The following is a 135,709-nucleotide window of genomic DNA, read 5'->3' as shown; positions in this document are numbered from 1 at the left end:
ACTAGGAAGTGAGTCTCCTATGAATGAGATCTTAATTTAGGAAATGCGTCTCCTATGCACGAAATCTTAATTTAGGAAGTGCGTCTCCTATGGGTGAAACTTTAATTTAGGAAATGCGTCTCCTATGCATGAAAATAAACTTAGGAAGTGCGTCTCTTATGGGTAAAATAAACTTAGGAAGTGCGTCTCCTGGGGTAAAAATAAACTTAGGAAGTGCGTCTCCTATGGGTGAAACTTTAATTTAGGAAATGCGTCTCCTATGCATGAAAATAAACTTAGGAAGTGCGTCTCCTATGGCTAAAATAAACTTAGGAAGTGCGTCTCCTGGGGTAAAAATAAACTTAGGAAGTGCGTCTCCTATGGGTGAAACTTTAATGATTTTAAACTAGGAAGTGCGTCTCCTATGAATGAAATCTTAATTTAGGAAGTGCGTCTCCTTTGGGTAGAAATAAACTTAGGAAGTGCGTCTCTTGGGGTAAAAATAAACTTAGGAAGTGCGTCTCATATGGGTGAAACTTTAATGATTTTAAACTAGGAAGTGCGTCTCATATGAATGAAATCTTAATTTAGGAAGTGCGTCTCCTATGCGTGAACCATTTCCTTCTTCCTGAATTACCTTCTTACAGAACTGCTGTCCTTAAAACTTGTGTTGTCTTCCCTCGAAACTGCTGGGGATAATACTGCTGGGGAATTATTTACTTACCTGTTGGGGGGATAAAATGTTATCAGCTGGGGATAACGCTGTCGAGGATAACACTGCTGGGAGATTTTGATTCCTTCAAAACTAGTGCTTCACTCTTCGGAAGGCTGCTGGGAATGACACTGGCCTTTTGCTTTTTCCGAGCACAAGTTTCATCCTTTTGTTCTGTCCGCTGGGGAACAACTTCCTTCGTTAAAACTTATTATGCTGGGGGTAACACTGGTTCAAAGACCACTTCCCTTGAGACTGGTGCCTGACTTGTGACTGGTGCATGCATTTCCCTCATCAATGCCATTTCCTTTACCTGCTTCAAATCAAACAAAATTTGTTAGTTTAAAACGCGGTGGTTGGTTGTGATACTCCTACTGGGATGACTTTTCCCTTTCTCCTTCCCTGCTCTGTGTTCCAAAACTTGTTGGGGATGATATTATTTGCTGGGGATAATCCCTCTTCTTTTGTGGCATAGCTCAGAAACTGGCATTTCCCCGACCTTTTAGTCTCGTATGAATTTCCCAAATCATGCTCATTGCTCTCCTTGCTTTGTCCATGGGACTTGGCCTTGAGTTTTAATAACCTTTGATTTCGGCGGGGATATCCTTTTTGACACTCGCCCATCCTTTTGTCAATCTCCTTTTGCGGGGGATATCTTTCTTGACACTGGCCTCGCGCTTGTTCCTTCCTGACTTAGACCATTTGGATGTTCCAATCAGATCTGGTCTTGCATAATTGGAAAGCTGATGACAGATTTTGAAGTCATTTCTCACTTGTTCTGACCAAACAGACTCTACTGGGGAATTTTTCTATGAAAGGGGAAAGATAAACAAAAAGGGAACCGAATAAAAGACAAAGGAAAAAGATGACTCTTTAACAAGAGAAACTATAAATAAAAGCCTATCAAACGCAGATACCGACTCTAATAATCATGACATGCACACGTGGCCTATCCTCTGCCGTCAATTGTCTTTCAAGATCTTCACTTGGCGATTCCCCATCTGATTCTCAATCTTATTCGACTTGTAGTGCCCGAAGGGTTTTCACTATCAAGCCTCTCTCATTTTGGTTTTTCTCTCAGCTTTCATCGCCTTATGGTGTCCGTAAAGATTTTCACCGATAAGACTCTCTTATTTGTATCACTTTCCAGCTGGGGATTTGGAGTGTTGCCGGTATGATTCTCTTTGCTGGGGATTAAAGTCCTTTCTGCTGTGGAACAGAGTGTTATGTTCACCGGTAAGACTCTCATTTGTCTAACTTGGCATCTTTTGAAGACTGATCAGAAGGTCTTTCTTTGGACCGTAATGTGAGATTTTGGATAGGCTAGAAGGAAAGGGTTTTAAAGGCTAAAAAACAAATCAATTTGGGGTTCAAAATTACAACCTTCGGAATCATATTTGTTTACAACAAGCGCAACCCTTGCCCCAGTTTCTTGCTTGGGGATTTTTATTATTTATTTTTTTTTAATTTTTTGTTACACTATGACCGAGCCGTGAGACACCTACGTATCCTCTTTGAGGAATCAGGTCAAACGTAGTTCCCAATTCCTTTGTTTTCTTCTGACTTTCTTTTGTTTTTTTTCTCTTTTGTTGTTTTTTGTTGTTTTTGTTGCTTTCTTTTCCTTTTTTTTTCTTTTTCTTTTTCTTCCACGTTTGTGTTTCTAACCTTTGCTACTGATTCCGAACGAGGGGTATGAAAGAAAATAAATAAGGCTCAAAAAGGGTAACGAAGGATAAAGTGTTTACGTAGCAGAACAAAATGCCTTCGTCATTCCAGTCTTCAAAACATGCCAAGTGCAAACAACACAATTAAACAAAGATTTGTAGCCTCTTCTGACGGTGCTGGACTTGACAATTATATTCACACATTTGCTTTTTTCATTTGTCATCTCTAAAGCACCGTTGGGCAACACTCCCACTCTCATTATTATGAACGACCCTCATGTCAATTTGACGAATCTTGCCTTTAACGGTTTTTCTTATGTTTTACTTGCCCCAGTTCCACATGACTCGAGCTCCGAATAATCTCAAACCGTCCTTATTTCCTTTAAATGTTCCGATCACCTCTCAATGGTTTTATGATTAACTTTTAAGATTAGGCCCAAACCGTGTGCGCATGTCATGTCACTAGAATTGGCGCTGAACAAAACGAGAAAAGAACTAAACAAAAAGATGACTGGAAATAATAAAAGACCAGATTTTGCATTAGACTAACGGTGAAATGGTTTGAATAACAAAACAAACAAAACAAACCAGAATAAAATCCCGAAACAACCTGGACAAAACTAAACAAACCGCTATGACAAAAATGGAAAGATAAAAAGTTTGACACAAGACAATATCCGGATTACAACCCTAAGAATAATCCGGACACCGGAAATGACAACAAAATAAGCCACTAAAAACTTCTCTCTTGCTAACCAAGGAACGGAGCGTCCTCCCACTTATCAAACCTGGCATCTTAGCCACTGAGCTTCGCATCAATATTGCCAAGACCATTACCAACTTCAATATCATCAACCTTGGTCAACAAGTTTCCAATAGGATTCGAGTGCTCCCTGTCATCAGGCCTCATCCCCACAAAGTGTGCATCATGATGTGCAGGTAAAGGATTTTGCGTGATATTCTGGGTGTCATTGTCTTGGATTACAATCAGGCTTTCCTGGATCTTGTGTTTCCGGCTTACCACAAACCAATCTCCTTAACTTTCTTTGCGATTCAAAACAAAACAGGTTAGAATGGACTCAGTCGGTCCTCATTATTAACAACATCTTTTTCCTTTTGTTTTTCTCTTCTCTTTTTTCATTTTTCTTTCTTTTTTCGATTTTTTTTTCATTTTTTTGTTGTGGTCGAATCTTATGGAGATTGCCTACGTATCATGACCCCGCATGAATCAGACCTTGCGTAGTTCGGACTAAAAAGGATAAACAACAATAAAATATTTTTTTTTCATAATAGAACAAACATGATTACAACGGTTTAAAAACTGACCATATTAACAGATTTTGACGAAAGAACGACCTACATACTTGAAAATCAAAACATACTACACCCTAATCAAAAGAATTACAAACTCAAAAACAAACGGCCAGATTCCTTTCCCTATTTGCTAATTTTAACCAAATGGTTGTTTTTGCAAACGTGGCCCCTTCCCAATGAATTTTGAGGCCGGGAAGGATTATTTTTATGACACTTTACAAACTTGTCCGTTCTTTTACGAAAATAGTCTTTCGACAACTGAAAGATACTCTAAGGCTATTCCGGCAAGAACGGTTTAAGACACTGCCGAAGCTGGCTCAACTTATTTTGACCAAAAATCCAAACGGTATTCACCTGACCGCTGACTCTTTTTTTTTTTATAAAAAAAATTAAAATAAAAGACCTGGTGTTGCAAACACAGCCTTTCAGTGTCTCGGGGACAAAGATTTTAAAGCTGCGTTAGCTAACCGGCCAGAATCCTAAAAAATGACCCAAGGTGGCTGTTTATACAAAGTCAGACTTCCGGCGTCCCTTTCGGGAACATTCGGCTATTTTTGACAAAAACAGCATCACCCAACTTATTTATGACACTTTTTATTGTTTTTTAAAATAGAAAACTCAATATTACAAACACGGCCTTTCAACGCCTCGGGGACGAAGATTTTTAAGGCTGTGTGGGTCAACTAGACCAAATCTAAAACATGACCCAAAGGTGGTTGTTTATGCAAAGTTAGCCTTCCGACGTCCCTTTCGGAAACATTCGGCTATGTTTTGACAAAACAGCGTCACTCGACTTCTTTATGATGAAATTAAAATTTGACATATTTTTTGGCTATTTTAGCAAAAGGGGAGGTTGGACCCGATTAAGGTTGCCTACGTATCTCACATCCGGTGAGAATCAAACCCGCGTAGTTCGGGAATAAAACAAACTATATTATTATTATTATTATTATTATTATTATTTTTTTAAAACAAGACTCTTTTTCATTTTCATTTTTGGCATTTCATAAACAAATAACAAAACCACTTTCAAAGCACGACTCTTTTCATTTTTCTTTTTTGGGCAAAATAAAACAAGACTTTATTCATTTTTCATGGCAAGACCAACTATTTTCCTTTTCTATTTTTTGAAAACAAGACAGAATAACGACTCTTTTTTTCTTCTATTTTTCCTTTGCTTTTAGTAAAACAAACTAATAAAACATTTTTTCCATTTTCTCAAAATTACGGCAGAGTTTCGACAGTATTTGGTCATTGGTTTTTTTCCAAAATAAACAGTTAATTCCCTAACCGCTATTCCCCCCCCCCTCAATTTCACAATATTCCTGATATTCAAAAGCTGGTCAACACACAAGTCCGAATCAAATAAATACACAAGTAGCAGCAAGTAAGATGCATCAGGATGGTCATTTTCATTTTTTGGTACACCTGTCCTAGACAGACCCAACCCCTGTGTTGAGCCTCCAAAGTCAAATGCACATGATGCAAACAAACGTTCCTACTAGGGATCCGATATGAAGCTAAGTTATTCTAGGTTCAAAACCTGGGTTTATTGTTCTAGACCTGGCTTACACGAGCGGACAACTCGAGCCGAGGATGGGAGCTGCGCACCGGTAACCAAAAGGCCATCCGGTTTTGCAACTCCTCCGAATCCGCGTTCTATTTTGGGATATGACACTAACAGAAAGAAGTCACGACCAACGTGCACTCCTCAAGAGAGAGAAGAGAAGGTTTCGGCACAGTTTATATATACAGTTCAAATAATATCAAAGCGGTAAAAAACATCATTTTGCACATTTAAGCCCAATCATATAATAAAAATCAGATAATAAATAAAGCCAAATACAACAATTATTCTAAGCTCGAATTCTTGAACCCTGAACCAGAGATTCTGGGTCCCGTGTCCCCAGCAGAGTCGCCAGAGCTGGCACACCTCCTTTTTCCGCCCCCGCGAGGGGTGAAGGAGTTTTTCCAATTAAAGGACAATCAAAACGGGATTTGTTTATTTATTTCAGAGTCGCCACTTGGGAGATTTAGGGTGTCCCAAGTCACCGGTTTAATCCCGAATCGAGGAAAAGAATGACTCTGTATTACAGTCCGCGAACCAAAAATCCGGATAAGGAATTCTGTTAACCCGGGAGAAGGTGTTAGGCATTCCCGAGTTCCGTGGTTCTAGCACGGTCGCTCAACTGTCATATTCGGCTTGTTTATCTGATTTTATACAATTATGAGCTCATATGCAAGTTTTAACTTTTAACCGCTTTTGTCATTATTATTATATATTTTTTATCAAGAATTGCAATATCATGGAAATACATCTCCAACCACGTCACATCAATGCACCCGTGATTGTTGGCACATTTCAAATCTGTTGAGATTTGGATTTGGGTCACATAAATGTGCACCCAAGTTTTAAGAAAATTAAATTATTAAAGGCGCGCCTAAAGCGACTAGCGTATCATTTACTTTGGGTAGGGCCGTGAGATTTTGCTAAACGGTCCATCCCGAAGTCTAAGCAATTTTAAAGCAAATATTTACTGAGGGCCCCGCAATTTTGTATTTTTATTCGGCGAGGCTCATCTCATTCTTATTTTTTTAAAAAGGAATTTGCAACGTCATGGACACGCATCTCGAACCACGTCACAATCAATGTACCCGTGATTAGAGACACATTTCGACTCCGTTGAGATTTGGATTTGGGTCACATAAATGTGCACCCGAGTTCAAGAAATGTAATTTAATTAAATCGCGTCTAAAGAGTCTAACGTGTTATTACCTTTGGGGAAGGCAGTGAAATTCACTAAACAGTCCATCCCAAATTCTAAGTATTTATTATGACCAATTATTGAGGGCCCCGCAATTTGCATTTTTATTTGGCGAGGCTCGTCTCATTATTTTTTTTTAAAAAGGATAATCTTAGAATGACTACATGTTCTATTTTTCGTTTTTCTCTAAAATAAATGAAGAAAAGGTCCTACTTTATTTACATACTTTCGAGTTATTATAGTTAAGTTTCGAAAGTGAGACGTTTAAAGAGTTTACATGGGCAACACATAGAATGTTCTACATACAAAAAGAAAGAAAAGACTACATTAAACTACAACTTCAAATCTTTCTCATTTTTTGCATTCTTGCTTCGAGTAGCTTACAAGATGAACCAGTGTATCAGTTTGTGTACCTGGTATTTGGAAAGCAAGGAAAGAAGATGAAGATTAGTAGAAGCAGCAGTAGTGTAAATACACAGAAACAACAGGTTCAGCAACACAGCAAAACCAGTAAAAATCAGTAGAATAACCCAGCAACAGATTGAAAAACCAGCAGTACCGGAATGCAATCGCAGTCAAAGCAGAAGAGAGACGGATACAAGATGCAGTAGTTTACTGATTTTAAATAACACTCAAGGAAAGGCAAACGGAAATTTATTCAAGTAAAGTTCAACTTGTTTTTCTCTTTTGCTCTCTAATTCTGATTTCTCAAAATTCAGTCACACTCTCAACTTTTTTTTTTGTTTCTTCTTCTAAAGTTTCTTCCTTTTTTCTCTCTAAGTCCAAGTCCTCCTTTTGTGTCAAAGAATGACTCTATTTATAACAAGACTCTTGTCTTGAACCACTCCTCGAAATATTCCCATCATTGCATGCTTTGTTTCTCACTACCTTAAACAAATGAATTATTCCCCACTATTTTGTGTCTTGTCCCCCACTATATTAAACTAAAGAATTATTCCCAACCCATTATGTCTTGTCCCCCATACTTAACTTAAATAATTACATTATTTCCCCCACTACATTATGTCTTGTCCCCTACTATATTAAACAATTATATCATCTCCCCACTAATTTATGTCTTGTCCCCCACAATGTATTATTTTAATATTGTTAATGCCTAGTGGACAATGCACTCAGATTAAATAATTGTTCAAATGTTCAATTCCAAAAATACCCCTCCGACCTTACTGAAATTACCATTTTACCCGTGAACGTACTGCAATTTACCAATCTACCCCCATCAGCTATAACCAATTCACCTAATCAATTCCAACCAAAATACAGCAAATATAACCAATTTCTAAACAAATTCAAACAACAAATCCCATGAACACAGATTGAATCATACAACATCAAATTAATGGGAATAAGTTAACCATATTGGAAACCAATCCTGGTTAACTTAGACAAAAATGAATGAGCAAGGAGACAACAATATTAACAACAAAAGTAAACTGAAACAACATGAATCACAATTAACTGAATTGAAAATGCAAACTGAAATCATATGATGAACAACAAAGAGCAGGAAACCAAACAATACATAAAACGAAATTATACGAACCAACTCAATATTAACAAAGATACTATACATTCTACAACTAATAACCACGAATGACAAACCAATCAAACTTAAATTCGACTAAACAGAATTCAACGAATTTCTTACAACCAAGATTCAATCCAAGAACGATTCAAACTCCTTAACCCATAATATTTAAACAGATTTTAGCGGCTCTTATCTTACTCACATACAGATCATAAAATGAGAAAGGAAGATGAGACGAACATTAAAACCTTTAACAATCCGGACCTCGACTTCGTATGAACTGTTTCGATGACCCCGACCAAAACTCGAACAAACGAAATCGTAAGGTCTCATTTTGGTTTTGGACTGAAGGCGACGAAAACAAAAAGTGAAGCAGCAGCGATGGGGTTTGGTTTTGAAGCAGCTGCTCGACGTCTTGGCTGGATGCAGTAGGAGCAGCGGAAGCAGCTGCTCGACGTCTTGGCTGGATGCAACAGGAGCAGCGGAAGCAGCTTGGTTTTGAAGCAGCTGCTCGACGGAGACGAAGAAGATGAGGCAGCAGCGACGGGGTCTGTTTGGACGTAGAAGAAGCAGTAGAAACGAGGTGGGAAGGTTCGTTGGTGGAGAAGATGAAGCAAACCCCACGTCCATGGCTGGAGCTCGAAGATGGAAGTGGTCGTTCATGGCGGCGTCAAACATGGAGCTCGACGAAGAATGCAGCCATGGGAGCTCAAACCAGACCGGAACCACGAACAACGACTGACCAACGACGAACTCGAACGGACCTCACCCCGGACAGAACTTCTGGGCGATTTTTGAACGTTTTCAGTTGGGTTTCAGTGTGTGTGTGTTTTCTGGTCAGTTATGGTGATGAGGGAGGGTATGTGTGTGTTCTGGAATTTTGGAGATGGTGAAGGAGAAAAGGCAGCCATGGTTGTGAGCTTGGAAGCTTGGAGAAGATGGAGAGAAAGAGAGGGGGGGGGCGGATGGGTTTAGTTTTAGGGTTAGGAAATGAAATGAAGATTAGGAGGGGTTAGGTCATTTGGGGTTATGGGGCGGACCAGGTCGACCCGTGTTGAAATGGACCTGGTCATGGGAAGGTTGGGTATTTTTTGGGGCCTGTGGTTTGAATTTGAAGAAGAGGCCCAATTCCGATTTTCTTTATATTTTTTGCTCTATTTTCTTTTACCTTCTAATTAATAAAACTAACATTCTAAATTAAATTATAAACCAAATTAACTTATAAAAAATACTAATTAATTCCTAGCGACAAATATCATACATAATTAAACACTTATTAAAACAAAATTGCACAATCTGACATTGAATGCTAAAAATGCAAACGATGCATATTTTTGTAATTTTCATTCTTGTAAAACAAACTTAATTATTTATAATTATAGAATTAAATCCTAAATTAAAATGCGACATATTTTTGTATTTTTTATTAATTTAACAAATAAACATGCATGGACAAATACAAATAATTATCAAAAAATGTCATAAACATTTTCAAAATTGCACACCAAGGAAAATCATTTTATTTTCAATTTTTGGGAGTAATTATTTCATAGGGCAAAAATCACGTGCTTACACAAGATATAACCAAATACCAATTGCATATGAAGATCATGATAAGACAACTTTCACATGTTCTCATGGAACATATGCATACAGGAGAATGCCATTTGGTTTGTCCAACGCCCTTGCTACATTTCAGCGTTGCATGTCAGCAATTTTTTCTGACATGACTGAAAAATTTCTTGAAATTTTTATGGATGATTTCACACTCTTTGGCAAAACATTTGAAGAATGTCTTTACTACTTGACTTTAGTTCTTAAGAGATGTGAAGAGACAAACTTGATTCTGAATTGGGAAAAATGTCATTTTATGGTTACAGAGAGAATTATTTTAGGACATAAAATCACTACTAATGGGATAGAAGTTGATAAGGCTAAAATTAATCTTATAGCAGGATTACCCCCTCCCACAACTGTTAAAGGCATTAGAAGCTTTCTAGGTCATGCATGTTTTTACAGACGGTTCATAAAGGATTTTTCAAAGATTTCAAAACCTCTGACTAACCTCTTGACGAAAGATATTAAGTTTGATTTTTCAGGTGATTGTATGATAGCTTTTAATACCCTTAAGGAGAAATTATTAACTGCCCCCGTAGTTGTGTCCCCTGATTGGAGTCAACCTTTTGAGGTTATGTGTGATGCTAGTGATACGAGTGTTGGAGCTGTTTTAGGCCAAAGAAAGGATAAGATTTTTCGTCCCATTTACTATGCCAGTAAAACACTAAATGAGGCTCAATTGAATTATGCCACAACAGAAAAAGAGTTACTGGCGGTAGTATTTGCATTTGATAAATTTTGTTCTTATTTGATAGGAACAAAGGTGACTGTTTTTACTGACCATGCAGCTTTAAAATACCTCTTAGCCAAAAAAGATGTTCGACCTAGATTGTTAAGATGGATTTTATTTATGCAAGAATTTGACCTTGAGATAAAAGATAAAAAAGGAACAGAGAATCAGGTAGCTGACCATTTGTCTAGACTAGAAGACCCTCCCCTTGAGTTCAGCGAGATAAAAGAAGAATTTTCTGATGAACACATTTTTTCAGTTGACTCTATTGTGACTCAACCACCCTGGTTCGCAGATATTGCTAACTACTTCGTTGGAAGATGGACACCCCAAGATCTCTCTTACCAGCAGAGAAAAAAACTTATTTCTGATACTAAGTATTATTTGTGGAATGAACCTTACTTGTTCAAAATTTGTGCAGATAATATCATTAGGAGGTGTGTACCTGAAGAGGAGATGACCAAAATTTTGTAACACTATCATGATGGAGAAATTGGAGGTCATTATGCTGCAAACCGTATGGCATTTAAAGTATTGGAGGCCGGATTTTTCTGGCCAACACTCTTCAAAGATGCTCAAGCATATGTTGCACAATGTGACAGGTGTCAGAAAATAGGTAATATCACTAAGAGAGATGAGATGCCATTACAATCAATACATGTATGTGAAATATTTGATGTTTGGGGAATAGATTTCATGGGTCCGTTTCCTTCTTATCATTCATTTGAATATATCCCTGTGGCTGCGGATTATGTATCAAGATGGGTTGAAGCCATCCCCACAAGGAAAAATGATGCTCATACAGTGTGTAGTTTTCTTAGAAAAAATATTTTTACTAGATTTGGCACACCTCGAGTCATCATTAGTGATCAAGGAACTCATTTCATGAATAGACAATTTTCTGCTTTGCTATCGAAATATGGAGTGACTCATAAAATTGAAACACCATATCATGCTCAAACACATGAGCAAGTTGAAGTTTCAAACCGTGAGCTAAAAAGAATTCTTGAAAAGACGGTTGGAATTTCAAGAAAAGACTGGTCTTTAAAATTAGATGATGCATTATGGGCATACCGAACGACGTTCAAAACGCCAATTGGAACATCCCCATATAAATTAGTCTTTGGAAAGGCTTGCCATTTGCCAATTGAGTTAGAACACAAAGCTTTTTGGGCACTGAAAGTATTAAACTTTGAATTAACCTCTGCTGGTAAAAAGAGATTTTTTCAGGTTAATGAATTGGAAGAAATAAGGTTGGAAGCTTATGAAAATGCCAAAATATTCAAAGAAAAAACAAAAATATGGCATGACAATTTGATCCGACAAAAATATGGCAATTGAAATTCAACAGATCAATGGAAGAGACAAATTTAAGGTAAATGGTCACAGGTTAAAGTTATATTTTGCACGACATTTTGAGCAACAACCATCGGTAACCTTGATAGCCTAATACATTGCGCTGTTAATAAGTCGAGCTGACGACATTAAACTTAGAACTACAATTTCCTTACCCGTAGCCATTGAGGGTAAAGCAATGGAGCCTCATAAGCCCAATATAATTTGCATAAATAAATGCTTAACCAATTGATCTGGTTAATATCCAGATTATTGTACAACTAGGACATCCCATGAAGGCCTCTACAAAAACAAAGCCATCTATATAGGAGTAATTCCATGGTGGTCGGTATGTCTAAGTTACTGGTTGGGTTAACCATCTAATTGTGTAAATTAATTATTGGCTCAAGTAAATTTTCTGGTTTATATCAAATCCCGGACCCTATGACTGTTAAGGTGTTAAATTAATCCAGTCTATTACACATAGAATATGTGTGGTCACAGTTTCTTTCAAGCTTTCTTCTGTGACTGTAAATTTGAAAGCTAAAAAGATTTTTAATTTATTTTTTCAAAATTTCTTTAGTACTTTATGTATTTCTCTCTCTCTCTCTCTCTATATATATATATATATTGTATAATGTTATAATAATTTTTTCTTCTTCTTAAATGATTGTGTCGTTGTAGGTTTTTAATTAGTAAAATAAATTTTTTCTATTGTGCACAAATATTAAGTCTTTTTTCATTATCATATCAATTCCATGTCCATGACTTTAATTTATGAAGGCAAAAACTAGCGTCTCCAACTCGCGAGATCAAAGGAATTGAGAAAAGTTATTATCACAAGAAGGTATACTCAATAATTTTTCTAGAACTTGCTCTAAATGTTCTTTGAGGCGAAATAATGGATGACACTGATTCTTGAAAGATGAAACTAGGCTTTCTTTGATACACCTTTTAGCCTCTTTTAGTTTATTCTCTCCAAGAAAAAAAATAAAGCTTTTACCTCTTAGAACCTATCTTTGAGCCATTATCCTATTTTTGTTTTAAAAAACACCCTGGTCTATAACTCCCAAAAAGAAGGAAAAAAAAAGAGATGTATATTACTACTACAATTATTACTTCTTCTAGCCATGATAAGTAATGTTTGTTAGAAAAAGAGAAGAAAGACCGTGCAAGGCATGAAACAGAAAAGAACAAAGAAAAAGAAAAAGAAAAGGAAAAAGAGAGAGATATAATATATAAGTGTGTGTATATTCTTATATCTCTTTATAAAAATAAAGCAAAAAAGAAAAAAAAATGCAAAAATACTGGGGAAAAAAAAGATGGAATAATTAGTATCAAGGAACTTTTGCTCCAAGCTGGAAGAAGAAAAGTCACTACAAAAATATCTTTATCCTACCAGCTTGAAGCTTGACATTATAAGCCAAAACAAAGTCCTAAATAGATTTCAAAAATCAGTGTTGAATCTACATTAGTGGAGATTAACATGAAGAGCAAGACTATGGACGAACAATTGTGATATTCAAGCCTTGTGATCATAAAGTTATCAATTCCGAAAGATTCAAGAGGAAAGAATGCAAATTTTGTTTTTTCAAAAGTAAAATCAGAAGCAAGGTAAAAGAATTGGTGAAGCTTAAAAGATTAATCATTTGGCATGATGAAGGAAGTTATTTTGAATAAATTTTCTATCCTACAAAGACCAACATTTTGAAGAAAATGTTACCAAAAAAAAACAATTATTAGTAGAAACGCTTTTCCTCGAGGACAAGCAAAGATTCAAGTGTGGGGGAATTTGATGGGTATAATTTATTCATATATTTTTATATGTTAAATATTAAAGATTTTAAATAAAACATGAATAAATATACCATGTTCTCCCATATTTTCTAACATACTTTGCAAGAGGAAGAGCGTATGAAAAGTAAAGAAAAGAAGCAAAAAAGAGTGAGAATTGAGTAGTCAACCGGGAATGAAGAAGCAAAAATAACACCATAGTTGCGGCAATGACAATTGGAATTCATAAAGCAAATTACATAGTTGCAACTAGCAAAGTATAGTTGAAACTATGGTTCTTCCTCTGCAGAATGAAACTCATTTGGCAAAGTTATAGTTGCACCTACAATTTTCATAGTTGCAATTACAATTTCCATAGTTGCAACTATGGAGAACCTTAGGCAAGAAAACTCTATAAATAAAGTGTGAATTTTGAAGAGAAGACATTGAGTCTTGAGCAGAGAACAACTATTCTTGGTCTCTATTTTGTCTTTAATATTCCTAAGTCCTAGTAGTTATCCTTTTGTGAAAAATAATATCTTTGTACCAATTCTTCATATTTCTAAACTAGGTTCTTTCTTACTTCATAATGGAGTAATGTTTTTTTGTTGGGATATATATATATATATATATATATATATATATATATATATATATATATATATATATATATATATATATATATATATATATATATATATATATATATATATATATATATATATATCTCAGTTTTAATACATTCTTGGTTTGGAACTTTCTATTTATATTTTATATTGTGCTATAATAATAGTTTTTAACTAATTATTGTTAGCACTTCTATATATTTTATCTTTAAGTTACTCTTATATTAATTTTGTAATTCTCACGGAGCAAAATTAATATATAGTAACTGTTGAATAAAATAGTGAAGTGAGAGTAATTATTAGTAAGCTATTATTAAAAGTCTGTAATCTTGCTTACCTCAATTTTAATTCTCACGGAGGAATTATAGTCGCAGGAGTATTGATTTAGTAAAAATATTCTCACGAAGTTTTTACTATCTTTAGCACAATTCAGACCAGAAGATATTTCGATTTAACCGTCACCAGTTTTAACTCAATTAATTACATAACCTCACGGAGTGTTATTAGTTGATTAATTCTTGGTGAGATAAGATATAATTGTATTAGCAATAAGCAATTATCCTTTAGAGAAATACATATAGAAAGTGAGATTTTATTATAATATATTATCAAGTGAATTCAACGATTCCCAACTCTTTTAAATCACAAATCTTTCGAAAGTTGTTTAATTTTGTTAAGTATTTAATAAGTTTTAATTTCACAAACTTTTCATCAATCTGATTCTCTCAAATAGTAGTTGAAATATTAAAAGTCTGTAGCATAGATGTTCCAATCTCTGTGGGACGATATCATAAACTATACTAGAATTTGACAAAGTACGAGCAGGAAAATCTTATACACATTGGCCTCGTCATGGGGGCACCACTTTAAAAATAAAATAAAAAAATATAAGTTGTAGGAGCCCAGATTTGAACCTGAGTCATCAAGAGAGTGTAGGTACTTAAGCACTCCTACAAACCAACGTCTTTGTCCAATTTTTGTTCTTTTAAGAGGCCGCGTAAAATATTTAAGGGATCCTCACTGTATATATAAATATATATATGAAATTTATATACAGTTTTTGTCGAGGCTAACAGGTTCCGGTAAATCCCCTCCCCCAACGTAGGTCCGCCCCTGTTCGAAGAGTTACATAATGACCATGTGATGATACATCAAATAGATGCAAGGTGTATGAGTATGACTATGAACACCAATTAAGTTGGTGTAATATTTTGGGAAGAAAAATATTAATCCCCAACTATCCTTTTAATTCATAAAATATCACACCACAGTATATTTATGTACATAATATATAAATAAAAAACTTGTGGATGTGATGTGGTTTTCTTCTATTATTGAAATGAAACTTTATCCTTAATATATTTAAAAATAATTCAGATCAGTTGTATGAGATGATTTGATGCTCTCGTCTTTTATTTTTTGACCTTTCTCATCCTACTTAATTATAGAAAATTATTTTGTTGGGATATTACTGCATAATTGTCTAAGTTCATAGTACGTATCTTTGTGATCTTTTAGTATGGGATACTGATACTTGTCTAATTATTTTAATACTTGTTGGATATTGATAACTTTGCAATTATCCTAGCAAAATTTCTAGGCATAATTGCCAAGAATGATTTGTGTTCAGTTCATTGCATTTTCAGCAACTTAGATTCAAGTATATTAGATGTGCGAATAAAACTGAAAATATTGAGAGCCTATGAATTTCTTAATTGTATAAGACCTTTTGGAAAAAAATATCTCAATATGTAAAGAGTATTTTTGGACTGTTTTAGCCCAACAACTTGTATTATAATACAAGTTCGGCAGGACAAGGGACGAGTATTTCGATGTTTGAGTGATGGTGCTTGCTTACCCTTGCGAGCTTGGGGACGCGCACACAAAAAGAAGCTAGCAGACACCTACATTGAATCTCAGAAAAATCGTACGAGTTTGGTTCAAAGCAAACAATATCATATCATGTTAAGAGTATCTTGGGACCTTACAACCCAACAAAGTAAAATATCGATTGATTTTGTGGCTCTTTACAAGTTTATTTTTAATTTTATGATCCTACTTTTTTTTTTATATATGAGAGATTTATTTTTACAGAAAACATCTATGTTTTTTGACGTATAAAAAATCTAAAAAGATTATTTTTTTAATTTGAAAATTATAAAGGGAATATAAAGCACACTATACTGATTTGCTATTTAAGAATACACACGTGCTAAATTCTCACAGAAAAGTCGCGTGGAAGCATAAGCGAACGACACAAACATATAATTCAGCAACTAACTAATATCAACAAGTGGGGTCCATGTCGGCCCCACATAGTTATGAAAAAAGAAAGCTTGTTGCGGTAGACTTATTAAAGTACTAAACTAAAGTAAAAAGCGACTGAAAATTCTCTCTTTCTCCTCAGTACAAACTCACCCTAAATGTAGCAATTCAAAACCCTAATCAACACAGTAATTACAGGTAGCTAATTGTTTTGTTGCTATTATTGGGGTTTGAATTATAATATATTTTATGATCTACTATATATATATTTTCTGTTTAGGGAAATTCAATTAAAATTGTACTGATATTGAGAGATGATAAGCAAAGAAAAGGCACCTGAACCACTTGATTTCTTCATTTGGACAGTTGAGGTACTTGTTTTGTTTTTCTTCTTTCCAGTTGACGTTTTTATTGTCTTTAAATTGATTGTAATTACATTAGTAGTACTAGTAGATCTTGTGAGTTTACTGTTAATTGATTACAGTATATGGTGGTGCTTTTATATTGGTTATTTTTGTAATTGGGGTTTTCTCATTTCTGATGTTAGATTGTTTTTTTCTCTTGATATTCCATTGTGTTTTGGATATTGCTAGGAGTTGGGTAGTATGTTAATTTCTTTTATGGCTATCTCGACTATTCCATGGGTACCTACTGCCTCGCACCAGCACAACTACACAGGTACAAGTACCGGCTAGCTCTGCCTTCCAAGGCTTACCAAGATGAGAAGAAATACATAGTTCTCCTATTCATTGACCACTAGGCCGCACCCTTGGATGCAGTAGGTAGTATGATAATTTTCTTGATTATATGAATTTTGTGGGTGTGGGTGGTTAAAAAAAGTGCTTTTTAATCACCTGTCTCTGGTGTTGGAGTTTTGAGGTGGGGCATATGTCTGTATAGTGTTTGAAGCTTCTTTTCAATGGCTATGGCTATAGGGACTAGAAACCCTGCAGGTAAAAGTTGCCCAGAACAACCCCCAGTGCTTTGGTCCAGTGGTAAGAGAGCAACATGTGGTATGTAGGTGAGGCGCATGTCAGGGGTTCGAACCTTGCAGAAGACAAAAATCTAGTATTTAAGTGGAGAAAGATAGATAGACAGACCCATTATCCACCAAGTTCCGAAACATGCGCTACTGGCCCGGGGGAATTTCTTAGCTATCAAAAGAAAAATTTAAAAAGTTGCCCAGAACAATGGATGGAATTTATAAGGATTATACTCTAGGTCACTAGGTGAGGGATTAGATCGAAAATGAGGAGCTCAAGAGTGTGATTATTTGAAAAGTATTTTAGTCAGTCTTTCATGAACTTAATTACAGTAGTGATACTAAGATCAATAGGAAGATATGAGAAGATTAACAAAGGGTATAATGAGAACAGTACAAAGAAATAAGTGAAAAGGAAAAGCAAGGAGAGAGAAAACTAGTGGCACAGCAGAACATAGTTGATGTTTCGGACAGATTGTTATAGATTTGGGTAGGGGCTAAAATCGTCATACGTTCCTCTACTTTTGAACTAGGGAAGACCATCGGTGCGCTTACGTTGTTAAGCGGTGTAAATAGGAATTACCAATGGTTAGCAAAGTTCATAGGTTTAGATCTAGCCCTCACAAGATCATGTACCCGACTGTGGGCGATTGGCAAGTCCCATTCGTTGGAATTCATCTTCTTAGAAAAAAGAAGAAAAAAAATCCACAGACTCTGTGCGATTTCGCTGTGAATTCTTTGAATCTCTGAGGTGTGGGAGGTTTGAGTTAATTTCATTCTGGGCATCTTTGCACGACCTTATAACTGACTGTAGGTAACTGGCATGTTCCATCTTTATTTTGAAATTTTTTTTAGTTAGGTTATCTGCAGCGTGGTGGTGAGTATTCGACATGCTACATATTTCTGTTCAGCTTTTTGTTATGTACCTTTGGCCACCATATATAAAATGGTTTTTCTTGGTGGAGTTTGAGGACTTCTGTTAAGGGCTCCTCACATCAGTTACCAACTCGAATGTTTGTGACACAATTTTTATTAACAAGATTAAGAAACTTAGTATTGATCAACTAGTTTTGATAGAGGGAAGAAAAAAATATTCGTTGTTATGATGGAGAAAATGAAAAAGCACACTTACCTGGGTTCGACTGAAGAGGGCCACATTGGAGAGACTAACTAATGCATTAAACAAGGTATTCTTTCAAGAGGCTAACTAATACAGGAAATGAGTTTTTTTTCCAGAGTTTGGGGGGAGAGGAGGAGAAACTGGGAGGCTTAAGCAAGTGTACAGGCACAAGCTTAGAACTCCTTTTTTGCACTCTTCTTTTGTTTCATTTTTTCCAATGAAGAGCTGATCGACAGGCTTCTTGTCTTTGCAAATGGTGTCATAAATTGTCCTTATTTCGTTGACTCCACCTATAAGAGTGTTTAACTCCTTTTAGATGACTTTGCGTCTCTTCTGAACAACTGTATAATGCTTGGTCAGTTGCTATCTTTGGTAGTACTTGGTCATCCATGAGCTATAGTGAGAGGTGTAAGTCGTAAGGTGGAAAGCATGTAACTACTATTTATACCTATTCTTGAATTCTTGAAAAATGCCATCTTTCAAGATTTGAGAAGTTATCTCATCAGCAAGTAATCACATGTGCAGTAGAGCCAGGACAGAGCCTATGCCATTCTTGTCCTACTACTGCTTTGCATAAAAATTTATCTTTATGTTGTATTGACTGATTAAGTTGGAGTGATATGAATGTCATTTTAGCTTGATATTTCACCGATGCTTTACAATGTCTAGTCCACTCTCTCAGTTTTTAGTGCTAAGAGTAGATGAATTGGAAGCAAACAATTTTCTACCTCTTCTGTAAAATTGAAAATTTGCCTTACTCCCTTTGAATGAGGTCGAGACGATTATGTGACAGGTTGGATTTACAACTTTACACGTAAATCCAAAATAATCAAGCTAATGTTGTCCTGTATTGGCCACTGGTTAACCCAACTCCCGAAGCTACATCTATTACAAAATGCTTATGTGTTCATCCCTTGCTACATGGCAGTTCACTTTCCGAATTTCATCACTATGGAATGCTTAACTATACACTGATATGTAGCAATTCTTGCTGCGTGACCTTCGAGATAGAAAATGAACACCCAAAAAATGGTATAGTCGTATTTTTTTTTTATTTGCACCGGGTGTCCGAGTCTCTTCGAGCCCCGACTATTCCCTGGGGTGTACAGGCCCTCGGCAAGGAGTTTCCCGCAAGTGCACCACGGTTAATTCAGGTTTTACCCAGTCCGATGGCCCTCAGAAATTGTTTGCACCCAGTGGGTTTCGAACTTGAGACCTTGAGAGGGAGAAAACCCCAAGGCTCAAGTCAATTGCCACCAGGCCAACCCCTGAGGGTTAATGGTATAGTCGTATTAAGATACGTTTTGCAGGCTACTGTCAAATCCATAGACTGACAGGGCAATGCCCAATTTGAGGAGCGGAGTGACTGATCTATGAGATCATCTGTTTTCTATATTCTTCAAAACCCTACTGAAATAGTGAATGGATAATACTTTGAATGCTTTGAGCTCGTGTAATTATTATGTGAAAAAAGTTTCTTTAGTAGTGTTAGACAATCTGCGTGCGAAGAGTTCCCTTCTTCTGTCAAGTTGCGTTCTACGATAAGTTGGCATGCTTGTTCACTTTAACAAAATGGGTGCCTGAGATATATTACGACATATAAAGTATATACTTCGATTAGCTAAAGTTATTGAACCAAAACTAATAATACTTTAGTCTTTATAAACACGTAGTATTTTATTCATAAGATATCTCGCGTAATAGAAAAGCATTCTCATAATTTATATAACTATATATATGACATCAACCCAAAAATCAAACCAAATACCCAATCAATCTAAACTTTTCGGTCATAGAATGTAGTCAAAGTACCCAACGTAAGTTGACCAAATCCGGTATGAATTGCACACCCACACCCACACCCACACCCGCACCCATGTCGTGTCGACATAGGTGCGGCATGGATTTTGAAGAGTCCACCGCAATATAGATCCTGTGCGCTCTGAACTCTGTCCATTTGTTTTAGGTGTTGTTTAATCGAAGGAGAAAAAAATACATGGTTGAGGACTGTGCTATGTTCAAGAGGGAATGCATTTTATTCAATGACTGACATTATGTTGCCTCTCTTGTTTTCCCAGGATGTTGGTTTATGGTTAGAAGAAATAAATCTTGGCAGCTATCGTCAAATTTTCAAAGAAAATGGTGTTAATGGAGAGTATTTGGAGGGGATGTCCATGTTCACGACCGAACAGATTCTCCGGTTTATAAGAAGGTGCCACATGAAATGGGGAGACTTCATAACGTTGTGTAAGGAGCTGAGGCGGATAAAAGGTTCCTATATCCCTCCCTCTCTTTGGCTCGCAAAAGAAACCTTATCTCTTATTTTCCCAGTTTCCTTGATATGAAGTTTGACAGCTTTCTTTGTCTGTCTATCGAGCAATTTCATCGAGTTTAGTTAGATGTTGTTTGTTACTTATATAGTGCTATCTTTTCACTATTTGCCACTATATTATATATGGCTCCTTTTATCTTTATTGATTAAATTCATGTCATCAGTGGCTTGCTTAAAGGGGGAGCAAAGAGTCCGGCAACCGTGGTGGGCCCCATCTTGTTTCTCTGTAGTCTTTACGAAGACGGCCAAGCGTAACAGGCAATGTAGAGTGGTTTCACTGAAGCTGGAACCTTAACACTGATGTGCCTTCTGTGTGTGTGATAAGTTAATGAATATTCCCAAGAGGAGAGTAGTGGAAAATGGTTCCTCTGTTTATTTCCCTTATATATTTTTTACTATTTTTATTGGTTTGAAGAATTACCTCTTCTGCCCAAGCAATCTGTATACGTAACTTTGTAGTCGACTTTTGCCCTTTGTTTGTAGTTGTGATGTTTATAGTTTCAACTGAAGAAAAGAGATGATGCTTATGTAAATTAATTTCAATGTGTTAATACGTCCAACTTCCATTCTAAGTTTACAGATTGAATGTATTTGAGCTCCTGATATTACATGTTTGCTTCTCTCGATCGGACCGGAAGTGATCTTAGAAATCAACCGCGTAAAAAAAAATCCTAATATTTTTATTCGTCTAGAAGAAAAAACATGTTTTCATCATGGTTTTATAGAACGATAATTACTTAAATATGTATGTTTGTATCGCCGCTAGAAAAGCAAGGGAAAAATAAGAAAGAGAATGTAGAAAACAAAAGATTTCTTAGACTATAATTCTAGTCTTTTCCTATATGAGGAACTTATATAGAGTTTAAAGTTTTTAACTTTTATACACTGATCCTATAAATGTCATATAATTTAAAATGTAATTTTGGAAATTATTCATAATAACTGGAACTAGTAACATAAAAGTTAAGTAACTTTCTATAGCATGTTAAGTCACACTGACAGTATAATAAGGGCATAGCATTGCAAGGTCCGGGGAAGGATTGCAGCCCAAAGGGTATGATGTGGATAGCTTATCTTAGTGCAAGTATTAGTGGCGCCTTCCACATCTTGAGCCGTGACCTTCAGGTCATATGGATATAACTTTACCGTTGCTCCAAGAATCTCCGTGAGGCAATTAATATGAAATTTTCATTAAATTGTTAATGGATAGAAGTTAAATCAGTTACATGTAAAATACCCATTCGTTAAATCTTTATCAATTTTCCTTGTCACCAACAGCTTTTGGATTAGCTAATCCCTTGACGCACCCATTTACTAGGTAAAAGTTCAGAATCTACACATCATGATAAAAGTTACAGTATTGCTTAAATTTGGTTAATTAAATTGATTATTCAAATGTCGAATAATTTCATTGTATTTTAATATTTAATTTCCATGTTCCTAATAAAAGACAGAGTGAGGTAAATAACGTTTTCCACTTTCAATTAATAACACGAAACGCAAGATATAATTTCCTTTAGTAACTCTACTTTTCTTCATTAATTATACTTCCATTAATTTGTCATTGACACCATGCCATTACCTATAGTATTTAACCCTTTTCCTAAGCATATTTTTTCATATCACCTCAAATCTTACAATAGTACTTTAGTTCTTTCATGGCTACTTCAGTATTCAGCCTCACAAAACAAAGACCAAGAAAGCAAAGTAAGATATTCCTCTTCCCTTTTATGTTGATGTGTTATAGGTAGAGTCAGTGGGTTCATAATGAGTCTAAAAATATATATATGCATGTACAAGCGTAGATTGTTTTTTTGCATATGTACTTATAGATCAAGTCGAAAGCAGTTCAAGGGAGAACTAAGCTTTTTCCTATGGGTTCAACTGAATGTATCGAGGATAAATATATGGGGTATTATCACTTTTATTCAGCGTTAAAAACTATTTGCATTCGGTAGCCGAAAAAGTATATAAAATATGTATAATTTTTGTATATAACATACAAAATGTATATATATACAAAAAAAAATATATTTTTCCGGCTATTATTTTGAGAGCGGCTATACAATGTCATTTTTCCTAAATATTTACGTGAAAAACTATTAAAATTTTAACAGGTATTAAATTTGAACTGATAATTTCAAAAGTGCAGAACCTTAAATAGTAGAACCAATCATGTTTAAATTCTAGATTCGTCTCTAGTTCAGCTGAACCTATGAAACTCGCTCTAGCTTCGCCTCTACTCAGAGGCGAACCCATGTGTATGCAGGGACGGATTTACATGGTGGCAAGCGGTGTCACAAGACACCGCTTCGTCGAAATTTTTACTATTTATATATATAAAAATAATAAGTAAAATAGAAATACAAGATAAAACTATTAAAAGTGACATCACTTGCAGCAAAACAATTCACTAGTCTGGTGGCTGGTAGCTTCAAGTATTATGAGAGAGGTCTTGGTTCGAACTCCCTTGGCTCTGACTTTGCCTCTACTTGATATTGTTTATTGTGGTTTAATACCTCATTTTATAAATATTACTATTTTTTTGTGCAGTGCTAAAAGTAGATGCAAATATGACATGCAATTTCATGCTTCTACTCGTTCTAGGCGCTCTTGTTCAAACTTCCTCTGCAAGGAAGCTTCTCGGGGATTCATTTTTACCCAATTTTGACTTAAACGGAGGGTTTGACCAAATTATAGGAGGTCTTGGCGGCAGCGGCGGAGGTGGAGGAGGAGGTGGAGGTGGAGGAGGAGGAGGAGGTAGTAATGGTGGATATGGCGGTGGCTTTGGATATGGCGAGGGTCATGGATCAGGTGCCCATGGTCGTGGCGGAGGTGGCGGCGGAGGTGGTGGTGGCGGCGGAGGTGGTGGTCAAAATGGTGGTCGTGGTTTTGGTTTTGGTTTCGGACATGGTGGTGGTGGTGGATTTTGATCCCACCATTTCTTCAAATAATATTTTTAATGTAATAAGTGAAAAGTAAATTAAAAGAAAACAATTTGCCATAGCTTTGGCCAGTGGTTCTTGAATAATCATTTTGCTAATGCAAATGTTTATTATTAGAGACATGGTAAAAATGTTTGACATGATGTACTTCTACTCTTGTTTTGACCACTTTATCGGTTATCAATAAAGAATTTTTTTAGGGATACTTACACAAAAATACAACCCAACATAACATATTACACCTAAAAACATAACTCTTGTTTTTAGGAACTTTTTTAAGTTTCAAGCCGTATAGCTTAGCTGATATTTCTTTTGCAACAGTGTTCATACACCCAGTTTACAGCATTATATAATATTAAATACTTTCTATAAAAGTTTATAATGATATATAGTAAAAATAGCACGGGCTAGCTAGTTTTTGGAGTGATCATTCAAAAATAGCCAGCATTTGCAAAGTCATTAAAAAATAGCCACTATTTTGCTGTAACACGGAAAGTTCCAGCATAATATATCGGAGATCGGTGCACCTGTGTATGAACTTCCTCCAACACGCGAAAAGTTCTAGCATAATATACTGGAGATTGGAACACCTGTGTATGAACTTCCAGCATATTATGCTGGACCAGTATATTATACTAGACTTCCAGTATACTTATGCTGGAACTCCAGTATAATATATTGGAGTTCCAGTATATTATACCGGAGTATTTTTCAGTATATTATACTGGAACTCCAATATAATATACTGGAACTCCAGTATATTATACTGGAACTCCAGTATATTATACTGGAATTCCAATATATTATAATGAAGTATTTTCTGGATTTTGAACAGTATTTTCGTTCAGATTTATCTTTACATGAAAAGTGGCTAAATTTCGATTACTTTTGAAACTGTGTCTATTTTTGAATGACCACTTGTAAATCTGGATATTTTTAAATTTCTCGCTGATATATTAGAGGTGTTTATACATTTTTACACCGTTATAGAAATTAAAAATGACATATTGGGTCATCACAATATTAAAGATGTTGTGTTTAGAGTAGTGAGAAGGATATAGTCGGAAATCAGAATAATGACCACACATATATAACAAAGAGAATGGAAGCAATAACTCAGAGAAATTTTCATATTCAGCTCGTTCACAGTACATAGATTTAGGCATGCTTTCAAATCAACAATTTAAGTCCAACACCCATAAAGTATGTCAAATACAGCTAGGATGAGGAATGTTATATCTCTATGCCTACATGTCAAATATGCATGCCAAATGTAATGCATCACAATGATAATACCAGGTACTCATACTTTCAGAGTACTCAATCTGTTTATCTCAAACCCTCAGTCATCACACACAATTACTCAGCACTGTACGAGTTCCTGACATCAATGTCCCTCATCAAAGCACGTGTATATCAATCACTGTGTCTGCGCTCATCGTTGGTATGTCAGACTTCGGAGGGGCGGATCCTGCCCAAGCGCAAATATATCGAAAGATCTATTCAAACAAAAAGATCTCAATTTGAGGCAGAGAAGATGGTTGGAGCTCTTGAAAGACTATCATATCAGCATTTTATATCACCCTGGAAAGACCAATATGGTGGTCGATGCTTTGAGTAGAAAGGCTGTGAGTATGAGCAACCTTACGTATATTCCAGCTGGTGAAAGGCCGCTAGCTATAGATGTTCAAACTTTGGCCAATCAGTTCGTGAGGCTAGATGTTTCAGAGCCCAGTCGGGTTCTAGCTTGTACAGTCGCTCGGTCTTCTTTCTATGAGCGTATCAGAGAGGGACAATATGATGATCCTTATTTGCTTGTCCTCAAGGATACGTTGCGGCACGATGGTGCCAAGCATGTTGCTGTGGGAGCTGATGGAGTTCTGCGGATGCAGGGTCGTATTTGTGTTCCTAATGTGGATGTGCTTCGTGAATTAATTCTTGAAGAGGCCCACAATTCCCAGTATTCTACTCATTCGGGTACCTCCAAAATGTATCAAGATTTACGGTAACATTATTGGCATAGGAGAATGAAAAAGGATATAATTGCATATGTAGCTCAGTGTCTGAATTGTCAGCAAGTTAAGTACGAGCATTAACGACCTGATGGTTTGCTTCAGAAGTTAGAAATTCATGAGTGGAAGTGGGAGCGTATCACTATGGATTTTGTTGTTGGACTCCCACGGACTTAGAGAAAGTTCGACGCAGTATGGGTCATTGTGGACAGGTTGACCAAGTCAGCGTATTTCATTCTAGTGGCAATTACCTATTCTTCAGAGTGGTTAGCTGAGATTTACATCCGCGAGATTGTCCACCTTCACGGTGTGCCCGTGTCTATTGTTTCAGATTGAGGTACGCATTTCACCTCGCACTTCTGGAGGGCTGTACAGCATGAGTTAGGCACATGGGTTGAGTTGAGTACATCATTTCATCCCTAGACAGACGGACAGTCCGAGCGCACTATTCAGATATTGGATGATATGCTCCGCGCCTGTGTTATAGATTTCAGTGGTTCTTGGGATCAGTTCTTGCCACTTATGGAGTTTGCCTATAATAACAGCTACTAGTCGAGCATTCAGATGGCTCCGTATGAAGCATTATACGGGAGGCGATGGCGTTTGCTAGTTGGCCGGTTTGAACCAGGAGAGGCTCGGTTGTTGGGTACTGATTTGGTATAGGATGCCTTGGATAAGGCCAAGATTATTCAGGATCGGCTTCACACAACTCAGTCTAGACAAAAGAATTATATCGACCATAAAGTTCGTGATGTTGCATTCATGGTAGGAGAAAGAGTATTGCTCCAGGTTTCACCTATGAAAGGTGTAATGAGATTCGGAAAGAAGGGCAAGTTGAGCCCTAGGTATATTGGACCCTTTGAAATTTTTGAGAGGGTGGGTGAGGTAGCCTACAGGCTTGCACTACCACCTAGTTTTTCAGCAGTTCATCCGATGTTCCGTGTATCCATGCTCCGAATATACCATAGTGATCCGTCCCATGTGTTAGATTTTAGCTCAGTCCAATTGGACAAAGATTTGACTTATAAGGAGGATCCGGTAGCTATTCTAGCCTGGCAGTTCCAACAGTTGAGGTCTAAGAGTTATTCTTCAGTTCGGGTGCAATGGAGGGATCAACCGATTGAGGAAGCTACCTGGGAGTCCGAGTTGGACATGCGGAGTAGATATCCACGCCTTTTCACCAGCTCAGGTATTTTTCTAATTTCGTTTGAGGACGAACATTTGTTTTAGAGGTAGAGAATGTGATGATCCAATATGTCATCTATAATTTTAAATATTCATATCTGTGTTCCGAGACCTCAAATAGAACCATTTATCCTTCAACTTGCGTGCGTAGTCTGTAAATTTTTCCGGAAAGTTTTTATGTGAAAAATTGATTAAAATATGAAATAGACCTTTAAAACTCAACTGAGTTGACTTTGATCAATATTTTGAGAAAACAGACTCTGATAGTTCGTATCGTGATTTGGGACTTGTGCGTATGTCCGGAATTTAGAGGTCCATAGCTTGAGTTATCACCATTTATTGAAACCTAGAAGTTTGAAAGCTTAAAGATTTCAAAGTTTGATCACAAATTGACTTTAATTGATATCAGACTCAGATTGAGATTCCGAAAGTTGGAATAGCTCTATTATGATGTTTGGCACTTACATGCAAAAATTTAGGTCATTCCGGACTGTTTTTGACGTGTTTCAATGCAAGTTTTAGAATTTGAATTTCATAAATTCTTTAAGTTCGAATCGAGGTGTGAATTTTAGTTTCAACATTCTTTGGCATGATTTGAGACCCCGAGTAGGTCCGTATTATATTGCGGGACTTATTGGAATATTCGGACGAGGTCCCGAGTGCCTCGGATGAGTTTCGGACGATCCACGGATCATTTGGAACAAGCTGCCCAGGTCTGGTTCTGGTGTGTCGCACCTGCGCATTATTGACCGCAGGTGCATGCCCGCTGCTGTGAAGGAAATGTCACTTCTGCGATGTTGAGGCTGGGAAGGAAGCTTCACTACTGCAAAGCTTTGATCTCAAGTGCGATCCCCTTTCTGCGGCCAGCCGACCGCAAATGCGCACCTCGTCGCTTCTGCGGCTCCTTCTTGCATTTCTGCTTGCAGATGCAAAATTCACTTGGCTGCTTTGCTTTGCAAATGCAGCTCTTGTCTCACAAATTCTAGGCCACAGATACAACATTTTGGCCGCAAATGCGAGACCGGGCAGAACATTAAGGGGTCGAAAACCATTTTTCTTGATTTCGATTGAGATTTTGGAGCTTGGTTCTTGAGCGACTTCGAGGGTTTCTTCACGAATTCGACTTGGGTAAGTGTCCTATATTCGAAAGTGATTATATTTCATAAATACATGGTTTTATTCAACATTTATTTTGGATTTAAATGGAGAAAATTCAGATTTTTGTAAAACTTTTTTAATTTTTTTTTTTAGAATTTGAAGGCCCATTTGACATCGAAATTTGATAATTTTTGTATGGTTGGACTCGTCTCGGAATGAGTGTTCGAATTTCGTGAGTTTTTACAAGACTCGAGACGTGGGTCCCACTATCAATTTTTAAGATGAATTTCGGATTTTATTCGAAAAATTTGTAATTTTATATGGAATTAATTCCTACGATTAGTGTTGAGTATGTTGAATTGTTTGTAACTAGATTTGAAGCTTTCGGACACCAATTCACGAGGAAAGGGTTTATTGGAATCTTGAATTTGGTTGCGAAGCGAGGTAAGTATCGTGGTTAACCTTGACTTAAGGGAATATGACTTGTTTGCTTATTTGCTACATTATTTAAATGTGCGGGTATGGCGTATATGTAAGGTGACGAGTACTTATGCGTTGAGATTGAGTCAAAGCATGCTGGTAGAATTTGTTCTTTGTGAATAATTGCCTATTTAATTAAGATATTCCTGTTTAAGTTATTATTATTTATTTGATCATTATTCATGAAATTATTGTTGAATATTTTGGAAGGTGAGGTTAGTATTCTGGTATCAAATTGATCGAAAGTATAAATCCCCGCATTTAAAATACTATTTCGAATTTATATTATCATTTTTCATGGTAAGGAAGAGTATAAAAGCACGAAGGATGATGCCATGCTATTTATATTATTTTATATTATCATTGTCATGGTAAGGAAGAGTGTTAAAACACGAAAGGTGATGCCGTGCTATTTTTACATTATTATTTATTGATTTATAAAGTGAGAAAGAAAGTTAAAACACGAAGGGTGATGCCGTGCCATTTAAATTATTTATTCATCATTTCATGAAAAGGATGAGAGTAAAAGCACGAAGGGTGGTGCCGTGCCATTTTTATATTTCAGCTACCTATTAATATTGTTGATGAATTATTTGGATGTTACGTGACACTTCTCCTGCTGCGATTATTATATATTTCCCCTTTGCATGTTCCCTCCCAAATTTGTAAGTTGTTAATTAATGTGTTCATTATTGCTTCGTATATGTATATAATTGTACATGTTATTCATGTATGTGTCTTGTCATAGCCCCGTCACTACTTCGTCGAAGTTAGGCTCGACACTTACAGAGCACATGGGATCGGTTCTACTTATACTATACTCTGCACTTCTTGTGCAGATTTTGGAGCTGATCCCAGTGGCGTGCCATAAAATTGCTCGGATGTCAGCTACCAGAGGACACTTGTGGTATAACTGCACCGCGTCCGCAGTCTTGAAGTCCCCTTCTACTTTATCTTGGTTGTGCATTTTCTTTCAAACAACTTGAATTTTTTTCAGACCCTTATTTGTATTATTCTAGTAGCTCGTGCATTCGTGACACCAGATTCGGGGATGTATTTGGATTATTCGGTTGTTATGGTCTTCCACACTTTATTTCAGTAATTGACTTCCATTTAGTTTGATTTGTTTAAAAATGTTTAGATTATTCTAACTTTGGCTTACCTAGCAAGTGAAAAGTTAGGCACCATCACGGTCTCGAAGGTGGGAATTTCGGGTCGTGACAATTTTGGGAAGGTTGTAGTAGAGAAACAATTATTTTATCAGTTATTTATGAGATTTTTCACTGTTGAGCTTATTAAATCATATTGTAATTCAAATGCGTAGTTGTTATGTATTATTGACTTGCCCAGTAATGTGTTAGGCGCCGTCACGATAGGTTGAGTTTTCGGGTGGTGACAATTTTTCTTCTTTACTTCCTTAAGCGCAACAACTTCAACCAATTTTGAGAAGTAGTCAGTTGCAACCAAGATGTATAAGTGTCCCACCTAAGGATTTTGGTAGTGGTCCAACAACATCCAATCCCCAAACGTCAAATGACCATGATGCAACAGTCGAATGTTGCACTTCAGGAGGCTGATGAATAAAATTTTCATGGAACTGGCAAGTCTTTCATCTTCGGGCGTAGTCTAAGCTGTCTTTTACCATTGTCGGCCAATAATATCCCATCCTTTTTATGTGAAAGTGGAGCTTTGTTCTAAATTGATGTGATCCTCATACCCCAGAATGTGCTCCTTGCAATGGTTGAAGCGCTTCATCTTCCCCTAAGCATCGCAAAAGTACTCCCTCGAATGATCTTCTATATAGAGTATCTTTGTAATCAAGGAAGCGAGGTGCACGATAGCGAATTTCAGTCTTTCTCCTCAGATTTTATCCCGTAGCTCAAGTAGTCGATAATGGGTTGTCTCCATTCTTCCTTCTCAGCTTCAGAAATAATGACAAGATGCTCCAGTTCATTTTCTTCACTTTCACCCTCATTTGGCAGCAGTACTACCTATTTTTGACAGATAGTAATTTGCGCTTGATCAGGCAGGGTTAACGATGAAGTTAGGGCATCTAAAGCATCAACCTTCTTGTTTTCTTTCTTAGGTACATGTTGAATAGTCACGTCACTGACCCACGCCATTAATTTTTTAGCATAATCAATGTATGAGCGCAGTTCAGGTTTCTTGACCTCGTAACTACCTAAAAGTTGGTTGATCACCAATTAAGAGTCACCACAGACTTGCAATTGCAATTGCTTCATTTCAACAACCATTTCAAGCCCAAGAAAATAATGGAAGTAATTTGCGTCAAGAAAATAAATTTGTTCATATTATTGTCAGATAGTAGACAATAGAACTTGGTGATTGAAAAGTTGAGATGAGAGGTAGAGATTGTCCCACCGGGCGTGCTAGAATTTGTAGACAATAAATTTGCGTCGAGAAAATAAAATCAAGACCGAAAAATATTGCAACAATCATATTGTACAATCTCTATGAATCCTCTGATTCTTACAGTCTCTATGATTCCTCTGATTCTTCTTAATTTCCAACAACAAATAAATTTAAGGACCTTTGAGCTTGATCTTGAATCTATATTTGTCACATTAATCTTGAATTAAACTATCACGAACTTTGATTTGAACTCGTACTCCTTGAATATTGATTTTTCTTCGTTCTTGAGCTTGAACTTGATTTCTTGAACTTGATTGCTTGAAGCTTGGAACTTGTGGAAGAATTTGTTGTGTTTGATTCATGAGCTTTTTCTTACTTTTTGTTATAACTTTTGGTGTCTTTTCTGAGTTATGAAGACCCCTATTTATAATTGTGGGAGGGAAGAGTTATGATGAGAACAAACTCTTTCTGCCCAATCAGATTGAAGAGTGACAATGCCACATTTGATTGGCCAGAACATGTCACTTGCACATGTGGTGCGGTTTCATTAGCCTTTTAATTTGACTTGGCATGCCTTGCCATTTTGACACGTGGTATGATCCTATTGGCTTTTCCGTTTGACTTGGTGTGCCCCGTCATTTGACACGTGGCACCAAACTGGACCTCTAAGAAGATGCCATCTTGGGCTTAATGAAGTTGGCTCATCACTTGTAGCCTAATGAACTTGGGCAAATTTATTAAATCCATCTATATCGGACTTATATAATTAATCCAATTATATTAGTCCAATAAATTTATTTGGACTAATATATCTTGAATTTAAAATATAGTCCCAATTAATTTATAAATTTAATTCCGTAAATTTTATACGCCTACATTATTATAGCGTAATTTGTTTTTATTTATTTATAAATGTTTGTAAGAAATTCAGCATTTCAAATGATAGAATTACGTAAAATATAAATTATTCTTTTATTACACTATATGTCAAATGAAGTTGGTGCAAAACTTTGAGATCAAGGCATCAAATCACGAAATAGTAGGTGATTTTCCCATGTACTTAATATTATCTAAAATAATCATGAACTTCTTTATATATTTATGAAAATATTATTATACGATAGGAAAGTAATGCATATAAGTGTGTAGAAAATATTCTCCCTACAAGAGTTTCTTAACTGTCTTTACCTAAGACGTTTCATTAACTTATCTTAGAACATGACAATCTTCACCCTTTACATATTGCTACTCAGTGGTCCAAAAAAAAAAAAGAAAGTAATTAAGATTTTCTGAACTTTATTATCTAAATGTCATGTAATTGAATTCATGTTCAAAATGAAAGAAAAATAAAACATATTTGTGTGGCAAACAATATTTACTACTTTCAATAAATAATGCGAAACGCAAGATATAATTTCATTAACTCTTTATTCTTTATTGAGGTTCAACTAATACGTACATCAGTTCATTCTCATTTTCCTTTTTCCGTTTTGCAAGCGTTTGTTAATTAATTAATGGTACTTTAATAATAGTCATTGACCATTCCATTACCTTCAGGTTACCTATATATTCTCCTTCCTATGCAGGTTTTTAATCGTACCTCAAATCATACATTCTAATTATACTCCAACATTCAGCAACACAACGAAAACAAAGTAAGTTATTCCTCATCTCCCTTGTTAATGTGATGTATATAATTTTTTTTTTTGAGAAATTAACCCAATAAATATTCACCCGCTCAATTGTTTAAATTAAAAATAGCCAGCAGATAATATATATATGGCTAGAAAAAATAAATAGTGAATCCGATCAACTACTTCTGTAGTTCTGTTAAGTACAAGTCTGTTTGTAAGAGACATATCTCTTAGTACGGAATATTATTGCTATGCTATTTGATCACAATAAGTGTAAGTTTACTATAATTATATGAATACTTAATTTTTTTTAAATAAATGCTTAGATCAAAGGCTTGAATCCCAAACATGACATTTTTTTTTTTTTTTTTAATTTTTCAATCGCCTTGTTGAAATTTGGGAACCACCACTGCCAATCAGTTTTTGTAGGAACTAGGAAGCCATGTCGTTTTTATATTAGTATTTTTTTGAATTTTTCCTTCTCATTTCCAATAGCGCCACTGCCTAGCACTTGGTGTAGGAAGGTGTGACGTTTTAGCATTTTTTTAATTTCTTTGTTAAAATTATTGGTACGCCACTACCTAACACTTGATATAGGAAGGAGTAATATTTTTGCATTTTTCTACCGACAAAAATTGTGATGGTAAGTACTCCTTTATCCTTAACCAAAGGTTTTGGATTCAAGCCCTAGATATAAAGTAACATTTGTTAGGGAGCACTTTACTCCCAATATGGTATTTCCAGAGCGAATTCAAATTTAGTCGGGCCTCAATGCAAATAGTAGACACCGTATAAAAAAGAAGAAGATGTTTTTGCATTTTTAAAACTTTTTTTACATTGTTAGAATTTTTGAGTTTCATTGCTAGAATTTTTGGGACGGTCATTACCCTAATACTTGGAGTAGAAAGTCTACATTTTTCGCTGCCGTTTATATGGACTAATAATTGTCGTTTAAACTTGAATACCACATTATCTTTAACTAAAGAAATGCTATTTTTCTGTGCAGTGGTAACATTAGATGCAAAGATGACATGCAAGTTCATGCTTCTACTAGTTCTAGGCGTTCTCGTTCAAACTTCCTCAGCAAGGAAGCTTCTCGGGAATTCATTTTTTACCCAATTTTGACTTACACAGAGGGTTTGACCAAATTCTAGGAGGTCTTGGTGTTGGCGGTGGCGGCGGCGGTGGCGAAGGGGGTGGTAGTAATGGTGGATTTGGTGCTGGCTTTGGATATGGCGAGGGTCATGGATCAGGTGCAAACGGTGGCGGCGGCGGCGGAGGCGGAGGTGGCGGCGGTCAAAATGGTGGTAGTGGCTTTGGTTTCGGAGAAGGATGGGGCCATGGTGGTGGATTTTGAATCTCCTACTATTTGCTCAAATAATTTTCTTATGTAATAAGTGAAAAGCAAATTAAAAGCAAACACTTTGTCGTAGGGACTTTAATTTCTTTTTCTTTTTTAAAAAAATTATTAGCGACACGTTAACAATGGTGAAATTTTGTAATTCTACTCTTTACAGTAACAGTAATAGAAAAATTTAATCTTCGACGAGATAATCAAATCAAGAAATGCAGCATTAAAACGAGAGAATTACATGTTCTTCTTACGTATCCATGAAGAACTAGAATTTAATTTTTGAAATTCATAAAAAGAAAAAGGGAGAACATTATCCGTTCCCTTATTAATAGATCAAATTGAGCTAAACTAATTTCAGTTCAATTATGGATGGTGAAAACATTACAACTCGAGCATAATCGATGGAGTTTTAGCTAGGATTTCATTTGAAAAGTAAGAACGTCGATCAGACAGAAACAAGATCTTTTTTTTATTGAGCAAAAACTATACAAAAAGGTTCTAGATCCCCTAATATATATCTTGGATCAAAGAGTAAAAGAACATTAGCTAATTCTATCCGGATCCACTATCTATGTAAAGAATAAATACATAATGTAGTCTAATTATTACAAAATGGGCTAACTACTAACTGATGCCTATGTACGGGGAGAAATTAAAAAAATAGCCTTATAAGTGACAATTAAAAAATAGCTACAGTTTTAAAAGTAATCAAAATTTAGTTAGTTTTCATGTAAAGCTAAATCTGAATGAAAATACTGTTCAAAATCCGAAAAATATTCCAGCAGAATATACTGGAGTTCTACCATAATATACTGGAGTTCTACCATAATATACTGGAGTTACAACATAAAATATTGGGCTTCCAGCATAATATATTGGAGTTCTAGTATAATATATTGGGCTTCCAACATAATATATTGAAGTTCCAGTATAATATACTGGTCCAGCATAACATGTTGGAAGTTCATACATAGGTGATCCAATCTCCAGTATATTATGCTGGAACTTTTCGTGTGTTGGAGTTCCAGCATAATATGCTAGAAGTTCATACACAGATGTACCAATCTCCAGTATATTATGCTGGAACTTTTCGTTTTGGAGCAAAATAGTGGCTATTTTTCAATGACTTTGTAAATACTGGCTATTTTTTAATTACCAGTTCGAAAACTGGCTACCCCGTGCTATTTTCACCTATCTACTGGACCTAAGCTTCAGGCCCAAATGTCTACTAGATCAGGTGACTCCAACACCTACTCCCTATCCACCAAATTGGAGGGTGAGGTCACACCCAACTTGCCAAGCAACAAATGATGCTAGCCACCTATCAAACACTTGGTAAAAATGTCAGCCAACTGAGAAAAAGTAGAGATATGATGCAATGAAATAGGACCATCACCCAGTTTGGTTCGTATAAAATGACAATCTACCTCAATATGCTTAGTACATTCGTGAAACAAAAGATTTTTCACAATATGTAGTGCAACAAAGTGATCACAAAACACAGGAACCAGAGACAAAGTGAGAAGCCTGAAGTCTGTAAATAAGCAAACCAACCAAACCAATTCAGCTACAACCTTACTCATTGCCCGATGCTTTGCTTCAGTAGAAGATAAAGAGACAACTGCCTGTTTTTTAGATTTCCAACTGATCAAACTACTTCCTAGACATATGCAGAACCATAAACTGACCTACGAGACTCAAAGCAGGCTGCCCAATCACTATCATAGAAGGATTGCACAAAAACATCAAAAGGGTTATTGAGAAAAATCCCAAAATGAGGTGTGCCTTTCAGATACCTCAAAATGTAAAGAGTAACATTCATAGGAGCCACCCTAGGACATTTGAGAAACTGACTTAAGTGTTGAACAACAAAGCACAAGTGAGGTCTAGTGTGGATGAGAAAATTGAGTTTACCAACCAAACTTCTATAAGACTCAGACCTAAACAACAACTCCTCGTCTTCAAATTTAAGTTTCACACACAATTCAAGAGAGGAAACCACGGCAGAAATAGAATCACATTCAAACTCATGAAGTAAATCAGCAATAAACTTTCTTTGGTAAAGAAGTACCCTAGATTCTGCATATAAAACTGCAATGCCTAGAAAATAGCTGAGTAAACCCAAATACTTGATTTTAAATTGATTTCCCAGAAACTCCTTAAGGGTAGAAATTTCATGAGGATTATGACCTGTAAGAATAATATCATCTACATATACAACAGAAAATACAGTAAAAGAATGTGATCTTATAGTGAAGAGGGAATACTCATTCAGAGAAGGAATATAACCCCAAAGCAAAAAATATGTGATAACTTGGCATACCACTATTGGGAGGCTTGTCTTAGACCATAAAAAGACTTTTGGAACTTGCAAGCTAAAGGTGAAGCATGCTGGATATGAGAAGTAATAGTAAAACCTGTGGTAACTTCATGTAAACCTCCTCATCCAAGTCACCATGGAGGAATCCATCATTAACATCTAATTGAAAAAGACACCACCCTTTTAACAGCAAAGGCTACCAAACATCTGATTGTGCACATCTTGATAACTGGGGAAAAAAGTTTCATGAAAATCAATGCCCTCTATTTATGTATCACCCTTTACCACTAATATAGCCTTATATCTCTCCACACTTCCATCAACTTTATGTTTAATTTTATATACCCATTTACATCCAATTGTCTTCTTTTCTTTAAGAAATTCAACTATTGTCCAACTCTTTTTAGTCTCTAAAGATACAAACTCCTTCCTCATGGCCTCCTGCCAAGCAGGATTGACAATTGCTTTGGTATAAGAATGAGGCTCAACTGTTGTTGTATGGGCATTAGAAAATGATGCTGAAGCGGAGTTGGAGAGAGAATGATGGAGTTGTGTAACAAAATAATTAAGATGAGAAGCTATAGTGTGAGTTCTACTACTCTAACTTCAAAAGAAGGAATGGAAGAAGAATCAGAAGGCACATAGGAAGGTATGACAGGTGGATCAGGTGAAGAAGGAACAAAATAAGGTGCAAAAGTAGTATCACACCGAAAAGGGTGAGACTCATCAATAGGGATAGGAGGGAAAAAAGAGCTAGAGGGGAGAGAAGACAAAAGAAAAGGAAAAATGGACTCATGGAATACCACATCTTAGGAGACAACGACACCTTTAGTGGATAGATTGCATAATTTGTACCATTTCTTACCAAATGGATAACTAATAAACATGCAAGGGGCTGCTCTAGGATCTAACTTATCTATGTTATATTTAGGGATAGTAGTATAACATAGGCATTCAAAAGGCTTCAAGTGTGCATAAAAGGGTAACCTTCCATATAGGATTTCAAAAGGGGTTTTATTGTTCAAGATAGTCCAAGGGAATCTATTTATCAAGTAAGTGGTAGTTAGGATACAATCTCCCCAGAACTTCGTTGGCAGATCATATTGGAATAATAAAGCTCTAGTTGTTTCTAGCAAGTGTTTATGTTTTCTCTCAACAACACAATTTTGTTGTGGCTTGTGAGGACATGTAGTTTGATGGACAATCCCAATATCAGAAAAATATTGCAAAGAAGAATTAGAGAGACCTATCTCTAATGCATTGTTACTTCTGACCGTTTTGATAGAAAGATTGAATTGTATTTTAATAATAGAAATAAATGCCTTTTGGATTATATTAAATGGGTCCAAGTTGCCCTTCTATGATCGTCCATAATGGTAAGAAAATACCTATCCCTAGATATGTATGTATATGATAACTCCCCCATGTATCAACACGAATCCATTCAAATAGGGAACTAGAGACAGAAGTACTGTGTGAAAAAGGTAATCTAGTTTGCTTTGCTAGTGGAAAAATAGGACACACAAAAATGTGATGACCCGATAGGTCGTTTTGAGTATTTGCCTTGAATTTTATGATCCAATATCTACTTTAGCTTTATTTTATGTTTCTTGATTTGTGTGTATGGTCTGTTTCGATTTCCAAAAGCTTTTATGTGAAATTTTGAAGAAAATAAATATTTTGACTAATAATGAGGCTAAAGTTAACCACAATCAATATTTTGGGTAAATTACACCGGATCGGTATTTTGACGATTCCTGTAGGTTCATTATATGATTTTGGACTTGGGCGTATGCTCGAAATTGAATTCGGAGGTCCCTAGGTTAATTTGACTTGTTTTTTCGAAAGATGGAAACTTGAATGTTTAGAAATTCCTTAGGTTTGCCTGTAGGTTGATTTTATGGTTATCAAATTTGGATTTTTGTTTTGGGACTTGCAATATGTCCGTTGCGCTATTTGAAACTTGTCTGCAAATTTTGGTGTAATTCCGAGTTGATTTGATAGGAATCGAACACTTGGTTGTGTTTCTAGCTGCTCTTGAGCTTCCTTTTGAATTTCATGCATTTTGATATCTGATTTGTGGTTCCGGATGTTATTTTGGTGTTTAGATCGCGTGAGAGAGTTCATATGATGTAATTATACTTATGCGCATGTTCTGTTTGGAGCTCGATGGGCTCAGGTGAGTTTCAGATACATTTTGAACCATTTTTAGACTTAAGAGACTATTGGTTTTTCTTCTGGTGCACAATGCTTCGCAACTGCAAAGGCCCTATCGCAATCGTGAAGGGAAACTTGGGCTGGGGGCTGGTTACTCTTTGCAAACGCGAGAGGAAGGATGTGAATGCGAAGCTGTAATGACCCGACCGACCGTTTCGTGAGTTATAGCCTCGTTTCCTCTATTTCTGCTTATTTATGTGTTTTTCAGCGGTATTTCATCGTATTGTATTGGTTGGTTCGGTTCGGAGTGGTTTCGGTGTGGAATGAAACACTTAGTTTCCTATCTAGAAGTTTAAGTTAAAAAAGTCAATCGGATGTTGACTTATGTGTAAATGATCTAGGATGTGAATTCTGATGGTTTGGTTAGCTCCGTTAGGTGATTTTGGATTTAGGAGCCTATTTGTAATGTGATTTGGAGGTTCGTGATACATTTAGGCTTGAATTAACGAAATTAGAAATTTGGCATTTCTCAATCGGTAGTGGAAATTTTGATATTCGGGTCGGAATGGAATTTCGGAAGTTGGAGTAGGTCCGTGGTGTCATTTGTAATGTGTGTGCAAAATTTCAGGTCATTCGGAGGTGATTTATTAGGTTTTGGCATCATTTGCGGAATTCAGAAGTTCAGAAGTTCTTAAGCTTGAATCCAAGGGTAATTTGGTGTTTTGGTGTTGTTTTTAGTGTTCCGGAGGTTCGACTAAGTTTGAGTGTTGATATGTGACTTGTTGGCATGTTTGGTTGAGGTCCCGAGGGCCTCGGGCTGATTTCGGGTGGTTGATTGATCAAGGATGAGATTTGAGGAAATGCTGAAGATTTCCTTCAGCTGTCATAACCGCACCTGCGGAGTGGGAACCGTAGGTGCGAGGTTCGCAGAAGTGGCCATAGCTGAGAAGGGCAGGAGCTACAGGTGCACATATGGGACGGCACCTGCGAGACCGCAGTTACGAGAATTTGACCGCAAAAACGGGTTCTATTCTTTAAGCGAAAACCGCACGTGCGATGGATTTTCCGCAGGCGCGGCATCGCAGAAGCGATATGAGGACCGCAGATGCGGAAAGTGCTGGGCAGCATGTATAAAAAGGGGACTTCACAAAATTTGAGTTATTTTCCACCATTCTTGTACGAACATGGAGCTTTTTGGAGGGTTTTAAAAAGGGAATCAAGTGGGTTTACATTGAGGTAAGTTATTTGAGCTTAATACTTGTGATTATGGTAATTTGCAGTTGTTCAAGCATGAAATTAGTAGAAATTAGGGATGAAATTGAGGGGATAAGGGCTTGAAATTGGAGAATTTGATTTGGGGATTTGAGGGACCATTTGATGTCTGATTTTGATAAATTTGGTATGTATAGACTCATGAGTGAAAGGAGTTTCTAGTTTTGTTATTTTGTAGGATTCCGAGACGTGGGCTCGGGGGCCGGATTTGGTTGAATTTTTGGATTTTGGTCTAAATTGTTAGTTTCTCGTATGGAATTGGTTCCTTGGCCTATATTGAATACATTGTATTGCTTTTGGTTAGATTCGAGACATTTAGAGGCCGATTCCAGAGGCAAGGGCATCGCGGAGTAGGGATTTGATCGGTTTGAGGTAAGTAATAATTGTAAATCTAGTTCTGAGGGTATGAAACCCCAAATTTTGTGTCGTTTTACTATTTTTGAGGTGACGCACGTGCTAGGTGACAGGAGTATGGGCATGCACCGTTGGGGATTATGACTTGGTCCATCCCGTAGAAGCTGTAAAGTTGCGTATTCTATTGAAAACTATATGATATTTATGTGTTTTAGAAAGAGTTTATGTAAATTCTGCTGAATGCCATGTCTTAGGCCTCGTGCTAGTACTATTTAGACTCTTAGGGACCTTTTTCTTATTATCCTCTCACTATTTTGATTTAAGATCTATACTCAGTCATGCTTCATTTACTGATTTCATAACTCAGTCTTTATTACTCCGTTTCGATGCATAAAATGATATTTTGGGCTGAGCACCCTTTCTTTTTACTGGTAGCTGATCGCTGCCAACTCTGCATCACTAATAAGTAGCGAGAGAGGGTCGCAATAGCTTTTACCCAATTTTGGGTCGAGATCGATATCTACAGAAAGCTAGAATTAGAATTGAGTGTCTATTTAGCTTAGGAATGCGTAGCGTTCCAAATTGCACTTTTATTCATTTTTGGGTTTTCTTTTATAATTCTACTATTATCAAACTACAAATTATAATTGTAACTAGATTAAGCTAAGAGTAAAATGATACAAGTTGTTCAAATTTTCTAAAAGGCACTAGGGTAGTGACTTTCACTTAGGTGGCCAATTAACGGGTAAATGCGTCTAAGACACGATTGAAATGATTGGGGAATATGTTATAACCGTTGCTTGATATTACCCACTCTCACACCTATCGGTAGAAAGAATGATTTTGCCCAATTGACTTTCTCAAGACCAATTGGGTATGCATATTTGCTCAAGAAACTAGGGGTCAAGTCGGGTATTACTCTCTCAAGGTTTAACCCTTTAATTGGGACTATCAATTCTCTTGAGTCCATCCCAATTCCTTGTTGGATCAATTTCGGAGACTTAGGCTCTCTTTCTCAAGAAGAGCCCAAGTCAACTTAGCACAAACTAGTGTTTGCAACCACTAATTCAGTAATTAAACCATGAAATTGACCCAAATAGCAAACACCCATAGTCAATCTAGCCCTAAATTGCATCACCCATCAATTACCCACACTAGGATTGAGCCACAACCCTAGCTAATGGGTCTAGCTACTCATACTTGAAGAGAAAAATAGAGAAATAGATGAAGATGAACACATATTAATTAATTGCTAAGCTAAAAACAAAGATTCAATGATAAAAAGTAAGTAAAAATGCCCAAAATGGTTACAAGATACGTTCCCACGAGCGCAACAACTATTCTAAAATGTCTGATGCCCTAAAAATGAAAAAAGGATATATTAATACTAAGCTGGAAAAACTGGGCAAAAATGCCCCCGCAGGGTTTGTGCGGATGCGGACCGCACAAAATGGTGTGCAGCCGCACTAGGCTCTTAAACTTGAAAACTTTGCTCTTTGAACTCAGGCTCCGCGGACCGCACAAAATTGACTGCGACTGCGGAGGCTTCTAGTGCAGTCCGCACAAACTGGACCGCAGACTGCACAGGCTTGAAAGCTCCAACTTCACCCTCTCTGAATCTTGACTCTGCGGATCGCACAGAATGGTAGTGCGGCCGCATTGCCTTCAGTGCGGACCGCACAAAACCTTCTGCGGCCGTACTGCCTTAATGCTTGAAGTACCAGCTCTCTGAATCTCCTAGTGCAGACCGCACAAAGTATAGTGCTGCCGCACTAGGCCTGTTTTTCCTGAGTTTGTCTTGTCTTTGGTACTTGTGCAAGTTTCACTTCTTTTGAGTTAATATTTGACATCTTGTCACTTTATTGATCAAACCTGTAATATGCACAACTTATGAGCCTTTTGGGACTATTTTGTATGAATTTATATTCAAAGTGTAAGTAAGAAGGAGTATAAAATGCGTCAAAATCCCTAGTTATCAACTCCCCCAAACTTAAGCTTTTGCTTGTCCTCAAGCAAACAAAATAAGACCCACCCCTTAAGAAAAAATCCAAAAAACTTTCAGCTGTCCTAAAGCAACCTCACTAGCATCAATTGGGACTAACAATTGCCCTCAATACAAATGAGTCATTAACAACATTTAACCTTTGAAAAACCATGGATCAAGTGCAACACAAGAGCTTTAAGAGTTGACTCAACACATTAAAGAACTCTCTCAATTACTTTGGTCATTGTGGAACCCAAACTCACACATCCTCAACTCTCCCTAAGCAAACCTCACCTTTAGAATATTGGCACGTGAAATGAGGCTAATAGAAATTCACTCATCACTCTCAAGAAAAAGCCACAAGTCCGGCTCAAAGTACCATATGCTTGCCCCTTATGTGAGTATCCACTGATGTAAGCTTCATTCAATTCAAGATCATATAGGGCTTTTGTGGAGATATTGTGAAGGCTTTTGGTTCAGGGTAGGACATGTTTCGGTCTAAGTAGGTTCCATCTTCCCTTAAGCACTTCTTTTGATTCATATGGCACACATTCTCTTGACTCTTTGAGTCATTTCACTTCTTTCTAAGGGGTTAGAGAGACATACTGTCACTCTATCTTATGCATTTCAAAACTTTTTTTCTCCTTTCTCAACTTTCCACACCTTTCATTCTTTGTTTTTTTTTTCTTGAATCCCTTTTTATTCTTTTTCACTTTGAACATTCTTTTGTCTTTTTTGCTTTTCTTTCTTTTTAATTGCCTTTCCCTTTTTTTTTCTTTTCATTGTCGTGACTTTTTACAATTTTGTTTCCATCCTCGTCTCTCCCCCCAAACTTATACTTTTGCCATGTGCTAAAGGAAAGATCGAGTTCCAAGAGAGGGTATCTTTTAGAACGGGTAAAGGCTTGTATCGTGGTTCTTGAAAGAAAAAGGTCTAAGGCTCAAAAGGATTAACTAAGGATCATATCATTGGTAGACTATGGAATTGTTCAAACTATCATTTGGATCAAAGAGAGCCTATAATCACATCTCAAGTCAAAATTCACTTAGGATTTCGCCTCAATAAACATTTAGGCAAGTTCTAGACCAATGGCTCGAGACTTGGGACTCACAATTCAATTACTCACCACACAAGCTAAGGGATTGCTAAAGACATAGAGTCGGGGGCCCACAATAACCTTAGATACGATTTGAGCACACAATGGTCCCGAAAAACCACTTGATGATTATTGGTCAGCACAAGAGTCTCAAGGTCACGACTTTCACCATCCTAAACACAACAACTTGTTTTTGGTCATGAGATCAAAGGCAAATGTTCTAGGCCCAAGTGAAGCTTTGCTTGAGGTATCCTTAACTACAAACTACTAAAAACAAAAAGGAAAACTGACTCAAACCCTTAAGAAGGTTGTCACGCCATCCATCATTGGGAAGAGCCACCTGGTTCACACAACACTCTACCTTTGGAAAGAACCGTGATATTAAAAAAACCAAAGGCTTATTGAAAATGTCCAAAACAAAACAAAAAGATACGAACATAAATAAGAAGCTAAAAAAGAATTTTTTTGCAGAAAATAGAATGAATATATACAAGAGGGGATTTGAATATACAACGGATTGGATGAATATATACAATGTGATATAACTTTATATACAGACCCAAAGTAAAATAAAAGTGCAATAAATGTAACTAAATATCAAATTATATACAGACCAAAGATGAAAAATCAAGAAAGCATAAAAATGTATCAATATATATATAGTCATCCATCAAATGAATAGTAGGGCCTACCCCCTCAAATGAAAGCTAGCATTGTCCCCAATGCCAACTAGTCTAAATAAGCACAAAAAAATAGAGATAAAGGATATAGAAGACTCCCTAAGCCCTGTCTGTCTGCATAGGATCATGGGTGGTCCCTGGGTCCTCTGTGTGCTAGGGAACCTCAGACTGGTTCCCGGTGGTCTGCTCCTCTACTACTGGGACCTAGGCCTGGACCTCGACAGGCTCTGGAACTGGTACATCCTATGGCTGACTGGAGGAAGTCTCCAGTGGGTCCGCCAACTGGATGATAGCATCATCAGCTCTAGGAATCCTCCTCCTTCTCCTCCTCCTCCTCCTCCTCCTCCTCTTTGGAGGCCTCTGTATCTGCTCTGGCTGTGGGTGAGCTGCTAGCACTAGGTCATCAAGCAACAAGTCTAAAGGCATCTGGTCTACCTACAGTCTATCAACATCTGCCCACAACACCTTCATGGACTCCTTGGAGGCCCGTGTGTTCCGTAGCTTCTTATGCTCCTTAGCAAGCTCCTTGAGAGCCTTGCTATGTGAATCGACTGCCTTTGAGCCTGAGTATCGAGGATCTTCTTCTGGTTGTCAAGTATCTCCTTGAGTGCTTCCTCTATCGACTGTGGCACCTGTGGAGCTGGGGGAACTGACTAAGCCTCTACAGTGGTAGTCAAAATGGACAACTTGGATGAGGCAGTCTGCATCCAGTTGTTGATACTCAAAAGGGCCTCGCTCAGACGATGGGCCGTAATAGGATGGGCCCAGGTAGATAGGATCTCGGGTCCTGCTGATGTGGATGGACTAAGAGGATTGGCTGAGGATATGGATTGACCGGGAAGGATATCTGGAGGTGTGAAGGTATGCTCAGCATAAGCCACTACCTCAACCGACTCCTCAGACTGACCAGTTGAAGCAGTAGCTGGTACTTTGTAGTTCTTGTTCTTGGGGTTATCATCCCCTTCATGCTATACTAGGAAAATGGGGCTGTAGCCTTGACCTTGATGTCATAGGGCCTTTTATCCACATTCAGGTCCCGAAAGTACATTGTGAGGAAACTGGGGAAAGGATAGTTCCGTTCATGCTCCGCGCCCACAATAGTGATAATCCGGGATATCACATTCCCCACATTTATGGAGTACCCCTCCATAATCAAAGCAACCAATACAGTCCGGTGGAGAGTAATGGTGTTGTCATGAGTGGTAGGGTCCAACCGGCTACAAAAAGAAGTCTCCCATCACCTCGCTTCAAAGTTCAAGGCCTTCTCAATATTTTGACCCCAACAATCAACCAATCGGGGACGGTACCTGGGATTGCCAGGTACTGTGCTAGCCATGGACGGACCTCCTCACCCATCTCCATCTTCGCCATAGACAGAGTCTCATCCTCCTCATTGAAGCCCAGATATTCATTAATCAACTTCCCATCAAATAATACATTGAGGTTCCGAACTTTGGTCACTTTGGAGCTCTTTTTTATATGGGCTACATTGCAATAAAACTCGTTGTCCAAACATCTAGGATATACATTGTGTGTTCGTTGGCATCCACACAAATATCTAGGAAGTGCTCCCAACCCACTCTAGTGCTAAATTATCTCTGCAAGTTGGGGTTGTGGGGTAGTAAGTCTTTGTCAATGAAACTTCGCTCCGGTATCAACTTTCTCACCGGCCACCACTCCCTAAACTTATGGTGTGACACTTCACTTACAAACCTATCCTTCCAAGCTTCGGGCTTCCTAGTTCTCGAAACGCCTCCCACTTGAGGCTCACCACCTTCAGCTACTCCCTTATCTCCCTGTATATCCTCCTTACCTCCTCCTGCACCCTCCCTGAATAATGAAGTTGTGGGAGAGGTAGAGTATTCCCTACTACCTTCACCTGAGCCCTTAGACAACCCAGAAGAAATGTTCATTGATGCTTGGGCAGCAGGGGAAGGGGGAGGAGTGTCTCTGTGTCTGGCCCTCTCCGGATACAAGATGTATTCTGGGATTGAGTCCAAAGAGATCTCCCGAGAGGGATCATACTCACTCCCTGATATATCAATGGCTCTGTCAGCTACTTTTATGGCCTTCCTCATGTTCTTGATGTTTTGCCTAGCTTGGGGAGTGAGTTTGACCATTTTCTGTTTTCCACCCCAGGAGGATTTACCTCTACCGGGTTGTTTCGAGCCTTTTCCTCATTGTTTAACCATAGCCTGAAAGCACAAATAAATGAACTCATTAATATCATTGCAGCAGTTGAAAGTAGTGTTACATAAAGAGTTGTAGATTAGGCATGAAGAATTGCAGACAGTTGCAGAAAATAGCCCAGTGTGGACCACACAAAATGGAGTGCGGCCGCAGAGGGGCCAGTGTGGACCGCACAAAATTGACTGCGGTCCGCACAGGGGTGGGGTTCAGAATACCCACCCTCTGTATTGTGACAGTACAGACCGCACAAAACAGTAGTGCGGCCGCACAGGGGCTAGTGCGGACCGCACAAAATGTAGTGCGGCCGCACTGCCTAATGTTCAGCTTCCCAGAAGATATTCAGTGCGGTCCACACAAAATGGTACTGTGGACCGCACAAAAATGACCGCGGTCCGCACTGAGTGCACAAAAACGAAACTAAATTAGGGTTCATGAAATTTTGCCTTAAAGTCCAATTTTCCACCTAATTAGTATCCCTAAATCATTTCCCAGTCTATTAAACTAACAAAGTCCTCATGAATTCAAAATTTAACTACTCTAGCCTAGGCAATTGAAATAAATATGAGAGGAAGAAGAAAAGAAGCTAAGAAAAATAAAATTAAATGAAATTACAAAATTAACAAGGAAAAAAATGATTTTAAAGTTACCAGTTATGAGATGAATTGAGAAATGATGATCCTAAGCAGTTAATTACGAGCAGAGATATGAATGAATAGTGTTTATAAGCTCTGAGGTTCAAATTTTGTGAAAAGAGTAAAAGGGGTCCCTCAGGGTCTATTTATAGAGAAATCCCTAGGGCCCATTCTCACCAACCAGTGCGGACCGCACAAAATGGACCACGGTCAGCACTGCACAGTTATGTTTAAACCTGAGAAGGCAATGCTCTGCGGTCCACACAAAATGGATTGCGGCCGCAGAGGTCCAGTGCCGACCGCTCAAAATGTGTGCGACCCCACTGGCAACTTCAGAGACTTGTGCATATTTCCACCATGTCTTATACTGCATCAATACAACCTTGCAATATCTCACAACCAGTTAGCCCAAAAATATATCCTATACTACAAAGAAAATCAAAGAAAACAAGAAGAAAAACACATGGGTTGCCTCCCAAGAAGCGCTTGATTTAACATCGCGGCACGACGCATATTATCATCACATCATTTGAAATGAAGGAGCGCCACCACGTGGCTGTCATCAATTTTCCCAAGAAAATGCTTGACCCGGTGCCCATTAACTTTGAAGACTTTACCATTTTTATTTTTCAAATCAAGAGCACCAAAAGGGGTCACAAACACAACTTAAAACGGTCCACTCCATTTGGATTTGAGTTTTCCCGAAAATAGACGTAACCGGGAGTTGAACAAGAGAACCAAATCACCTACTTTGAACTCCTTCCCATGAGCATATTTATCATGAAGGCACTTCATCTTGCCCTTATACAAGGACGAACTGGAGTAGGCATGGAATCTGAATTCATCAAGTTCATTGAGCTGCTCCACACGAAGATTGGCTGCAACATCCCACTCAAGATTAAGCTTCCTCAAAGCCCACATGGCCTTGTTCTCTAACTCAACTGGTAGATGGCAAGATTTCCCAAACACCAACCGATACGGAGACATACCAATCAGAGTTTTGTAAGCTGCCCAATAAGCCCAGAGAGCGTCATCCAACTTCTTCGACCAATCGGTCCTACTTGCATTGACCGTCTTTGACAATATGCTTTTGATTTCCCAATTCGAGACTCTCACTTGACCACTTGCTTGAGGGTGATAGGGGGAAGAAACTTTGTGATTGATATCGTACTAAGAAAGCAACGTGGCGAAAGCTTTATTGCAAAAATGAGATCCCCCCATCACTAATAATCACATGGGGAGTGCCAAACCTAGTGAAAATGCTCTTTTTAAGAAATGCAACAACACTCCGGGCTTAATTGTTAGGCAAAGCCACGGCTTCAACCCATTTTGAGATATAGTCAACCACCACGAGAATGTAAGTATTCCCACAAGAGCTAACAAATGGACCCATGAAATTGATGCCCCAAATATCACAGATATCCACTTTAAGAATGGTATTGAGAGGCATCTCATCCCTTTTGAAATTCCACCCGCTCTTTGGCATTCGTCACACCTCTTCATAAGATCACCCACATCTTTGAACAAGGTTGGCTAATAGAATCCACAACTAAGAACTTTCAAGGCGGTCCTCAACCCATTGTGATGGCCACTATAGGGTGAAGAATGACAAGCCTCTAATATACTCAATTGTTCTTCCTCCAGGACACATCTACGAATCACACCATCCGTATAAATCTAGAACAAGTATGGCTCATCTTAATAGAAATCCAAACTATCCCGCTTGAGCTTCTTCCTTTGGTTAGAAGAGAGCTCACACGGGATTACTCCGGTCACAAGGTAATTGGCAACATCGGTAAACCATGGCATATCATTCATTGACACCGCAAGGAGTTGTTCATCGGAAAATGAATCATTGATCTCAGGTCCATCACAAGACCTCCCCTCCTCCTCCGAACGGGACAAGTGGTCCACCACTTGGTTCTCACTACCTTTCCGGTCCACAATTTCTAGATCAAACTCTTGAAGTAGTAATACCCATCACATCAATCTTGCCTTGAAGTCTTTCTTTGTCATCAAGTACCTAAGGGCGGCATGATCTGTGTGCACTATGACCTTGGCCCCCATAAGATATGGTCGAAACTTTTCCATTGCAAACACTATGGCCAATAACTCTTTTACGGTAACCGTGTAGTTTCTTTGAGCCTCCTTCATGGTATTTCTTGCGTAGTACACCGGAAGAAATATCTTGTTAACCTTTTGACCCAAGACAGCCCCAACCGCAACGTCACTTGCGTCACATATGAGCTCGAAAGGCAAGCTCCAATTTGGTGCGGTAATGATTGGGGTAGTGGTAAACTTAAGCTTGAGAAGCTCAAATGCTTGCATACATCCCTCATCAAACACAAACTTTGCATCCTTTTCTAGTATCTTGCACAAAGGGTTTACCGCCTTTGAAAAATCTTTTATAAACCTCTGGTAGAACCCCGCGTGCCCAAGAAAACTCCTCATTCCCTTGACGGAAATGGGGGGAGGAAGCATTGAAATAACCTCTATCTTGGCTTTGTCAACTTCAATTCCACGCTTTGAAATCATGTGGCCCAACACTATGCCTTCCTCCACCATGAAGTGACATTTTTTCCAATTAAGCACGAGATTAATGTCTTCACATCGGGCTAATACTCTATCCAAATTTCTCAAACACTCTTCAAAGGAATCACCAACCACACTGAAATTATCCATGAAGACCTCCAATATATCTTCCACCATGTCAGTGAAAATAGCCATCATGCATCATTGGAAGGTCGCCGGAGCATTACACAACCCGAACGACATCCGAGAGAAAGTGAACCTTCCATAAGGACAGGTAAAGGTGGTCTTCTCCTGGTCCTCTAGGACAATTAAGATTTGATTATACCCCAAGTATCCATCCAAAAATCAATAAAAAGCACGCCCCACAAAACGATCAAGCATTTGGTCAAGGAATGACAATGGGAAATGATCCTTTCGGGTTACCTTGTTTAGCTTCCGGTAGTCCATACATACCCTCCATCCGATAACTATCCGAGTGGGAATAAGTTCATTGTTGTCATTTGTTATCACAGTCATACCACCCCTTTTCGGTACACATTGCACCAGAGAAGTCCATGAGCTATCGAAAATGGGGTACACAACACCGACATCCAACCACTTGATCACTTCTTTCTTCACCACTTCTTGCATTGCCTCGTTCAATCTTCTTTGATGCTCCAAGAATGGCTTTGCATCATCCTCCAAGATAATTTTGTGCATACAAAATGTGGGGCTTATTCCCCGAATGTCAGCTAAAGTCCATCCAATTGCCCTTTTCCACTTTTGAAGCATCGCCAAAGTGGCCTCAACCTGTATGTTAGTAAGGCAAGAAGAAACAATAACTGGTAAAGTAGAATTTGAGCCCAAGAACTCATACCTGAGGTGTGGAGGCAGTGGTTTCAACTCCAACACCGTTGGCTCCTCAATTGATGGTTTTGTTGGTGGCGTTTTCCGATTTTCAAGATCCAAAGACAATTTTCTAGGCTCATAGGAACAAGAGCCCATTCCATGTAAAGCATTCACGCACTCCACTCGGCTTGTATCCTTATTTACATCAAGATTTAACAATACGGCTTCCAATGGGTCCTCTACATTGATCATTGCACTGGTGTCATCAATTATCACTGTTGTGACTAGGTCAACAAAAGAGCACACCTCGGTACTGTTGGGCTGCTTCATAGATTTGCACACATGAAAGACGACCTTTTCATCTCCCACTCGGAAAGTGAGCTCACCCGCTTCGACATTAACCAATGCCTTCCCCGTTGCAAGGAAAGGCCTTCCCAAGATAATAAGAACCTCATAGTCCACCTCACAATCCAAAATCATAAAGTTGGCTGGCAATATGAATTTGTCCACTCAGACAAGCACGTCATCAATAATGCCCAAAGGTCGCTTCATCGATCGATCTGCCATTTGAAGTCTCATTGAGGTTGGCCTGGGTTTCCCGATAGCCAAAGTTTTGAAAACCGAGTAGGGCATCATATTGATACTAGCTCCCAAGTCACATAGAGCCTTGGCAAAATCCACACTCCCAATGGTGCAAGGAATGGTGAATGCACCGGGATCTTCAAGCTTCGGGGCCATTGAATGCACTATAGCACTAACTTGGTGAGTCATCTTTATAGTTTCACAATCCATAGAACGCTTCTTTGTAACCAAGTCTTTCATGAATTTTGCATAACCCGACATTTGTTCAAGTGCCTCCACCAAAGACACATTAATAGATAAGCTTTCATCATATCAATAAACTTTTTAAACTGATTATCATTCTTCTGCTTTGCGAGCCTTTGAGGATAAGGTGGAGGTGGCCTTGGCAAATGAGCCTTGGCTTTTGGCACAACCGGCTCCGGCATGTCAATTATGTGTTCCCTATACGGGTTCACACCATTTTGAGTTTCCACCTCGACTTCTTGAATATCAATCCTCACTTCATTGTTCACATTTTCATCAACCAAATATTCAACTACCAAAGGGACTTCGTCATCTTGAAACTCACCATCATCATCCACGACTTGCTTTTTCTTAGAGGCATTCACATTACCTTCTCTCCTAATTCTTGTTGTAAATGCCATAACATGATTGTTCCCACCCTTTGGGTTCACTACCATATCACTTTGTAGAGAACCCTTCGGGCGAGTATTCAATGACTGAGAGATTTGGCCTAATTGTACCTCCAAGTTTCGGATAGAGGTGTTGTGAGAAGCTAACTATGCATCAGAATCCGCATTCCTCTTCATCATCTGCTCGAACATTATTTCAATTCTACCCATATCATTACCCGAAGAACTAGGACCTTGAGATGGAAATGGTGGTGGATTGTTCGGTTGTTGGTACATTGGGGGCCTTTGAAAACCTTGCCCTCGGTTTCCTTGGTTTCCATTGTTCCATCCTCCTTGATTATTATTGCCACCCCAATTATTTTTATTACCATTCCAATTCCCTTGACTGACTTGATTGTTGTTCTGATTGCCCCAGTTGTTGTTTTGGTTGTTGTTCCCCCAATTACCACTGTTTTGTTGTTTGTTGCCCCAATTGCCTTGAGTTCGCCACTGTTGTTGGTTGGAAGAGTTGCGCCGTTGGCCTTGATAGTTGTTTACATAATTAACCTCTTCACTTTGGTCATCATAACCATCATTTTGAAAACCATCACATGCATCATCAAATTGCTCAGAATTCCCTTGGTTTTGTTGCCTTCTTTGCCTTCTCTTGTTGACAAGCATATTAACACCCTCCATGGCATTCACTTGGCGAGGATTTTGGACTTGTTGTAACTGTGCCTTAGCCAATTTATTCATAGTAGTTGTCAACTCCGCTATAGCTTGCCCATGGTCATGTAATTCCTTGTGCAAATGAATAACCGTAGGGTCGCCTTGAGGTACATTGGATCTACTTTGCCATGCAGAAGAAGTGTTAGCCATCTCATCAAGTACATCACATGCCTCATCATATGACAGCTTCATAAAGTTGCCCCGACAAGTTGGTTCACTATGCATTGATTTGTTGTATTGATGCCCTGGTAGAAAGTTTGTTGGATCATAACGTCAGTCATATCATTATTGGAGCATTCCTTCACCATCGTTCTGTACCGCTCCCAAATCTCACGCAAAGGTTCCGTGGGCTCTTGCTTGAAAGCCAATATCTCATCTCGTAGTGCCACCATATGCCCGGGTGAAAACAATTTAGAAATGAATTTATCCGCCAACTTATCCCAAGTTGAGATGGAATGGTTGGGGAGTCTCTCGATCCAATCTAATGCCTTCCCTCGAGGTGAGAATGGAAAAAGTCTCAACCTAAGAGCATCCTCAGACACATTCGTCTGTTTGCTCCCCCAGCATGTATCTACGAACCCCTTGAGATGTTTGTAGGCATTTTGATCTGCAATGCCTGTGAAGTACCCACGCTGCTCAAGTAAGGTCAACATCACATTGGTTATCTGAAAGTTGCCCGCCTGGATTCTGGGTGGGACAATAACACTTGCATTATCTTGATTCAGAAGTACTATGGGAGCCACTCTTGGAGGTGGAAGATGAGGGTCTGGAATATTGTCATTTGGATTAGCAATGTCATTGCGGCCTCTACGTTGTCCTTGAGGTACAAGAGGCACCTCATCTTGTTCAACATTATCTACCTCCTCCCCCGCAATCATGTTTCCAAAAGGGTCATTAGCATTGTTCAATGCCATATTGGTACTGAGTAGTAACACAAACAAGTAAGTAACAAAGAAGGAAAGAAGAACAATACACAAAACTAACTAAAATAGATAGCCAAAACCGTTAGCTCCCCGACAACGACGCCAAAAAGTGATCGCTGCCAACTCTGCACCACTAATAAGTAGCGAGAGGGGGTCGCAATAGCTTTTACCCAATTTTGGGTCTGGATCGATATCCACAGAGAGCTAGAATTGGAATTGAGTGTCTATTTAGCCTAGGATTGCGTAGCATTCTAAATTGCACTTCTATTCATTTTTGGATTTTCTTTTATAATTATACTATTATCAAACTACAAATTATAATTTCAACTAGATTAAGCTAAGAGGAAAATGCTACAAGTTGTTCAAATATTCTAAAAAGGCACTAGGGTAGTGATTTTCACCTAGGTGACCAATTGACGGGTAATTGCGTCTAAGACACAATTGACATGATTGGGGAATATGTTATAACCGTTGCTCGATATTACCCACTCTCACACCTCTCAGTTGAAAGAATGATTTTGCCCAATTGACTTTCTCAAGACCAATTGGGTTTGCATATTTGTTCAAGCAACTAGGGTTCAAGTGCACATATTAATTAACACATATTAATGAAGATAAACAGATATTAATTAATTGCTAAGCTAAAAACAAAGATTCAATGATAAAAAGTAAGTACAAATGCCCAAAATGGTTACAAGATACGTTCCCACGAGCACAACAACTATTCTAAAATGTCTGATGCCCTAAAAATAGAAAAAGGATCTATTTATACTAAGCTGGAAAAACTGGACAAACATGCCCCTGTAGGGTTAGTGCGGACCGCACAAAATGGTGTGCGACCGCACTAGGCTCTTGAACTTGAAAAGTTTGCTCTCTGAACTCAGGCTCCACAGACCGCACAGAATGGATTGCGGCCGCAGAGGCTTCTAGTGCGGTCCATACAAACTAGACCGCGGACCACACAGGCTTGAAAGCTCCAACTTCACCCGCTCTGAATCTTGACTCTGCGGACCGCACAGAATGGTAGTGCGGCCGCATTGCCTTCAGTGCGGACCGCACAAAACCTTCTGTGGTCGTACTGCCTAAAGTACCAGCTCTCTGAACCTCAGTAGTGCGGACCGCACAAAGTGTAGTGCGGCCACACTAGGCCTATTTTTCCTGAGTTTGTCTTGTCTTTGGTACTTGTGCAAGTTTCACTCCTTTTGAGCTGCTCTTGGGACATCTTGCCACTTTATTGATCAAACCTACAATCAAGCACAACTTATGAGCCTTTTGGGACTATTTTGTATGAATTTATAATCAAAGTGTAAGCAAGAATGAGTATAAAATGCATCAAAATCCCTAGTTATCAGTAGCCCGAGTGGCTTGAGAGGTTTATGACTGAGTAAGTCTGAGGGCCTGTAATTGCGAGGATATTGAGAGTATAACATGTGAGTTGTCCATGCGGATTCTGATATTGGTTCTATAGCACGTGAGTTGTCCGTGAGGATTATAGTACTTGGGTTGTAGGAGCCTCTCTAGAGTCTGCACACCCCTAGTGAGCGCGAGTACCTAGAGTGATGATATGAGATATGCCCGAGGGGTCATATACGAGTGACTGTAAGGTTTGCCCGATGGGCTAATTCTGAATGATGTTGTGCGCGAGGGGTTGTTTATGATTTTCATCACGTTTACTCTCGTTTGCATTATGTCTTTATTGAAACTGTTGAAAAATATCGTCAAAATGATTTTACCAAAAACTAGAATTTAAACAAGATGATTTGACTCGTATACTGATTTGAAAGTATGTTGTACTTACTGAGATTTCATGAGGTGGATTTTATTGTGTTTCCTGCTGCTCAGTATTTATTTACCTTTATTACTTACTGAGTTGGCATACTCACATTACTCCCTGCACCCTGTGTGCAGATCCAGGGGTTACTGGACGTACTAGCGAGTGTTTATTATCACCCGTCGCAGATATTTTGAAGTTGGCAAGGTAGTTGCATGGCGGTCACAGCCTTTCCCTTCTTCCTCCTGTCTTCCTTTGGATATTATGATTTGTTTTCCAGACTGTATTAGTCCTAGTTGTATCAGACAGTTCTTAGTAGATGCTCATGACTTGTGACACCCCAATATCGGGCTTTTCTTTCCGCACTTCGTTATTCAGACATATTTTATAACGTTTTATTAATTAATAGCTTAAAGAAATCTTTATTTTGGACGATCAGGTTGTTTTGGTAAAAGAGTCGACTTGTCTAGTTCCACGTTAGACGCCATCACGACAGGGCAAATTTGGGTTGTGAAAAGTTTGTATCAGAGCTAGGTTACATAGGTATCACGGGTCATAAACGGTTTTAGTAGAATCTTGTGGATCGGTACAGAGATATCTGTACTTATATTCGAGAAGTTGCAGAACCTTTAGGAAAATTCCATATTCTTGAATTCTTATCATGCAGATCCATTAATTCTGGTTACTAAACTTCTATTGTTTCATTCTCTCATAGATGATGAGGACTCGTACTACCGGACAGGGTGACCGGCCAATTGTACCACCAGTTAGGCCTGCGAGGGGTCGAGGCCACGGTCAAGGTCGTTATAGGGGTAGGGGTGCAGCCCACGCAGTAGTTGGGGCAGTAACTGTAGACCCTCTCATTGTTCCAAATCAGGTTCCAACCGTAGATGCTCATGCGGGACCAGCTCAGGCACCCTTGTGCCTATTGTGACTCCAGGGCCTTCAGGAGGCCTTAGTTCAGATTCTATCGGTGTGCACTGGTCTGGCTCAGGTGGTCTCAGTTACTACAATCGCAACTACTTCTTAGGCTGGGGAGGCACTCAGAATCCCGCCGCTCGCATACCTGAGCAGGTTGTTCAGGGATTTCAGACACCGAGGGCACCTCCATCCCAGCCGGTTGCAGCTGCTCAGGACTATGTAGATCCTATTATGCCAGAAGACGAGCAACGCAGATTGGAGAGGTTTGGGAGACTCCAGATTCCGTCATTTAGTGGTGCTGAGGGTGAGGATGCACAAGGTTTCTTGGACAAGTATCGGAGGATGCTTCAGACCACAGGTATTCTGGAGACCAGTAGGGTCTCATTCACTACTTTCCAGTTCTCTAGGCCTTTGTTTTAAACCCCTCCCAAATTAGGAGGATCTATAGTGTTTCCACACTTCCCCTCCATGGTGACTCGAACCCAGAACCTAACGGTCGTAGGTGGAGGTACTTTTACCAACTGAGCAAGCCTCACTTGTCTCTAGGCCTGCACTTAGTTGGTGGGAGGCTTACGAGAGGCGTAGGCTGGTTGACACAGTGCCCCTTACTTGGCAGCAGTTCTCCGTTCTCTTTCTGGAGAAGTTTGTACTTAAGTCTCGTAGAGAGGAGCTGCGCATGTAGTTTGAGCAGCTTTACTAGGGTTCTATCTCTGTTACATAGTATGAGATGTTGTTCTCTGAGTTGGCTCATCATGCGGTCTGGTTGGTTCCCATAGACCGAGATAGGATCAGGAGGTTTATAGATGGCCTTGGTTTTCAGGTTCGGTTGATTATGACTAGAGAGAGGTTGTCTCGTGCCACTTTTGATGAGGTTATCGTCATTACTCAACAGATTGAGATGGTTCGTGGTCAGGAGAGGGTTGAGAGGGAGGCCAAAAGGCCTCGTGGTCAGGGTGGATTCAGTGGTGCTCCGTATGGGGGTCAGTTTCAACACGGTAGAGGCCATCCATTCAGACATGCTTAGTCAGCTCGCCCAGTTCACTATGGGGCATAATCGGCCATGGTTCACACAGTTCTCATTAGGGCCACTCATCTCTTAGTGCCCTTCCAGCACAGAGCTCTCATAATGACTCGTCTGCTCAGGTTTCTATGGATAGTTCCATGGGGTATCAGGAGTAGCAGCTCCGTCAGAGGAGGGGGTGTTTCGAGTGTGGGGATCTTGGTCATATCAAGAGAGACGACCCCAGGTTGTTTAGTGGGACTCTGCAACAGAGGTTTAGGCCATCGACTTCAGCACCATTTACTTTACCACCTACCCAGTCAGCTAGGGGTGGAGGATAGTTAGCTAAGGGCTGTCCTAGAGGGGGAGGTCGATCAGCTGGTGGTCAGGCCCATTTCTATACACTCCCAGCCAAACCAGATGCTATTGCTTCAGATGCTGTGATCACAGTTCTTGTTCAGTTTGTCATAGAGATGCCTCCGTATTATTTGACACTGGTTCCACATATTCATATGTTTCATCATATTTTGCTCATTTTCTGGATATGCCCTGGGAGTCTTTAGTTAGATCTGTTCACGTGTCTACTCCTATGGGCAATACTATTATTGTGGACTGCGTGTATCAGTCATGTATGGTGTCTATTGGGGGTTTGGATACCCGAGTAGATTTGTTGTTGCTCAATATGGTTGACTTCGACATGATATTGGGTATGGATTGGCTATCTCCATGTCATGCTGTTCTAGATTGTCATGCTAAGACAATGACCTTAGCGATACCGGGATTTACGAAGGTTGAGTGGAGTGGTTCCATAGATTATGTTCCTAGCAGAGTGATTTTATACTTGAAGTCTCAGCGTATGGTTGAGAAGGGTTGCCTGTCTTATTTGACTTTTTTGAGGGATGTTAGTGCAAAGACTCCCACTATTGATTCTGTCCCAATGGTCCATGATTTTCTGAATGTGTTTCCTAAAGACATGTCGGGCATGCCGCCTGATAGGGATATTGACTTTGGTATTGATTTAGTGCTGGGCACTCAGCCTATTTCTATTCTACCATATTGTACGGCACCGACGAAGTTAAAGGAATTGAAGGAGAAGCTTCAAGAACTCCTTGACAAGGGGTTCATTCGGCCTAGTGTGTCACCTTAGGGTGCTCCTGTTTTATTTTTGAAGAAGAAGGATGGCCCGATAAGGATGTGCATTGATTATAGGCAGTTGAACAAAGTCACAATCAAGAACAAGTATCCTTTGCCTCGTATTGATGATTTATTTCATCAGCTTCAGGGAGCGAGAGTGTTATCCAAGATTGATCTTAGGTTAGGGTATCACCAGTTGAAGATTAGGGACTCGAACATTCTTAAGACAACTTTCAGGACCCGATATGGTCATTATGAGTTCCTTGTGATGTCTTTTGCGCTGACCAATGCCCCAGTAATGTTCATGCATTTGAGGAACAACGTGTTTTGGATTTATCTCGACTCGTTTTTATTGTATTCATTGATGATATTCTGATATACTTGCGTAGTCAGGAGGAGCACGCTGAGCATTTGAGAGTTGTATTGTAGCGATTGAGGGAGGAGAAACTTTACGCAAAATTCTCCAAGTGTGAGTTTTGGCTCAGTTCAGTGGCATTCTTGGGGCATGTGGTGTCCAGTGAGGGTATTCAGGTTGATCCAAGAAAGGTAGAGGCGGTTCAGAGTTGGCCCAGACCGTCCTTAACCACAGATATTCGTAGCTTTCTTGGTTTGGTAGGTTATTACCATCCGTTTGTTCTGGGATTTTCATCTATTGTATCACCCTTGACCAAATTGACCCAAAAGGGTGCTCCTTTCAGGTAGTCAGATGAGTGTGAGGCGAGCTTTCAGAAACTCAAGACTGCTTGACCACGACTCCAGGATTAGTTTTATCATCAGCTTCAGGTTCTTATATGGTATATTGTGATGCTTCTCGGGTTGGTATTGGGTGTGTGTTGATGTAGGAGGGTAAACTTATTGCTTATGCTTCTCGTCAGTTGAAGCCTCATGAGAAGAACTACCCTGTTCATGATTTAGAGTTGGCTGCCATTGTTCACGCGTTGATGATTTAGAGGCATTATCTCTATGAGTTGGCTTCACCAGATGGATATTCCAGAGTGGAAGTGAGAGCGGATCACCATGGATTTTGTAGTTGGATTGCCACAGACTTTGAGGAAGTTCGATGCTATTTGGGTGATTATGGATCTACTGACCAAGTTCGCACACTTCATTCCTATGTCTACTACCTATTCTTCAGAGCGGTTAGATGAGATTTATATCCGAGAGATTGTTTGCCTGCATGGTGCCCTAGTTTATATCATTTTAGATTGAGGTACTCAGTTTACATTGCAGTTTTGGAGGGCCGTTCAGCGAGAGTTGGGTACTCAGGTTGAGTTGAGAACAACCTTTCACCCTCAGATGGATGGCAGTCCGAGCGCACTATTAAGATATTGGAGAACATGTTGCGCACTTGTGTCATTGATTTCAGGGGTTCATGGGACCAGTTTCTACCACTCGCGGAGTTTGCATATAACAACAGTTATAAGTCGAGTATTCAGATAGCTCCATATGAGGCTTTATATGGGAGACAGTTTAGATTTTCAGTAGGTTGGTTTGAGCCGGGCGAGGCTAGGCTTTTGGGTACCGACTTGGTACAAGATGCTTTGGACAAGTTGAAAGTGATTCAGGAGCGGCTTTGTACAGCTCAGTCAAGACAAAAGAGTTATGCTGACAGAAAGGTTTGGGATGTGTCTTACATGGTTGGTGAGAAGGTTCTGCTGAAGGTTTCACCCATGAAGGGTGTTATGAGATTTGGAAAGAAGGGAAAGTTTAGCCCTCGATTCATTGGGGCTTTAGAGGTGCTTCTGGGGATTGGGGATGTGGCTTATGAGCTTGCTTTGCAACCTAGCTTGTTGGGTGTGCATCTGATATTTCATGTTTCTATGCTTCAGAAGTATATGGACGATCCATCTTATGTTTTGGATTTCAGCGCGGTTTAGTTAGACGGTGATTTGACTTATGATGTGGAGCCAGTGGCTATTTTGGAGCGGTAGGTCCGAAAGTTGAGATCAAAGGATAGCTTTAGTGAAAGTGCAGTGGAGAGGTCGGCCCATGGAGGAGGCTACTTGGGAGACCGAGCGGGAGATGAAGAGCAGATATCCTCATCTGTTTGAGGATTTAGATATGTTTCTAGACTCATTCGAGGACGAACATTTGTTTAAGAGGGGGAGGATGTAATGACCCGGTCGGTCATTTCGTGAGTTATAGCCCCGTTTCTCCTATTTTTGCTTCTTTATGTGTTCTTCAGCGGTATCTCATCGTATTGTATTGGTTGGTTTAGGTTCTGAGTGGTTTTGGTGTGAAATGAGACACTTAGTCTCATATCTAGAAGTTTAATTTGGAAAAGACAACCGGAAGTTGACTTATGTGTAAACGATCTCGGATGTGAATTCTGATAGTTCAGTTAGCTCCGTTAGGTGTTTTTGGACTTAGGAGCGTGTTCGAAATGTGATTTGGAGGTCCGTAGTAGATTTAGGTTTGAATTGGCGAAATTGGAAATTTGGCATTTCTCGGTCGGTAGTGGAAATTTTGATATCGGGGTCAGAATGGAATTCTAGAAGAGGAGTTTGTCCGTGGTTTCATTTGTGATGTGTGTGCAAAATTTCAGGTCATTCAGAGACGATTTAGTAGGTTTTGGCGTCATTTGCGGAATTCAGAAGTTTAGAAGTTCTTAAGCTTGAATCCGAGGGTAAATCAGTATTTTGATGTTGTTTTTAGTGTTTCGGAGGTTCAACTAAGTTTGAGTGTTGATATGTGACTTATTGGCATGTTTGGTTGAGGTTCCTAGGGCCTCAGGTTGATTTTGGGTGGTTGACGGATTAAGGATGAGATTTGAGGAAATGCTGAAGATTTCCTTCAGCTATCATAACCACACCTACAGACTGGGGACCTCAGGTGAGAGGTTCGCAGAGGTGGAAGAGCAACCGTGGAAGTGTCCATAGCTGAGAAGAGCAGGATCCGCATGTGCGCATATGGGACCGCACCTGCGAGACCGCATATGCGAGAATTTGACCACAGAAGCGGGTTCTGAGCTTTAAGTGAAAACTGCACCTGTGATGGATTTTCCATAGGTGCAGCGTCGCAGAAACGACACGAGGACTGCAGCTGCGGAAACTACTGGCCAGAATGTGACAAAAGGGGACTTCGCAAAATTTGAGTTATTTTCCACCATTCTTGTCCCGACTTGGAGCTTTTTGGAGGGTTTTGAAGAGGGAATCAAGTGGGTTTACATTAAGGTAAGTTATTTGAGCTTAATATTTGTGATTATGGTAATTTTTAGTTGTTCAAGCATGAAATTAGTAGAAATTAGGGATGAAATTGAGGGGATTAGGGCTTGAAATTGGAGAGTTTGATTTGGGCATTTGAGGGATCATTTGATGTCGGATTTTGATGAATTTGGTATATATAGACTCATGAGTGAAAGGAGTTTTTAGTTTTATGATTTTTGTCGGATTCTGAGACGTGGGCCTGGGGGCCGGGTTTGGGTGAATTTTGAGATTTTGGTCTAAATTGTTAGTTTTTTGTATGGAATTGGTTCCTTGGCTATATTTTTTACATTGTATTGCTTTTGGTTAGATTCGGGATGTTTAGAGTCCGATTCCAGAAGCAAGGGCGTCGCGGAGTAAGGATTTGACTGGTTTGAGGTAAGTAACGATTGTAAATCTAGTCCTGAGGGTATGAAACCCTGATGGGCGTGTGGGCATGCACCGTTGGGGATTGTGACTTGGTTTGTCCCGTAACAGCTGTAAAGTTGCATATTTTGTTGAAAACTATATGATATTTATGTGTTTTAGAAACAGTTTATGTAAATTCGGCTGAATGTCATGTCTTGGGCCTCGTGTTAGTACTGTTTTGACCCTTAGGGCCTTTTTCTTATTATCCTCTCACTGTTGTGATTTAAGATCTATACTCAGTCATGCTATGTTTATTGATTTCATAACTCCGTCTTTATTACTCCGTTTTGATACATAAAATGATATTTTGAGCTGAGCACCCTGTCGTTTTACTGGTAACCCGAGTGGCTTGAGAGGTTCATGACTGAGTGAGGCCGAGGGCCTGTAATTGTGAGAGTATAGCACGTGAGTTGTCCATGCAGCACACGAGTTGTCCGTGCGGATTCTTATATTGATACTATAACACGTGAGTTGTCCGTACAATATGTGAGTTGTCCGTGCGGATTATAGCGTTTGGGCTGTAGGAGCCCTTCAAGAGTCTGCACACCCCCAGTGAGCACGGGTACCCTGAGTGATGATATGAGATATTCCCGAGGGGTCGTATACGAGTGACTGTAAGGTTTTCCCAAGGGGCTGATTCTGAGTGATATTTTGTGCCCGGGGGACTGTTTATGATTTTCATCACTTTTACTCTCGTTTTCACCAAGTCTATATTGAAACTATTAAAAAAAATAGTCAAAATGATTTTACCGAAAACTGAATTTTAAACGAGATGATTTAACTATACTGATTTGAAAGTATGTTGTACTTACTGAGGTTTCATGATGTGGATTTTATTGTGTTTCCTACTGCTCAGTCTTTATTTACCTTTATTACTTACTGAGTTGGCATACTCACGTTACTCCCTGCACCCTATGTGCAGATCTAAGGGTTGCTGGACGTACTAGCAAGCATTGATTATCATTCGTCGTGGATATTTAGAGTTGGCAAGGTAGCTGCATAGCGATCACAACCTTGCCCTTCTCCATCCTATCTTCCTTTAGATATTATGATTTGTTTTCTAGACTGTATTAATCCTAGTTGTATCAGACAGTTCTTAGTAGATGCTCATGACTTGTGACACCCCGATGTCAGCCTTTTCTTTCCGTACTTTGTTATTCAGACGTATATTATAACGTTTTGTTAATTAATAGCTTAAAGAAATCTTTATTTTGGATTATCGGATTGTTTTGGTAAAAAAGTCGGCTTTCCTAGTTCCACATTAGGCGCCATCGCAACAAGGTAGATTTGGATCGTGACAGAAGTATTAGGAAAATTACCCTTCGCGAACATGATGCTTTGGGGAGGTGTAGGACAGTGGGGCTTGGTCTTTATCGTGAACGTATACCATGGGACGCGAATGCGAAGGCGGGCTGGGGAATAAGCCTCCGCGAACTTGATGAAGGCTTCATAAATGCGAAGGCCAAAAGGTCCGTGTTCTTCGAGAACAGGTCAGGTGCTTCGCGAACAAGAAGAACACCTAACGCCCAGCTATATTACAAGGTGAAAGTCGGGATTATTTCACAAAACACCATTTTTGAAAGCTAGAACTCGGCCTAGAGGGGATTTTGAGGAGATTTTTATCCCAACTTCATTGATTTGATTGGTTTGGAGGCTAATTTTAAAGAAAAATCCATGGTTGAGCATTGATTTAGTTATGGAGTTCGGTAAGTATCTTGGTTTATTTTGACTCGAGAAAATTAGGACTTGTTGGTCTATTTGCTACGTGATTTATGTGTGGAGACGATGTTAGGTGACGAGTATATATGCAATGTCATTGGGTTAAAACATGCGAGTGAAAATTATTTCATTGTACTATATTATTTCATTGACTATGATTTCCATGTCTTAGTTAGATTATTATTTATTTAATTGTTCACCTTCGTATTTATTATTTATTTTGAAGTTGTTGCATTATTGAACGTTGAGTTTGTTTATCATAACACTATGATTAAAGTGAAATTTACTTCCCACCTTGTATTGGTACCTTGGATTATTTTATTGCTTGTTGAGGAAGAGTGAAAAGCACAAAAGTTATTGCCGTGCCTTATTTGCATATACTATCATTTATTTGAGAGATTGTGAGGATTAAAGCACTAAGGTGATGCCGTGCACTTGATTGCTTATTATCATTTGTCATTGATGTGACGAAGAGAGTAAAAGAACGAAGGGTGATGCCATGCAATTTCATTTATCATATCATTGATATATGGTGAGGATAAAAGTAAAAGCACGAAGGGTGTTGCTGTGCCATTGCATTCATCATATTTCATGGTGAGGATGAGACTAAAGTATGAAGGGTGATGTCGTACCATTGTTGGTTTCATTGCTTTATTTGATTTTAGTATTTTGTGATTTATTCAGTTGCATTGTCGTTTATTTTGGAAGAAGTTTACTTGGTGATTATGTACTTGTAGTTCTTATTTTAGTTTCCTTTTTACATGTTCCCTCCCGGTTATTATCTTAAATGCTCTACTTGTTATCTCTGTTGCTTTACGTATATATCTGTTTAGTATGTGTCTTGTCATAACCTCGTCATTACTTCGTCGGGGTCAGGCTAGACACTTACAAATTACATTGAGTCAGTTGTACTCATGCTACACTTATGCATTTCTTGTGCAAATTCTGGTGTTGGTCCTAGCGGTATCTAGTGGTGCTTATGCTTGGATTGTATCTACAATGTAGACTTGAGGAAGATTTTCTGGCGTTCACAATCCCTGAAGTCCCCATCTATTCTATCTTTACTGTTTATTTCTTTTCAAATAGTTGTATTTTGTTCAGACCATACCTGCAATATTCTAGTTGCTCATGTACTGGTGACTCCATATTTCTTTGATTAGACTAGACGGTGTTATATTATATATTTATCTTATGTACTTAAATTTTTCTAATCATTAATAATTATTATTACTCTATTTTAAATTGTTAAAATTATTAATTAATTATCTAACGCTGGCTTACCTAGCAAGTAGATGTTAGGCGCATCACGGCCCCGAGGTTGCGAATCCGCATCGTGACAAGTAAGTATCAGAGCACTAAGTTACTTAGGTCTCACGAGTCATGAGCAAGTTAGTAGAGTCGAGAGGATCGATACGAAGAAGTTTGTACTTATATTCTAGAGGCTATAGAGCTTTAGAAAAATTTCACTTTTGTCTTTCTCTATTATGTGATTTTATTCGTTTCACTGAAGTTTGAATCATTCCAGTCTTGTTCTCTCGCAGATGGTGAAGATATGCACAACATCCATGGTAAGTCAGGAGCCAGAGCCCCAGGTTACTACCACTACCAGAGGTAACGGTCGGGGCTGAGGTCGAGCCAGAGGCAGAGCTCATCCTAGAGCACATGCAATCGCACCTATTGCAGGGCCTCAGAACGAGCAAGAGGAGGAGGTTCATGTTCTGACCTTTCCAGTTGGAACAACTAAGGCCCCGAAGGATTTTTTTTCTACCCCAGTACTTCAGGACGCTCTTGTCTGTTAATGAGCCTTATGAAGAGCGTGGACCAGATCGATGCATTTTCTGTGGCACCGTCTCTCAGGCTGAGGGAGGAGACCATACTCCCGCTACTCACACTGGAGCAGATGGGTCACGGATATCAGACTCCAGTAGTTTCCTAGGAGTGGTTCAACCTTTTGTTTCTACACGGACTGGAGAGAGTCATGCTATGTCTTCTAAGGTGGTAAAGAGATTGGACAAGCTCACAAAGTTATTTCCTATTCTCTTTGGTGGCACACCTTCTGAGGACCCATATAAATTCATTGATCGTTGCCACGAGGTGTTGTGTAACATGGGTATAGTGGAGTCCAATGGAGTTGACTTTGCGATATCAGCAGACCAACATGATCACCTCCACTCATTTGGGATCAGTTTTTACAATTATTTTTGGAGAAGTTCATGCCTTTTACTATGAGAGAGGAGTAGCGCAAGCAGTTTGAGTGCCTTCAGTAGGGTGGCATAACTATTACCCAGTACGAGACCCCATTCATAGATTTATCTCATCATGCAGTTGTCTTGCTCCCTACTGAGTAGGGAAAAAGTGAGGAGATTCATTGACGGTCTTACTTTTAGTATCAGGTTATAGAAGGCCAAGGAGACTGAGGGTTTTATTCCCTTCTAATGGGTGGTAGAGATTGCTAGACTGATCGAGATGATTTGTGGTCAGGGTAGAGAGGCGGTATCTGAGAAGAGGCCTCGTCTTTTTTGTGGTTTTAGTGATGCCTCATCTAGACGCAGGGGTTCATATGATAACACATCATTCTTATTTATACTGTACATCAATGGAAGGAACTAAAAGAATAGAACTCAAAGCACACTAATTTTGTACAGCTTTACTAAGGGAAACATCAAAACCGTTCTCACGTTGTATATTTTTATTGAAAACAAAAACTGGAAAATTGGAACCAAGAGTAGACTTATGCTCATGAAAAATCTCTAAAGACCTTGGTCCAATTTACCAAGTTCCAGAAGCTTCCTCATGGAAAGGTCCTGTATGAGAATGTATGAAGAAGAAGTAAACGAGACTAGGCAATTAAGTTGCTGAATCAATTTGTATACAAAATTCAGATTATAGTGAGAATGGAACCTATAAAACATGATGAAAAGTTAAAGATGGAGATAGAGTAATAGATTCAATAAAAGTAACCTTTGTCTTATGTCCATTAGGTAAATTACTATGTAAGGAGTAGGCATTGGCGTGAGATTAAAAAGTACATCTTTGTTAGAGGTCATGTGATCAGTAGCTACGTCATCTATAATCTATTTACTTCTACTAGTTCCAGACATCAACAAGCATGAGAATCATAGTCAAAGTAAATAGGTAAAGCCAAAACACTATCAGCAAAGTTGGCAGAAACCATCAAGTTAGGCTGAGAGTCAGAGTTAGAACTAATTTGAGTATGTTGCTGCAATGACATGAGCTGTGAATATTGCTGTTTGGCCAAACTAGATATGGAAGAGGATTGATTATCATAAGGTGGACCAAGAGTACCATTATATATCTGAGGATGAACAAACTTTTGACTAGGATATGGATACCCAACCTCAAGAGGCATGTTTGCTGCTGCTTTTTGTAACGACCTGACCGGTAGTTTTGAGAATTTGTATTTTTCTTGGTAGTTTGAGGACACGAGTAACTTCGTATGATATATTAGGACTTTTGTACAAAATTTGAGTTCATCCCGAGTTGATTTGATATGTTTCGGCGCGTGTTTTTGGAAGTCGAAAGTTCGAAAGTTCATTAAGTTTGATTTGAGGTGTGTTTCATCATTTCGATGTTTTTATGCGTGATTTGAGGCATGGAGTAGGTCCGTGTTACGTTATGGGACTTGTTGGTATGTTCGTACGGGGTCCCGATGGGCTCGGTTGAGTTTCAGTTAGATTTGGGTTGTACTGTGCTTGTTTTTCTTATGTTTCGATGTCGTTTCTTCAAGCGTAAATGATACCACAATAACAAATGAGCTCCGATTTCTATTTTGATTGAAGAATTATATCCGTATCGTAATTATGGAGCCACAACAAAAAGAATCATTGAATTTGGACATCGTATGAGAATATTATGGTCATTTTACTAAGAATTATGTTGCTAGATTTTTCAGATTAATTGCGAAATTGCCACCGACATCGTATTTAAAAATCTACACTATTTCCAAATATTGCAACCAACATATCTCCTTCATTATAAGGTCAAATGGAGTGAATCAAAAGCCTAACTTGACTGAAATGTTACAAGGAATCTATTAGAGGCATCAAAAGCGAGTTTTTGGGATGTTTGACACATAAAATGAGGCAGAACAACAGAGCAAAAATACTTAATATCGAAGGTTTGTTCATTTGGTCATATTTTGAGTTGGGAAGCTCGGATTTGGACAATTGTTTGAGTCGATTTTCATCATATGGATTGGGATAAGTGTTCTATACTCGATTTTGGTTATATTTCATGAATCCATCTTCATTTTTTGCATTTGATTGATGCTTTCAAAGTGAAATTTTGGGGTTTGTCTAAAATTTCATAAAGTGATTTTTTAAGTTTTTAGCATCGATTCAGAGTCGTATTTGAGCAAAAATAGAATGGTTGGACTCGTAATTAAATGTGTTGTCGGATTTTGTGAGTTTTGTCAGGTTCCGAGGCACGAGCCAGGTTTGACTTTTTGGTTGATTTCGAAATTTTGATTAAAGATTCGACCTTTATAGATTGGGTTTAATTCCTTTGGCATTATTTGATGTATTTGAGTTGCTTTTGGATAGATTCGAGCCGTTCGAAAGTCGGTACGCGCGGGATGGTATTTTTGGAGTATTGTTTGGCTTGATGGGTATTGGATTTGTCTTGTTCGAGGTAAGTAACACTTCTAAACTTGGTGCTAAGGGTATGAAACCCAAATTACGTGTTATATGTTTTGGTGTTGAGGTGAAGCACATGCCAGGTGATGGGCGTATGTGTACACCGTGTGAATCGTGACTCCGTTATTTCTGTGGTACTGTGTAGTTATCTGATCTTATCTGTAACCATGAAATCTCTATGTACTAGAGCTATTGAGCTGTGATCCATGCTAGAAACTTTGTCTAGGCTACATGCTTTTTCTATTGGGACCCATCGAGGTCATATTGATGTTGAATTATTTGTTTAAATTGAAATTTCATACTCAGTCATATTTCATTCATTTCATATCATATCTCAGTTTCTATTGCTATTTATTGACACATCATATCATCATTTTGGGCTAGTTTCATGGCATTGTGAGCCTGATGTCACGCCCCAACCTTGGGAGGCGCGACTGATGCTCAATCGAGTGAACCCAACTGAGCAAGCCTTATCGAACACTTTCTACCCAACTCAATATGATTAAGGAAACCATGCTTTCGTTTATTTAAATAGTAGGAAAGATTGCACATTCAACATTGTTAGTTCTTTTTATATTACAACCTTAAATCGTAGTTAAGTTCCCAAGATTCCATACAATTTAATTTTAGAGAAACAAGAGTTAGAATTACAACATAGTTCATAGAGCCATCCAACACCCATACATAACCCACACAAACATCTACGGAGCCTCTAAGAATACAAAAGACAAGTATGACAATGCTTGCAACAAGGGCCCAACTGTACCTCAAAAGTGGATATCTATAACAAAAGATGTACAACATAACCCCATGAAAGAGAAATGGGCTCACCAAGACTTTGAGAAGAGGATACTCTACGATGCGCGATCGGCACTATCCGCTACGAATCCACCTACATTCATTTAAAAATGTAGTGCCCCCAGCAAAAGGGATGTTAGTACCATAAAATAGTACTAGTATGTATAACTAAACACCAGCTAGTGAGAAAGAACTTTCATACAAGAATAAGGAAATCATAAGTATAACTCAAACACTTTAAATGATCACAACATTATCAAATAAAAGAATCATACAATTTTCACATCATTTTCCCATAGCTTTTAGTTTTGGGGCATTTCGTACTAATCATCATTGTCCACAATACTACCGCTATCTTGAGCGGAGTCCGATATTGACCCGATCGGCTAGGTTGCCTCATTTGAGACATACACTTCAATCACAAATACAATACCACCATGTGTGCGGCATGGCATCCGATCTCGGCCCGATCGGCTAGGCCGCCATACCAAGGCGTTTTCCTTTTCCATCAATCATCTCATTTCAATCTTTGTTTCACATATATCATTTCATAGGCACTTGGGGCCACAACTATCACGCCATATATTTGGTACTAGGCCACATGTCACATCATTCCCAATTTCAATGTTAGATATGTAATTTAGATTTGTAAAGTTCGGTGGCGAAGACTCAGATTGACTATCTCCTCCTCAGGAGATGCTACAGAAGGTTGTGCGAGGACTGTAAGGTTATCTTGGGTGAGACCCTCTCAACACAGCATAGGCTTTTGGTGATGGACATTTGTATTAGGATAAGGAGGAAGAAAAGGTCAGTACAAGGAAGCCCCAAGATTAGGTGGGGCGCCTTAACTAAGGATAAAGCTAAGGAGTTGGAAGGAAGGTTATCGACAATGGGAGATTGGAGAAGTAGTGGGGACGCAAACACAATGTGGTCAACGACGGCGGAATATATAAGAAAGGCGGCGAGAGAGGTGTTTGGGATATCTACGGGCCACAATGGTGGCCACAAAGGAGATTGGTGGTGGAATGCAGTTTTCCAAGGTAAAGTGGAAGCAAAGAAGGCTGCTTACCTGCGGTTAGTAGGGAGTACTGACGAGGAGGAGAAGAGAGTGAACAGTGAAAGGTATAAGGGAGCTAGGAAGGAGGCGAAGATGGCAGTGACAGAGGCTAAGACAACAGCTTTTGCTCGTCTATATGAGGAACTAAGGAACAACGGTGGGGAGAAGAAGTTATTCCGACTCGCTAAGGCGAGAGAGAGGACAACTCGGTATCTGGACCAAGTGAGGTGCATAAAAGATGATGACGGCAAAGTTTTGATGGGAGATGACCAAATTAAGAGGAGGTGGCAGACCTACTTTCATAAACTTCTAAGTGAAGAAGGGGGATCATGATATTATACTTGGGGAATTGAGGAATGCCGGCAGTCCCCACGAATTAAGTAATTGTAGGGACATTGAGATCGATGAAGTCATGGAGGCAATGCGTAAGATGAGAAGGGGCAGAGCTACCGGGCCAGACGAAATTCCGGTTGAACTTTGGAGGTGTGTGGGTAGAGCAGGCTTGGAATGGCTTACTGGATTGTTTAGTGTTATATTCAAGACTAATAGGATGCCTGAAGAGTGGAGGTGGAGTACAATGGTTCCGTTGTATAAGAACAAAGGTGATGTCCAGAGCTGTAACAACTATAGGGGCATCAAATTACTAAGTCATACCATGAAAGTTTGGGAGAAAGTGGTAGAAATGAGAGTGCGAAGGACGGTGTCTATTTCAGACAACCAGTTCGGGTTCATGCTGGGGCGATCTACCACAGAAGCTATCCACCTTATTAGGAGGATGGTGGAACAGTACAAGGATAGGAAGAAGGATCTCCACATGGTGTTTATTGATCTGGAGAAAGCGTACGATAGGGTTCCTAGGGAGGTCTTATGGAGCTGCTTAGAGGATAAAGGGGTCCCGGTTGACTATATTAGGGTGATTAAAGACATGTATGCTGGTGCTAAGACTCGAGTTAGGATAGTAGGAGGCGACTCTGAACACTTTCCAGTTAGTACGGGGTTGCACCAAGGGTCTGCGCTCAGCCCATTCCTATTTGCCCTGGTGATGGATGCACTGACTCACCATATTCAAGGGGAGGTGCCATGGTTCATGCTATTTGCTGATGACATTATTCTAAATGACGAGACATGAGGCGGCGTCAACGAGAGGCTAGAGATTTGGAGACATGCTCTTGAGTCTAAAGGTTTCAAGTTGAGCAGGACGAAAACGGAATACCTCGAGTGCAAATTTGGGGTTGAGCCGACGGAAGCGGGAGTTGAAGTGAGGCTTGACTCTCAAGTCACTTGGATCTGTTATTCAGGGGATCGGGGAGATTGACGAGGATGTCACACACCGTATAGGGGTGGGGTGGATGAAGTGGAGGTTAGCGTCGGGAGTCTTGTGTGACAAGAAAGTTCCACCATTACTAGAAGGTAAGTTTTATAGAGTAGTGGTTATGCCTGCCATGTTATATGGAACTGAATGTTGGCCGGTAAAGAACTCACACATCCAGAAGATGAAAGTAGTAGAGATGAGGATGTTAAGGTGGATGTGCGGGCATACAAGGATGGATAAGATTAGGAATGAAGATATTCGAGAGAAGGTGGGCGTGGACCCCATGGAGGACAAGATGCGGGAAGTAAGACTCAGATGGTTCGGGCACATTCAGAGGAGGAGCACTGATGCACCGGTGAGGAGGTGTGAGCGACTGGCTGTAGTGGGCACGCGGATAGGTAGAGGGCGACCTAAGAAGTATTGGAGAGAGGTGATCAGACAGGACATGGCACGACTTAGGATTACTAAGGACATGGCCCTTGACAGGTAATTATGGAGGTCGAGCATTAAGGTTGTAGGTTAGGGGAAAATTGTGAATACTTCTACAGCACAATAGAGTGAGACTAGCCAGTTAGGAGTTAGACTAAGAATGCCATTGGTCGTCTATTGATGCAGGGCTTTACCTGCTAGTTTTTACTATACTAGCCATCTATTTCGTATTCTGTATTTCATATCTCTTATATTGCTGTTATTTTATTATGCATTTTTATGGTACTAATATATCGTCTCCTGTTGCTTTTTTTGAGCTGAGGGTCTCCTAGAAATAGCCTCTCTACCCTTCGGGGTAGGGGTAAGGTTTGCGTACATATTACCCTCCCCAGACCCTACTTGTGGGATTATATTGGGTCGTTGTTGTTGTTGTTGTATGTGAATACAAGAGCAAATAAAATTGTAAGCATAGAGGAGACTTCACATAGATGACACAACATAAGCAGTTTCAATCTTAATTTAAGGTCTAGGCATTTCAATACATGATTCATATTCATTGAAACCTTTTCAAGTTAACAAGAATATCACTTCGACCACATTGAGACACGTCTTTCACGCCTATAAGGTTGCAACTCCAATTCATGTGAAACAACAATCAATATAACAATCCAACCTTAATCTTACCACATTTACACAAACACCAACATAGCTCAATTTCTAAAAAAAAGAGTTTTAGCCATACATACCTTGATTGATCTTTCCCTTAATCCTATAATGTTCCGGAATGTTCGCACTTCAATCTATTTATGCAATGTAGCACAATTGAAGCCATAATCAAGAAAAGATCATAATTTTAAGCTCACTTGAGCATTTTATCAAGCATTGAGTGTTCATCAATGCCTTATGGTCCTTTTATGCAAGATTACACTAGCCCTTTCCCCATGCCTCTCTATATATAATTTCCCCATATCTTCTAAGAACACATGCATGCAATGCAATCATCCTTATCCCCATGAATTACCTCACTAATGGCTCCTTTATAGCTATGTTTAAAATTAAAAGCTTATGTGATGGAGTATCACCTCCTGGGATGAAGATTTAGGAGCCTCACTTGATTATCTTCAATGTTTTAACAAGGATTTGTGGAGCAGTTCTGATGAAAGGCACTTCCCTTCTCTTAGACCCTCTTTCTCACTCTAAATGCACCAAGAAAATAAGCTCAAAATGAGCTATTGCGCAGGATATAACGACAAGGGGTCGGGTTTAAAATTTAGAAATTTGGAGACCTGATTAGATCTATGATCGCAAATTTGACATGCGGCCCGCAGAATGGACCGCAAGAACGGTCCTAAAACCTGAACAAACTGTCAGGGTATGCGGCAGAAATGCGGTCTGCGTACCTACTCTGTGGTCGCAAAATGCACTGCAGAACTACCCTTAACAAAATTTCCAAGGGGATTATGCGATGACTATGCGGCCCGCGTATTGACTATGCGATCGCATAATTGGCCGCATAGTTGACCTCAAAATTAACCATCACACTACTTGACTGTGCGGCGACTATGTTGTCCGCATATCTATTATGCGACCGCATAATGGACCGCAGAAATGTACTTTTCTGGAAAATATAATTTCTTAACTTTTTAATGCATGGATCAATCCCAAGGGTCCGAACCGCGACGAGCTTATGAATTTCTAACACATGATCCTAACTTGACACCACGAGATTCTTGTTTTTAAGTAAAAATTTCACAGGACCTTACATCCTCCCCCACTTAAGATCATTTATCCTCGAATGAGGATCAAGGTTCAGTTATTAGCAATCTTTATGCACCCTCTGCTTTTCACTCCATGAAACATATCAACAGCCCCAAATTTGGCTAACTCCCTAAATTTCAAAAAATTACGCCAGAGTTTCCTTTGTAACTAGGCCTAGCCACCTGTCAGAGTGCCCCAAAAACATATCTTAACAACATATATATATTCCATAGACATAACATAACTTGTACAACACCAAACATGGCCACATAGGCAACATATAACCGAAATAGAATAGTTTTACACAGATCAAATCAAAAGATTAGAGTTCATAGGGACCAAATGCATAAAAAGCTATTACATGGCTATACAAACAAATGTGGGTGCTTCTTTCTCATTTCTTCCTCTGCTTCTCAAGTGGCTTCTTCAACCTGTTGGTTCATCCATAATATTTTCACAGAGGCAATTTCCTTATTTCTCAATTTCCGAACTTGCTTGTCAAGAATGGAAGCTGGAACTTCTTCATAAGATGGTTCTTCATTAACATCATTAGTTTCAACAAGCACAATAATGGATGGATCTCCCACTACCCTTTTCAACATAGACACATGGAAGATTGGGTTTACCAATGATATCTCGGGTGGTAGCTCAAGCTTGTACGCTACCTGACCTATCCTCTAAATGATTCTGTACGGTCCGACATACCTCAGACTCAATAGTCCTTTCTTTCGAAACCGTATGATAACCTTCATGGGGGAAACCTTTAAAAATACCTAATCATCTTCTTTGAACTTTAAATCTCTGCGATGATCGTCCGAATAAGACTTTTGTCAACTCTGAGCAGTTTTCAACCTCTCCTTAATAATCTTGAATTTATCCATGGTCTGATACACGAGATTCGGCCCTATCAATCTAGCTTCTCCAACTTCGAACCACCCAATGGGAGATCTATATCTCCTACCATACAATTCTTCAAACGGTGCCATCGGGATACTAACATGGAAGCTGTTGTTATAAGCAAACTATATGAGTGGAAAATGGTCATCCCAGCTACCTTTGAAATCAAGAGTACAAGCACGCAACATATATTCAAGCGTCTGAATAGTCCGCTCTGCTTGCTCATCGGTTTGAGGATGAAAGGTTGTGCTAAGATTTACCTGCGTACACAAACCTTGCTGAAATTTCTTCCAAATGTTGGCTGTGAACTGAGCCCCTTGATCTGAAATGATTGAGACTGGAGTGCCATGCAACCTGACTATTTCCCTGATATACAACTGAGCATACTGTTCCACTGTGTCGGTAGATTTAACTGGCAAGAAGTGCGCTGATTTTGTGAGTCGATCCACAATTACCCAAATTGAGTCAAACTTTCACGGAGTGCACGGTAAGCCTACCAAAAAATCCATGTTAATCATCTCCCATTTCCACATTGGAATTTCTATGCTTTGGGCTAATCCACCGGGCCTTTGATGTTCGGCCTTCACTTGCTGACAGTTCGGACATTTTTCCACAAAGTTTGCCATATCCTTTTTTATGTTGGTCTACCAATAAACTTACTTGAGATCATGATACATTTTTGTAGATCCTGGGTGCACAGAATACCTGGAAATGTGAGCTTCTGCCATGATCCTTTCCCGGAGACCGTCAATATCTGGAACACATAGGCGGCCTTGGTACCGTAGGGTACCATCATTCGTGCCAAAGGAAAACGCTGTGGTCTTGTGTTTATGAATCCCCTCTTTCAGTTGTGCTAACAATGGATCGTTGAATTGAGTCTCTTTCACTTCCGCCACAAGCGATGATTCAACCCTATTCTGCACAATCACCCCTCCTTCATTAGAGTCCGCAAGGCAAACTCCCAAACTAGCCAACTAGTGAACTTCCCTGACCAACGACCTCTGATATGCCTCCAAATGAGCCAAACTTCCCATAGATTTTCGACTAAGAGCATCCGCCACAACATTAGCATATCCCGGGTGATAGAGAATATCAATGTCATAGTCCTTGAGTAGCTCTAGCCATCTTCTTTGTCTCAGATTCAACTCCTTTTGCTTGAAAATATATTGAAGGCTTTTGTGGTCCATAAATACATCCACATGGACCCCATAAAAATAATGTCGCCAAATATTTAGCGCAAACACTACTGTCGCAAGCTCTAAGTCATGGGTTGGGTAGTTCTTTTCATGATTCTTGAGTTGCCTAGAAGCATGAGCTATAACCTTGCCGTGCTACATTAACACACACCCGAACCCGATCCCTGAAGCTTCGCAATACACCATAAATCCCTCTGTACCCTCTGGCAAGGCTAATACCGGTGTTGTAGTCAATCTTGACTTCAATTCTTGGAAACTCCGGTCACAAGCATCGGACCATTGGAATTTAACCACTTTTTGCGTCAATTTAGTCAATGGAGAGGCAAGAGTAGAAAACCCCTCCACAAATCTCCTGTAGTACCCATCCAAACCTAAGAAACTGCGAATCTTCGTTGGAGTGGTAGGTCTGGGACAATTCTTTACGGCTTCAATCTTTTGAGGATCAACCATAATTCTTTCCCTGGAGACGACATGACCCAAGAACGCGACTGATTCAAGCCAAAATTCAAATTTTGAAAATATTGCATACAATTGATGTTGATGAATAGTCGCTAGAACCGCCCTGAGATGGTCAGCATGGTCTTCCTGACTTTGAGTATACACAAGAATATCGTCAATGAACACTATCACAAAGGAGTCTAGAAAAGGCTTGAAGACTCGATTCATAAGATCCATGAAATTTGTTGGGGCATTTGTTAGCCCAAAAGACATTACCAGAAATTCAAAGTACCCATACCAAGTCCTAAAAGCTATTTTTGGAACATCTTGCTCTCATATCTTCAATTGATGATACCCGGACCGCACAACAATTTTTGAGAAACACGTAACACCTTGCAATTGATCAAAGAAGTCATCTATTCTTGGTAGAGGATATTTATTTTTGATTGTGACCTTGTTGAGTTTCCGGTAGTCAATACACATCCGTAGCGACCCATCTTTCTTCCTTACAAACAAGACCGGTGCGCCCCACGGTGACACACTCGGTCGGATGAAACCCTTTTTTAGCAAATCCTTCAGTTTTTCCTTTAGCTCTTTCAATTCTGCCGGTGCCACCATGTAAGGTGGAATTGATATAGGCTATGTGCCTGGCATCACATCGATCCCAATATCGATTTCGCTATCTGGTGGAATCCTAGGGAGTTCATCTGGAAAGACATCCAGAAATCCATTCACAACTGGCACGGACTCAAGGCTAGGCACCTCGGCATTGGTGACTGTAACCCAAACTAAATGATATATATATACATCCCTTCTTGATCATCTTCGTGGCTTTAAGGTAAGAAATAAACCGACATTTTGGCACTACATTATCTCCCTTCCATTCAACAATGGGATCATTAGGAAATTCAAGCCTCGTGGATCTAGTACGACAATCAAGTTTGGAAAAGCATGAATAAAGCCAATCCATTCCCATTATTACATCAAAGTCGACCATCCCTAATTCAATAAGATCAGTCATGGTATCCCTACTCCGTACCATAACAACACAACCTCTATAAACTCGAGCAGCCGTAATTGACTCACCAACCGGAGTAGACACCAAAAATGGCTCATGAAGCTGATCCGGTTCCATCCCAAATTCCATAGCAACAAAAGGTGTAACATAGGACAAGGTGGAACCAGGGTCAATAAGTGCATGCGTATCATGAGTTTGGACAGTCAGAATACCTATAAAAACATCTGGAGAAGCCTCTACGGTCTGACGACCACTCATAGCATAGAACCAGCTGGGTCCTCCGGAACTCTGCACACCACCCCTAGCTGTACCACGCCCTGCGGGTGCTGGGATACCTCGAGCTGGAGAGGGGGCTGAGGATGTAGCAACTGCTGGACTGGATGACTATGTTGTGCCCCTACCCGCTCCCTGGCGGGATATACGAAAATGCCTCTAAATATGACCCCTCATCCCACATCCATAACATACGAGTAACTCCAAATAGAAAACCCCTAAGTGCATCTTACCGCACCTAGGGCACAAGGACCTTTGCTGCTGCTGAGACCTCTCTTTTGACCGACCCCGTGGGTGGGATCCCCTGTTGCCCAGACCGGACCTGAAACGACTCCAGTACTGTTGCTGGCTAGGCCCTGATGGTAGTGCACTAGCTTAAGACTGCACAACAGACTGGGACGACCCTGACGATCCTCCCCTAAAATCTAATCTTCCCCTACCTAATGACTCTCCTATGTTGCCTGTAAGCCGGGCCTTACTGTTACCCTCTCTCTCTATTCTGTTCTCCAGTTTACGATTCTCTCTGTCCTGAACAAATGCTACCATTTTCCCATAATTCATATCAGAATTCAATGCAGTCGTAGAAGCCTCATTAATAGTCAAAGGATTAACGCCCTAAACAAACCGACACACTCTGGCCTCCATTGTGGGAAACATGTGAATGGCATACTTGGACAGGCGAGCAAACTCCATGTGGTACTCCCACACACTTCTACTACCTTGATTCAGATTTTCAAACTCTGTTGCACGGACTACCCTTGTCTTAGCAGGCAGGAAATGATCTATAAAGGCATCGGCAAACTCGCTCCACCTTGCCGGAGGGCTTTCCTCCTCACGGGAATCTTCCCACAACTCAAACCACAAATAGGCCACCCCTTTCAAACGATAGGCAACCAACTGTACTCCTTCTGTCTCACTTGCGCGCATAACCCTGAGGGTCTTATCGTCTCATCAATAAAATCCTGGGGGTCTTCTTCTGGATTGGCACCCATAAACACTAGAGGGTCTAACTGAATAAATCTATTCACCCTGGAACTGGTGGGATCCCCTTGCTGGCTGGATGAACTAGGCACAACATTGGACATCTGGGCATGAGAGGCCACTAGCTGGGTCAACATTTGAATAGCTCCCCTAAGATCCCCATCAGAAATACAGAACCAGAAGCTGGGGCTGGAGGCGGAACATGAGTATCAATGGGAAGGATAGTAGTACCCTCCGTAAGTGTAGGAATTGGGGTAGTCTACTCTGGAACAGAAGAACCAGACAAGGTGATAGCAGGGTGACTTCCCTCACCCGCAGTATCAAGCAGTGATTCATCAACTGCTCCTAAGGTGGCATTGGCTCCTTGGCCAATTCTTGCTTTCTTTTTAGGTTCCATTTATTGAAAGATAGAATAATGCACTAATTAGAGAGGGAATAGTTCCATAACAAGTTTTTGCCGCACGATCCAAAATATCAAAGAAGGGTATTATTCCTAAATTCCCAAGTAGCCTCCAACTTATAGATGTTGTCGACTACACACCTATAAGAAGGAATCTACTAGACACGGCTCTGAGACATCCTAGGACACTTCAAAACCTGAGGCTCTGATACCAAGTTTGTCATGCCCTAACCTCGGAAGACGCGACCGATGATCAATCAAGTGAACCCAACTGATCAAGCCTTATCGAACACTTTCTACCCAACTTAATATGATTAAAGAAACCATGCTTTCATTTATTTAAACAATAGGAAAGATTGCACATTCAGCATTGTTAGTTTATTTTAGATCACAACCTTAAACTGTAGTTAAGTTCCCAAGATTCGACAATTTCACTTTAGAGAAACAAGAGTTAGAATTACAACATAGTTCATAAACCCATCTATCACCCATACATAACCTACACAACCATCTGCGGAGCCTCTAAGAATACAAAAGACAAGTATGACAATGCCGGCAACAAGGCCCCGGTTGTACCTCAAAAGTGGATATCTATAACAAAAGATATACAACATAACCCCTTGAAGGAGAAAGGGGCTCACCAAGACATTCAGAAGAGGATACTTTGCTACGCGCGATCAGCACTATCCGCTATGAAGCCACCTACATTCATTTAAAAATTTAGCGCCCCGGCAAAAGGGACGTTAGTACCATGAAATAGTACTAGTATGTATAACTAAACACCATCTAGTTAGAAATAACTTTCATACAAGAATAAGGAAATCACAAGTTTAACTCAAACACTTTAAATGATCACAACATTATCAAATAAAAGAATCATACAATTTTCACATCGTTTTCCCATAGCTTTTAGTTTTGGGGCATTTCATACTAATCATCATTGTCCACAATACCACCGCTATCTTGGGCAGAGTCCTATCTCGACCCGATCGACTAGGTTTCCTCATTTGAGACATACACTTCAATCACAAATACAATACCATCATGTGTGCGGCATGGCGTCCGATCTCGGCCTGATCGTCTAGGTTGCCTTACCAAGGCATTTTCCTTTTCCATCAATCATCTCATTTCAATCTTTGTTTCATATATATCATTTCATAGGCACTTGGGGACACAACTATCATGCCATATATTTGGCACTAGGCTATCTCACATCATTCCCAATTTCAATGTTAGATTTGTAATTTAGGATAATATGTGCACACAAAAGCAAATAAAATTGTAAGCATAGATGAGACTTCACATAGATGGCACAACATATGCAACTTCAATCTTAATTTAAGGTCTAGGTATTTCAATACATGATTCATATTCATTGCACCCTTTTCAAGTTATCAAGAATAGCACTTCGACCATATTGAGACACATCTTTCACACCTATAAGGTTGTAACTCCAATTCATGTGAAAAAACAATCAATATAACAATCCAACCTTAATCTTACCGCATTTACACAAACACCAACGGAGCTCAATTTCTAAAAAACGGGGTTTTAGCCATACATACCTTAATTGAGCTTTCCCTTAATCCTATAATGTTCTGGAATGTTCGCATTTCAATCTATTTAGGCAATGTAGCACAATTGAACCCATAATCAGGAAAATATCATAATTTTAAGCTCATTTGAGCATTTTATCAAGCATTGAGTGTTCATCAAGGCCTTATGGTCCTTTTATGCAAAATTACACTAGCCCTTTCCCCATGCCTCTCTATTTGTAATTTCCCCATATCTTCTAAGAACATATGCATGCAATGTAATCACCCTTATCCCCATGAATTACCTTACTAATGGCCCCTTATAGCTATATTTTAAATTAAGAGCTTAGGTGATGAAGTCTTACCTCTTGGGATGAAGATTTAGGTGCCTCACTTTCTTATCTTCAATGTTTTAACAAGGATTTGTGGAGCAATTTTGATGAAAGACACTTCCCTTCTCTTACACCCTTTTTCTCTCTCTAAAAGCAGCAAGAAAATAGGCTCAAAATGAGCTATTGCACATGATATAACGACAGGGGGTCAGATTTAAAATTTAGAAATCTAGAGCCCCGACTCAGATCTGCGATCGCAAAGTTAACATGTGGCACGTAGAATGGACCACAAAAATGGTCCCAAAACCTGAACAAACTGTCTAGGTATGCGACAGAAATGCGGTCCGCATACCTGTTCTGCGGTCGCATAGTGCACCGCAGAACTACCCTTCACAAAAATTCCAAGGGGATTATGCGATGACTATGCGGCCCGCATATTGACTATGCGATCGCATTATTGGCCGCATAGTTGACCTCTAAATTAACCATCACACTACTTGACTCTGCGGCGACTATGCGGTCTGCATATCTATTATACGACTGCATAATGGACCGCATAAATGCACTTTTTTGGAAACCATAATTTCTTAACTTTTTAATGCACGGATCAATCCCAAGGGTCCGAACCGTGGCGAGCTTATGAATTTCTAACACATGATCCTAACTTGGTACCACGAGATTCGGGTTTTTGAGTAAACATTTCACGAGGCCTTACATCCTCCCCCACTTAAGATCATTCGTCCTCAAATGAGGATCAAGGTTCACTTATTAGCAATCTTTATGCACCCTCTGATTTTCATGACATGAAACATATCAGCAGCCCAAATTTGGCTAAGTCCCTAAATTTCCAAAAATTTCGCCAGAGTTTTCTTTGTAACTAGTCCTATCCACCTGTCAGAGGGCACCAGAAACATATCCTAACAGCATATACATGTTCCATAGACATAACATAGCTTGTACAACACCAACCATGGCCGCATATGCAACATATAACCGAAATAGAATAGCTTTTCACAGATCAAATCAAAAGATAAGAGTTCATAGGGACCAAATGCATAAAAATCTAACATGGCTATACAAACAAATGTGGGTACTTCTTTCTCATTTCTTCCTCTACTTCCCAAGTGGCTTCTTCAACCTGTTGGTTCTGCCATAACACTTTCTCGGATGCAATTTTCTTATTTCTCAATTTCCGGACTTGCCTGTCAAGAATGGCAACTGGAACTTCTTCATAAGACAGTTCTTCATTAATCTCAATAGTTTCAACTGGCACATAGTGGACGGATCTCCCACTACCTTTTTCAACATAGACACATGGATGACTGGGTGTACCAATGATATCTCGGGTGGTAGCTCGAGCTTGTACGCCACCTGACCAATCCTTTGAATGATTCTATACGGTCCGACCATACCTCATACTCAATTTTCCTTTCTTTTCAAACTGCATGATACCCTTCATGGGGGAAACCTTCAAATATACCCAATCATCTTCTTTGAATTCTATATCTCTACGACGAACGTCCGAATAAGACTTTTGGCAACTTTGAGTAGTTTTCAACCTCTCCTTAATGATCTTGAATTTCTCCATGGCCTGATGCACGAGTTCTGGCCCTATCAATCCAACGTCTCTAACTTCGAACCACCCAATGGGAGATCTACATCTCCTACCATACAATGCTTCAAACGGTGCCATCTAGATACTAGCATGGAAGCTGTTGTTGTAAGCAAACTCTATGAGTGGTAAATGGTCATCCCAACTACCTTTGAAATAAAGAGTACAAGCACGCAATATATCTTCAAGCTTCTGAATAGTCTGCTCTGCTTGCCCGTCGATTTGAGGAGGAAAAGCTGTGCTAAGATTTACCTGCTTATCCAAACTTTGCTGAAATTTCTTCCAAAAGTTGGATGTGAACTGAGCCCCTCGATCTGAAATGATTGAGACTGGAGTTCCATGCAACCTGACTATTTCCCTGATATATAACTGAGCATACCGTTCCGCTATGTCGGTATGTTTAACTGGAAAAGAAGTGCGCTGATTTCGTGAGTCGATCCACGATTACCCAAATTGAGTCAAACTTGCGTAGAGCGGTAAGCCTACCACAAAATCCATGTTAATCATCTCCCATTTCCACATTGGAATTTCTATGCTTTGGGCCAATCCACCGGGCCTTTGATGTTCGGCCTTCACTTGCTGACAGTTCGGACATTTTGCCACAAAGTTTGCCACATCCTTTTCATATTGTTCCACCAATAAACTTCCTTGAGACCATGATACATTTTTGTAGATCCTGGGTGGACGGAATACCTGGAAATGTGAGCTTCTGCCATGATTCTTTCGCCGAGACCGTCAATATCTGGAACACATAGGCGGCCTTGGTACCGTAGGGTGCCATCATCCATGCCAAATGAAAAATCTGTGGTCTTGTGTTTATGAATCCCCTCTTTTAGTTGTGCTAACAATGGATCTGCTAACAATGGTCCGAACCGCATTTTATGAATTTCTAACACATGATCCTATTTTCTAAAGCTGTTAATGAGCCGAGCATTTTATCTCTGAGTACTTCTTTTATTGCTTTCATTATATTGTTATGAACTATCGTTGGCTATTGGTGTTGGACTCCGACCTATGTTCCAGCGCGTCACTACTTTCAACCTAAGGTTAGGTTTGTTACTTATTGAGTACATGAGATCGGTTATGCTCATACTACACTTCTACACCTTACCTGCAAATGTTGCTATGATAGATGTGTGCTGGAATTGAAGACGTACCTGTGTTTTGGTTGTAGTTGCCTCTTGTTCATGGTAGCCTTAGATTTATAAAAATCTATTTCTATACATTTCAAAAAGAATAATGTATTTATTTCATACCAATTTTGTAAATTCCAGTCTTATAAGCTCATGATTTGTACTACCAATCCTTGGGAAATGTATAAGATTCATTTATTTATTTTACTTAATTGTCTTATTAAATTTCATTGGAATTGGATAGTTGTTAATTGACTTACCTAGCGGGTCGATTTAGGTGCCATCAAGATTAGTTGGATTTCGGGTCGTGACAAGTTGGTATGAGAGATCTAGGTTCATAGGTTCTACAAGTCATGAGCAAGTGTTTAGTAAAGTCTTGCAGATTGGTTTGATGATGTCCATACCTATCTTCGAGAAGCTACACGGCATTTAGGATAAACTTCCCATCATTCGTTTTTATCGTGTGACATTCATTCAGCTTGAAGCGTAACTCTTTGAATTCCTTCTATGTATTTATATGCACATGTGAGCATTCGGTATCAGTTATGCATCAACGGTATGTGATTCCATGGATGGGGTGCGAGATGTGATTTCTGTGTGCTGATGAAGGGTTAGTCTAGAGGACATTAGGCCGAGTTTTGACTGTAGCTTGCGCACGAAGATTTTGGTTATGTGAGCATGTGCTTTTGTACTTATATCCGGTAGTGTCCCTATGAGTGGAATTCATGGTTCGATAGCTACATGATGAGTATGATGTGACTGCGAGATGTGTTCATATGGTTTGAATGTGACGAGAAGAGCTTGCTTGAGATGTAGAAAGGACTATCAGGTGCTTGATATTTGTCTTGATGTGACATATAGTCTCGAGTTATGAGTGTGTTGCGGGTTCTTTCATGTTGTTTAATTGTGGAATGAATTAGATTTTCATGTCTTGTTGATGAGTTTAGACTCAGGAAGATTAGGTGATTCGTAGTAGTTATGGTTGTGAAAGGATATATAGAGATGTCAGTTTGAGGTTAAATAAGTGGGTTATCACATACGGGGTAATCTACGGATGTGTAATCCTTATGATGTTGTGTGGAGGCTTTCTTTTCTACCAGTGGGTTATATTTGTGCCATTTGAGTTGGATCGGTTATAATAGTCGACCTGACTGTAACGAGGAGGAATGCGAGCTCATTGGATGATTTGAAGTATTATGTGCTTTGTGTTACATGAGATTATGAAGGATTTGGTTGAATCTCACTGCGGTATTATAACTGTAATAAAGTATGGGCATTGTGAGTTATCAAGTGTTTTGATCTATGGCTTTGAGCCAAGCGGGGGAGTCTGCTATCGACGATTTGGTTGCGTGGTTATGTGTTGTACTGGTTTCGGTTTGAGGCATACATTTGAATTAGATATGACTTGTAGAGGTTGATATCGAGGATAACTCGAGTAAAGAAATTTCTGGATTAGGGATATGTTACACTTCATGTGCATATGGGAATCATGGGGTGATTGAGTTGTTATTCATGAAGGAAGTTGTGCGCGTGGAGTAGGAAATTGCTCGGTTACTTAAAGGTGTATTGTGTTGTTATGCTAATGGGGAATAGGTCATTCGGCCCGTTTGGTCTGTGCAATTGAGATTGGAGCAGAGTGGATGATTCCTGAGAAAGTTCTAGTGGGTTCAAGGTTTATATGTAGCAATTGAGAGTTTTCTGGATTTGTATATGGTTAGAACCTGCGATTTACATTGGATGGTATCGGGACTCATGTTATTTCTATATCATTCTGGATTATACACTTTAGTATCAAGGAGGTGAATGAATTTTTTTTAGGTTCACATAAATCTCTTCAGAGTGGGTGTATCGGTTGTGGTGCTTTGGGGTGCTTAAGAGGGAAGTTAGCGGCTTAAGGGCCTTAGGGTAGTGTAGTTTTATGCTATGATCTCATGGGGTGAGTTTTGGTTAAGGATTGTGGTGTTTTGACAAGATGAAGTGTCAACTTGAGAGTAATTCGAATGAAAATCGGAGAAATAAGATAGTTTGGAAGTAGGTTGGATTAGCACGATAATGGGTGTGATCGGTTCTTTGGGTGCTTGTGATGTGGTGGCTTCTAGAGGTGCTTTGTGGCAACACTCTTGGGTTTGGCGACCCACGTGGCTTGGTTGATCTAGAGAGATTCAATTATCATGGCTTGATTATGTCCAGATGGGTTCCGAAGAGTTATCATTGGTTTTTACTAAGATTTTTGATATGGATATTTTCTACTGGCGTGAGAAGCATGTTGCGTGTTGTGATTTTTTCCTGGATGAGATCAAATAGAAGGTTCCTGACTGATCGGGTATGTATTCTGCTGGTGACTCAGAGTTGATCATGAGATTCTGGTGCTTTTCTTATGATCGACATGATAGATATGGTGTGTTGTGTAGGATTGAAATTTGCATGCGTTAGTCACAGTTCAATTTTGAAGAGAAGGTCTTGAATTCTTAGACAACATGGACAGTTTCCGATGTTTAAATGAATGCTATAATTATTTGGTATTGCCTAAGAAGAGTGTGCATTTCAGAAGGTGCACTATGTTTTGACTTCGTATGCTTCATTGGTATTGCGGTACTCGCCTGGTTGCTCGACTGCTGATTTTCAAATATTTCTATGTGGCACGAAAGAATTAGAGAAGTATTCCTCATGGGATAATCGTGAATGAGAGATGTATTTGATATTCGGGCGGTGGAGTTGGGATCAGATATGATGATTTGTGTGCTCTATGGATTTGGAGACCCGGAATTCTCAAAAGCAGATTGTTTCGTGGTGATGGATTGTAAAGATGTGTTCAAAACTATCTAGATGATTATATGTGTTGTGGTTAGGTCATTGTGGACCTTCAAAGGGTTAATTATCTATTTGTGGATGACCAGAGTTGATTTGGGGGGCCATTGGTAGGCCTATTAAGGATGTGTATTCTACACCAAGTTGGATTGGTTGGCTCCATACTACCATTATGAGGGATGTGCCATTCGGTTAGTGTTGAGCTTATTTGTGTTCTGATATGTTCTATGAGTTACCCTTCTATTCTACGAGGGGTTGTGATTCGTTGGTTATATGCACACATGGTGTAGTTTTATTTGGGCCTTGTAGCGAAATTTGAGCGAGATAGATATTTGGGTGATGCATGATTGATTGCGTATTGGTTATGTTCTTTCGGGTTTGTGTGGAATTGTGTCATTTGCTTCTCCGCGGTTATGGTCATGCACCTGGGGTACTTGATTTCGAATTGCGCATGGTTATTGATTTTGAGTAAGGTGGCTTGAAGTATTTCATATAGACCAGTATTTTATGGGGTCACGCTTTGCAGCAGAGTTACATTGAGATATGATCCTTTGTGTTAGATTCGTGTGTTATGGTTCTACGGTGTGTGATGGGTTTTTAGCATTGCATTGTGGTCGTACTTGTTGAGCTTGCGGGACATTTCTCTTGTTTGAGTCATTTTCCATGTTTGAGTACATTTGCATTGTTGCATATTGGTGCCTGGATTGCACCGTTTGTGGCTTTGGGTAGTATTGGTATGGCATGTCAGTAAAGTAGCTGGTATTTGATAAGATTAGCTCGTCGGATTTAGGATGGGTGCTATCGAATTTGATTGCGGTATATTTGGAAGGATAATATCAGAAGTTGGCTTAGAAATTGCTATAGTTCTTATCGAAGGAGAGAGAGCTCCATGACTTATTGATCTGATGAACGATTATGAGTTTCTGCGTATTTCTTTCATCGTCTGCAGTACACAAAGGCTTTTGAACGAGGTTTTGTTTGACATGAGGTTTATTACCAGTATTGGGTTATTTTGAGCAGCTACTGTGATCGAAAATTTTCCTACGAGTAAATGAGTCATGTGGCATGTCGGGTGATTACATCTTGGGTTGTGGTAATGGCTTGATACAACTTGTTCAGACTTATACACTATGTAAATATGGAATTTGGGCCTTGTAGTAAATTTCGGATGTTGGAAATTTGATTATGTGGTTTTGCGGACTAAGGTTGAAGTAATGATCTTTAGTTACGTTGTGTTGTCGGGCCTATATGGAATAGGGTGACGTGGGATCACCCCGGGTATATGCATGGTAAGGATACATGGCGGTTTGATGGCTTTGGGAACAACTCTTGGAACGTTCGAAGACGAATGTATGTTTAAGTGGGGGAGAATGTAACAACTCGACCAGTCGTTTTGAGCATTTGCACTTCGCTCGGTAGTTTGGGGGCACGAGTAGCTCCTATGATGTATTGAGATTTGTGCAAAATTTAAGTTCATCCCGAGTTGATTTGATATGTTTCAGTGCGAGTTTTTGGAAATCAAAAGTTCATGTCACGACCCAACCCCGGACCCGGTCGTGATGGCGCCTCTCGTGAAGACAAGGCCAGCCGACACTTCCCATTTTCCAATTATTAACAGTTAAACATTTAAGAAACGATCTAATCATGGTAAAATAAATCCGAAATAACAATGATAACATAAATACGCGGGAGACCACCCATACACAGCCCTAACCGGGGTGTCACTAGTCATGAGTATCTATAAGTCATAATACAATTCTGCTAAATCCATAACTAGTATAACTGTCTGAGGGAAATAGAAGCGATAAAGGAGTAGAGACACGGGGCTGCGGACGTCAACAACTACCTCGTAATCTCTGAAAGCCCGCCTGAAGCTGGAGGAATCAACACTCGGGAGCGGAACCAGCTACGCCTGAATCTACACACATGGGTGCAAGGAGTAAAGTGAGTAGTCCAACTCAGTGAGTAACAAATGTATATAGCGACTGTAAGTAAGAAAACACGTAAGGCACAAGGCATTCTATAATGAAGTAGTAAAACCATTTAAAAGTAGTAAAACAGTGAAAAGTCAAGTAAAATCCTCTTTCAACAAGTAAACAAATAATTGACAGGTAATTAAGGTAAAGTAAACCAATAGAAGTTCGCCCCTCGGGCACAGTATCACCACATCCGCCCCTCGGGCAACATCTCAGAACAATAACAGCCCCTCAGGCTCAATCTCACATCACAATGGGTACCCGCGCTCACTAGGGGTGTGCAGACTCCTGGAGGGGCCCCTTACGGCCCAACCGCAATAACAAGCCATCTCGTGGCATCAAAACTAGGCCCTCGGCCTCATATCAATCAAACCACCTCATGGCATATATATATATATCTTAGACCCTCGGCCTCAGATCAGTATCGGTGTTTCTTCACAACTTAGGCCCTCGGCCTTACTCACTCAAAAATACTTACAAGCCCCTCGGGCAATAGTAAAACAGTGTTTCTCATCCCAAACATCATTTAAAATATCATTTAAGTCTTAAAACTGAGTAATGGCTGAGTATGAAAACAATGGAAAATAACATGACTGAGTTCAAGTATAAAGTCAAAACAATGAAGAAATAGCAATGAAAATCCCCGAAGGGTTCAAATAGTTGGCACGAAGCCCAAATATGGCATTCAGCCCAAATAATGATGATAGCAAATAGTTTTCAGTCAAATACGCGGTAAAATCATCAATCGAGACAAACCAAATCACAATCCCCACTAGTACACGACCCCATGCTCATCATCAAGTGTGTGTCTCACCTCAACATAGCACTACAATGTGCAATCCGGAGTTTCAAACCCTTAGAACATCATTTACAATCATTACTCACCTCAAACCACCTAAATCTCTAGCTCACGATGCCTTTGCCCCTCGAATTGGCCTCCACGCATGTCAAATCTATCTAAAACCAGAACGATCACGTCAAAATATTCTAAGGGAACGAAGCCCAAGCGAAAAAAATCAATAAAGGGCACAAATCCCAAAATTACCAAAACCCGACTCCCGGGCCCATATATCGAAATTCAAAATTTTTTTCCTTATCTTCCCACGTGTTCATACATACCAAGAACATCAAACTCCATCCACAAATGACCCTCCAAATCCCAAATGTTTGGTCTCTAATTTCAAGCCCAAGTTCTTCAATTTTAGCCCTTTAATTCCATTAATTACAGCCTTAATCCATGAAATACTACCATGAAAATGTGTTTTAGGTCCAAAATCCTTACCTCAACGAAGTTCTCTTGAAATCCCTCTTTCAAATCGCCCAAAAAGCTCCAAGCCGAAGTCCAAAAATGGTGAAATAACCCAAAATTCACGAAGGACTCTTTTTAATTCTTTTGCCCAGTTGTTCCGCATCTATGGCCCCATCGCCACTTCTGTGGTACCACATTTGTTGTAAATTCTCCGTTTCTGCGGCTTAAGAGCCCAAAAGTCGCATCTGCGATACACCTTTCGCATCTGCGACTCCGCAGATGCAGCCATCCTGACCGCTTATGCGTACCTGACAAATCCTCCTATTACGTTTTTGCGATCATTCCAATTCATATGCGGCGCCGCACCTGCGGTCCCCAAACCGCAGGTGCGAAAACAGCAGAAGCAGCAAAACTTCAGCAGCTGCAATAACATCTCAACTCCTCCGTCAACCATCCGAAATCACATCGAGGCCCCTTGGACCTCAACCAAAAGTACAAATATAACCCTATACCTTATTCAGACTTGTTCCAATCATCAAAACACTTCAAACAACACCAAAACAACCAAAACACATAGGATTCAAGCCTAAGTTTCTAAAATCTTCCAAATTCCGCTTTTGATCAAAAACCAGACCAAACCACGTCCGAATAACCTGAAATTTTGCACACACATCCCAAATGACACAACGGAACTACTGTAACTCTTGGAATTCCATTCCGACCCCTATATCAAAATCTCTCCTATCAACCGAAAATCGCTAAAATATCAACTTCGCCAATTCAATCCTAAATCTACTACGAACCTCCAAAATTCATTCCGATCACGCTCCTAAGTCACAAATCACCTCCCGAAGCTAACCAAACTATCAGAACTCACGTCCGATCCCTCTAACACATAAGTCAACATCCGATTGACTTTTCCAACTTAAGCTCCCTCAAAAGAGACTGAGTGTCTCAAACCTTACCAAATTCCTTCCGGATTCGATCCGACCAACCCGATATCACATAACACGGATAAACAAAGAATAAAGAAGCAGAAATGGGGAAAACAGAGCGGTAACTCATGAGACGACTGGCCGGGTCGTCATAGTTTGAAAGTTCATTAAGTTTGATTTGAGGTGGGTTTCATCATTTCGATTTTGCTATGCGTGATTTGAGGCCTTGAGTAGGTTCGTGTTTTATTATAGGACTTGTTGGTATGTTCGTACGGGGTCCCAAGGGGCTCGGGTGAGTTTTGGATAGATATGGATTGTGTTGCGCTCGTTTTTCTTATGTTTCAACGTTGTTTCTTTAAGCATAAATAGTACCACATTAAACAAATGAGCTCCGATCTGTTATGATAGAAGCATTAGATTCGTATCATAATTATGGAGCCATAGCAAAAAGAATCATCGAATTTGGGTATCGTATGAGGATTTTATGGTCATTTTACTAAGAATTGGGTTGCGAAATCGCCACTGATTCGTATTTAAAAATATGCACTATATCGAAATAATAAAACCAACATATCACCTTTATTATAAGGTCAAATAGAGTGATTCAAAAGCCTAACTTGACTGAAAATTCGCAAGAAATCTATTGGAGGCATCAAAAGCAAATCTTGGGATGTTTGGCGCACAAAACGAGGCAGAACAACTGGGCAAAAATACTTAATATCAAAGTTTTGTTCATTTGGTCATATTTTGAGTTGGAGAGCTCGGATTTGGATAATATTTGGAGGTGATTTTTATCATATGGATTGGGGTAAGTGTTCTATACTCAATTTTGGTTATATTTTATGAATCCATCTTCATTTTTGGTATTTGTGATTTCAAAGTTAAATTTGGGGGTTTTGTCTAAGATTTCATAAAATGAATTGTTGAGTTTTGAATATCAATTCGGAATAGGATTTGAGTGAAACTAGTATGGTTGGACTTGTAATTAAATGAATTGTCGGATTTTATGAGTTTTGTTAGGTTCCGAGGCGCGGGCCCCGATTTGACTTTTTATTCTATTTTGGAATTTTGATTAAAGATTCGACCTTTATCGATTGTATTTGTTTCCTTTGGCATTATTTGATATATTTGAGTTGCTTTTGACTAGTTTCAAGCCGTTCGGAGGTCGGTACGCACAAGATGGCATTTTTGGAGCATCATTTGGCTTACTGGGTATTGGATTTGGCTTGTTCCAGGTAAATAACACTTCTAAACTTGGTGCTGAGTGTATGAAATCCCGAATTATGTGTTATGTGTTTTGGTGTTGAGGTGACACACATGCTAGGTGACGGGCGTGTGAGCATATACCGTGTGAATCGTGACTTCGTTATTTCTGTGGTACTATGTAGTTACCGGATCTTATCTGTAACCATGAAATCTCTACGTACTAGAGCTATTGAGCTATGATCCATGTTAGAAAAATGTCTAGGCTACATGCTTATTATGTTGGGATGCACAGAGGTCATATTGCTGTTGAATTATTTGTTGAAATTGAAATTTCATAGTCAGTCATGTTCATTCATTTCATATCATATTTTAGTTTCTGTTGCTATTTATTGACGCATAATATCATCATTTTGGGCTAGTTTCATGGCATTGTGAGCCTGAGATATTGGATAGATTGATGACTAAGTGAGGCCGAGGGCCTGAGCTATGAGTGATGTATGTATATATGTGGATTGGGTTGCACTCCGGAACGAGCTTTATGACTATATATATATGGATCGGGTTGCATGCCGCAACGAGTATAAGTGATTTATGCAATGATTGGCTTGATATAACGCTTGGGCTAAAGGAGCCCCACCGGAGTCTATACACACCACCAATGAACGCGGTTGATTTATATTTTGGGATGGATCTTCCCCAAGCTGGATTGGCCTTATACAGTATTGAGTGACTAACTGGCAGTTGCTATATATATATATTCAGGATGGATCTTCCCTGGCTGGATTGGCCATATGCAGTACTGAGTGACTGAGCATGTTGAGTGATTGAGCATGATAAGTGGAAAGTGTGAGACAGTGAGATTGGGTACTCTGAGATTGTGAGTACATGAGTTCATCTATAAGATACATTACATTCGCATGCATACATGACATACAGGCATAGAGGTGCATTTTTCTCATACTGTATAGTATCACGTCATTCGTGACTTCTCACACATGTTGACATATAGGCATAGAGATGTATTTTCCTCATGCCACTTGAAAATGAAATATTTACCGATTGAAAGCTTTTTGGGAAAAATTACAATTTTCAAACTTACTCATATTTTTGGCAATTTCAATTAAAGATTTAGATTTTCACTAATTTACTTGAAAAACAGACCTATTTTCTGGAACTGTGAACGAGCCGAGCATTTTATCTCTGAGTACTTCTTTTATTGCTTTCATTATGTTGTTATCAACTATTGTTGGCTATTGGTGCTGGACTCCGAACTATGTTCCAACTCGTCACAACTTTCAACCTAAGGTTAGGTTTGTTAATGAGTACAGGGGGTCGGTTGTACTCATACTACACTTCTGCACCTTGTGTGCACATGTTGCTATAATTGAGGGGAGTTGGAATTGAAGAAGTACATGTGTTTCGATTGTAGCTGCCTCTTGTTCATGGTAGCGTTCGATTTATAAAAATTTGTTTATGTACATTTCGAACAGATGATGTATTTATTTCATACCAGCTTTATAAATTCTAATCTTAGAAGCTCATGATTTATACTACCAGTCCTTGGAAAATGTATAAGATTCAGATAATTTCTTTATATAATTGTCTTATTAAATTTTATTGGAATTGGATTGTTGTTAATTGGCTCATCTAGCGGGTTGAGTTAGGTTCCATCACGACTAGTTGAATTTCGGGTCGTGACACTTTCTTTCCTTATTTAAATTTTGAAATTCTGTGGTAATCCATGAAGTTTGTAGCATTTTTCAATCATGTGTCCGTATTTTTTACAATATTTACAGAACACATTTCCGCTAGATTAACTAAAATCAATTTTCTGATTGTACTGCTTTGGAGAAAAAAGACTTATTGTTCATATTGGCAGGAAAAGTAGATGATTCTAGAGTCCAGTGAAGAGTTAAATGAACTTGTCTTTGATTTCGTCTTGGAGAAGGATATTATATGCATTGTCAAGTGACGGAGGAGGTTGCATCATAAACAAATTACTTCTAACCCCCACATAAATTTCATTCAGCCCCATGAGAAATTAATGAAGCTTATTTTCCTCCTCATCTTTTTGAATACATGTCTTGGCGACAGAAGTACAGGAATTACCATGATTTTTACACATTGACCCTACCATCCCAAAGCTTCTTCGGTTTGTTGAAATATGAAGCAATGTCAAAGTGATCCTTGTTGAATTGAGGCCATCTTTTTAATTTCATAAACCTTAGCGCCATTTATAGCCTCATACCTTCGCTCCGACCGTTTCCAAATACTCTCAGCAGTTTCTGAGTATTAGACACTCTTGGCAATAATTGGTGAGTGTAAGCTAGTGAATTATGAAATTACTATATTGTTGTACCTATCCCACTGGCGTAGTTTTGTAGGGTTATCATTAGTAGAGGGTCTAAAAGAGCTATCAATAAAAGTAATTTTGTTCTTGGAAGAGTGAGACACCATTATACTTCTCTTTCACCCGCCATAACCAAAACCAAAAAAAGGAGTACTAACTAGACAGTTTCTAGGAATGTCAGAAGAGTGTATGTAAAGAGGATTCGATGGGTCATGACTATATGAACTTCTAGCAAAACTATGGCTCACAGGTACAGTTGAAGTCACCATAGTAAATTGAATATGAAAATTTTATGACAAGAGAAAAACTAAAAACAATCACTCAAGAGAGATAAAATTTAGAAATCAGCCAAAACATGCAATGCTAAAGTTAAAAGGGGAACGAACTAGGGTTACCGATTTCCTTCCTTTTTACTCGAATAAGTGAGCCTTGTAACAAAAGAAACTAAGAGAATGTTTCCAAAATGAAAGGAGACACGAACGCTAGAAAGTGAAAGAAAAAATCGTCATCGAAAACTCAATAATACCGCGCATAGAATAAATCGACAAAGTCACAACCATTGATTTAACCAACGAGGGTAACACTGTTCCACAACTGGGTTTTGAATCTACCAAAACCTTCGCTCTGATGCCATCAAAATATTACAAGTCGAGCAGAATCAATGGAGTATTTTCTAGGGTTTCATTTGAAAAGTAAGAGCACCAAGAGAGAGAAATGATATATTTTTCCTTTTATTCAACCAAAATTATACAAAAATGTTCTAGATCCCCTAATATATATTTGAGGTAAAAGAGTAAAATAATATTTTCTAATTGTATCCGGACCCATTATTTATGTAAAGAATAAATGTATAATATAGTGTAATTATTATAAAAATGGTCTAACTAGATCTATGCTTCATGCTCAAATATCCACCGGATTAGGTAACTCCAACAGATGATTTATTGATGAACCAAAAATCTTGTAAACTTAACCAAATTAACCCAATGTGAATTAACTCACAATTCAATCTTCATCTCTAGCTAGTGAACATGAAAGACAATGAGATCCGACACTTCAAAATCCTGAATCTTCCTTTGATTTCAACAAATTTAGTTTTGTGGTGTTATTTAATTATCGCATCTAAATTAAAGTGCCTGCTCATTAAAAAAATTTATGTACAGGAGTACGTCATTATCTTGCTTTATTAAGTTGTTAAATATGGGTTAACACAAGGGAGCCTATTGGCATGATCATGTCCATTGTTAACTTTGACCTAATTAATAGAGTTTTTTACAAGCTTGATCCTTTTTTAACTATTACTTAGAAAATAGAATCATTTCTTGTTTATTTCATAAAGAGCCTTTTTTTACTTATTAGCATATTACAAAAAATATGTTCAATATTTAATGAGTTAACTAAATGCACTAATCATGGAAAGTACTTTTATTCTTTTTGACATATTCGCTCTCTTTCTCTCTCTCTCTCTCTCTCCGTATTTTCAGTCCACAGTTCCGTCGTTGATGGAGCCTTCATATACTCCGAATATTTCTTCTTCTTCTTATCTTTATCAATCACTAATTCACGTTTGCAAAACTTTTGACATGGATTTGCAGGTATTACTATCAATCTTCTTTATGGATGCGATAATTTTGATGTAGAATCGTGCCATAATTTCATATAAATTTCACAGAAGACTCACTCGTAAATCTCTTATCACTTCATACAAGTCTTCTATTATTTTATCGTTTTCTGTAATACTTATGTGAGTTCTTTGAATTTTAAGGTAAGAAAACCCTAGAAGTTGTATATTTAATTGAATCTTACATCAATTTGTGAATAATTCAATCTTATGTTTCTATTTTTTTCATCAGAATTTGTAAACAATGGAAAAATAGATCCGAACAGTTTTTTGGGCAGAGGTTGGAATTAGATATCTAATAGAAGAAAGATAGATTATTATGAAGGACTGATCAATAAAAAATAGTCTAAAAGATTGATGGAGCTAGCGGACAGACAACAAATCTGAAGATATTGTATGTTTGTATTTAAGGTATCACAACATTAGTTATACTTGTAATATTTATCGGTTGTTTTTTTATTTTATTTATCAGTATAATGTATAATCTAAAAAATAACTATTCTATCAACAATAGGATGTATTCTTATAAGTTGAAAATATATTTTGTGTAGGTTTGAGATTTTTATTTCAAATCAAAAGATTCCCAGCGTAACAGAAACTCTTTATTTTCTTTTAAGGAAATCAACAATTTGGCTAAGTGATTTTAGTTATAGGGTTTAAAGATTTCTTGCGAGGAATATAATTGTTTAGTTTCCTTCTATGTAAAATACCTTCTGCGCTACATTTATGAAACTTTTCATAAAAGTTTCCTTATTTAAGATTTTTATTCATTTTAATTAGAGGCCTTATACTTTTTTATGTTAGAATACATATATGTATGCACTCATACACATATGCAAACAAGCTAGTATTGTTGTCATTTTTTCGTGCTTGTTGTTTATAGTATAATATTCTTAAATGATGTAAAGCCTTTAATTTCACATAGTAACATCATTATTTATATTAGTAAGATATAATTTAAATAAAAAAGATGTTAGGCATTTATTTAAGATATATTTTTCTTGATATTGTTGTAAAAAATTATATTTACTATTATAAAGATGTAAGTAGTTTGATCCAAAGTTCTAAAATATTTTAATGTTAAAGAGCAGACAATCTTTTTGCTTCCCTCATTTTTTCTACCCTTTAATATTGTTTAAGCTAAAATAAAATCATAAAATTTACTATTAAAAACTTTTGGGGCCTCAAAATCTTAAATGCCTAAATCAAGGCTTTACTAGCCTCCCCTTTGAGCAACCATCCATTCTTGTCATTCTCAATGAAATTTTGTAGAGTCTCAATTAAGATAAGACAACGATGACAATACCATTTAAGGCAGTGAATGTGCCATTCAGTTATCAAATACGAATGAATTTGGTTGAATAATATTTCGTTGGACAGTGGTCTTAACAATACTGGTGGCTTAAAATCAAATTATATTAAAAGACTCTTAAACTTCTTTCATAAAATTCATATAATAATAAGACACTAAAAAGCCTACATACTTGATCTAGTGGTGAGAGCACAATGTATGATGTGTGAATTATGCGCACATCATGGTATAAACTTTCTGCTATACAAAAATTTAGTATTAAGTGAAAATAGTAAAGGGGTCATTATTCGTTGAGGTTTTTTGACTTTTCCATACTTGTTGTAATGACGCGGACGATCTTTTCGAGAGTTATAACCATGTTCTCCTATTTATTGCTCAGTTCGTACTTTATAGCTATTATATGACTTTTCGGGTTAGCCGGTTCGGGTCCGGAGAGATTTCGTAATGAATTGAGACACTTAGTCTCAAGGTTGAAAGTTTAAGTTAAAATAGTTGACCGGATATTGATTTACGTGTAAACGATTCCCGAATGGAGTTTTGATGGTTTCGTTAGCTGCGTTGGAGATCTTGGACTTAAGAGCCTGTCCGGATTGTGATTTGGAGGTCAGCAGTGGAATTAGGCTTGAAATAGTGAAATGTAGAAATTTAGAAGTTTGATCAAGAGTGGACTTTATGAATACCAGGCTCGGATTGGAGTTCCAGGGGTTGGAGTAGGTCCGTGGTATCATTTGTGACGTGTGCAAAATTTGGGATCAATCGGACGTGGTTTGATAGGTTTCAGCGTCGCTTGTAGAAGTTGGAATTTCTTAGTTTCAATAGACTTGAATTAGGGTGCGATTCATATTTTTGCTGTTGTTTGAGGTGATTTGAGGGCTCGACTAAGCTCGTATCGTGTTTTAGGACATGTTGGTATATTTGGTTGAGGTCCCGGAGGCCTTGAGTTGATTCCGAATGGTTAACAAACTAAATGTTGAATTTGAGAGATTGTTGAAGCTGGAGTTTGCTGGTGTAATCGTACCTTCCGAGCATTGATCACAAGTGCGGGCTGGGGGAGCGCAGGTGCGGCTAGGAGTGGGGGAGACTGGGGTTGCAGGTGCAAAGGATTTTCCGCACCTGCGTGGCCGCAGATGCAATGATAGGAGCGCACAAGCGGAAATGGAGCTGGTAGCTAGGTCCACAGAAGAGGCTTGGTGGCTCGCAGAAGTGAGTCCGCATGAGCGGATTCATGGGCACAAGGAGCGGAGGAAATGACAGAAGTGGAAGTTCGGTCGCTTCTACAATGCCACAGATTCGGGTAAGTGTCCGCAGAAGTGGAAAGGCTGGACAAAACATTTAAATTTGAGGGTTCGAGATTTTGATTCATTTGCAACATTTCAAGCTCGGGATTGGGCGATTTTTGAGAAGATTTTCGAGGTATTTATTCAGGTAAGTCACATGTGCTCATTTTTGTTCAATAATCTTGTTCCCCATTGATTTTCCTACCTTGATTGTGTGGTTTTGAGGTGTAAATTGGGAGTTAGAGGCTAGGGATTTGGAAAGTTTGATTTGGAGATTTGAGCGACGATTTGGTATCGGAATTTGGTAAATTTGGTATGGTTGTACTCGTGGTTGAATGGGCTTTTGGGTTTTGTGTATTTTATTAGATTTCGATACGTGGGCCTAGAGGGCCATCTTTTGAGTTGACTTTTGGATTTTGATTAATAACTTAGTATTTTGCTTATAGAATTGATTCTTTTAGCTTGTGTTGATTATATCGAATATTTGTGGTTAGATTCGAGGCATTTGGAGGCTGATTTGCGAGGCAAAATTGTGTTGGAGTAGAAATTCGCTCGGAGGTAAGCAACAATTCTAAATTTAGTTCTGAGGGTATGAAACCTCGTACTACGTGTCTTGTGATTGGTATTGAGGTGACACACATAAGTGACGGGTGTGTAGGCGTGCACTGTAGGAATTGTGACTTAGTTCATTCCATGGAACTGTATGGTTGAACAATCTATTGTTATCCGTATATTCTCTATGTGATATAGAAATTAAGCTGCAAATCATGTTTAAAGCAATGTGTTGGGACTGTGAGAACCCTCAAAGGTCGCGTACATGTTAAATTATCTGCTAAATTATTGTTTTGTACTCAGTTTTAGTTTTACTTGCATATCATATCTCAGTATCTATTGTTCTTTGTTGATACATTATATCATTTTTGTTTGGGCTGATTTTTATGATTACTGAGAGCCCGAGAGACTACAGAGATTGATGACTGAGTGAGGCTGAGGGCCTGATGCTGAGGATATTTATAGGGTCGGGTTGCACGCTATAGCATGTTTCATTTATTTATGTCATGTTTGGCTTGTTACAACACTTGGGCTGAAGGAGCCCCTCCAGAGTCTGTATGCACCCCTAGTGAGCGCAGGCACCTACTGAGTGTGAGTGTTGAGTGCTGAGCGACTGAGAGGAATATTGACTGTGAGGAATGAGTGATTGTGAGGTTGGAGTGAATGGGAGGACTGAGTGACTGTTGTTCTAAGAGGATGCATTTGACTTTATTACTGTTGCACTTCAGCTGACATATATCACCGTCTTGTAATTTCTGAGAGATATTTATTCTGTTTCACTTGAACTTGACATGAATTAATTGTTTTGACCTAAATTATCAATCTTGAAAGCATGCCTATCTTCCTATGTTGAAATTACTGTAATTGAACTATAACTGTGAAGCTCATTACTACTTTCAGTCCTTTATTTAGTCTTGTTACTTACTGAGTTGGTTATACTCACGCTACATCCTGCACTTCGTGTGCAGATCCAGGTATTTTTGGAGACGATGGGTGTTGATTCCTTTCCACAGTTGATCATTTGGAGATTTCAAGGTAGCTAACGGTGTTTTGCCGACCTTGTCTCTCCTTCCCTATCTTTCCACTTTATGTATTTAGTTTCGGACTATTAAAGATAGTACTCCCAGATTTGTGATGTAAAGACGTTCATGTACTCACTGACACCTTGATGTTGGGAATTTGTGTGTTGGTTTTGACTTTCTATCCAGTTTTTGAGAGTTTGATGAATTTAAACATGTGTTGTTTTACTTTTCATGTAAAAGTGTTGGAATTATTTTTTTGAAATGTCAGCTTGCCTCGTACCATGTTTGGCTCCATCATGACAAGCTAAGTTTTGGATCATGACAAGTTAGTATCAAAGCCTAGGTTACGTAGGTCTCAAAAGTCATGAGCAGGTTTAGTAGAGTCTTGCGAATTGGTATAGAGACGTCAGTACTTATCTTCAAGAGGCTTCCGGACCCTTAGGAAACTTCACATTCTTGTATTCTTGTAGTGCGGATTTGTTGATTCCGGTAACTAAACTTCTGTTATTCTATTCTCTCACAGATGGTAAGGATACGTGCTACTGTATAGGATGGACAACCACCAGTATCACTGGCTAGGGCCGCGAGAGGCCGAGGTCACGGTAGGGGACGTGGTAGGGGCAGAGGTGTAGCTCGTACAATAGCTAGTGCAACACCTACAGATCTGCTAGTTGCCCCAGCTTAGGAGAAGGTTCCAGATATGGATGAGCCAGTAGGGCCATCCAGGCACCAACTGTGCCTATTGTGATTCCAGGCCTTTAGGAGGCTTTGGCTTAGATTCTAATTGTGCACTAGCCTTGCTCAGGCGGTCTTAGTTCCGGTCGCAACATCCATTTCTTAGGTCGGGGAGGGTACTTAGAATACCGCCACCTGTACTCCAGAGCAGGTGATGTAGGGACTTCAGACACCGGGGGTACTACCAGCCCAGTCAGTTACAACTGCTCAAGCTCAGGTGGTGCCCATTATGACTAATGATGAGCATCGGAGACTAGAAAGATTTGGGAGGCTTCAGCCTCCATCGTTTAGCAGGGCTGAGTCGGAGGATGCCCAGGGCTTCTTGGATAAGTGCCAGCGGATTCTTTGTACAATAGGTATTACGGAGACCAGTGGGGTCTCATTCACTATTTTTCATTTTACTGGGACTACCTTCAGATGGTGGGAGGCTTATAACAAGCGTAGGTTGCTCGGTGCAACACCACTTACATAGCAGGATTTCTCCGTTCTCTTCTTGGAGAAGTTCGTGACGCAGTATCATAGGGAGGATCTGCACAAATAGTTTGATCAGCCACGTCTAGAGGGCATCTCTATGACTCAGTACGAGATGAGGTTTTTAGAGTTGGCTCGTCACGCAATTTGGTTGGTTCCTAGTGATAGGGAGAGGATTAGGAGGTTCATTGATGGCCTCACATATTAGTTGCAGTTGCTTATGACTCGGGAGAGGGTATCTAGTGCTACTTTTAACGAGGTGGTTGATATTGCTCAACAGATAGAGATGGTTTGTAGCCAGGAGCGTGGGGAAAGAGAGGCCAAGAGGCCTCGTAGATCTGGTGGTTTCAGCGATGTTCCTTTTGGGGGTCAGTTCTACCACAGTAGGGGTCGTCCTTATTGGCACGCTCAGACGGCTCATCCAATTCACCATGGTATATTTTCCAGCCATGGTTCATACAGTGCTCACCAGGGTCGATCATCTCTAAGTGTCCTTCCAACTTAGAGTTCATTTTGTGCTCCATCAGTTCAGGGTTCGTCTATGCCAGGTCCTTCTAGTAGTTATCCCAGTGCTCGGGGCTCCCTTTAGTCCCCACCACCAACACCGAGGAATTGCTTCAGGACTGGGGATTTTGGGCACATGTGGAGGCAGTGGCCTCGTCGTCCGGGAGGTCTAGTGTAGCAGAGGAGTCAGGTTGCGACTTCCGCACCAGTTACTTCACCACCCATTCATCCAACTCGGGGTGGGGCCCAGGTAGCTAGAGGTTTCCCTAGAGGGGGAGTCCGATCAGGTGGCGGTCAGGACCGATTCTATGCTATTCCTACCATGCCACATGTTTTTGCTTCAGATGCAGTGATAAGAGTTATTCTCAGTATGCCACAAGGATGGTTCTATATTATTTGACCCTGGTTCCAATTATTCGTATGTATCTTTATATATTGATCATTATCTGGATATGCCCCATGAGTCCTTAGTTTCATATGTTCATGTATCTACGCTAGTGGATGACATTATTATTGTAGACCATGGATATCGGTCATGTGTAGTGACTATTGGGGGAATGGAGACTATAGTTGATCTCTTGTTGCTTAGTATGGTTGATTTTGACGTGATCTTAGGTATGGATTGGTTATCTCCATGCCATGCTATACTGGATTGTCATGCTAAGATCGTGACGTTGGTGATGTCGGGGTTGCCAAGGATCGAGCTGAGATGTTCTCTATGTTTCCATCAGAGTGATTTCATATTTGAAGTCCCAACAGATGATTAGGAAGGGATGTCTATCTTATTTGGCCTTTGTAAGAGATGTTGGTGCTGATACTCCTACTATTGATTCTATTCTAGTAGTGCGATTTCCTAGATGTATTTCCTACAGACCTGTCGGGCCTGCTGCCCGACAGGGATATTGACTTTGGTATTGACTTGGTGCCGGACACTCAAACCATTTCTATTCCTCCATACCGTATGGAACCAGCTGAGTTGAAGGAATTGAAAGAGCAGCTTTAGGAACTTCTTGATCAGGGGTTTATTAGTCCTAGTGTGTCGCCTTGGGGTGCACCATTTTTGTTTGTGAAGAAGAAGGATGGTACTATGCGGATATGCATCAACTATAGGTAATTGAACAAAGTTACAATCAAGAATATTTGACCAGCTTCAAGGAGCGAGGGTGTTCTCCAAGATTGATTTGAGGTCTGGGTATCACCAGTTGAAGATTCAGGACTCGGATATTCTAAAGACAACATTCAGGACCCGTTACAATTATTATGAATTACTTGTTGATATCTTTTGGGCTGACCATCACTGCAACAACATTCATGCATCTGATGAACAATGTATTTCAGACTTATCTCGATTCGTTTGTCATAGTATTCATTGATGGTATCCTGGTGTACTCTCGTAGCCAGGAGGAGAATGCCCATCATTTGAGGATTGTGCTGCAATGGTTAAGGGATGAGTAGCTTTATGCCAATTTCTCCAAATGTGAGTTTTGTCTTAATTCAGTGGCATTGTTGGGGCACGTGGTATCCAGTGAGGGAATTCAGGTAGATCCGAAGAAGATAGAGGCAGTTCAGAGTTGGCCCAGACCGTCCTCAACTACGAAGATTCAGAGCTTTCTCAGTTTGGCCGGTTATTATCGTCAATTCGTGGAGGGTTTATCGTTTATTGCATAGCCTTTGACCTAATTGACCCAAAAAGAGTGCTCCTATCAGGTGGTCGAATGAGTGTGGGGAGAGCTTTTAGAAGCTCAAGACTCCTTTGACCATAACTCTTGTTCTAGTTTTGCCTTCGGCTTCAGACTTCTATACAGTGTATTGTGATGCTTTTCTGATCGGTATTAGGTGTGTCTTAATATAGGAGGGTAGAGTAATTGCTTATGCTTCATGCCCATTGAAGCCTCATGAGAAGAAATACCATGTTCATGATTTGGAGTTGGCTGCCATCGTTCATGCATTGATGATTTGGAGGCACTATCTCTATGGTGTGTCTTGCGAGGTATTTACAGATCATCAGAGTCTCCAGCACTTGTTCAAACAAAAGGATCTAAATTTGAGACAATAAAGATAGTTGGAGCTGCTAAAGGACTATGATATTACTATTCTATATCATCCCGGGAAGGCCAATATGGTGGTCGATGCCTTGAGTAGAAAGTCAATGAGTATGGGTAGCCTTGCATTCATTCCTGTTAGTGAGAGATCGTTTGTAGTTAATGTTCAGGACTTGGCCAACCAGTTTGTGCGATTAGATGTTTCGTAGCCCAGTCTGGTTCTGGCTTGTGTGGTTTCTCAGTCTTCCTTATATGATCGCATCAGAGAGCACCAGTATGATGATCTTCATTTGCTTGTCCTTAAGGACAAGGTTCAACACGGTGATGCTAGAGATGTTACTATTGGGGATGATGGGTTATTGATGATGCAGGGCTGGATATGTGTGCCTAATGTAGATGGGCTACACGAGTTGATTCTTGAGGAGGCCCACAATTCACTACATTCTATTCATCTGGGTGTTGCAAAGATGTACTAGGACTTGAGGCAGCACTATTTGTGGAGAAGAATATAATGGGGTTTGTAGCTCTGTGCCTTAACTGTCAGCAGGTAAAGTATGAGCACAAGAGACCAAGTGGATTGCTTCAGAGGCTTGAGGTTTCAGAGTAGAAATGGGAGCGGATCACCATGGATTTTGTAGTTGGGCTCCCATGGACTTCGAGGAAGTTTGATTCTATTTGGGTGATTGTGGATCGGCTGACCAAGTCTGCACACATCACTTCAGTTGGGACTACTTATTCTTTATAGTTGTTGGCTGAGATTTACATCCGCGAGATTGTTCGCCTTCAAGGTGTGCCAGTGTCCATCATTTCAAACCGGGGCATGCAGTTTACATCATGATTTTGGAGAGCCGTGCAATGAGAGTTGCACATCCAGGTTGAGTTGAGTACATTATTTGACCCTCAGAAGACCGGACAGTCCGAGTATACTATTCAGATATTGGAGGATATGCTACGTGCTTGTGTCATTGATTTTGGGGGTGCATGGGATTCGTTTCTGTCGCTCACGGAGTTTGCCTACAACAATAGCTACTGGTCGAGCATTCAAATGGCTCAGTATGAGGATTTGTATGGGAGACAATGTCGATCTCTTATGGGTTGGTTTGACTCGTGTAAGGCTAGGCTATTGGGTACTAACTTGGTTCACGATGCTTTGGAAAAGGTTAAATTGATTCAGGATCGGCTTCGCACAACACAATCTGGATAGAAGTGTTACGCTGACAGGAAGGTTCATGATGTTGCTTACATGGTTAGGGAGAAGGTTCTACTCAAAGATTCACCCATGAAGGGTGGTATGAGATTCCAGAAGATAGGCAAGTTGAGCCAACGGTATATTGGGCCGTTTGAGGTACTTCAGATGATTGTGGAGGTGGATTACAAGCTTGCCTTGCCACCTAGTTTGTTGAGTGTACATCAAGTATTTTATGTTTATATGCTTCAAAAGTATGTCGGCGATCCGTCTCATGTTTTGGATTTTAGCACGATTCAGATGGTGATCTAACATATGATGTGGAGTCGGTGGCCATTTTGGGTCGGCATGTTCGAAAGTTGACGTCAAATGATATAACTTCAGTAAAAGTGCAATGGAGAGGTCAGATAGTTGAGGCGGCTATTAGGGAGACTGACGATAGATGCAGAGTAGATATTCACACCTATTTGAGACTCCAGGTACATTTATAGACCCTTTCGAGGATGAACGTTTGTCTAAGAGGGGGAGGATGTACGACCCGTCAAGACGTTTCGAGAGTTGCAGACTCATTCCCCCATTTACTACTCATTTCATGCTTTATAGCTATTATGTGACTTGCCAGGTTAGTTGGTTTGGGTCCGGAGGGATTTCGGAATGAATTAAGATACTTAGTCTCAAGGTTGAAAGCTTAAGTTGAAATAGTTGACCGGATGTTGACTTATATGTAAACGACTCTGAAATGGAGTTTTGATGGTTCCGTTAGCTCCATTGAGTGATTTTGGACTTAAGAGCGTGTCTGAATTGTGATTTGGAGGTTCGTAGTGGAATTAGTCTTGAAATGGCGAAATATGGATATTTGGAAGTTTGACCGAGAGTGGACTATGTGGATACGAGGCTCGGATTGGAGTTCCGGGGGTTTGAGTAGGTCTGTGGTGTCATTTATGACTTGTGTGCACCATCTGTCCTTTCAACCTTAAGACTGTCACGACCCCATTTCGCCCTCCGTGAACTGTCATGACGACACCTAGTCTCTACGACTAGGTAAGCCTAACAAATGCGGAACATAAACGAAACTTGAGGAAGAAATAATCAAAAGCCAAAAATAACCGAAGGAAACAATATTTAAAATGCCGCTCGACATATACAACACAACTTCTCAGAATCTAGTACACTATCCCAAAACCCGGAAACTCATGGAACCACAAGCCTTTGGATATCTAACAATGTCTAATTCCAGAATATTTAACAAGGAAAAGAAATACAAATGGGCAAATGTTCAAAAGCTAGAATAGAAAGGGACTCCTCGATCTGCGGACGGGGCAGATGTACCTCGAAGTCTATAGAGCAGTCGCCTTATCTCATGGGTGATAGGACTGAGTCGACGTACCTAGATCTGCACATGAAAAACATGCACAGAGAGGGCATGAGTACACCACAACAGTACTCAGTAAGTGCCAAGTCTAACCTCGGTCGGGTAGTGACGAGGAAGGTCAGGGCCCTACTGAGGTTAAATAAAAATATAAAGTTTGACAGTATGGAACATAGCAATATAATAAGTACAACAGTAAATTCAACACGAATGAAAAGACAACAATAGCTACTACAAAAGCAAAGTAAACACAAAGGGAAAATACGGCTCAACAAAAAGAAAGTAACCGGGGATCTCCCAGGATACCGTCATGTAGACCCAAATATAAATATCCAGTGGATCTCCTGGGATACCGTCCTGTAGTCCAACTCATAATGCGAGGGGATCTCCCAGAATTCCGATCCGTAGTCCCAAAGGTAAATATTCAGTTCATGGGGAATCTACCGGGTACAATCCTGTAGTTCCCATATAAATGTGCAGGGGGATCTCTCAGAATATCGTTCTGTAGTCCCAAAGTAAAACACGCAGCAACAACGCAAGGAAATACTCAAATAAGCTCAATTTCGTACGAAGTAAAACAGGTAATTCTAACCTAACATACTTAACGTAATGTAAATTAAGGCAGTTTAAGCAAATAGACAATTAAGTCAACTAAACATGCTTTTTCTAAGCTAACAACAGGCTAAATTTGCAAGTAGTATAAAACAAGAAAAATGAGCACAATTGAAATAACTTAAAGAAACCGGATTTTCATAAATTAGCTCAAGTACGCACTTGTCACCTCACGTTCAAGGCATTTCAATTTTCAAATATACCAAATCCTAAGGGGAAGGTCCCCCACATAAGGTTAGGCAAGCCACTTACCTCGAACCGACTCAAAATTAACCCGAGACCACGCTCTTGCCACAAGTACTCGACTCCAAATGGCCAAAATTTATTCAATTCAATTGCATAATGTAAATAACACTTCAAGTAACTGATTGTACAATTAAATTCTAAGCTAATACACGAAATTAGGTAAAATGACCAAAATGCCCCTCGGGCCCACATACCGGAATCAGGTAAAATTTATATTTTCAGAATCCTCACACTCTCACGAGTCTAACCATACCAAAATTATCCCAATCCAATGTCAAATCTCCAATCAAAACTTAAATTCTTGGTTTAAGAACTTTCCCCCAATTTTCATACAAATTCTGAAATTAAATGATGCATTCAAATTTAGATTAATGGGTTACAAGCAAAAAGGAGTTAAGAATCATTACCCAGTCGATATCTCTCAAAATCCCTCGAATCCTCGCTCGAATCCGAGCTCCCAAGCTAAAGTTTTCACAAAAATGGCTAAATCCTCGAGTTTGGAATTTTATATTCTGCCCAGACGAGTTCTTCTTCGCGAACGCGAGACTACTATCGCGAACGCGATGCACTAAAAATCTACTGGCCAACTTCCTCTTTTGCAAATGCAAGGTCCACTCGCGCACGTGTAGCTTACACTAGCAGAACCTACGTGAACGCGAGGACCATGTCGCGAACGCGAAGACCAGTGGGTCCATGCCTTCGCGAATGCGGGACATCATCGCGAACGTGAAGCATGATTCAGCTGCTTCACCCAGATGCTTTATGCGAATGCGAGGCCCTCTCGCGAAAGCGATGAATGTTTTCTCTGCAACACAGCAGCAGAAAATCTGCAATCTTTCTAAGTCCAAACATGGTCCGTTGAGCATACACCCGAGGCCCCCGGGACTTAAACCAAATCTACAAACATATCCCATAACTTTATTCAAACTTGGTCCAACCTTTGGAACGCTCAAAACAACATCAAAACACCTATTTTTCATCGGATTCAAGCCTAAGAATTCCAAAAACTCTAAAAACACGCTTCCGATCAAAAAGTCTATCAAACCTCATCCGAATGACCTGAAATTTTGCACACAGGTACATTCAACACTACGAAGCTACTCTAGCTTCCAGAGTTACATTCCGACCCTCGGATCAAAATCTCACTATCGAACCGAAAACTTCAACAATTCAACTTTCGGCATTTCAAGCCTAAAATTGCTACAGACCTCCAAAACACAATCTGAACATGTCCCTAAGCCCGAAATCACCTAACGGAGCTAACAGAACCATTAGATTTCCATTCCATGGCCGTCTTCACATTGTTCAAACTACGGTCAACTTTCTAACACTTACGCTCTCATTTAGGGACTAAGTGTCCCAAAACTCTCCGAAACTCAAAACCGAACGTCCCAACAAATCAAAATAGCAAAAATAAACTCGGGGAAAGCAGTTAATAGGGGATCGGGGCGTTAGTTCTTAAGATGACCAGCTGGGTCGCCACATCCTCCTACACTTAAACATTCGTTCGTCCTCTAACGAGCATAGAGACATACCTGAAGTAGTGAAAAGATGAGAGTAACGGTTGCGCATATCCTGCTCGGTCTCCCAGGTCGCCTCCTCGACCGACTGAACCTGCCATTGAACCTTTACTACAACAATGTTCTTTGACCTCAGCTTTCTAACCTGCCTATCCAATATTGCCAGTGGCTCCTCAACATAAGATAGATCCTTGTCCAACTAGACTGAACTGAAATCCAACTCATGCGACGGATCATCGTGATACCTCCAGAGCATCGAAACATGAAATACCAGATGAACTTCTGCCAAGTTGGGAGGTAAGGCAAGCTCATAAGCAACCTCCCCAACACGCCTCAATATCTCAAAAGGGCCAATAAACATCGGACTCAACTTCCCTTTCTTCCCAAATCTCATAACACCCTTTATAGGCGAAACCCGTAGCAGAACCCACTCTCCAACCATATAGGAAACATCACGAACCTTCCGGTTTGCGTAACTCTTCTGTCTGGAATGGGCTGTACGGAATCTATCCTGAATCACTTTAACCTTCTCCAAAGCATCCTGAACTAAGTCTGTGCCCAATAATATAGCCTCACCTGGCTCAAACCAACCCATCGAGGATCTACCCCGCGTACCATATAAAGCCTCAAACGGTGCCATCTAAATGCTGGACTGATAGCTATTGTTGTAAGAAAACTTCGCCAATGGCAAGAACTGATCCGAAGACCCTCCAAACTCAATCACACACGCATGGAGCATATCCTCAAGAATCTGAATAGTGCACTCGTACTGTCCGTCCATCTGATGGTGAAATGTTGTACTCAACTCCACTCGAGTACCTAACTCATGCTGAACAACCCTCTAGAAACGTGATGTGAACTAAGTACCTCTATCTGAAATGATGGACACTGGAATACCATGCAGTTGAACAATCTCCCGGATATAAATCTCCGCCAACCGCTCCGAAGAATAAGTAGTACACATAAGAATGAAATGAGCGGACTTGGTCAGCCGATCCACAATTACCCAAATAGCGTCAAACTTCCTCAGAGTCCATGGGAGCTCTACTACAAAGTCCATGGTGATCCGCTCCCACTTCTACTCCGGAATCTCTATCTGTTAAAGCAACCCACCCGGTCTCTGGTGCTCATACTTCACCTGCTGACAATTGAGACACCGAGCTAAAAATCCAACTATATCTTTCTTCATCTGCCTCTACCAATAGTGTTGTCTCAAATCCTGATACATCTTTGCGGCACCCGGATGGATGGAATACCGGGAACAATGGGCCTCCTCTAGAATCAACTCTCGAAACCCATCAACATTGGGTACACAAATCTGACCCTGCATCCTCAATACCCATCATCACCAATAGTCACATATCTGGCATCACCGTGCTGAACCTTGTCCTTGAGGACAAGCAAATGAGGGTCATCATACTGACGCTCCCTGATACGATCAAATAAGGAAGATCGAGAAACCACGCAAGCTAGAGCCCGACTGGGCTCCGAAAGATCCAATCTCACAAATTGGCTGGATAAGGCCTGAACATCCATCGCCATAGGCCTCTCTGATGCTGGTAAATAAGCCAAACTCCCCAAACTCTCTGCCCGGTGACTCAAAGCATCGGCCACCACATTGGAATTGCCCGGGTGATACAAAATAGTGATGCCATAGTCCTTTAGCAACTCTAACCACCTCCTCTGGCGCAAATTTAGATCCTTTTGCTTGAATAAGTGTTGCAAGCTCTGATGGTCAGTATAAATCTCACAAGGCACACTGTATAAATAATGGCACCAGATTTTCATGGCATGAACAATGGCAACTAACTCAAGGTCATGGACCGGATAATTCTTCTCATGTACCTTCAATTGTCTGGATACATAGGCAATCACCCTACCGTCCTGCATCAACACCGCTCCGAGGCCAATCCTTGAGGCATCACAATAAATCGTATAAGACCCCGAACCTGTAGGCAGTATCAAAATTAGGGTTGTAGTCAAAGCTGTCTTGAGCTTCTGAAAGCTCTCCTCACACTCCTCCATCCACTGGAACGGGGCACCCTTCTAGGTCAACCTGGTCATAGGGGTTGCAATCGATGAAAACCCATCCACGAAACGGCGGTAGTAACCCGCCAAGCCAAGTAAACTGTAGATCTCTGTAGCTGAAGATGGTCAGGGCCAACTTTATACGACCTCTATTTTCTTTGAATCCACCTGAATACCCTCACTCGATACTAAGGCCTAGGAATGCCACTGAATCCAACCAAAACTCACATTTCGAGAACTTAGCATATAACTTCTTCTCTCTCAATGTCTGAAGAACAGTCCGCAGGTGCTGCTCATGATCTTCCTAACTGCGGGAATACACTAGAATATCATCAATAAAGACAATGACGAACGAGTAAAGATACGGCCAGAACACACTATCCATCAAATTCATAAAGGCTACTAGGACATTGGTTAACCCAAATGACATAACAAGGAAATCGTAATGACCATGCCGAGTCGTGAAAGTAGTCTTCAGGATATCTGGCTCCCGAATCTTCAACTAATGGTAACCTAAGTGCAAGTCAATCTTAGAAAACACCCGTGCACCCTAAAGCTGGTCAAACAGATCATCAATACGAGGCAAATGATAACGGTTCTTCAATGTAACTTTGTTCAACTGGCGATAATTAATACACATGCGCATAGAACCATCCTTTTTCTTTACGAACAAGACAGAAGCACCCCAAGGTAATACATTGAGCTGAATAAAACCCCTATCAAGCAATTCCTGTAACTGATCCTTCAATTCCTTCAACTTAGGAGGAGCCATATGATACGGAGGAATAGAAATGGGCTGAGTGCCTAGCAACACATCGTTTCCAAAATCAATATCTCCATCATGTGGCATGCCCAAAAGATCAGCTGGAAACATATCGAGAAAATCCCGTTCTACTTGGATTGAATCAACTGAAGGGGTATAAATACTGACATCTCTCACATAAGCTAAATACGCGTCACACCCCTTCTCAACCATACAATGAGCTTTAAGAAAGGAAATAACTCTACTAGGAGTGCGATAAAGTACCCCTCCACTCAACACGCAGTACACCTAGCATAGCCAGCATCACAGTTTTGGCGTGACAATCAAGAGTAGAATAATGGAGCGACAACCAATCCATGCCCAAGATAATGTCAAAATCTACCATGCTGAGCAACAATAGATCGGCTCTGGTCTCAAAATCACTAAGATCAACCAAACATAAGCGATAACTATGGTCCACAACAAGAGAATCTCCCACAAGAGTAGAAACATAAGCATGGGAACTCAAAGAATCCCGAGGTATACCCAAATGCAGAGCAAAATAAGAAGACACATAAGAGTAAGTGGAGCCTGGATCGAATAGAACCGATGCATCTCTGTGACAAACCAGCATAATACCTGTGATGACAGAATCAGAGGCAACAACCTTGGTACGGGCAGGAAGGGCATAATATTTGTCCTGGCCTCCCCCTCTAGGGTGACCTCCACCTCTAGCTAGCTGAGCCTCTAGCTAGCTGAGCAGGTGGGGTAGCAACTGGAGCTGTAACCATAGCTTGAGAACTCTGCGGGGCATGCTGTGGCTGAGAGGTATGTGGAGGTGCACCACTCCTAAGACTGGGGCAATCCCTCACCATATGACATGTATCACCATACTCAAAACAAGCTCTAGGAGGACGTGGCAGATGTGACTGGCTTGGGCCAGGTCTGCTGGATTGACCACTGAAAGCACCCTGCGCAGGAGGTGCACTAGATACTGGTGGTGTATAATAAGGCTGAAAGGGCCTAGGGGGAGCTGGAATACCACTGGCTATTGGAAGAGCTAAATGAATAGGGCAACTCATATAACCCCTACCATGACGACCTGCAGCTGGGGCACGGGCTCCAGAATAGTGGCCCAATTCTCAAGACCTCTTAGTCTCCCTCTCCTCTCTCTCCCTAGCATGTATACCCTCAATCCTCCTAGCAATGCTTACCACCTACTAATAAGAAATATCCATATCCAACTTGCAAACCATGCTAGACTTGATGCTGGAAATAAGCCCCTCAATAAACCGGCGAACCCTCTCGCGAACAGTAGAAACCAAGGCTGGTGCATGTCTAGACAAGCTAGTGTAACAGACAGCATACTCTGAGATAGTCATAGCACCCTGGCACAAATGATCAAACTTTGCGTGCCATGCGTCTCTAAGGCTCTGAGAAACAAACTCTCTCAGGAAAAGATCTGAAAACTGGGTCCAAGTGAATGAAGTAGCCTCGTTCGGACTATCTAACTCATAGGTACACCACCACTCATAGGCGGCTCCTCGAAGTTGGAAGGCAGTGAAAGAAACCCCACTCGATCCTGATATACCCATAGTGCGGAGGATACGGTGACACTCCTCTAGAAATCCCAAGGAATCATATGATGCTAGCCCACTTAACACCGGAGGGTCATACTTCTTGAACCTCTCAAGTCTCCGCTGCTCATCCTCTGAAACCGATGTCCTTTCCTCTGGTTGAACTGGCACTACAGACGGTACAGGAATAACCTTCGGGACCTGATCAACATGCACTCGCTGCTCAAGATTGCGGGCAGTGGGAGTCTGTACTCCTCCCCCGGCCTGAGATGTGGTTGCAGCAAGGGGAAGCAACCCTGGCTGAGCCAAAAATGATGTACATGCTCATGAACTACGCCAGAGTCTCCTGAAGTGCTGGAGTAGTAGTAGCAGTAGGCGTATCAGGTGCCTGGACTTCGGCTAGAACTGCTAGTGGTACCTCGCCGACAGCTCGCATAGGTGCTCTGGCTGCACCACGTGCGCATCCTCGGCCTCTACCCCGGCCCCGGCCTCTAACGGTTGTAGTAGGGGCACGGGTGCCTGATCATCTAGGGTAGCATGTGTCCTCACCATCTATGAGAGAATAGAAGACAGAAGTTTAGAATTCTGATGTCAAAATATCGCACGACAAGGAAATCGAATGAAGTGAAAATTTTCCTAACAGTTACATAGCCTCTCATAGATAAGTACAAACATCTCTGTACCGATCAACGAGACTCTAATAAACTGGCTTGTGATCCATGACTCCTATGAACCTAGTGTCACACCTCCTTTTTGCGCGCCCGCCCCGAAGGGTAAAATGCACGAGGGAGTTTTTCCAATTTAAGTGAAAATATTCGAAATGAGATTATTTATTTAATTCAGAGTCGCCACTTGGAAAAGGTTTGGCTTTTGGTGTCCCAAGTCACCGGTTTATCTTGAATCCCAAATCGAGGAAAATATTCGACTTTCCAAATGAAGTCTGCGAACCAGAAATTCTAAGTAAGGAATTCTGTTGACCCAAGGGAAGGTGTTAGGCACCCTCGAATCCCGTGGTTCTAGCACGGTCGCTTAAATTGTTATAATGGCTAAATATCTGATTTAAATACATGTTGTGACTTATGTGCTTTTATTAAGTTTAAAACCGCTTTTATTATTATTATTTATTTTTATAGAATTGCAACGTCGTGAAAATGCATCTCGAACCACGTCACACTCAATGCACTCGTAGTTGTTAACACATTTCGACTCCGTTGAAATTTGAATTTGGGTCACATAAATGCGCACCCGAATTTAAGAATGTAATTTAATTAAGTCGCGCCTAAAGAGTCTAAACGCGTTATTATCTTTAGGGAAGACAGTGAAATTTACTAAATAGTCGTTCCCAAATTCTAAGTATTTAATGTGATCAATTATTGAGGGCCCCGCAATTTGCATTTTTATTTAGCGAGGATCGTCTCATTGTTTGAAAGGATAAACCTATAGTGACTAAATTTCTATTATGTTTGTCTCTAAAAATAAAAAAAAATGCATGCTAATTAAATTGCATGCTTAGCTAATCCCGACCTCTTATTAGTTATCTGATTAATTATTTACAAGGTGAAGAATGTTGTACCTCATGGAACGTGCTTTTAATTTGATAAAAGATTACATATAAGATTGATGAAACACTATACATACTCCAAACACTCCTCGAGTTAAATTTAAACTCATTTAAACAGGATTAATAAAATTATTTATTAGAGGGTGCTGCTAATGATATTCGGAACTCATCCTAAAAACTGCCTACTGAAATTAAAGCTCTTGAATTTAAAACTGTGTTGTATTTGGCAAGATTTTAAAAAACCATTCACCCTACATGCTCAAAACAACTGGAGAAAAGTTCGAATTAACAATTACACCAAGTAGTTGCACATTCCATGAATTATATAGTTACATCATGTATACCACTAAACGAATCACATATCGCGGTTTTAGATCAGCATAAGCTTCAGTTAAGTACAAACTCACTAACGTATTCTCTATTGAGCTACAAACTAAAATCTACACAATTTATAACTTTTATAAAGCTGTAAGTAAAGCAGCAGATGATTACAATTCCTTCAGATCTTTCAATTCATGCTTTTCATTGTTACATCAGTATGAAATGTGTACCTGGGAAATGCTTACAATGAAGAAGCAGGAGAGTTAGTAGAGCAGTGGTGTAAACAAACAGCAGCAGTAACAAATAAGTAACAACAGAACAAGTTCCAGTGCAAGATGCAACTATAGCCGATGGAAAAAGTAGCAAAATGATAGCAGCAAGCAGTGGGGTAGAATCAGAACTCCAGACAGACCGAATCCAGAAATAAACCAATGAAACACACAACCAGTAAACTCAGTTGGGACTTGGAAAAATCAGTATTGATTAAACAGGTCGAAACAAGTGAAATCAAGACAACAATGGGAAGAACAGTTTCTGATTTTGTCTGTGTGATTTCTATCTCCCCCCCCCTCTATCTATCTGTGTGTTTTCTCTAACTGTCCCTTGTATATATGCCTCTCTCAATGTGTATCTGTATATGCCTGTTTGTGTGGTATATCTCTCTGTGTAAGTGTGTATTTCTGTATTTCTGTATTCCCCTCTCTATTTCTGTCTATCTGGTCTAAAAAAATCTGTTCTCTTTTCTAATTTTCAGTCCCCCCCTTTTGATTTTCCGTCCTTCAACAAAATGGAAGCTCCTCTCTATTTATAGCCTAGCATCAGGCCATTTACAGCCTGTTAAACAAATCAGAACCCCCTCTTTTCTGCTGTTTTTCCACTCAACTTTTAAAAAGTAGAACCCCTCCCATGAGATTCCCTGACAGCCCTTTTATCACCTTATTAAACTAAAACAAGGGTATGGGCAGCCTGAAGATGGCCTGACAGCATATGCTGTCAAGTTATTTTAATTTCTAAAAGGCCCTAATGCACTTGCTGTCCACAAGTGCACATGCCATCAATTCAGACTGCAGCTACAGACCAATCCTTAATTTTTCTGATTCAAATACACCAATTATAAGTAGCTATACTCAATTCCTAATTTGATTCAAACAAAGTTTCAGCAGGAAATAAATCAAATTGTTACTATTCAAATAGCTGAAACTAATCGACGACACGTATCGAATCGACTATACTAATTATAACATATACAATCAATATCCAAGGATTGGAATCGAACAGTATTGAATAAGGGGTTCAGATTGCAATGTCAAAACAAAAATGACCATGGGAACTAATTAATCGATCAATTTCAATTTCAGTTGGTTGTACAGTTTACACATACACACATTATCAGTAAATGAAAGAAAGACTTGACCAAATACAGAGGTCCGGGCAAGGTAGACAGAAACAGTCGACAAACAATTCAAAATAAAATCAACTAAACATTTGGGGCAATAAACAGACATTTAACTACAACAACACATGAACTGATAAAAAAACAAAAATACCTTAAAATCTTGAAAAATCAGTAAGCCCTGGCTCGGATTTGAATCGACCTTTCTTGGGGTTGAACGGACTTTAATCGAAGTGTTCTCAACTGAGAACACTTCGATTAAGGTCCATTAGACCCTAATCATCTGGTTCAAATGGACACAGATCGGGCTCAAGAACTTCTAAGGTTCCTAAGGGCAGATTTGGGATTCAGGTTGTCCTGGTTGGATTCGGACCAAACCAAACCTGGTTTGGTCACGAGGGAGGTCAGGGGAGTGCCTGGTATGGACCTGGGGTGGTTTGGCATAGTTTGAGGTTTAGCTCGAATCTTCAAATGAAGATTCGAGACGATGGGGAAAGGTTTGAGACCAATGGTTTGCAGATCCGTGTTCAGGGTGTCAAGGTGGTCCTAGGGTGTTAAGGTGGTGGTCACCGGCGTCCATGCCACCGGGTTTAATGGTGAGGGGAAAGGGGGCGGCGTTAGGGTTCTAAAGGATTGGGTCTGTGGTGAGGACGACCTAAAGGCAGGGGGGCTTGGATAGGGGGGCAGGGTACGATATGAAGGCTTTTATACGGGGTGGATGGTTGGGTCTTGGCCGTTAGATCACTCGAGATCAACGGCCTGGATCCAAAGGTTAATCCAAACGATGTCGTTTGGTTTAGTATTGGGGTCGGGTTGGTCCGGGGTTGAACGGGTCGAGCTCGTATGTGGATATGGAGGTGTGACGAGGGCCGTTAGATCAGTGTGGTTTGAACGGCTGAGATGGGTCGCCCCCTGAAACGACATAGTTTTGGTGTCAAACTACGTCGTTTGGAGGCCTGGGAGATGGGTCTGTTGGATCGGTTGCCTTGGGCTGCTTTTTGGGCCTCAGATTTTAAAATAGGAAACAAGCCCAATCCTGATTTCAGACCAATTTGCATTCTTTTCCTTTTATTTCTCATTTTAAAACACCAAACCTAATTAAACAAAATAAAACCCCATTAATTAACACTTAATACAATTATTACACACATATTAAAATATTTAAAATAGGTAAAATCATACCAAGGCAATAAATAGGACAAAAGATGCATATTTTGTGATTTTCCTTTTAATAACCGAATTATGGTTCAACTACACACGACACATTTTTTGTATTTTCTTTGAAAAAATAAGAATGGACAAGATCACAAATAACTAACAAAAATACCACGTAAAATCCAAAAATTGTACAGCAAGACCATTTGCTATTATTTTTTATTTCTTTTGGAGTGACTGTCGCGTAAACAAAAATCACGTGCTCACACCTAGAACTCTGATACCAACTTGTCACAACCCCAGTCCGCCCTTTGTGAACTGTCGTGACAGCACCTAGTCTCTACGACTCGGTAAGCCTAATAAATTCGGAACATAAACGAAACTTGCAGAAGAAATAATCAAAAAGCCAAAAATAACCGAAGTAAGAAATATTTAAAATGTCGTTCGGCATATACAACACAACTTCTCAGAATCTAGTACACTATCCCAAAAACCCGAAAACTCACGGAACCACAAGCCTTTGGATATCTAATAATGTCTAACTCCAGAATATCTAACAAGGAAAAGAAATACAGAAGGGCAAATGTTTAAAAGCTAGAATAGAAAGGGACTCCTCGGTCTGCCGATGCGACAGATGTACCTCGAAGTCTCTAGAGCAGTCGTCTCGCCTCACAGCTGGTAGGACTAAGTCGACGTACCTGGATATGCACATGAAAAACATGCGCAAAAAGGGCATGAGTACACCAAAGCAATACTCAGTAAGTGTCAAGCCTAACCTCGGTCGGGTAGTGACGAGAAAGGTCAGGGCCTTACTGAGGTTAAATAAAAATATAAAGTTTGATAGTATAGAACAGAGCAGTATAATAAGTACAACAGTAAATGCAACAAGATTGAAAAGACAACAACAGCTACTACAGAAGCAAAGTAAACACAGAGGGAAAATATGGCTCAGCACAAAGAAAGCAACCGGGGATCTCCCAGGATACCGTCCTGTAGTCCCAAATATAAATATCTAGCAGATCTTCCGGGATATCGTCCCGTAGTCCAACTCATAATACGAGAGGATCTACCGGAATACCGATTCGTAGTCCCAAAGGAAAATACTCAATACAGGGGGATTCTACCGGGTGCAATCCCGTAGTTCCAATGTAAATGTATAGGGGGATCTCCCGGAATATTGTTGTATAGTCCCAAAGTAAAACACGTAGCAACAACGCAAGGAAATACTCAAATAAGCTCAATTTCGTACGAAGTAAAATAGGTAATTCTAGCCTAACATACTTCACATAATGCAAATTAAGGCAGTTTAAGCAAATAAGCAATTAAGTCAACTAAACATACTTTTTCTAAGCTAATGGCAGGATAAATTTGCAAGTAGTATAAAACAAGAAAAATGAGCACAATTGAAATAACTTAAAGAAACCGTATTTTCATTTATTTGCTAAAGTACGCACTCATCACCTCACGTACAAGGAATTTCAATTATCAAATATACCAAATCCTAAAGGGAAGTTCCCCCACACATGGTTAGGCAAGCGACTTACCTCGAACCGGCTCAAAATCAACCCGAGACCACGCTCTTGCCACAAGTACACGACTCTAAATGACTCAAATCTATTCAATTCAATTGCATAATGTAAATAACACTTCAAGTAACTGATTCTACAATTAAATACTAAGCTAACACACTAAATTAGGTAAAATGGTCAAAATGCCCCTTCGGCCCACATCTCGAAATTGGGTAAGATTTACATTTCCAGAATCCTCACACTCTCACGAGTCTAAGCATACCAAAATTATCCCAATTAAATGTCAAATACCAATCAAAACTCAAATACTTCGTCTAAGAACTTTCCCCCAATTTTCATACAAATTCCAAAATTAAATGATGAATTCATGTTTAGATTAATGGGTTACAAGCAAAAAAGAGTTAAGAATCATTACCCAGTTGATATCTCTGAAAATCCCTTAAAACCTCGCTCAAATCCGAGCTCCCAAGCTTTAGTTTTCACAAAAATGGCGACACCCTCGACTTTGAAATTTTATATTATGCCCAGACGAGTTCTTCTTCGCGAACACGAGACTACTATCGCGAACGTGATGCACAAAAAATCTACTAGCCAACTTCCTCTTTCACGATTGCAAGGTCCATTCGCGAACGCATAGCTTACACTTGCATACCCTACGCGAACGCGAGGACCATGTCGCGAACGCGAATACCAAAGGGTCCATGCTTTCTTGAGCGCGGGAAATCATCGCGAATGTGAAGCATGATTCATCTGCTTCACGCAGATGCTCTACGCGAACGCGATACCCTCTCACGAACGCGGTGAATGTTTTCTCTGCAACACAGCAGCAGAAAATCTGCATTCTTTCCAAGTCCAAAAATAGTCTGTTGAGCATCCGAAACACACCTGAGGCCCTCGTGACCTCAACCAAACCTACCAACATATCCCATAACTTCATTCAAACGTGATCCAACCTTCGGAATGCTCAAAACAACATCAAAACACCTATATTTCATCGGATTCAAATCTAAGAATTTCAAAAATTCTAAAAACACATTTTCGATCAAAAAGTCTATCGAACCTCGACTGAATGATCTGAAATTTTGCACACATGTCACATTCAACACTACGGAGCTACTCCAACTTCTGGAATTCCATTCCGACTCTCGGATCAAAATCTCACTATCAAACCGGAAACTTCAAAAATTCAACTTTCGGCATTTCAAGCCTAAAATAGCTACAGACCTCCAAAACACAATCTGAACATGCCCCCAATCCCAAAATCACCCAACTGAGCTAACGGAACCATCGTATTTCCATTTTGAGGCCGTCTTCACACTGTTCCAACTACGATTAACTTTCCAACACTTAAGCTCTCATTTAGGGACTAAGTGTCCCAAAACTTTTCGAAATGCAAAACCGAACGTTCCATCAAATTAAAATAGCAAAAATAAACTCGGGGAAAGCAGTTAATAGGGGTTTGGGGCGTTAATTCTTAAGACGACTAGCCGGGTCGTCACAGTTTGATAGGTTTCAGCGTTGTTTGTAGAAGTTGGAATTTCTTAGTTTTAATAAGCTTGAAATGGGGTGAGAATCTTGTTTTTGATGTTGTTTGAGGTGATTTGAGGTATTGACTATGTTTATATCGTATTTTAGGACTTCTTGGTATATTTGGTTGAGATCCCGGAGGCCTCAGGTTTATTCCCGATGTGTAATAAATCAAAAGTTGAATTTGAGAGGTTGCTGAACTGGAGTCTATTGGTGTAGTCGCACCCGCGAAGCATGGATCGCAGGTGCAAGCTCAAAGTGCGAGTTGACAGAGTGCAGGTGTGGCCAGGAGTGAAGGAGACTAGGGTCGTAGGTGCTTTCCGCACATACGTGGCCGCAAATGCGGTGATGGGAGCGCAAAATAAGAAATGGTGCTGGGAGCTGGGTCCATAGGAGTGGGTTGGTGGCTCGCAGATGCAAGTCTACTGGAGCGGATTCATGAACCGCAAGAGCATAGGAAACCACAGAAATAGAAGTTTGGTCGCTTCTGGGACGTTGTAGATGCGGGTAAATGTCCGCAGAAGCAGAAAGGCTGGACAGAACATTTAAATTCGAGGGTTTGTGATTTTGCTTCAATTGCAACACGTCAATTTTGGGATTGGACAATTTCTGAGAGAATTTTCGAGGGGTTTGTTGAGGTAAGTCACTTGTGCTCATTTTTTTCAATAATCGTGTTCCCTTATTGATTTTCCCAACTAGATTATATGGTTTTGAGGTGTAAATTGGGAGTTTGAGACTAGGGATTTGGAAAGTTTGATTTGGGTATTTGAGTGACGACTTAGTGTTGGATTTTGGTAAATTTGGTATGGTTGAACTCGTTGTTGAATGAGCTTCGAGTTTTATGACTTTTATAGGATTTTGAGACGTGGGCCCGGAGGGCCGACTTTTGAGTTGACATTTAGCTTTTGATTAATAACTTAGTATTTTTCTTATAGAATTGATTCCTTTAGCCTGTGTTGTTGTGGCTAGATTCGAGGTATTTGGAGGCCGATTTGCGAGGTAAAGGTGTGTTGGGGTAGAGATTTGCTCGGATTAAGGTAAGTAATAGTTCTCAATTTGGTTCTGAGGGTATTAAACCCCGTACTATATGTATTGTCATTAGTTTTGAGGTGACGCACATGCTAGGTGACGGGCGTGTGGGCGTGCACCGTATGAATTGTGACTTGGTATAATGGAACTGTGTAGTTGAACAATCTGTTATTATCCGTATATTCTCCATGTGATATAGAAATTGAGCTACAAATCATGTTAGAAATCATGTTTAGTCCATGTGTTGGTACCGTGAGAACCCTCAGAGGTCGCATACATGTTAAGTTATTTGCTAAATTATTGTTTTGTACTCAGTCTTAATTTTACTTGCATATCATATCTCAGTCTCTATTGTTCTTTGTTGATATATTATATCATTTCTGTTTGGGCTGATTTTCATGATTACTAAGAGCCCGAGAGACTCTAGAGGTTGATGACTAAGTGAGATTGAGAGCCGATTGTGAGGATATTTATGGGATCGAGCTGCACACCGCAACATGTTTCATTGATTTATCCCATGATTGGGTTGTTATAGAGTTTGGGTTGAAGAATCCCCTCCGGAGTCTGTACACACCCTCAGTGAGCGCAGGTACCTACTGTGTGCGAGTGCCGAGTGCGGAGCGACTGAGAGGAATTAGTAACTGTGAGGAATGAGTGATTGTGAGGTTGGAGTTAATGGAAGGACTGGGTGAATGTTGCTCTAACAGGATGCATTTGACTTCATTACTGTTGCACTTCGACTATCATATATCACCGTTCTATAATTTCTGAGAGTATATTCTGTTTCGCTTGAACTTGACATGAATTTACTGTTTTGGCCTAAATTGTCGAACTTGAAAGTATGTCTACCTTCCTATGTTGAAATTACTGTAATTGAACTATAATTGTGAAGTTCATCACTACTTTCAATCCTTTATTTAGTCTTGTTACTTACTGAGTTGGTTGTACTCACGCTACATCCTGCACTTTGTGTGCAGATCTAGGTGTTTTCGGAGACGCTGGGTATTGATTCCTTTCCACAGTTGATCGTTTGGAGATTTTAAGGTAGCTACCCGATGTTTCGCAGACCTTGTCTCTCCTTCCCTATCATTCCGCTTTATGTATTTAGTTTCAGACTATTAAAGACAGTACTCCCAGATTTGTGATGTGTAGACGCTCATGTACTCAGTGACACCCCGATGTTGGGAATTTCTATATTGGTTTTGACTTTCTGTCCAGTTTTTGAGTTGGAATCATTTCGAAAAGGCGGCTTGCCTTTTACCACGTTATGCACCATCACGACATGCTAAGTTTTGGGCAATGACACTTGTCTTGAGATTTTTTAGTTAAAAAAGACGAGATACAAAGGAACTTGTTTTCTCATGTAAGAATCAGTCAAATGTGCAAAAATGAATAGCTAATTCAGAGAATCTGGATTGAAATCATACAGTAATTGTGAGAAACATGAAAACAAAACTATACATAAAGAAAGAAAAATAAAATTGATGTGAAGGTAAATATATTAATATTTTTAATGAGATAAAATATTTATCTTATTAAATTACTCAATCCGACCTTTATCAAATTTTTAAAAATCTTAAATTTGTTTTTTTTATTAATTATTGTACAAATATAAATTATATATTTTGAGGCCTTAAATATTTTGGGGCCTAAGGCAAGGGTTTCACCTGCCTTACCCTAGAGCCACTATTGAGCCCATAATAGTCTAAAATATAAATTCCATTATTATAAGTATTTTTTGCTGACCTAAAAAAAGCTTATGATGACGAACTCATATTTTAGCGATTTGAAGGCAATATACTTTGTCAGTCTTTTTTTTATTATTCGGTATCTGTTTTTCAAGCGATTCATAAAATTTTGATAGTAAAGTCTAAATTTTGTAATCTTAATGTTTAATTTATTCCTAAAGTACACATATTTTTACAATATGTTTGAATAAAGCACAATCGTTTAACAATATAACTAAACATATCATATTAAAACAAAAAAGTGTAAAAAGTATATCTTACAGTCGAAGTAGTGTTCCTTTTTCCCAATTTGAGCAATTTCCACTTTCAAAAACCTATGACATAAAAATTTGGAGACTATTATATTCCAATTAAATAAATCACAGATATCCGGTAATCTCATGTATTGAGAATCTAAAAATCACAAAATAGGAACTGTGGAAAGATATAAACAGGTAGACCCACATTTTAAGTAGCAATTAGTTGCAAAATTGCCATAGCTGAGCGTTAATAGAGGAATCAGCTAATTTAGCAAGTCAATTTACCAATTTTTCCGTAGCAAAAAAATTGAAGTCACCGATATTTTTGAGAAAAAGTGAGCTAGTAGAGAGAAACTAGTGAGCGTGCACTTAAGAATTTGGACACGTGCATATTACCCGGTTCATGCTAGAGCTTCTTTAATCGCAATTTATATTTGAAACGATTTGCCAATGGTAAGGGTATAATTGAACCAAAAGTCAAATGAAGGGAAAAAATAGCTCAATTTACATGAGCAAATTTGTACCATTTTTTCTTTTTAATGTATAAGTTTTAATATGTAGTCTCCATACGTTCTTGCCATTTTTTGGATAATGTCGAGTTAAAAGGCTTAAGTTTTCAGACCGATTAAAAGATACGGCAGAGTCGGCGCCGATTATGCATGTCACCAGAAGCATATGAAGTGTATACCATTAAAGCTGTGATGTTTTTGAAAGAATATTATAAAAAATAAAAAATTCAAGCGAAGATGGCAATTTTTTTTATTTAAATATTTGAAATTGTTATTTTGCAGCATGGAAATTTTGGCACGGGTGAAAATGAAATTTGTTTACTAATAGAATAGTCCTCATGTTGCGTATTATACTATATTTATTTATGTTTAGAGCTATTATATTACGGCCTTGATGTTAGCTAGCTCTAAGTGCAGCAGCTATTATGTTATGTAAAAGCCAAAAGGTTGTGAAAGATCACATACGTGCTATTTTTATTTTATAAATTAGAAATTCGTTGAGCTAGCGGCGCACAGTTAGAAACTCGATAGAGATCATATAATTGCTATTGCTAGTACGAATGAACTGCTTCACATTCAATCTCCGCCTCTGAACTTCATCCCCATAAGAGAGTAATCAGAGGCGGAGCTAGAGCATCAGGAGCGGGTTCGAGCTAGTATTTTTTGTCCGAACCTATTGTATTTATGTTAAAAAATTCATTGAATATGTATAAATTATTAATTTAGAATCCAGTAATTTAACACGATTAGAATTAATCTCGAACTCATACGCTTGAAATTCTGGCCTCGCCTCTAGGAGGAATCGTAGTTGTTTGAACATTTTGGAAGAATTAATGCATAATGAGCCCTAGGAGGCATTAATGCTAGTACATCGCAGGTACTTTTCACTTTTGCATTGTATTTGACATCCCAAATCCTTTTAATGTTCAACTACATTCAGTTCATTTCAAATTAATTTTTCCGTTTTGCAACGGTTAATTAATGTAATTTAAACACATTAGCTGACCATGCCATTATATAATCTCCTTCCTATGCAGATTTTCCATAGTACCTTAATTAATTAAATCCTATATTCTAATACTTTAGCAAAGATGACATACAAGTTAATGCTTCTCGTTGTTTTGGGTGTTCTTATTCAAACTTCCTCTGCAAGGAAACTTCTTGGGGATTCATTTTTACCCAATTTTAACTTAAACGGAGGGTTTGACCAAATTCTAGGAGGTCTTGGTGGCGGCGGCGGCGGTGGCGGAGGTGGAGGAGGTGGAGGAGGGGGTAGTGATGGTGGATTTGGCATCGGCTTTGGATATGGCGAGGGTCACGGATCAGGAGTGAACGGTAGTGGTGGCGGTGGTGGAGGCGGCGGAGGTGGTGGTGGAGGTAGTAATGGTGGGTCTGGTGTTGGCTTTGGATATGGAGAGGGTCATGGGTCAGGTGCAAATGGTGGTGGCGGTGGTGGAGGAGGTGGTGGAGGTGGTGGAGGCGGTGGTAAAGATGGTGATAGTGGTTTTGGTTTCGGAGAAGGATGGGGCCACGGTGGTAGTAGATTTTGATACAAATTTTTTTGCTCAAATAATTTTATTATTTGGCGTGATATAATTCTATTGTTTATTAATTATAATAATAATCTGCTGGATCGAGATTTTTATGTTACTCTTAATTAGATCGACTTGTTGCATATTCAAATAAGCAAAAATTTCTATTAGGCAGAACACATAGACAAACACTTAAACTATCAAAGAAAGTTCACTTGAACACCTTAATTAAGCCATTTTCCACGGAAACACTTCTACTATACTTTTACTGCACCAGTTTAACACGTCCGACTGACATGGCAAATAACGTGAATATCACTGCATTTGAGCGCGTGAACAACAGAAATATGCTGACAAAAAGGCTATTAACGGTACAAAAAGCCAAATTCCGATTAAGTTTCACATATCAATCAAGCAATTTTCAAAAGAAAATAGACATCAACCCAGTTGGGTCTAAGGATTTAGAAAATAGAGGCAAACCAAATTCAAGAAAATTTAGAGAAGTCCAGTAAAAGAAACACACAATTCCACCTACCCAAAATCAATATATTTCAAAAATTCACAAGGAAGCTATTTCCTCATCTTCTTCTTAAAAACAACAAATTGAGACGAGAAATTACACAAAAGTTCTCCATCTTCCACATAGTCATCTCTATCATCAAAGTCGAGAGCATAACTTTTTTTTTGAAATGGAAGCTCAGAGTAACTTTAAAGAATTACACTGAAATTGTCTTCTTCTTTAAAGATTTCTTCGGGTTACAATATTTTTCTTCCTTACAAGGTTCTTCCATTTGGATCCAGCAACAAGTTCAGAAAATTCCTTCATTCATCTTTCTATCAGCGATTCTTTTTTCTTCATCACCTCTTTCTTGTAGCAAAGAATTTGCTTTTCACCTGTTGTGTTTGGTTCCTAAGAAACTTTTTCACCTCCATTGTTGGGCTCTAAGTCATTCTTCTTAGGTTTGGGCGGATTTTACTGGAATCGAATTTGGGACTTAGGGCTTTTTTTGGTCGTTTGTTTTTTTAGGAATGTGTAAAGAGGGTTATAATTAGGAATAGAGTAAATATGTTTAGTTTTAGACGGTAAAATAATCTGTGTGCCGTTGTAAAAAACGTGTCAATTTTTAATTGGTTAGATTATCCATGCTGGAAGCGCGTAATCAAACGCGTCAAGAATTTTTATAAGCTCAGGTCGGACGTGTTAAACTGGTGCAGTAAAAGTATAAAAAAAGTGTTTCGGTGGAAAATGGCTTAGTTGAGGTGTTCAAGTTAACTTTCTTTGATAGTTTAAGTATCTGTCTATGTATTCTGCCTTTCTGTTATGTAATAATAGACTGAAAGTAATATAGTCAGTTTTTGGTGTATGATTTTGAATTTAATAGAAGTTACATGCTCTTCTGTACTTATGTTATTACATCTGAATATTTGACTTAGAGCCTGTTTGGACATAAGAAATTTTTCTCTTTTTTGCAAAAAAAATTCATTTTTTTTTCAAATTAGCATTTGTTCATAAAAATTTTTCAATTTTCACTTGAAGATACATTTTGAAAATTTTCGAAAATTTGAAAAACTCCAAAAAATTATTTTTTAAAATTTCCACTCAAATCACTCACAAAACTTCAAAAACAATCAAAAATTATATTCATGTCCAAACACAACTAAAATACTATTAAACTTGATTTGTGGATCTAAAGATATGTGATTCAGTTCAATACCAATTAGTAATCAAGAAATATGAAGTAGAAATGAAAGATAGAAGTGAAACAAACCAATAATACTTGACAGTGGTGACTTCAAGACGGTGATCTCGAGATAGGCTAAGAGCAGTAAAGTAAGAAAAGTAAAGTAAGAACAATGGAGCTAAAGGACAATGCTGATGAATAGTAGGCAAAAAAGTAGAGAGTATATTCTTTTCTCAGTCAAAGATGGTGTTACAAATGATTGAAGTCCCCTTTATATAATACGGTAACCCTAAATAAGGAATATTTCTATTTACAGTAGGGAATATATTTGGTACAACTGTCTAACCGCCTAGTACGGAATAGTACGATCATATTTCAGGATTTGCGTCATGACTTTGGGAACGTGGCAGGAATCTAACTCGTTCTGGTACAAATTCATAACGATACTATTTCGGGCTCGGTATGCATCATGCTTCGAACTCGGATCTGGTCCCTCGAGCTCGAGCTTGGTCTTGTCCAGACTCGGACTTCGGACGACCTCTCCAGTATACAGATCGAAGGCATTTGACCTTTACCGTATACAGATAGTCCCCGCATTTCTTAGAGTGAGATGATAAGAAATGATTTGAACCTCGATTTTCTCGAACCTCTTATGATGACGTCAGGCCCGTGACGTAGGCGCTTGAAGTGATAAAAAATCTCATGTCAGCTCGCTTTCCCAAAACATCAAATGCACTCCAGCACTAGTCGTCCACTTGCACCGCCGATCCACCGTCGCCTTTTTCTAAATAAGAGGCTACTCTGTTGAACTAAGAACCATACTTTTTTTCATCTTCATCTACTTTTGATCTTTTCCCCTCTTTGCATCCTTCTTTAATCTTCTATTTCCATGGTTCAAAACTGCGATCACAAGGTCATATGATAGAAACTTTACCAGTTATGCCAAGGCTCCCGTTTTCAAACCAGTTATGCGAACTTTACACTGCTGCTTATCTCTCTTAACTTCAACCTGATGTAGCACTTTATTCCTTTTGCTTTCCATGGAATGAGGTGGCACTATCATCTACTAATTTTTGCATCTTACGCCGGAACAACGTCCTAAGGATGAACATTCTTGGATCGTTGCTCGTGCATCTTGCAACCTTTTGATTTTTCTTGTGATAGAAGGTGAAGCTACATCTTTTTATCTTCCCTTCTGGTCTTTTCTTTTGCCACTCTTTTTAACGGACAATGTGTCACGACCCCAAATACCCCGGTCGTTATGGCGCCTATCACAGTATTAGGCAAGCCAACTCAACATTTAACCACAACAAAATCTTTTATAAAAATCATTTTCTAATATCGAATTAGTCTCAAATTTGTCATGTGAAATAGATGAATAAAATAGAATATGCGGAAAACCAGTACAAAATACCAACATAGCCTAACGTTCCGGTGTCACTAGTCAAGAGCCTCTAAATACAACTCAAACTGACTGAATAATACATCATAAGTCTGAAATAGCAGAATACTAAGATAGGAAGGAGGAAAGCAGGGCTGCGAACACCGTGCAGCTACCTTGCAGTCTCTGATAAAGCTTTGAGAGTGTTGGAAGCTCTCACTCTAATGTCCGGGCACCTGGATTTGCACACAAGGTGCAGGGAGTAATGTGAGTACGCCAACTCAGTAAGTAACTAAAGTAAATAAGGTCTGAGTGCAGTGACGAGTATGAAAGACAACCCTTCCCAACCATCCGATGGGCCTTCAGAAATGAAATCACCCTACTAAGGACAAAATCAGTCGAACCTCACCACTCAATCCGTGGCACACCCGGCATAGCCAACGTCACTGTCTTAGCATGACAGTCCAATATAGAACGACACGGAGATAACCAATCCATGCCCAATATAACGTCAAAGTGTACCATACAAAGCAACAACAGGTCCACTCGGGTCTCCAAACCCCCAATAGTTACCACACATGACCGGTATACACGGTCCACAACTATAGTATCGCCCACTAGAGTAAATACACGAAGATATAAAATAAGAGACTCACGGGGCATATCCAGATAACGAGCAATATGACGTCACATATGAAAAAGTGGAACTAGGATCAAATAATACAGAGGCATCTCTGTGGCAGGCTGAGACAATACCTGTAATCACAACATCTAAAGCAACATCATCTGGTCTAGCTGGGAGTGCATAGAAATGGACCTGACTTCCCCCGATCAAACTCTCCCTCTATGGAGACCACTAGCCGACTAACCCCTACCCTTAGCTGCCTGAGCGGGTGGTGACGTAACTAGAGCTGAAGTCGAGAGCTGACCCCTCTGCTGAGACGGATCCTCAAGAAGACGAGGACACTGCCTCCTCATATGTCCAAACTCTCCACACTCGTAACAACTCCCTGGTGCGGGGAACGGGGACTAAAGGGAACCTCTAGCACTAGAATGACCAGTAGAAGGACCTGGCATGGAAAAACCTTGAACCGATGGAGCACGGGCGAACTCTGGGCTGGTAAAGCACTGAGTGATGAATGGCCCTGATGCGAGCTATGAGAACCATGACCCGATAATGCCCCACAATGAATTGGGCGAGCTGACTGAGCATGCCTAAATGGACGGCCTCTGCCGTGCTGAAACGGACCTCTCGAAGGAACACCACCAAAACTACCAGATCCCTGAGGCCTCTTGGCCTCTCTCTCATCTCGATCTTGGCGACAAACTGATTCAATCTCGCAAGCGATATGAACAACCTCCTCAAAGGTAGAACCTGACACTCTCTCCCTGGTCATGAGAATCTGAAGTTGATATGTGAGGCCATCAACGAACTTCTTGATCCTCTCTCTATCCGTAGGAACCAACCAAATAGTATGACGAGCTAACTCTGAGAACCTTATCTCATACTACATTACAGTCATATCTCCCTGATGCAACTGCTCGAACTGTCTGCGTAACTTCTCTCTGCGAGACTGTGGCACATACTTCTCCAAAAAGAGAACGGAGAACTGCTACCAGGTAAGGGGCACTGCATCAATAGGCATGTGCCTATCATAAGCCTCCCACCAAGTAAAGGCAGCTCCAGAAAACTAAAAAGTAGTAAATGCTACACCACTGGTCTCCAGAATACCCGTTGTGTGAAGAATCCTTTCACACTTGTCCAAGAAACCCTGGGCATCCTCACCCTCTGTACCACTGAAAGTCGGAGGCTGAAGTATACCAAAGCTCTCCAATCGATGCTGCTCGTCGTCAGGCATAACGGGTACCACATAATCCTGGGCTGGTGCAACCGGCTGGGCTGGAGGTGCCCCCGATGTCTGAAGTCCCTGCACAACCTACTCAAGTGTATGAGCAACGGGAGTCTGAGTGCCTCCCCTAGCCTGAGAAGTAGCTGTGGCCGTAGTAACTGAGATTGCCTGAGCCAAACCAGTGCACACTGATAGAATCTGAGCCAGAGCCTCATGAAAGCATGGAATCACAATAGGCACAGCCGGTGCCTGAGCTGGTGCTGCTGGAGCGTCCACATCTGGGACCTGATCCTGAACTGGGGCAGCTGGTGGATCTGCAGGTGCTGCCCTAGCTGTTGTGCGGGCCACACCCTTGCCCCCTACCATGACCTCTACCGCGACCCCGGCTTCCAGTGGCCCCAACTGGTGGTATTAATGGTCGTCCGTCTTGACCGGTAACACGTGTCCTCACCATCTGTGAGAGAATAGAATAAAAAGAAGTTTAGTCCTAGAATCAATAGATTCGCACGACAGGAATTTCAAGAATGTGAAGTTTTTCCTAAAGGTTCTGCAGCCTCTCGAGGATAAGTACAGATGTCTCTGTATCGATCCTCGATACACTACTAAACTGGATCATGACCCATGAGACCTATGCAACCTAGGCTCTGATACCAACTTGCCATGACCCCAAATACCTCGGTCATGATGGCGCCTATCACATTACTAGGCAAGCCAACCCAACATTTAACCATAGCGAAATCTTTTATAAAAATCATTTTCTAATATCGAATAAGTTTCAAATTTTTCATGTGAAATAGATGAATAAAACAGAATATGTGGAAAACTAGTACAAAATACCAACACAGCCTAACGTTCCGGTGTCCCTAGTCAAAATCCTCTAAATACAACTCAAACTGACTGAATAATACATTATAAGTCTGAAATAACAGAATACTAAAATAGGAAGGAGGAAAGCAGGGCTGCGAACATCATGCAACTACCTTGCAGTCTCTGATAAAACTCTGAGAGTGCTGGAAGCTCTCACTCTGATGTCCGGGCACCTGGATCTGCACACAAGGTGCATCGAGTAACGTGAGTATGCCAACTCAGTAAGTAACTAAAGTAAATAAGGTCTGAGTGCAGTAACGAGCAGTTAAAATCATATAATATGTCTCAACCGAAATATCAAGTCAAATTTTGGAATTTAAAAGCCAGACATTTTGTAAAACTTCATTTTCGATTAAAAATCCTTTGAAAAACATTTATCCAATATTTTTCAACAGAGGCTCGGTATAAAAGAAGAGTGAAAGCAACAAAAGTCATGAACAAGCCCCTCGGGCAAGGTATCACTCATAAATATAGCCTCTCAGACAAGCCTCTCAGTCACTCGTGTCTCAGCTCTTGTCAACCAGTACTCACACTCAACACTCCGGCTCAATAATATCTCATAACAATAATAATTATAACAATCGTTGTGGCGTGCAGCCCAGATCCATAGTTTATAGTCGACTACGCTCACTAGGGATGTACAGACTCCGGAGGGGCTCCTACAGCCCAAGCGTCATATCGCTACGGTGCGCAGCCTAATCCGATATATATCGCTGTGGCGTGCAGCCCGATCCATAATATATATATATATATATATAATCCTCACGTGTCATGCAGCCCGATCCATAATGTATATATAATCCTCACCATTAGGTCCTCAACCTCTCTCAGTTATTAACCTCACAGCCGCTCGGGCATATCAACGAAAATCAAGGAACTCAACCCAAACCGTTTTCATATATTAAGAAGTAGAGTGATGAAACTGGATTTAAACAATAAACAGGTAAAACATGACTGAGGATATGCTATTAAAACAAATAGAGTGAGGAAAGTAGTAAAAATACCCCTAAGGGTCTAAACAGGTTGGCACAAGGCCCCCAACACGGCGTACAATCCAATATATGGTATCAATCTCTAAAACACGGAATATCATAAGATATTAAATCAAAATACGCGGCTTAATAGTCGCTACAGGACGGACCAAGTAACAATCCCTACCGGTGCACGTCCACACGCTCGTCACCTAGCATGTGTGTCACATCATTTATCAAAACAATGATTTATATACTTTCTGGCCCAGGGTTTTCACACCTACGGTCCATTTTCCACACCCGCAGAGCCGCTTGTAGACATGTGATTTTTTACCCTTCCCAAGATTTTTCATATTTTAGCGCGTAAATATTTTATTTAGGCATAATATAGATATTTTAAGTAATTTTGACTCTTTTACTCTATTTTATTACAAGAAAACAAAAAATTACAAAAATAGGTTCATTAATGTTTCGTAGTCATTTTTAATCTAAAAAATATACAAAAATAGTATCGTATTTTTATTTTAATATGATATTTGAAAATACCAAAAATAGATTTATTTTAATGGTTAGTTTTATTTTAATAATTATTTGAATAGTAGTAATAATTAATAAATGGGCCAGTATTTTTAATCTTGTTCGCAGCGAAAGAATAGAACTTGGGCTCGAGCAACCCATTTTTAGGCTTAATTTTGGACCTAGCCCACAATTACCAAGCCCATAATTCCTAGGCCCATACCCCTTAACCTAAAAACCCTACAAAAAAATTACAATATAAAAAGAAAAAAAAAACGAAAAAAGAAGAACGAAGAAGGTTGGACAAAAAATACGCAAAAGCTGCGCATAACAGACCCCCCCCCCCCCCGTCCCGTCATCGTCTTCTTCAACAAAGAGCAACCAACGACCCCCTTTAATTCTTCATCACACCACCAGAAAACCATCATTCACCCCACCAACGACCACCTCCCTTCCTCAACAACGCTGCCGACGTCGTTCAGTCCAAACGACACAGCCCCCACCTCCATCGGAGTCTGTTAAACCAGCAGCCATGGCCTGAAACTCGCCGGGAAAATGAGCTCCACTAGCTCGTCGGAGTAACGATTTCCGAACGCGGTAAAGAGAACCAAGCGACCTCACACCAGTAGCTTCCAACGAGCCCACCATAGCGAAACGACCCAACACCCAGCTCCCCACCACCTATCTCGTCGACCTTGACCCGCCGGACTTTCTGCCAGTGACGCCATATCCGGCGAGCTTCACCTTCGCATACACATAGTCATGCACATGAACGGAGTGAGGGAACGAGTGTAAGGTAGCTGAAGTTTGGAGTTGTATGTGAGTTCGAGTCGTGTGGAAAGTTGTCGTACGTTGGTTCCGGTCTATGGTTATCGTTGTCCATTTTTGCCATCAAGCTCGAGCTGCTGAAACTCGTCGTTAATGTAAACTCAGGCATTCCGGTCGTAGGTCGAGGTGATGCTGGTTTCGAGGTCCGGTCGAGTTTCGTCGAGGTTAGTAGTTGTTGCTTGGAAATTTCAGTTGAAATCTTCTGTTGCGGATCTATTCATTTGGCTTGTTTCACTTGTTGTAATCGCCAAAGCCCTATTAATCGAACAGAAAACAATTGGCTGTTTCATCACCATTATTCACGTGTGTGTTACTTCTACGTCGGACTAGTGTAGATCTCACAAGTTTTGGATTTTGTGATGTGCTGTACCGAGTTTGGCCGGACATAGTTCTTTGGCGATACCTTCGTGTGTGTCGTTTTGATTTTTGCTCTAGTGTCGCCATTGTTGCGGTAGTAGTGTCATTTTCAAATCGAGGTTGTCCGTTCGAGGGTTCCGGGCAGACTTGTGGGTCCGTCGAATTGTTGCTGTCCAATTTTCTGGTGTTATGCATTTCAGAACCAACATTGCGTAGTTCTGAGGCCTTGAATTAGTCATTTGGTTGGATTTTGCTGCAGATAGGTATGTATATGCATGTAATACTCCACTACTCTCTTTTAAATAAAATGTTGATCATGTTGTATTTAAAAAAAAGGATCAAGAGAGCGAGAAAGTGACAAAAATTGAAAGTGATAGTAGCGTGTTATATTGTTTCTAGCATTAGCTTGGCTGCCGCACCCCTTTATTTTCTTTATTTTGCAATGAAAGTGACTTAATATATTACTGTGATTGTGTATACGTTCGCATAACATAATTACGTTTTTTTTTAAAAAGACTAATTCGGAGTATGCGTTCGCGCAACTTCAACCAAATTTTTTTAAATAAATAAACAAACGTTATTAATTATGGATACATTCGCGTGACATGATTTTTGATGCGCCAAATGGAAAGAGTATACGTACGCGTAACTCAATTCTTTAACTACTTATAATCAAGTGATTTAAATACGGTAAAAGGGGTAAATGCACATAGGATCTAAAATCAGTAATTTTAATAAGCCAAGTATGATCAAAGCGACCGCGCTGGAACCACGGAACTTGGGAATGCCTAACACCTTCTCTCGGGTTAACAAAATTCCTTACCCGGATTTCTGTGTTCACAGGCTGTAGAATAGAGTCAAATTCCTTGATTCGGGATCCTAAACCGGTGACTTGGGACACCATAAATTATCCCAAGTGGCGACTCTGATTTTAAATAAATAAACAATCCCGTTTCGATTGTCCTTTAATTGGAAAAACTCCCTATATTTATACTCTTTACGGGGTGTAGGTAAAAAGGAGGTGTGACAGCTCTGGCGACTCTGCTGGGGAACGAACCCAGAATCTCTGGTTCAGGGTTCAAGAATTCGAGCTTGTTAATATGATTTTGCTTGGCTTCACTTATTGTTAATATTACTGTATTCTGTGAATCTTTTGTGTTAAATGTTATCTGTTTACCGCTTTAATATTGTCTGAATTGTATATAACTGTCTTCTTACGCCACCCGTCTGAGTCTTCTGAAAATGGTGCACACGTTCGCGTGACCCGCTTTTTCTGTAGAAATTATACCAAATAAATCGAGGCTGGGCCAACAACAAGGCCGAGTAGACTTTAGTGCTCCCGGTACGTGGCCCCCGCCTCGGCCCCAATTGTCTGCTCGGGTACCCCAAGTCTAGACCAAAACCCCAGGATTTAAACCTAGAAAAAACATAGCCTCATGCCGGATCCCTAGTAGGAACGTTTGTTTGCATCATGTGCATTCGACTTAGGGAACTCAACACAGGGGTTGAGTCCGTCTAGGACAGGTGTACCCAAAATAACAGGCCATCTTGATGCATACTATGTACTACATGTTGCATTTATTCAAGGGTAAAAGGGTCATTTGGCGGACCAATGATAACTGAGGGTAAATGAAGAAGTGAGAAAAAAAAAGAAAAAAAACAATGAAAAAAAAGAAAGAAGAAAGAAAGGAAAAAAGAGAGAAGGGGAAGTGTGAAAATAATGCAAGTAGGATCTAGTTATTTTTTTTTTGGGTACATTTTTAAGAAAAAAGACAAAAAAAAAGACATGAAAAATTCAAAAAAAAAAGATTTTGCATTTTTTCATCATTTTTCAAAAATCAAAAAAAAAAAGAGAACAAGAAAATCCAAAAAGATTTTGCATGTTTCGTCATTTTTCAAGAAAAAGCAAGAAAAATGTGATTTCTATGAATTAATGTTTTTTCTTATTATTCTCGCCCGTATCCAATTTGCCCGAACTACGCGAATCTGATTCTCGCCTCTTGGGGCGGGATACGTAGGCAAACCACATAGGGTCCGGTCTTCCTAGTAAATCTTAGGTTCTTGGCTTTGCGGGGTCATAGCCAAATTTTGCACTTCTAGCCACCTTTTGGCCAAATAAGCCATTTTGCTAAAAATAGCCTCAACCATGTCTTGCATGTGTCTAGTAGGGAATGTTATTATCTCACATAGTGATGGTTTCAGTTTTCTCATACAGATGCAGATTTAATTATCGGAGTTTGAGCATGACAGATTCCCCGTGACCATCCAGTCAGAATCGCTCAGTCAGGAGTTGCTTAAGGAGATTTGTTTTATTTTTATGTTTTGAGTCTGTTCCTCATTTTATGTCGTCTTTTACTTTCTACTTTTGTACAGTAATGTCAAGTCTTTTTATTATTGTTATTTTCTGTTTTATATTTGAAAAAATGTGTTGTAACTCAAAATCCAAAAAAGAGATGTTGCATTTTATATTTCGTTATAAATTTTTTTTAGAATGCTAATTTTAGAAATGAGAAAATTTTGAGGTTGTTTTTCCTTTAAGCAATTAATATCTAGGACTTAAAATGAATTGTTTTTAAGTTTCCTTTAGTATATTAGGACCAAAATTCCAAAAAAAAAAGAGAATTTTCTTTTAGTACTTCTTTAAAAGCTTTCTTTAGGGT

General features: G+C 39.6%; 1 protein-coding gene and 1 pseudogene across 1 annotated transcript; both read left to right on the top strand.

Annotated features, from left to right (window-relative positions):
- The first annotated feature begins 22,421 nt into the window (after positions 1–22,421).
- LOC142162605 (uncharacterized) lies at positions 22,422–23,913 on the top strand. The gene is made up of 2 exons (XM_075218858.1): positions 22,422–22,470; positions 23,317–23,913. The coding sequence occupies exons 1-2, from the start codon at positions 22,422–22,424 to the stop codon at positions 23,694–23,696; spliced, it is 429 nt and encodes a 142-aa protein (XP_075074959.1). The 3' UTR covers positions 23,697–23,913.
- Positions 23,914–33,477: 9,564 nt separating this feature from the next.
- On the top strand, positions 33,478–124,615 carry LOC107793992 (uncharacterized; annotated as a pseudogene).
- Positions 124,616–135,709: the final 11,094 nt, after the last annotated feature.

The sequence above is a fragment of the Nicotiana tabacum genome, chromosome 8, assembly GCF_000715075.1.
Source record: "Nicotiana tabacum cultivar K326 chromosome 8, ASM71507v2, whole genome shotgun sequence".
NCBI lineage: Eukaryota > Viridiplantae > Streptophyta > Magnoliopsida > Solanales > Solanaceae > Nicotiana > Nicotiana tabacum.
This window is presented reverse-complemented; position numbering and strand designations above follow the sequence as displayed.

What these genes read in the sequence shown, in the direction of transcription:
- LOC142162605 (XM_075218858.1), top strand. Translation starts at nt 22,422, where the DNA reads ATGGCTACTTCAGTATTCAGCCTCACAAAACAAAGACCAAGAAAGCAA. An exon ending in ACAAAGACCAAGAAAGCAAA is followed by an intron (nt 22,471 to 23,316) that starts GTAAGATATTCC and finishes TTTTTTGTGCAG; the next exon opens with TGCTAAAAGTAGATGCAAAT.